The following is a 144,179-nucleotide window of genomic DNA, read 5'->3' on the forward strand; positions in this document are numbered from 1 at the left end:
CTCAAGCGCTGTCCATTACTCATCTGTAGAGCCCGGAAGTTCAGGCATTTATTTTCGTTAAAATAGGCAGGCAAAAAGGCATTTATAATGTGGAAAATAGGCACAAAAAATGAAAAAAGGCAAAATAAACCGAAAAAGGCACATTATAAAAGCGCTTACTTTTATCTATAATTGCTGGCAAAATGTTAAAATCTACATTGGGAAGAGCATTTCAATTTTCTCCGTCTTGATTGCACATAAATACAAGGTGTTTTTTTAAGTTCTCAACATTCATTGATGGTCGTCTTGTCAGAGAGAATGTTTTTCATAATAGAAAATGATTTTTCAACTTCGACAGAAGTTATTGGAGCATACATAAAACAAGCTAAAGTAGCTGGACTCATTTTGGGTAACAGCTTTTTCACCTTTTAGAATATCACAAATTGTTTTCAATCGTTTCAAGTCCTCATTTGCACTCACTACCCGTTTGCACTTTTCCGCAACAGCTGACCACTTCCATCATCTGCTGCATAGATTCCTCGTAGATTTTCATGGATGCTATAATTGTAATTGTCTCTGGAAATGCACCATAATGTGCAAAAATAAACTTGAATAGCACAGGAGTTTTTTTCACCACGAATTGAAGCCGCTTCATTTTCTGGAAGAGTATCTATCACCTCACTGATTTTTTTCAAGGTTGTTAGCATAATATAAAGCTGCTGATAAAACTAAGCTCAGATGCAACTTCCTTAAATTTTCGGGTTCGAGAGGGAGATTTCAGAAATATCTTCTTTATGTTCGAAATCAACCTGTCCACTTCAGCAGTCAATCATGCACAAGGATATGTTAACCGAAAGGCAATATCCTATATGAGCATGAAATACATTTTTCTCACACTTTTCTCCTTCAGCAATGTTGAAACATGCATGAGTTCAATATTACTTAAATAAGGCGAAAATTATTCACATAATAAACGGAAGAAAAATAAATGCCAACAACGTTTTTTGAGAGAAAAATAATTTACATACACAATTTTTTTTAAAAAAATGGCCAAATTTCACTGAAAGAGGCAAAAATAGGCATTATAATTAAAAATAGGCAGTGGGGTCCCAAATAGGCAAAATGAAAAGGCTTCTAAAACATTCGAAACAACATAAGAAACGTATATCCGCAAAAATTTTATAAATATATGCAGTAGATAAAAAGAGGCATTTTACCAAACTTCCGGGCTCTACTTATCTGTGTTCAGTGTGTTGATACAGCTAACAGCAAAGATAATAGTAGGCAAATGGTCCATAGTTATTTTAAATTTTAAAAAAATAAATTATTATTTTAAGGATTGGAATTCTGTTGATGCGAAGGCCATGTCGTACTCTGCTTATTGATTATTTTCCTTCAATTCATGATCACCACTTTGTGGAGAAAAGACTGAATGAAAATGATGGACAATTCGTCTACTATTACTTTGCCGTTGGGTGAACGTACAACGGGCCACTGCCAGCGCATCTAGGGTTGCCAGATTTCTAAAATGAAAAACCGGAACATACAGATTATATAGACATGGATACATGGTCGTCCGGAAGGGGGGCAAAGGGGGAGCCGTGGCCCCCTGGAAAATGAAAGTCCACTAAAAATTATGTATTTCACACACACACTTTCATTTTAGCCACAATAATATGTGTTAATTATTGCATGAACACCATAAATTCAAATTTAAGCCTTTTTTTTATAGAGAACAACGCACTTTTGAGGGAAAATGTGACTTGATTGCTCCCCTGGAAAAAATCCTGCGGATATAGTTAAATTTATTTTTTATAACATTTTTAAACATTACAAAATCAATTGCTGTTTAAAGCATTGTTAATCACTAATTTTTAACATTTTGACAAAATATATTAATATTTGAGAACTCTTGGCGTCCTTTAAAAGGACATTTTTCCCAATGCATTACTATAAAATTCAGTACATGACTTATTCTCATTCACTAGAACTTGCAATATACTTTCCACTGTCGTTAAGTCCAGCTTATTTTGTTCTTTCGTCCACTGAACAGTCGTCATAGAAAATATGATGTATAAAATAATTTTGAAATTTGAATTCGTTATTTCTTTAACTAAATACGGGGCGCCCCGAGAACATATTCCGGGATACCGGGACATTTGTTTAAAAAAGGGGACAATTCCATACAGGCACATATCCAGGAATTCCTTTCGGGGGGGGGGGCTGAACACCATTTTTTAAGGGGTATAGAAAGAACCTTATAATTATATGTTTAAGGTCGGTGGTGGCAATTTGGTTCTAAAACCGGGGGGGGGGGGGGGGAGGAAAGTTTACTTTCTCTTGTTAGACAAGGCTTAGGATTAAGAGGCCATATGGAGGCAAAAAAATGGAGAGCAACTATCCCCTAAATCGTCACCACTGTGATTTTAATCAGAACGTGAAATCTGAACATTTTTTGCCACTCGACTCCGTTTCCATTAACTTTGTGTGCCGGAACCATCTTAGTATGTGTGTTCGTCCATTTCTTCCCATCAGGCATCAAAACATCTGTGTACCAGGTAACCAAAATTGTTTTTACGGAGCTGTTACACATGCACGGGATGGACAATCCACTCGACAACACGAGATTCAAACTGTGTGCTGCGAACTGGACGCAGACAGTTCTCGAATATTTCTCTGATTCGAGCCAGAACACCACTAATGTGTCTTGTCCTCTCATGTTTGCAGCTCTTTTAAAAGCCGAAACCCACCAAATTGTTCATATTCAGGCCTGAGCACTTGCAAGTGTTCAAGATTGTCTGTCACAGCTTCCGCAGTCTTGTCATATATCTTCTAGGGTGACCAGACGTCCTCTTTTGTCCGGACATGTCCTCCTTTTTAGGTGTCTGTCCGGCGTCCGGGTGGATTTTTTAGAAATTGGTAAATGTCCTTTTAGAAAGAGTAGCTATAGCAAAGCCCATAGCCAATGTGCTGCCAAGAAAATGCTTCTACATATAATGATCATCGTTTAAGGCATATTACTTGGGGTGCGTTAAGTATTCGAGCAATGCTCACCTAGCATCTTGGAGCTCAACACGATCACTTTCCCGACTGAGTCATTAATAAGATGCGGATTTAATGGTACTAAAAACCTCTGAAATAGGCACTTAAAAAGGCACTATAAACTAAGAAAAGACATTAAAATAGGCAATGAATGTAAACTTATTTCAATTTTCTTCTTACAATGCACAGACTGTATTAACTAGGGGTGTGCGGGATCCCGAGCAGTCAGGAAATAAAATACCAAATGTTCACTTTAAAAAGTCGTTAATTTTTTACGTTTTCTGCATTGTAAGTGTCTGGAACTTATCGGAAATTGTTAGTTTTTATTCCAGAAATGCAAAAATAATCACAAAGTGAAAATTACGTGTAGAATTCGAGATTTCCAGAGCTTCGGGAAATTGTAAATTTTTCCCGTCCCGAATGTCGGGATTTAAAAAATTTCCCGTCCCGACCAAAAAAAATTCTGTCCCGCACAGTTTATCCATAAAAGTACGATAACAAACTATTAATATTAATTAACATTCTTTTGATCGAAATTCACATTTGTGGGGAAAAGTAATTCTCACAAAAACAGCTTGTGGTAACTACTGTGCGAATTTGAACAAATGATGGAAAAACAATTTCCACCATTGTAACAAAAAGAATATTTTGAAATAATGTTCCAATCAATTGAGACCCTCAAATCTGGTAAATACCAGATTTCAGTCAGTACAACATCAACAAAGCCTTACATTATTGAATCTAGGGAAAGCCAAAGGCACGTAAAAAAAGCTGAAGTATGCCAAAATTGCAGAATAGCGATTTTTGAGCACGATTAATCAAAATAGGCATTTATAGGCACTATAAAAATGCGTTTTAGTACTAGAAACACCATGAAACGAACTTTAAACATTGAAGCCTATGTTTTACTACAAATGGCAAATAGGCAAAATTCGGCACCCTAGTCATTAGTATTATTCTAAGTTCTAACTCGTTGTTTCGCCCTCTGAGACTGCTGGAACGCGTAGTCTGTTAAGTTCCTTTTTGATTGATTGATTTGGTTTATTTTACTTCGCTTTTCTGCCACTTTTGGCTAATTGCTAATATGGATATGAGCGATGGTATGATGATTTTGATGAAGGGACACTCACAAAGAACACCCTGCCCAGGACTCGAATCGGTGACCGCTCTCGTTGTGACGTGGTGTGCCAACCACTCCGCTACGGGGATCGGCCAGTTCCTTTTCGAGTTATACATACACGATACAGAAACGCGTAGTGAGAATTTTGATTATTAAGTAATATTTACTTTCATGAAATAACGAAGCTAAAGTGTAAATTCAACAATTATCTTGCAAGAAAATATCCAGCTTTGAAAGGATGGAGGAAGAAACGAAAATGAGGTAAAGTGTAAGGCGGCTGTCACTTTCACCTACTGTTGAAAGAGTGATAGAAATGTTCATGGCATTAAAATCATATTTCTCTACCCAATGTAAGCAACTTAAAAATTGTAATTCGGTGTTTGGAAATAAGTTAAAGCTAATCTTACTTGTTACATTTGTATTCACTTGTGAGGATATTTCATTCTAATATCCAAGAATTAGAAAAGGAGTAAAAATATGTGCTTCAAATTGTAGATATTCTTTGTCATTTGTTAAATGACAGATTCGGAGATTGCTTTCTTTGCTTAAAGATAAGAGGAAGTTATTGAAAGAGATCACCTGAAAATTCTCTGTAAGCAAAGTGTTATTAAGATTTTTATATATTGATTAAATTAGGAGTAGTGGCAAATGTGTTGGCATTCTTTGCGGCGTCCTCTTTTTTATGACTTTGTCCTCCTTTTTCACCTGCTCGGTCCTCTTTTTTGAATGTGTGTGTCTGGTCACCCTACATATATCGGCACGAAACAAAGGAAGTCTTCTATAGAATACAGCTGGATCGCGAAACAATTAATGCACAGTGAAAACCCTTCCGTTCCCAACACATCTAATGTTTCTTCTCCCAATATGATCAAATGCTTACTCATTTAGGTATCTCCAGTGACGTGCCCAAGGGAGGGTTGGTGGGGTCATAACCCTATTTGACACAGTATTCCTTAAAAAAAGAACGTCAAAGACAGGAAAAGATGGTAAAATGAGGACGCACCACCAAAAATAGTATGCGTAACCCCTCTCCCTGCCGAAAATCGTGGGCACGCCACTCTTTATCTCGGACACATTTTTAAAAATCAACTCACCAGAATTTTTTGATCATTTCGTATTAGGACCTTTAACACGATCAAATAAATCATGAACAAGTCCTTGAATTGAACGATTAAAAGGAAATGATGTCAGAGACAACGCCATTTTTCTCATTGGATCCAAGGTTCGGTCAAAGAATTTCTATTTAGGAATGGTTCTAATTAACGCGTATTCATATCCTCAGTATATTCTAAAACGTTGCGCAGATAAACGTTTTATAAATATTGCCAGTAGTTCGACTCCTCTTATTCAAGAACATTCCCTCTCGTGCCTTCCAGAGATTAAAAATTATAACGAATCGCTCTACGTGTGGCGATACCTTTGCTGTGCAGCTTCCAAATGCTGACAAGTCTCTACATAGTGCTCAAGTTTGCTGCGACAATACTGAAAGCTCAAGAAAAGTTTACGTGCAATATTATCAACAACAACAGGGTTATAGAATTCTCCGTCTTGCCTTGATAGTATTTCTCTCCTTAAATTATCGTCACTTTATTCAAGAAGCCAAAATCCTAATTTTATCTAATGAAAACAGAAATATTTCCTGAAGGTGTGTGGGGAGGGGTGGCTCGAGCCCCCTGATTCCCACCTTGGATACGCGCTATTAACAATAACAGGGTTACAGAACATTCTTCGTCTTGCCTCGATAATTATTTCTCCTTAAATTATCGTCACATTATTCAAAAAGACAAATACCTAATTTTATCTAATGTAAACTGAAAAATTTCCTGGGGGGGGGGTCCAGCCACCTGATCTCCACCTTGAATAGGCACTATTAACAATAACAGGGATACAGAACATTCTCCGTATTGCCTCGATAATTATTTCTCTCCTTAAATTATCGTCACATTATCTTATTTCACACCACAAGAAACCAAAAACCTCATTTTATCTAGTGAAACTGAAAACTTTCGGGGGAGGGGGCTCGAGACCCCTAAGCCCCGTTGGATACGTGCTTGATCCCGTATATACGGGACGTCTGCAACTCTAAGCGCATCGTAAGTGGGGAGGCATAGCGCAACAATACTTCCTGGAGGTTGGTAAACAATACATATTTTAGGAGGGGGGGGGGTTAGCGAGTGGACTGTTGACCGATATGCCAACATAACATTTTTATATTTTTACTAACGCAGGAAACTCTATTGGCGATATATCGTGAAAAGCAACTCACGATATTGCCAATTTCTAAACATTAGCTGTATGGAATGGATATTTATGGTAGTTACCATACACGTTTCAGAGCTGCAGATAAAAAAAAAAAAAAACAATCGCCATGTGAAAATCTTCTTGCCAGTATGGAAGCTTATTGATGGCAGCTTACTGATTATCTTGTTGATAAGATATTTCGCAATGACTAGCAATTGAACTGATTTGTTGCTCAAGGTTACCTGTAGCGTCAGGCTTGGGAGAGGATTTTAAAGACTGTGCTAGTTAAAGAGTGGTTGACAGCAGATGTTGTTGGTTGTCGTTAGTGAACTTTTTAATTCCTGGTTTCAGGTAAGTGAAGTTTAATATGCCTTAATGGAACGTATACTTCAGTGTGTGTGCACGGTACATTCATGCGAGTTAGTTTTCCTCTTTTTGGGTAAAGGAAAATATCATATACGAGGGGCGTTCAAATATGAACGAGATTTCAGTTGCCAGGAAAGTAGGAAACAATGGACGTAAACACGCATCTTGTGTCGCGGTTAAGACCTGCAGTTGTTTATCGAGAATTTTCCATCTGAAGGGTATAAGGGTAAATTTATAGCTAAAATGCCCATACATTGGATCTTTACGAAAAAAAAAAAAAAGGATGTTGAGGAAATTCTTTGGATGTATGTCCATAAATCTCTGAGGACCCATTTTAGCTTGCAGTTGGTAACATATGAATCTCGCCTCGTTTCACCAGTTAGTCGAAATCAGAATGTCAGGTCCGTAGTTGAATTCCGTGTGTGTGCGCATTTAAGCATATACGTAATTCGCACGCAAACTACGTAATGCATATGTATTGACGCATTGGCGTAACTTGAGACCGAATTTTGAGGGGACAGAATCAAACCTGTAGGGGGCAAATATGTAAGCAAAAAACTCGAATTTGCTAAGATCATATAAATTGATTATTGATAATAAAGAATATAAAAATAACTAAGGATATCGCATACAAAATAAATACTCTCATGGCCATAAGTTAAGTTTTGCGGGATCCCTTACCTTATCACTTTGATGGTGCACCATATCGAATCACTACCATGTCTATTCTCACTCACACGCAGCACTGTTCTTCCTTTTTGAAGTCTGTGATCCGTTGTTGGAGGGGAAAGATGATGTTCCGGTTCGGCCGTGCTGGAGTGGTATCAAGCTCTATCTCTTCCCACTCAACATCGCCACCTGCACACCAGTTGCACTTCACCTACTCGTCTTCCAAGCGACACCCCTGCATCCCTGTATGCAAAGTTTAAGCACACCTCGTAACACACACCCTCACTCCTGTCACCCCAAAGACTCCAAACCTTCCCTTCCCTTGTGTTTTTGCAGTGTTGCCGTTTTCTTTAGCCTTGTCCAGTGGTTCTAACACACACACACACACACACTAATACACAAAAAGAAGAAAAAATAACAAAAATAACCCCTATCCAGTGAGACTTGCCCGAGGGGCGCGATTCTCTCCCCTCGCCAAGCCAAGCAAGCGACTGGGTGGGACTTTGACAAAGAAAAATAAATCCCATGAACTTCTGAGTGATAAAAGAGAAAATCAGAATTAAAAAAGAAAATTAGGGTGGCACTACAAACCTGGGGCTTAACTTTGGGGGAAGAGACTCGAAAAGTTTTCCATCCCATAAAAACAGCATCCAGGATTGTTTGCTAAATAACTGTGACGTTTGCGAAATCACAAATATTACTCTTTATAACTTTGCTCCTCAGGTCCCCTAACTCGTAAATTTTAATGAATTTGAAAATTTTGCCAAGTTACGCCTATATATTGACGTAGAAATTACACTCTAAATTATTATTATTATTTTCAATACAACAGACAAATGCCCATTTAGGGTGTTCAAATTTTGATTACAAGCCCGCAGAATCGAGTAAGGCATTTCAACCTATAATTTACATCAACAATAGCAGAGAAAAATGAAATCTTAAGTAATTAATTACAAAAGTCAGAAAAAAAGCACTGCATCCATCCCCCAGTAACCTTTCAATCTCAATTTTTCAGTTAACAATCTATCTGTATATATAAAAATGGATGTATGTATGTTTGTTCCGGTATAACTCTCGAACGCCTGGAGCAATTTCAACCAAACTTGGTACACATATGACTTACAATCTGGAAAGAAATGCTGTGGGGGTAAGACATCCCTGGCACCCGTAGGTGCGGGGGCGGGGTGGGAAAGGTTGACATGTAGAAATAATCGAAAAGGACCGATATTAGAGTGGAATCCATAGTTTTCTAGATCGCTAAGATGAATAGTGACTCTCCCAATGCCGTTCAACTCCGAGACACCCCTGGCACCCCTAGGGGTGGGGGTGGGAAGGGGTTGACATGTAAAACGACCGATACTAGTATGGAATCCATAGTTTTCGGGGTCGCTAAGATGAATAGTGACACTCCCAATGCCGTTCAACTCCAAGTTCATTTTACACTATAGTTAGAATTCATTATTTTCCTGTCTAATAGAAGATTGGGATAAATAAATACCCGGGCAACGTCGGGTAATCAGCTAGTTATGAATAAAATTCGATTGTTCTGTAATGTATGCTAACTTTTTTGCCTATTTCAATTGGATTTAACTCCTTTTTTGTTATTCAATAAATATTCAATTATTTATCTATTTGAAATTAATTTCCTTGCCAGGGCAATTATTTTTATGCAGATTTTGGCGATCTTATTTACACGTAAGCTAGGTAATGAATGTGTGCTGTTTTTATCTATTTTTTCACCATCTTTTTACCTATTCATGTAATAATAATAATACAATATTATTTAATTTACATTTTAATTAATGTTATTTTAATTTTATTATTCTAATTATATTATTATTATTATTGAAACACTTGGTCGGACCCCCAGAAATGTATTTCTAGATACGTGCCTGTTCGGTGCATCTTCTGACACTACAATGAAGCAATGCTATCGGAGGAGATTTTGAAACATGGAAACAAATCCAGCTGATGGGGCTCCTTCTAGTCACGGCCTAGCTACGGTATTGACCAGTGACGACGCCAGAGGGGGCTGGCACCCCCCTCGTCCGTCCCCCCAACTGAAGTTAATTAAATATCGAATAATAAGAGAGTTCATTTCTAAGAGTATGACGATTTCCACCTTTTCTAAGTGATGTATTCTGCATATCACATAAGACCAACTTGACTAACAAAAATTAATTTTGTTTTAGTATATATGCGTGTCTGACTTTCGTTCAAGATTTTAGCGACGACCTGGGCATAGGTGATTTCTCATTCATTTATGTTCTGTAATCGTCGCGATTAACCTAAGTTTTAACCATATCTAAAAACTGGAAAGAAGCGTTAGGCCTAAATGTGGATGGTTTTAGAACATCACGAACATTCTGAGGACCACAAAACATCATCTGTAGTACGGGCAAATTATTCTAATCGTGGGTCGTTAGTGACAACGCTAATTAGGAAAAGACATTCAAACGTGATTCAAGATTTGGTTGGTTGGTTGATTTGATGTTTTAAGTCCACTTTATGCACAGTAAGGATAATCGGGACTGTACCTACAGTTTGAAGTGCCTCCACCGAGTATCGAACCCGGGCCCAAAGGTGATCCAAGAAAACCGACACTGTAGGTACGTATCAGTTGTTGTGGATGCATCGCAGTTTCTTACTATTCAGGGACTTGATTTTCGAGATGATGAGTCTGAGGCAAACCTTAACAAAGGGAATTTCTTCGATACTCTTGAAGTTAATTTCAAAATGAGGGAATATTCGGAAATGTATTGAACTTGAACCTTAAAATGCAAATTACTCAAAATTCGATTCAAAACAAATTAATCTGCGTAATATCCACACTTATTCTCAGCAAAATAAGCTAGGAAGTGGAAGAGGCGAAAGTATTCGCACTGATGTCAAATGAAACAAAATACATTGCGAGAAAGGAACAGGACAGATATTTGTATCGCGGGCGGGTAAAAGAACGCTTTTTAGGATTTGCCACTCTTCAATCATTAGATGCAGGTTCGCTCTTTCTCGTACATATCAACATCGAAGAACGTCTTCCCAAGAACTCCATAGGTGCCTGTAATTGTGTAGCACAAACATGCGTTGGAGTGGTAGAGTAAGAGGTAGCCTATACCAGGGTGAGAATATTTCTTGAATTATGAGTTAACCGTAAACCTTTTGCAGATTTTTAATTCTGTGATAACGTTTCCCTGAAAGGTGAAACACAGATTTTGCCCAAAATTCTTCAGCGTTACGAAGATGGAACGAAAGTACTAAACTTAATGAATTTCTTCGAAATCCTAGGGAAGTATAAATTGGCATTTAAGAAGGTTCACACTCTAGTTGTATTCTCTTTAACAATTCCAGTTTCCAATCCGGCGTGTGAAAGAACCTTTTCGTCTTTGAAACCTTTGAAAAGCCTTGCTCGAAACAGGATGCTGGATGCCAGCTGCCTCATTTGGCTGTCCTTGCTATTGAGAAGAAATGTCAAGTCCTGGACGTACCAAAGGTGGGCAATGTGTTCTCCAAAGCACATACAGCATAATTTTCATGCAGAATTGCACTTCACTAAGTGACTTTCGTTGTTTCCAATACTTAAGAAAATTAATTTCTTCCAACGTCATGTTTATTTTGCAAGGAAATTAAACTCTTCGAAACATTTTGTTTTCGTCATTTATATTATTATCTTATAACTTGATTTATATTAGTAGTTTCATCTCAAGAAAGACGATGTATTGTAAAATTATAAGTGTCTTCCAATACTGAAATAGGCCACTAGAAACAATGCAACTTGCGGAGTTTCCACGAATAAAAAAAAAGAATTAATGCCTTAATTAAAGCGAATCACATGGAGATAAACTCGTAATCAAGAAGTAAATTTAGGCAGTAAACGTCCACTCTAAATAAAGGACAAATACAAAACATTATACATGAATAGAATATATATCTATATGTAGTGTTTTCGGGCGTTTTAATGTGACTGTCCCCCAACAATATTTTGTCGCCCCTCTTACGCCCCCCCCCCATCACTTTTCCCTGGCGCCGTCACTGGAATTGACTATCCTCGTGTTGTTCTAAAGACCTGTTTTACCCTAGGAGTCTTCTGAAGGAAGAGAAGTTTACGTTTGACGGGACTATCTCGTTGTCTGACGTACTCTTTTACTGGTTATGTCTTTGAAATTAACGAAGGCATTCATTTAGAATCTACGGCCAGAGTCTGCCAATACTTAAGGCGGTGAGAACCAATTGATCTAACGAACGTTAGAATCTTGCCCTTCTCGAAATGTTTTCACCCAAATAAACATGCTTGCTTGAGAGAAACATTCATATCCACAAAGAGCGCTTTAAGACTCGACGCAGGCTAAGTGAAAGTCATTCCCTAAAGACTGGTTTACATTTGACCAGTAGACAGGGCAGTAGCTGGGGCGATTTGCTCCACTGTCTTTCGAACCACTTTTTTTTTTTTTTTTTGTCAAGTGTTTACTCGGTTCCAGTAAAGTCGGATAGTAGAATGAATCCCTTTGTGGTCTTTGACGGCGATATCGTGTAAAAATGTGCATTACGTAATTTCCAAATAAGCTGAATGGAATTCAGTATCTTTTATCTTCTACAATGTCCCTAAGACTACAACTTAAACAACAGTATTTTTCTTAAAGCTTTGCTTTATAACTCTGGCGCACCTTATTTTATTTATGTATTTCTCAAATTTGTTTTCCAGTCATAATCAAGTCCTTTACAGATCCACAAACGTTATGATGTAGATTCGGAGGTATAGCGAAAGTTCTCCGTGCTTATAGCACCGTGTCATGAAGGGGATGAAGGGCCACACACGTTCTCGATCTAGGCCATTTTGGAGGTGATGTGATCAGCACCTCGCTCTGACCGCCTTTATCCCCCAGGATTGTCCCCAGGTACCCATTGATTTAAGACTGGGTGCACCCCGGAGCAGCATTGTGCACTTCCGTGTGAGGAAAGCGGAAGAGGGTGGGAGGCAGTCGACCCAGTGTCCCTTTACAGTAGGAGAGTAGCTCGCTTTGCCTTACTTGCACGTTTACTCGGCCAATGTAAACCAGCCTTTAGTCAGTCATTCAGAGAAAATGCTCAGTTTCTATCATAGCGCACGCACAAGCGGCCATGAAAGACACAACTATCTCCCCTAAAGACTTCTCTGCCTACCGTTCTGGCATAAGTGGTTCTGAGTTCGAATCCCTGGTGATACCTCTTTTCCTCTTTGCAAACAAAAGTGTTAAAGTTAGCGTAAACTATCGAACTAAATCTAACTAGAGAAAGAAGTAATATTTTTAATGGGATAGTCAGCAGTGGCCTATTTAGATATTTCGATTTTGTGGACGGGGTGTAAAAAGGTATATTCTGTACGAAAGTAAGAGTAAATCAAACCTTGGTAGAAAGTTTTAGGTAGAGAATCAGTTTTAGAAGTCCTTTTTATGCACAGGTATAGGCTAATCGGGACAGGATCTACAGTGTAAAGTGGGAACCGAATCACTGAAATATGATGGTCGAAGTTGTACATTTCTTCCCCATTGTTTAATTTGTAACCAGAAGCTATCACCAACGTAAGTTCCTATGAGGAAACAAAACAAGAAATGAAAAAAAGCAGCTCTTGAGCTCATGTTCTTGGGTATTGCAACATGCGTGCATGCTTGAGGGATTAGGAGATCAGTCTTCGTCTTGCTCAGAAGGATGATGGGACGAGTTTTTACGCCTGTTGGTCCGAGATGAGGAACGTGCTGTGCTCTCGACAAGTTAGGTGAGGACGGGAGTTGCTTAATGGCTTTAGATTTACTTGTCAAGCTGATGTCTGTTGTCGTTTACTGTTTTTCAACCCGTTCGCCTGTGGTTAAGAGGGGTAACGATCAACCTGCGTCAACTGTCATGTGGTAGGCTATGTGAATCTAAATGTTTTGAAGAGGGTTAAGGATGAATAACGTGGCAATGGAGAAGTTGTTACCTTTTTAACGGAAATTATGAAGGCAAGGAAATATGAAATACATTGTACTCAATCAAAACATTTTAAAAGAACTGGTAATACTCATGTTATTATCAGTGATACAGTTGAGACTGCTTTATACAGTATGTAACTCAGTTCTGCGTAATTTTGTTATACACGTCAATTGCTGTAGGTCCCGGCAAAATATAATTTTAAAACGTGTTAATTAAACCTTATTTGTACGTTATGCATTTATACGTAATTGGTGTTATACGTACTAATTTTCATAAAATACAGTCGATTTGTACGTAACCAAGCTACAACAATATCATAGAAGCGACAGTTTTCAGTTGCTACTGGTCGGCCATGGAGAACAGCAAGAGGAAAAGTTATACGCTTGACTAGAAGGTAACATTTATACGGAAGTGGGTGCTAATCCACATAAGTCTAAAACTGAAATAGCTGCAGATTTAGGCATCGCCATACCACACTTTGCACAGTCATTAGTGAAAGAAATGCTATTTCAGACGTTTTTTTAATTGGTAGTAAAACTATAAAACTATAGTGTCTACTCTAGTATTTCAGTATCAAAATGTTCACTAATAAAGTGGAAAATGAAATGTATTCAAGAATCAAACTTTTAGGTTTGTTAATTTACCACTTTGTGACAGAAATAACCTGTATCTTGTTCCTGAAAAAGAGGTACAATTACAGTATTTTAATAATGATATGGCATGGCATCTAAATCTGATATGTAAGTAATTCTCAACATAGGTATTATTTTCTCTTCACCTTGACATACGTATAACTCAGGTTAAACTGTATATCGATATAAATATCGTAAACCTTGTCTAAATAGTATCCAAGTTCCTTGAAAATTTAACATGTTCATCAAAAAATAAAAAAAAATATAAGATTCACACAGAACAAAACCTCACAAACGCTGGAAGAAATGGAACACGTAATTGAAAGTATCGGAAGAATTTGCTAATGAAGTGAGCATTCATTTCAAGCAACTTAGAATCATCAGGTGCATGCATGCAACGCGCTCACACACACACACACACACACACACACACCATCACACACACACAACGTATGCAGCCAGGTTTCGTAAACAGTACAAGTAGCACTTGCATAGAACAGAACATAATACCAAATTCCGAAAGAAAAAATGTTAGGAATACAAGAATACAAACAATTCTGAACCTACAGAATGGATTTAAAAAAAATCGGATCAGTGTTTCAAAATATTTTGCTCATTATAATAGTACATTTCTGTGCACGATTTAAGCATTCAAAATATGATTACAGCGAAGATGTTCTGCCGAATAAGTTCTGACAAAAAGTCCGCGAGATTTTAAAATCTAACTTCCCTCCCATCTTGAAGCATCTGAGAATGAGAGTGAGGTTAGCTCTCAGTAGCTCCAGATATGATCTGACCGATAACTGTATCATCTGTCAGGAGGGAAGCTGTAAAGTTAAAAGAATGATTATCTCAATCAAACTTCGTTTAACTCATTGTGGCATTGTCAACAGGAATATGGGCACTTAACGTTAAGAAAAGGGATGGATTGAATACAACGAAAATGATTGACAAATTATTAGATAGCAGTTACAAAAAGTTGCTAAAGTGCACTTTATGCTCAGTTAATCTTGACTGGACATATATTTTAAAGTGTGAGCCTCTATCGGGGAACAAACCCGAGACCGCTGAATTGCAAGGTGACAGCATTACGCCATCGGTGAGGGCTCTGTGCGCTCTATCCAGTCGAATCTGACATTGTAATTCACATGAACAGGTGAATTGCTAATATATTTACAACTATTGGCCCACGATAACAATATTACTAATAATTATAACATTGGCAGTGAGAATAAATGTTTACCAGTTTATGTGTCTACTACTGATAACTCATTTTGCACGTTTCTTTATTCAAATTTGCAAGCAAATTAACGAGTTCCTTCACGTAACATTTCGGGAGAACACACGCTCCCTTCGTCAGACATTCATTCGTAAATTGATCATCTTTAATTTACAAATTAATGTCTGGCGAAGGTAGGGCAGGGAGTGTTTCCAAGAAATTTACGTGAATGAGCGTGTCAATGTGCTTGTAGGCTAACAAAGATAAATTAGAGAACCTAACCTAAACTACGGGCCAAAACAGGTATTGATTGCGTAAAGCATTCCAACTAAACCTAACGGAACCGCTCCTTCTCCCTCCCCCTTCTGTCCTCGGCATTGTGTGGGGGTGAGGGGGTGGGGAGGCAGTTCTTCTCATAAAAATAGCATGCAGGATTATTTGCTAAATAAATGTTACATTTGCGAAGTTGCAAATTATTACTTCGCTCCTCAGGTCGCAGGAGATTAAACCTGAGATTTTTTTTTGGGGGGGGGGCGCAAGTTCCCCATTTACCCCCGCTTAGTTACGCCTATGGTAAGTGGAACTGTGTATGTACATTGTTGAAAGTCAACATAGTCTTCTTGAATAAAAATGATCTACGATGCATTTAGTTAACAAATATTGCTGACGCATAGTTTAGTCAGCCTCACTTTCTCCTTCCTCGAAACAGTGTCACGGTATCTAGTGACATGTGAAACGCAGTTCGATATAAATTATTTTTTGTTTATTGATTCATTTTATGCACAAACATGAAAGTGTGAGGTTTGATTTATTTTGTGAATAAACTTGTATCCGAGCCAGACGTCGGGAGTTGGGGACGAGTTTTTCTTGAGTGACAGCCGCCGCTTAGAACATGACATATTTGCACCAACACGGAGATAAGGAAAGATTATTTTCGCCGCTACCGGGCTTGAGTCGCAGCAGGCGTTCGAACCCATGTTCACGGATGACCAGGAAAACCAGCTGGAGCCCAAGCCTGCAATGATCGAAGACGCGCACTTGACCGCGTTTCAAGACAATGGAGAGAGGTCATTTCCATCCCTCTGAAACAGAAGCCAAGCCACTAGAGCGCCCTTTTCAACGGAAGAATTCGAATCTCTTATATATAGGCAGTACTATGATTCCAGACACAGTTTTACCCGGATTTCATAGAGAGAGCATTTCCGCGCTACACTCTCGCGTGATCATTGTTTTGCGTCCGTGGACTTCGTTTCCTTACGTACTGTGAGCGACTTGCAGATAGAGAGTTACCAGTGTGCGCCTTATTTTGGTGAAGATTACGCGGTGATTTGTTTTTGCCAAGCGTGGACTACATAAGGATGGAGGGCTAAAGAAGATAGAGAAGGGAGGCCGTCGCTTCCCTGACACCTGCAACGACGCCGAAGCCAGTCAGACGACGCCGAAACCAAACACTGCCCAAAGCCCGAAGGACGCTTTCAGATCGACGTCCCAACCGAAGCTCGTTACCAGAGAGAGAGAGAGGGAAGGACGATTCCAGAACGACGCCCAAACGAGGCATGTCACCAGAGAGAGATGATTGCAGATCGACGTCCAATTGATGCCCGACACTGGAGAGATTCCTGACCGGCGCGTGACCACGTACATCCGACGCTAGTGGCAAGAGGAACGCCCGAAGTACTAAGGAGGTGCAAGTACACCAGATCGTCGCAATTATTCCTCGTCGCGATCGACCTCGGAGGACAATTTCGCCACAAAGGAACCGTGTACAAGTCCCGCGTCCAGGAGAGATGAATGACCACGCCATGTAGCAGAGTCTGGTACAGTATACTTCAGAGGGTCTCATGTCCATGTAAACGTGCGTCGTTAGTATCAACACCGTACAGTTAACGCCGAAGTCTCACTTATTCGCAAAGTTACTCAGGAAACCCCGAACCTAACCCCCGCGTCTGATAATTTTTGGTATTGTTATAAAAAAGAGTTATTTCATGTTCAGATGTTCTAATTTAATTGTCTGCATTCAGGGCTAGAAGCTCCATTTCATTTCTTTAATATTTAGTATAAATTGTCAAAGTGTGCTCCATTTCTTGTGTAACCGACCGCCCCGTCGCGCCATTTAACTTGTCAATAGTTGACTGATGAGTCCTTTTTAATTGTGGAAAGCGTAGTTGTTTTTATTGCAAGGTCGTGTGCGTGAAATAGTATTATTTGTTGCATAGTGGTTTTTAAGGTAATTTTTGCTCGCGCCGACGATTGATTTGTGTATTTCCGGCAGCTGGAGCCAATTAAGTTTTTGCATCCCTATGTAATTGTGTAGTTGTTCTCATTGGACGAGAGAGGCTTATGTGTAATACCCCCGTCCGAGAAACTTGTATAATGTCGTGCTTACGACTCGATGCATACGTTCATTCGAAGGAAAGATTTAACCACGCCGACCCAATTGTCTTAGTTAACCGCTTTCCGAGGGGCTGGCACTTAAGTTAATTTAAAAGAGCACAGGAGCTGGCAGACAAATGCCCTAAATTCACATAAAGGTTTAAAAATTAAAAGGAATGATATGTTAATGAGATCCATGATTTGTACCCATACTTCACATGTAAAAATACCTCATGTGTGTGAAAGAGAGATAGAGTGAATGTTGTGAGAGTGAGGAGGCTTTGTAAACAGTTGTTGATTGCAATATTTTTTTGTTGTTACAATATATATTCACTTTTTTACCGTTCGTCAGTGTTGTTATTTGACGTTTTTCAGGTACCAGATATTATGCTATTAGTGTTTTATGATTGTTCGAATCCACATATCAAAGGTAAACAAAACAGTGTAACTTTTCAAGGTATTAATCTCCGCCTCGCAATAGTATGACAATAAACGACCGTCTCAGTACCGAACTTGATAACTGGACCGTGAGTCACGACCGGTTTCCCGTACACATAACGACGTTTGGCCCCGTGCCGGGGTATGATTGACACGTCATTTCGGGGACCGTGAGTGCACTCGTTACAACAGTCTACGTTCACTGTATCTATGTGTTTTGGAGTGTATGTGGTAAATCATAATCCATCACCCTTGTTACTATTCACGTTAGTGAAGTTATTATGTTCTTACTGTATTTACATATTTCTCATGTGGAATATCATCACTATGTTCATCTTTGTTTATTTTTACATAATTAAAAAAAAAACTACTTGATGTGACTTCAATGTAACCATATTTGCAATATAACAATAGGCTATATTTGCCTTTACATAATTGCTTACATGTAAAACTATCGTCTGTGCAATGCGCCATGCCACGAAGGCGCATAGCATAGGGGATGTCGAAGTAGGCTCCATATATTCTCGATCTCGGCCATAGTGGAGGTAGTGTGATCAGCAACACACTTCGGCCGCTTTTACGCTCCCAGGATTACCCCCAGGTACACATTAAAGAGGCCGAGTGAATCCAAGGGCTACTTTATGCAGGGACATTGTCGGAGCAGAGATACATATTATATATTTTTTAAAATATTGGGAGTTACCATCAACTCCATGTTACTATTGAAGAGTGGCTAGTGCATGTTACCCACGACCACGAAACATTAAAAACAATTAATTTCATAACCAGCGAAGCGCATATGTCCTGAAAAAGTCACCGACCTTAGCCTAGGCTAAGGTAAAGAACCACATTGAAAAATGGAATCAGAAGTTCATTGTGCTGAGTTTATTGAACCTCAGTTTAACGTTTGCTTTAATCCCAGTAGCCACGTTACGCCACGTTGATGTCCTCCGAGTTGCACAAGGGCAGGAACCGGAAGGTAGAGAGAGACCCCATCTCCTAATTCGGCAGCTTACACATACGTGGTGGTTGGAGAGAAAGCGTCAACAAACACCTGATAAACCAACGAACTTGTCCCCCATGTCAATAAAGAGAGAGCAACGTTATTAAGTAGCTGTCCGTCCAGCCTTGGGAATGCTAATAAGATTTAGCAACAGTAATGCTTAGTAGATCGAATGCCATCTCCTACTGTGCCGTTGCCTTCGGGATAGGTTAACAGCCTGATTGTGACGTCATGGCTGATAGATCAACGTTCATACTAACGTGAACGATCATCAGTTGATGGGAACACTCTTTGCGGACTAGGCTGCAAAAGCAAGCTGTTTTCTGACGTGCCGTTACACCAAGTGAGCCTACAGTAGCTGGACTGGACGTGGGACGAGATATTGCGTTGTACATCCGCGAAAAAATTGCGACGGATGTTAGAATATGACGATCCATTCACGCAGCTATTGAATAGATTCGTTACAAAAAACGACAAACGGAAATAGCTCTCATTCATGTTCATTTTTCCTCGAATGAACCGAGCAAGAAGAGTTAGTTTTGACTTTCGTGTTTCGTTCTGGGCATCTGGTTTCGACTGTTCTATCATGGTCAGAGCCACACGGATTTTGATTTGAGTTCAGGTAAGTTTCTTCCAGATTTAATGGAGCCACTTACAGTTTTATAATACTTTATATCCTTAGACAGTTACTTGATGATAACTTCGTGAGCTGTTGATGTAACATAGACAAAGGATCTTCAACACCAAGTACTCGTTCAAAGTTTCGTATTGGAGTACGGATCTAAGCATGAGTATTAGGCAACTGGAATAGGGAGGCATGGAAGTATGGATCATTATCGACTACAACCATAGGTGGTGTTTTTAAGTATTGCATTTATCTGTTCTTGAGTTCTCCAACCATTAAGATTGGCTTACTTGAATAGTGAGATCAATAGGTGATTGCATTGCTCTACAGTTATCGTCTAGGTTACCATGGTATGGATCTTGCAATCCATAACACAATTTCCATTTCGGTTTATGAAGGCTTTCTCCGGAACTGGCATTGACTCGGGTTGGATTAGCAGGGGAGACTCTGTGTTTCGAAATGAGGATCGTTTTTCTACGCATAAAGTGTTTCTATTGTTAAATTCCACGTCTCTGCTAAGGGCTGGCTTTTATTCTTGATTTGTTTGTTTTTCGTTAGTACCTTTTGCTTGTGTGCACACTATGATATTTCAAAATTTTCAGTGGGAGGTAGTTTAAGTTAGTTCTTTTGAAGCATCAGGATATTTTGATCTCCCAATGGCTTATAACTTTACAACTACAGAGCGGGATGCAGTAACCGGAGGCAGAATTTCCCCTCATTCACCCTTCAAATACCACTCTACATGTGCATGCAGACAGAATACCAGAAACGACGCTAAGTCTCGAAGAAGGGGGCATAGACATTGTGAAACAGGAAATAAACGTTGACTTATTTTGAATGTCATTTGTACAGTACCGAGTTAGAGTGAATTGGAAGTCAGGCAAAAATTATACAGAAAAGGGAACTTAGAATGTGAATCAACCAAATGCAAGTGGACAACCGAATATTCACAAGAACGAATTGGTACATTCCATAATATTCAAAGAGTTTACGTTTTGTTGTTATACTATACTGTCGCTTTCATATTTCATTACCTATTTATTAGTATAGGCAAATAATGCCACCAGAGGTAAGGAAATAAAACATTGGGATTCAATTTTACAGAGAATTGTAGTATATCGATTCAGTTCTGGAAATGCTTCACGAATACAATCCTTCTGGAAAATAGGTTTTCAGTATATAACTAGAAGTGGGGATGGTACGAAACGAAAACGCGACGATTTTCGAAATTTAAGACGAAACCTAGACTTTAAATGAGACAGAGAACTTCGTCTGGTTCGAGACTATATAGTCGCAAATGGTTTTACTATGTGATTTCTTCAGATGTACTGAAAGGGGACGGGGTAACACTGTGATAGAAAGGTTATATGTGGTTTTTTAATATGCAGAAAACTTGTGTACTTTGTTAGCATGAAAACTTGTCTATTTTTTCGGAGCTCGGGAGGAAAACGGCCTTCCAATTGCGTAGTAGTAACGCTGTCGCCCGGGTTGGATCCCAAGTAGAGGCACGTTACACAGTAGTCGTATTTCACTTTAAACTACAGGTCAAGTCCTAATTAGCCTACCCGTACATAAAGCAGACTTAAAACGCACCAATTATGCATTTATTTCAATATAGCCCGAATGGGCACTGCTACTAAAAAAAAAACCTGGGTGTATCCAAGAGTATGAATTTCTCTCCATGTCTCGTCTCGTGGGCAACATTAACTGCCACGGGGTAAGAGTTTGGGAAGAACCCCACTTTTCGAGACGAGAACGATATTTACAACTGGAGACGAAACCGAGAACAAGACTGGCATTTGAGACGAGACAGAAATTGAGGACTCGAGACAAGGCCGAGAACGAGACTATAGCTCCCTCATTCATTGGAATAGATTTCCTAAAGTGATCGCCCCGTACCAGCTAATCGTGTCCTCCCGTTTCACCTTATCCCATTTCGCCTTATTGCGTTTTCACCTCCCCCAATAGAATTTCAAATGATTTATGTGACACGAACTTTCTAAGGCGAAACGGGACATCCCATTTCGCCTTACACACAAAAAATTTCCCACCTGGAAATATTATCGACTTGAAGGGTAATTCATAATGGGAGCGCAGAGCTTCTGATGTTGGCTACCTTGGCTCCCATTGTGCTGTCGGTTAGGTTAGGTTAGGTCAGGTTAGGTTAATAATACATTAATAATAATGACCATTCATGTCGATAATATTCCCTGGTGGGAAATTTTTTGTGTGTAAGGCGAAACGGGCCGTAATCCAGCTAATACTAGCTAATACGCATAATTATAAATTGTGATTGTAAACATAAATCGGTAACTACAAAATGCTCTTACTTCTCTGTTTCTTCTTCTTAGATCTTCATATGAATCACTCTGTCCCAGAATTTCAGGTAAATAAATTGTTGTTTTAAGTCCACTTTATGCACAGAGAGGCTAATCGGGACTGGACCTACAGTTTAAAGTGGGATCCGAATCACTGTGCCATGTGCCTCCACTGGGCATCGATTCCGAGACCCCTTGATTACAAGGCGACGACATTACCACTAAGCCATCGGGAAGGCTTAACTGGTAAATGAGATGGAAATGTTGACAATCTGCAACCTTGCCAAACACCTATATAAATCACGGACGTACATTGGCAAGTTCTTGGCAAGAATATCGGTGACATCAGTGCATCCTGGCGGCCTTGAATTTAACAGGAATAGAACTATGCGAATTTAAATTCCTGCATATTCTGGCCAAGGGGGCAGGAGGTAGAGAAAGGGCTGAGTCCTCTTGGACCAGACACCGGTTAAAGAGAACAGTAGTGTGTCCCAAAAGTTCATTAGGCGAGGGAGAATGCTTTCTTCAGATGTTTTCCAGAGCTATAAATGTTTCGACGTAAGTGATTTTTCTTCTTTTTATCCTTAGAGAATAGGAAGTAATAGGGCACCGACCTCTGGAAATCTCAACTACATATTTTAACACCGTACACAAATCTATTAACAATAGTCTAGCAAAACACTGAAAAAATAGAAACTGATCAGGTGCTGCATTTCGTCTTCCAATCAAGAGATTCTGGGTTCAAGGGGCGTAAGGCCATAAGGCGTTAAACTATAGGATAACTTCCGATATAGCCTATTTATCTGTGCAAAAGTGAACTTAAATTATAACAAAATTGATGCATGAGATTGTTTCACTTTCGTCTCCAACTGTTGCGCTGTGGTGGGAATGATCAGCCAATTTTGTAAATTTCATGTAAACAAACAAGGTGGCCTTAAGGAAGACGCAGCAGGGGAAATTTAAATTTTCGATCGCGATTACAAATTGTTCAGAGTTCAGTTGTTGAAATAGACGTTCCAGTTTGGGACCTATCTAAAATAAGCAAATTTGGAAGTCTGATACACGAGCATTCAAAAATTATTTGCGACAGGATAGCGCCGCCATATATAATGAGAGAAATTAATATTTGAGTTAATACTGTACAGTTACCGCCAATAAATATGGAACACCTGGATTCTGAAATGTGCACTTTCCTCTAAGGCGTTATGTGTGTTGCTCCTAACCCTAAGGATGTGTAAGAAATTGCCTATGAAAATTTGCTGTTAAAATCCACTTATCGCCGTCCACTTAGGCAACACACATAACGTCACACACAAGATTTCTCGAGAGGACAGATTACTCTTTTTCCCACCCAAACTTACACTCTCACTACACTCACTCTATTAACATTTTGATTAAATGGGGCATGAAACTGCCAGAGAAATTTATATCTAAGTCGATTATTTATCCTTGTTTTCGAGCCTCAAAATGGCGGTTCGTGAAAATGGAATTTTAGGACTATATTTTGTACATATTTTTAAGACTTGTTGTACCAATATTTTTTTCGTCAGGTAATAACATTGTTCTAGGTAGACTCACAACTTCTCAGTAATACACAGGAATAAAACTCATACCTGAATTTAAGTAAAATATAGCATTTTCATTTTTGACTTGAAAGTAAAAAAAGTTATCTTGAATTAACATAGCTTTCGCCGCTATTTCCCAAGCAAAGGATGCTGTAAAGTATTCTGAAAACGATACGGGAGAAAAGTTTTGCTACTTTTGACAAAATTAGCTTATTTGTGAACGTGTGCTCTGCTGTTAATGGGGTCAGCTGGCAACCCTGAATCAAAAGTGGTCACGTGTGCGCGCGCTGTGGAATGGGAAGTATGCGATTTCGCTATCAGCTGATGCTTAATACATATAGAAGTAGTGCAGTGTAAGAGTGATTTATTCAAACGCCCCCAATAACCCCAAATACCCCCCCAAACTTTCATTAACACCCTCCCTAATTTCTTTTACCAAAGGCTTACACTGTGTAAGGATTACCCAGAAGCAATATTACTTCGTAAATCTAAATTATAATTACATTAAAGCATTTGATTAATAATACCTTTATTCGTTGAACTAATTGTATTAATTTGGAACATCTTTATTGTATTTCACAATTAATAAAAATGAGAGAAAAGAACATGTTTAAATACCAAACTGAAATGCAGGAGTGGCGAAATTTACACATGCCATGTTTCTACGGCCCTGTGAGGGGAACTATAATAACAGTCTCACAGCTGATTCAAGGTCATGACATTCGGAAGTGTTCACTAGAAAGGTACTGAGAAGGGTCGCCCCAGGCACTCATTGGTAAAGATGATTTTTTTCCTTCAAAATAGCTTGGGTCATTTTTACCCATTCACGTGTCCTTGCGGGTTAATTGTGGTTGTGCGTCATAGAAATCTACAAAACATTCTTCATGAAAAATCTGATGAAGATAGGAATGATCAAATTAAGCATTTGTTTCAATTGTGTTAGATTCTATAAATATTGACAATATCGATGAAGATTGTGTTAAGAACATTGATGTTGATGTGTCGCGGTGATGCAGCAAAGTATTTTAAGGATATGAAAATTGTCGCCGAATAGAAGATAATTTTCTTGAAAATAATTTCGGTTGACTTTAAAAAAATCGGGTGTTTGTAGTTGCTTTTTCGTCTACTCTATGCACTCTCAAAAGCAGATTATCAGTTTTGAAGAAAGTAGCGACAGAAATAAAAAGCGAAAAACTGAAAAACTTCTCGGGGAAAATACGTCTAAGGAACTCGCATTCACTACCAAAGTACAATTAAAAGAGAAGGAAAGATATCGGAACTAGTGAATAAATATTATTTAGTAACTTAAAAGACATTAATTTATCTTGAAAGTGATTTGATAGGAAGTCTTGTTTTCCTGGCTTTAAACATTTATTGTGCATAAATTCATTATAACGATACATTTCACAATTATTATAATATTTTTTATTGTCCTTTATCATTATTTTTATTATCATTTAATCTATTTCTTGGAATGTATTTCTGTCTTCCAAGTGTATTGTGTGTAATGTTTAGTTTTTCTGTGGTCCGAAGTGTGTATTGAAATAGGACAAAATTATACTTTTTGTATAAAATTCAAAATAATCAATCTCATATGAATTCTGTGGACCCAAAGTGTCGATTATTCCTTAAAAATGGCAATCTTACACATTTGTATTGATTTAGGGATCAAAAGCGAGCTCCTAATTCTTGCCGATTTTTTTGGCATTCTGGATCACTCGTATACCTCTTGAGTTGATCGCGGCGATCAGAATCAAATGGATGATACATCAGTAGCGTACGCAGGATTTCATCAAGGGGGTGTTATTTCGAAAACTTTCTACAAATTCACATTACCATCGTTTTATTATACTTTAATTCATTAATAACTAGAGCCCGGAAGTTTGGCAAAATGCCTCTTTTTATCTACTGCATATATTGATAAAAAATTTTCCGGATATACGTTTCTTATGTTGTTTCGAATGTTTTGGAAGCCTTTTCATTTTGCCTATTTGGGACCCCACTGCCTATTTTTAATTATAATGCCTTTTTTTTCCTTTTTCAATGAAATTTGACATTTTTTTAAAAAGAAATGTGTATATAAATTATTTTTCTCCCAAAAACATTGTTGGCATTTATTTTTCTTCCGTTTATTATGTGAATAATTTTCGCCTTATTTAAGTAATATTGAACTCACGCATGTTTTAACATTGCTGAAGGAGAAAAGTGTGAGAAAAAAGTATTTCATGCTGAGTCAGGATATCGCCTTTCGGTTAACATTTCTTGTGCATGATTGACTGCTGAAGTGGACAGGTTGATTTCGAACACAAAGAAGATATTTCTGAAATCTCCCTCTCGAACCCGAAAATTTCAGGAAGTTGCGATTGAGCTTAGTTTACCTCAGCAACCAGTCTTGACGAGATAGGGAACCTGGATATCAGCAGCTATATATTATGCTAACAACCTTCAAAAAATCAGTGAGGTGATCGATGCTCTTCCAGAAAATGAAGCGGCTTCAATTCGTGGTGAAAAAACTCCTGTGCTATTCAAGTTTACTTTTGCACATTATGGTGCATTGCCAGAGACAATTACAATTATAGCATCCATGAAAATCTTCGAGGAATATATGCAGCAGATGATGGAAGTGCCAGGAGAAAAGGGGTGAGCTGTTGCGGAAAAGTGCTAACGGGTAGTGAGTGCAAATGAGGACTTGAAACAATTGAAAACAATTTGTGACATTCTAAAAGGTGAAAATGCTGTTACCAAAATGAGTCCAGCTACATTAGCTTGTTATATGTATGCTCCAATAACGTCTGTCGAAGTAGAAAGATCATTTTCTATTATGAAAAACATTCTCTCTGACAGACGACTATCAATGAATGTTTAGAACTTAAAATGCACCTTGTAGTTATGTGCAATCAAGACGGAGAAAATTGAAATGCTCTTCACAATTTAGATTTTAACATTTTGCCAGAAATTATAGATAAAAGTAAGCGACTTCTAAATGTGCCTTTTTTCGGTTTATTTTGCCTTTTTTTCATTTTTAGTGCCTATTTACCACATTATAAATGCCTTTTTGCCTGCCTATTTTAACGAAAATAAATGCCTGAACTTCCGGGCTATATTAATAACCATCATAATTAATTATTATTACTTATATTTAATTAATTAGTTTAATTACTACTAATAATACTTCTAATGCAGCTGCTGTTACTACTTATATCACTACTATTATTAAGTAGTAAAGATCTACATAAATATATTTATGAAAGCAATTGAACAAAATTACATTTTTTTGTTTCTTTGTTACGAAATAATTGTCTAGTCAACGGATATTTGTATATGATAGGTGAGACATTTTAAGTGTGAAGAAAATCCATAAAAACAAGCAAATATATTAAATTTATTGAAATAATCGAAATATGAAACTCATTCAAAGAGCCGCGCTGGTCTAGTCTGACAACTTAGTGGGATATCCGGGTTCGATTCCCGGAATTGGTTGGAATTTATCCAGCTTTGTCTCCACACCCAGCCTCATATCAATGAGTACCTGAGAGCAACCCTGGGGGATGAAGGCTGCCGGAGCATGGTGCTGATCACATCACCTGCAAAATGGTTCGAGATCGAGAATCTTTGGGGCCCACCACACCACTACGTGTGCCTTCATGGCACGGTGCTATATGCACGGGAGAATTTATATTACCTTTACCTATGGAACTCGTCAAGGATGATGATGAAGCGCGAGAATACATGTTGCTAAATTCAACTGAGTCTATGTTTTCGTTGAAAAGTAAGTTTATAGACATTCCAACACATTTATCACTTCTAGGTGATTCACAAAGCACTTCTTCAACATCATTTAATGATGTGGATGTAGAATCAGCATCACTTGATAGTTCACAAGGGGATGTGAAATCAGTACCGGGAAGAACGTTTGCAATATGGTCGGCACACTGGGACGAAGCAAGGAATTTTCACAATTCTCGCGAGAGTCACTGCGCGACTTTTTGCAAAAAAATTGGGCCGCTTAGATTGTGTTTGGAATGTTGTGTTTTTCTTCATGCTGCATGGGAATAATAATTCAAATTATTAGTAGTATTATTACTACCGACGCAGATCTTTGATTGTGATAAATTAGCCATTTTTAATTTTTTTCTACAGCATTTTCCATAATATTTCAAAAGCTCTAGGGGGGGAGTTAAACCCGGTAACCCCCCCTTGCGTACGCCACTGTGATACATCCATGCTTTACCCAGGGTTTGGAACCTTTGGCTCCTCATTGCGTTACGTCGATCACTCCGTCATGGACAAGTTTCTCTAAAACTTGTATTAATTTAGTAGATTTACTAGTTGAACTCTCAGAGTTATAATAAGTTGTTTGGAAGAGCATACCTACCATATAAGATAATTTCATCTCAATTAAGTTTATATGTTATAGGCTATTTACCATTATATTGTTAGCATTCTTTTCATTTCAGAGTAATAGTTCTACTTTCTTTTTGTTTGCTATTTATATCGTTTATGTTAATCTTGTTCCCCACAAATTTATTGAAGTCGGTCCAGCTGCACACAAACGTTTCCTTGTTAATAGTAATAGCACTAACTACTGTCTGGTATTCATAAACCAGAAGGTTTATTGCCGTAAACACATATAACACGACCCCCCCATGTAAACTGTCACCGTTCATTTCAAGTTACAAAAATAACAGCTTGTTACTTTTATGGTTAATAACAGAAATAAAGTTCCGTTAGTTATTATTCGAACAGAACAACGAAGTAAAAAATGCATTAAATCGAGGAAATTGAGTGTAATATACAGGAACCAGTTTGTTTCTTTCATCTTCTGCCATTTAAACCAAATAATTAATGCTTTCAGTTTTCTAAATAAAATATTAGAGTTTTACGTGAAAGGGCACACAACACAAATACTGTTATTCCTCCTAACTTCTAAAGCTCTTTTCTGGACGAGATGTGTACAAGTTAATTACAAAATAGAATAACTATGCATTTCAGTACATTAAATGTGTCAAATGTTCTTTTTCAATATTAAAAAAAAAACAAAAAAAAACAGTTGTGCTGCATATTCACGCATTTGGTGGATAGAGCAGGAAAATCTTCCCAAGGATCTAATAATAATAGGTAATAATAATAATAATAGGTAATAATAATAAATTGGAATAAAGATTGTTTTATTTGTTTATAATAGTTATTATTTTGCATTAATAATAAGCATAATAATAGTTATAATTATTGTTATTATTGCTACTATTCAAGTCATCAATTGTCTGACCCCCCCCCTTCCAAAAATTTCTGGAACGCCCATGGCTTACAACTATGGTTAATGGATTTACAGTCATGTGTTGGTGGTTAATTGCCACACACACTTTTCCGTTAGCTCCAAAGCATGTTGCTATTTCCGTTCCGTTGCAAAAACAAAGGGAACCTTTCTCAACGAAGTTCGTGCGCGACTCACTAATTAAAGCTCGTTCAGCTTCACATCTCGGACAAACATCCTTGCATCTCTCCTGCGCACGTTGCTTGTGTGGTCAAGACGTGAATGCGAAATTAACGAAGGAACGAGTTCGCTCGGACTCTGGTTAGAGCCGCGCCAGGTGCAGCCGTTTAGGTTTGGCGTTGAACCTTAGGACAGGACGGAGAGCAAAGACCCATGCGCTATTTTTCTGCGACGTCCGTCGTTCTCAATTTCATGCGACGCCAGTTGGAAAATCGGGTCAGTAGATACAGATCCCACCGAAGATTTCGATTATTAAGAGGCGGACGACAACTATAGATAAGCTTCGTGAACTTGAAGGAAGAAATAACGGCGCCTGTTGCGTCATAAGGCTCCAGCTCGATAATGTCGTTGGTTTATTTGTTTGGCCCTCCATCTGCAAAGAGCCTCCTCTAGGAAAAGTGCTTTGGAAAGTGCCCCTCCCTACCAAATAATAATAATAAATAAATTTAAATGCGGTAAAAATATAATTAACTATCCGACTTAACGTAACTTGGCCTAAAAGTCATAATTAAAATTTTATATAAGAGATCTCACGCTGTACTTAGTTTGGCCTCCACAAATATGTTTATGGAGCGTGAGTGGCTCTCTGGGAGATTTCACACCAAAAGCGACACGTGTCGCTTGAGAATTTCACCAATCAACACAGGCTTGTGTGGCCTGTCATGTAGTTACGCAGTGAAACGTTGCTGTTGATTGGGATTGGCTCGTTCCCAAACAACATGCGTCACGTATGAGTGAATGAATGAAGTTGACATTTTGGATGCGTCAGCACTTAGGCTAATTTGCACCCGTCACATTATTCGGGGTCCAACCCCAACTAAAATGTAACTAAATAACATAACTGTAATGTCGGACTAAAATATTCTTACTTGGGTTAAAGCCAAGGCTGTAAAGGAGTACTCAGCACACATAAGGACAAAACACACACAGCCCTACAAGAATTGTACTGGTCGTCGGTCCAGACGCCAGAGCCTCGTTAGTCTGCCAAATGCAGTCCAGGGTGTACTACGTGGAAGTGAGGTTGACAATTGCGTGTACTGCGTGGAAGGATCACCCCTTATATCCCGCGTCTCCCTAAGGGAGACCAAAAGCTACAAGCGACACGTGGGTTTCACACCGAATTGTCGAGTTTATAAGAAAACATTCACGGCACATGCTCGAGCGACAGAACAAGGCTCCACTATGCAAGCTATTGAGAAAACTGCTCAGTTCTAGCACCACAAAAGCGACAAACGGCGCGTGCATCTTGTCATACCACTTTGGTACAAAATGTTGCATTTATTTCTGCATTCATTTGCAAGTGACGATTGCGGCATGTCACCTTCATTTCAGTCTAAAAGCCCCCTAATAGAAGCAGTGGCGTGCCCAGGGGGGTTGGGGTTGGTGGGGTTTAAACCCCCCCATTAGTTTCGTCATTTAAAAAAATTCAAAGCAAAAGTGAAATAAATTTTATTTCATAAATGTGTTTGAGTACCAAATCGCCAATATTGTAAAATATTTACATTTGGCAATGAGACATGTATTTGCTTCTTCAATTACTTTTGATAATATTGGAGTTGAGTTACAGCAATGCACAGGCATTCATTCATTCCGTAGTCCCTGAAAAGGAAGGAGAATTTCCTTCTCAGTATGGTCAAGAAAAGAACCGTAACCCTTGGAATGCGAACTGAAGGAATCCCTCCTCCCCTTTCTTTCACCCACGATGACCCTCTTAGGAGAATGACCCTCCCTTTCCTGTTATAAGCTCGACCACAAGGAAAAAAACCTTCCGTCCAAAGCGTTCGCGCAACTTCCCTGCCGTTATCGGTGTTCGGGGCAGGGTTGCCAGGTCAGATTTGAAAAATTCGGGAGATTGTACCTTGGAAACCAGAAGTTCTGCTACAAAATCAGATGATCTAATAGTAGCGGATGAATGACGTTCTTGGGGAGGAGGGGCGGCATCGTTGTGCGCACTGGGGGGGGGGCATTGTTTACGGTGTAAACGTCACGGATACTTTTGTAACAATGGTGCTAAACTCAGCACCCTGTGTTTGGCAAAAATATACCGAAGATCTCCATTTCAGGAGTGGACGTTTCAAACAAAAGAAAGTAAACCGCCCGAAGGAACCGACCAACATCTTTCATTTCTTCCGCATTTTCCGGTTAGATGGTGCGTGGAAAACACCCTCAAATTTGCCCTTTCTCAGCATCGACCCAAGGGGTTGGGATGCCTCTATTATCGCGAGGAATTTTTATGACAGGAAATGGTAGAAAGTTGTGTTCACAGGTGAAGCTAACGTGCCGCCTTTCGTTGTCAGCGATTTTCCACAATCTTTCAAGTCGAATGCTAACAATAACAAATCAATTTGCCTTCTGCTGGTGTTCGGTGTACAGCTATCGATAGGGGTAGGCACGCGTCCTGCACCATAATGAAAAATGCATTACGTATGTGAAATATATTTGGTGAATTAGACAGCATGTCTTCCTCAATAATTCAAGATAGCAACGCTTATGCTAGGGTGCCACCCATCCTCCCCATCTGGTAGAAATACACACACACACCCACAAACACATACATGTAATAACATAATTTGCCCACGCTACGAAGTCAGTGTTTCTACCTAGTAAGGCAAGGACGTTTTTCACTGTGTCTGTGTCATTTTATCCATTTCATCAGTTTTTCATTCATCCATATTGTCGTACTTACCGGTAGAGGCACAAAAGCGACGTAAAATAACTAAAATAGAAATAGAGTTTAGGGTGGGATAAAATACAGCCATCTAAAATAGTAATGTAGTAAAAGCAATAAAATTATTTTCTAGCTCAATTTAGTAGCGTTTGACATAATTTCACAGTTCAAACAGCACTTTTCACGGCTGAGTGGAGTTCCATTCCACATCTCCCCTCCATGTTCAAGTAAAGATGAGCAGGAAACGTGTTTTTGAGCTGGTTGTTGGAGGTTCCATAGCAATAGTTTATTAAGGAATTTTCCCGAGAAATCAATAGGCCTGGCAACGCTGACGTGAGCCGGCTGAATGTTCCTTCCCCCCTGCCCTTTCCCGCACCCGCCGGCGCGATGTGCTTCTGCGCAGGTTTTTTTGCTTGTGGTTCCACTATACGACAGTGCTGCTAACTTCCCTTTTCTTTCTATTCCCTTCTTATACCATTTATGCCAGCAGAGCAAAGTTCTGTGAGATTTGAATCACTACAATTAGTAGGCAAAGTATGTCAAAATTTTATCTCGCACCTGGATGCATATTTATTTCAAAATATCAATAATAATAATAATAATAATAATATAATAATTGTTGCAGGCAGTAGCGAAGCATGGTTTTACGAAGGAGGCAAGCGATGTTTTGTACAATAGCATGCCGGGAGGAAGGGAGAGGGGTGATGGATGCGTTATATAGCCCAACTGACCCAGTCAGTTTCATAAACAAAATAAAAACAATTAATATTCCAAAATATTATACGATTTACTCTTTTACTCTTTATAAATTAGATATTTTTTTCTCAACCAATTTCCAGCCTTCAGTTTATTGAATTTTCTTGTAACATTTGTGAAAGATCTCACTTGAATTTCTGCGTAAATAATTTAGCAGTTGTCAACACTACTGACACTGACACTACTGGTTGCTGTCAACACTGGTGACGTAATTTGAGCTGGACCAAGCTGGATGCATGGTTCAGACCATGGTTCAGACATTCGACTTCCAGGCACAAACACTCGCCCGGTATCTTTGTCCCAAGTCCTGGTGTTCACTGGGGTTGTAGTGAGTTGCAGTCTGCAAGGTAGTAGGAAAAAAAAAGTATTGGAAGTTGAAGCTTCACCTTCTACAAATAGAACCTCAGAAAAGGTTCAGAGGAATTCCATCCGAATTGCGAGCGTGAAACGTGCGAATTTTCAGACTCTGATATTCAACAAGAAGGCATAACAGAAGATATTGCAAATCTTGTTGGAAAATTATGTGAAGGAACTGTCGAGGTAAGTGACGTTCATTATTTGATAGCAGATATATACATAGGCGGATTTAGAATTGTTTTTCTGGGAGGGCACAGCCAGGCCCGTAGCCAGGAATTCTTTGTAGGGGGGCAAAGTCAATCCTAGAGGGGGCAAATTTTTAATATATTGTGTCGCATTGGCAGATATAACGGGGTACACGGAGGCACTTGCCCCCTCCACGAAAAGAGGTAAGTAACAGAAAGGGATGATATCTTGAAAGTGCAACGAACAAACGAACTTCGAGAAACATCAAATAGCAATATTTCGATAATGACCTTTCTAGATTGCCAAAGAATATGAAGTTTAACATAAATACCTAGGTAGGCTAATTGGGACTGTATCTACTTGATATTTACAGGTCGATAATGTTAATAGATTATTAATATGCACCAACAACTTTGGGCCTCTCTGCAGAACTGATTAAGGGAGCCCTTTATAAATCATGCTTCATTATGATTCCCTCTAGTTTCTAGTATGCAAGATTTTTACACACAAAGGAATCTAACGAGAATCCAACAACACCATTGTGTTGTATTATACAAGGAAAATAGAATTAATTAAATAATGTTGGTTACATATTATCTACACTTTGATGAATTGTGTAAACATTTGTAGCTATTTTTTTTTGTACTTGCTAAAACATTAAAACATGGGTCCCTTAGTCCACCACGGACTTTATTTCTTTCAAAGGGGAGACTCTTGCATCACTACAGACAATGTTTGCCTACTGGTTACGTTAACCATTTTGCAAAATATTGTGTGAATTGTAGTATAGTTGAAATACATGTTTTAACACCTGACAAACAAATAGGAATCCCTTCATTGATCAATGACTTCTTGGATTACAGTGTCATCAGTAATATTTCATATTGAGTTTCATAGAAAGAAATTATTTTAATAGGGTGCAATAATTTTACGGGGCACCATGGCATTCTGTTTAACATTTTTTTTCTTCATAAAGATCGTTTGGCTTCCAGAGCCGACTTCTGCCGCCCCATAGATACTTATGGCTCTGATCTTGGACTATAGAACAGAATAGAACAGCAGACATTGCGAGCGAAGCGAGCAAGAAAATTTTACGAAATGTTTTTTTATTTGTATAAAATTTGAAATCGAGGGGGGCAATTGCCCCTCTGTGCCCCTTGCAAGTGCCCTTGTCCGTCTGGTAGAAAAATGCAAGGAACACGTAAAAATTTATTCCATCATGAGTATCCAATTGTTCTGCTATTCTTAGATTCTCCTAGTCTTGTTTTTTACTTAAATGTTTGCTTCCCCTAGAATGGACTTCTGTCAAGGTCAGGGGGAGAGGACAATGCCCCCTGCCCCCCTGTAGTTGCGGCACTGTTTATGAGTGTCTCTTCATCAATTTCACGTCATCCTTCATTGTTGCGATTAGCTAGAAGTGGCAGAAAAGCAACGCAAAGTAACAAAAATCAAATATCCACTCCCTCTCTCTACCACACTATTACCAAAAGATAGACTTGGGAAACAAAAATTTAACCAATTCAAAGTTCATAGCAACACATCCAAGAGAAATATCCAAACACATTAGATACCTTTAATACAATACTACTCAAAATGTCACAACTGTTCTAGATACTGCAAATTGTGAAATAATTTCCCGAAGTCTAATCTGGAAGGGAATCCCCCCCCCCCCAATCCTGATTCGACATTATCCGGAATCCCATACACCCTAATAAATCACGAAATCAAAAAGTGTCTTTGTAATGTTGCTAGAGTAACACATGATATAATTGTAAAGATTAGTGAGAATTCGAAGTAGGAATGTGTTCTGTATTTTTCACAGGGGGGCAGAGCAGGCTCTCAGGGGGGGCAGTTGCCCCCCCTGCCCCCCCTCTAGCTACGGGCCTGGGCACAGCATGTGCTGTAAGCATACAAACGTGTGTGTGTGCAGGGGAAGGGGGTGCCCGCGTGAGTAGGAAGACGTGTGTAGGATGTCACCCTATATCACCAATAAACTTTCACAGGGCGAGAGAACATGAAGATGAACAAGTTTCCTCAATGATTTCAGGGGCCTCACCGCAGGTGGTGTAATCAAGGAGTCCTGGGTTTGATCCCCTGTGAAGGTGCATTGCACAGTGGTACGTATCCCGATTTAAACTTTAAGTCCAGTCCCGATTAACGTATCGGAATATAAAATGGACTTTAAAACCATTTACTTTTTGTTTTGTTCACGAACCCTCGAAAAACGATATTACCTATCCTATAGATCCACCAAGGCATTTGAAACCCTGGCGTCGGAGCAGTGGCACTAGTGTCGCTAGTTAAAGCCACGGGGAAGCCTGTGGTTCACGTATTTTCTGAGGTCCCAGAAAGCTTGGTGCTAACATATATGTATGCAACCACATTATAAAATCACGGTTGCCATGGACAGTTTTATTATTTTGTAGGAAAGGGATACAATTTGTATTACGACACGGGATAGACTAGGTAGGCGTCCTATGAACTGTAAATATTCCTTACAAATCTTCTGAATATTTCTCTTGTACAAACGCAACAAATACAATAAGTAATATGTGTGTGCAGTAATATATTCATTTTCTGAAAGCACCTTTTCTGGCATCAGTGGTCGAAGTAGGGGATGCTGCCTCCAGTTAAGAAAGTTTCACAAAGCATACTCCCAATTAGACTAATTTGCATATTGAGCATCCTCCACCTACTGTATTGTCTCCATGTTGATCCATACAAGGATGTACTCCCTCGTATCTCCAAAATCGATCAAACATCCCCTCCTTTTTCGGCTAGGTATTTCCATTTCGAGAACTGTCTGGCAAGATTTTATCGGGCTCAGTGACAGATCCTGCGGTGCGGTACTGTGCTTCGGAGGGGAAGGGGGGAGTGGCCCCTTCAACAGTTGGTTTCGCAGTTCCATAACGTTAACAACATACAAAATTCCTCTCCATAGACCTAATATGAAAATGAATATGACACATTAATGACACTGTAGTAGAAATTGTCAATTACTGAAGGGGTTCGTATTTGTTTGTCGATTGTCAAATAAATGTTTTGACCAATAATATAATAATACAATGCCAAAAATGTACACAATATTTAGCAAAACCATCTCCACAACAAGTACAATGTTGATTGAATAGATGTTTTAAGTCCACTTTATGCACAGTAAGGCAAATCGGGACTGGACCTAAAGTTTAAAGTGAGATCCGAACCACTATGAGCCTCCACCGGGTATCGAACCCGGGACACCTTGATTACAAGGCGACGACGCTCCCACTGAACTGAGACTGTGGTATCGTCATCTTGCAGCAATGCAAACACGTCCAGTAAATGCTCTTGAAGCAATTGATATGTGCAGTGAAGTAATATTTCTCTGGGTAAACACACGTTTGCGCATATTATGTACAATCCCGGTAACAACAACATAAAATGAGAAATCGGGGTGTAAGGGGTGCTCCTTCCACGTAGTGCACCCAATAGTCAACCTCACTTCCACGTAGTACACCCTGGACTACAGACTAACGAGGCTCTGGCGACTGGCCCCATGGCCAGTATAATTTTGTTTGTGTTGTCCTTATTTATGCTGAGTGCTCCTTTACAGCCTCAACTTTTAACGACAGTCAGAAGATTTTAATATTTTATATTTTATGATTTTAGTGATGCAACGTTAGAGTTGTTATTTGTAACGATAAGGGGCTGGACCCCGAATAATGTGACGGGTGCAAAATAACCTTAGTGCTGACGCACCCAAAATTTTGAATTCCAATCAAATAAAATAAAATAAAATGAGAAATCATTCTCAACTTTGAGGCGGTTGAAGACCTATCTTCGAAATACCATTTGCGAAGAAAGATTAAATGGGTTAGCTGCTCTGAACATTCACCGGGATATAAAAGTTACTTGTGACGACATATTGTCAGAATTCACACAGAAACCTCGATGGCTAAATTTCAGAATTTAAATTGTTGAACTGTGGTACCTTATTTATTACTGTCTTTAAGACATCAAGTAGTCTTAATCTCTTTAATGTTGTTACAATGTTGAGTGTACATATTATTTGTTTAAAAATTATATTTGAGCAATTAAATATGAAATATTAATAATTGAAAATATTCAAGCAGGTGATATATATGATGCTTTTCTTCTTATCACAAGTGTGACTTAAAAAATAAAAACATGAAGCATCCATAGCAAATACATTGATTGCGTTCATTGGGGTACAACCCAAGTATATTAATTATCAAATTTATTACAAGAAAATCCTGGGCAGGCGCCTGAATAGAAGCTAGTCCATGAGAGCGAAACGTGCCACAAATTAATATACAAATGGCTGCGCCACACATTGGCATAAATGTTGTCACCTTTGAATTATTATCGGGAGACCAGGCACGTATCTAAAAATATATTTCGGGGGGTTCGAACAAAGTGTGTCAATAATAATAATAAAATTTAAGTAAGTTATAATTATATAAAAATATTAATTAAAATATATAATTTAATTAGTATTTTTTTATTATTATACGAATACGTGAAAAGATGGTCATATAACATCATATAGCTATTTATTATCTAGCTTGCGTGTACTTAAGATCGCCAAAATTTGTATAAAAACAAGGAAATTAATGTAAAATATATAAAGAATTGAATATTTATCAAATATTAAAAAAAAGGATTTTAGGTCCAGTTGACAGAAAGTAAAGTTTCTGATTAATATTTTATGCATATTATCATTAGTAGTAGTGTGCATAAATTTTCTTTTGTACTGTCCTTCAAAGCAGTATTATCCAAATATAATAATAATAATAAATATAGTAATAACCCTTGCCTTCTGAGTTCATAGGAAGTAAATGACCATTGATTATAGTACAATCGAGTACAGTTATGCTTAAAAGTATATTTTCATTATTTTATTTTAGCATTTGGTAAGTCTTTCGGGAAGGGGCCCAGACACCCTGGACACCCCCCTAATACGTCCTTGCAGGAGACATGCTCTATAATACATTAATATATTACATATGCATGTAAAATTTTCCAAGATTATTAGGGGATGTGCCCCTCTTATTAAGAACGCCAGTTCAATCAATATCCGCATTATCATATAAGTAAAATTATCATTATTATTAACATTGACTCTAAGTAGTTAATATTTGCCTTTTGGTGCAAAGGGTTGTGGATTTGAGGCTGGTTACGGACCCGGAGTTTAGAGTTGACCCATTGTTGATCTACCGAGACAAGACCAAGACCAGATCCTGCAGATTTATTGAGAAGAGACAGAATGATTCAAATCTCTGTAATACTGAGATGAGACTCAATAAAGATATCTTGGATGAGACAGAGACATAGTGCCCCAGGCTCTCGGTCTCATTCGGAGATTTTGGTATCATATTAAAAAATATTACCTAAAACGAACCTACTTTCCTATGTAACTATTTTGGACATACCAAGTGGATATATTTGTACGTAGATGTTATATATTCTGCTTATAGTAATTATGAAGTCAATCATTAGATAGCTTTCGTAACATGTCTGGCTAAATATGTTGAAAATCATCCGATGAAAAAATATATATGTTATTATTATTATTGTTATTTGAATAATGCCAAGTCAAATTACTTTATAATTGCAACAATAATTATATTATTTACTAATTTTGTCTTCAATTTCAGGATTTGAGAAGTCAAGCATATCCAGTTAATTTGATGGAGGCCAGGTAGCCACAACTAAATGCAAAATGAAAAGTAAAGAGGAGCAGCTAGAGAAGAGTGAGGTGAAATCAGGTATGGCACAGTGCATCGCAGTGTAATAAATCTCTTCATTAATACAATTTATTATTTTTTAACCACTTTACATACGATTTTATGATTTTGATACCAATGTTAACATAAATTATGAAAGTAAATGAGGCGATCTTCTTCAAGATATCCATTATAACCTACCTCACTAACTCCACAAGGAAGCAGAAAAATAATTAAATACTACATAATCTTTTTTCATTGCTTTACTAATACTATAATTGTTTTACTAATTATTTTTTCATATTTTTTATTGCACATTCAGCTATATACTGAGATGTTGTAAGAATAAAAAAGAAAGTGTAATAATCGAAATATCAATTTATATGCAATGATTAAAGCAAACTGGATCAATTATGGATCATGTTCCGTAATGAACACTTATTTAATGATACAATGTAGAGTGAGATGCATAAGTATTATCAAACAAACTGTCCATCATCACGTTTATTAGCTTTGTGCAATGAGACCTTCAAGGGTTAGGTGGGAGAACAGCGTATGCTGAACCTCACCCGCTCAATAAAGATATATTGTTATTATTATTATTAAGAATCAAAATGCCAAACAAGCTGCTGACAACGCACCAACATACGTAAAAATCTTTTCCTTAAAAACATGTATATTGTTCATGAAAGCAGTCATGAACAATTTGCTGAGCAATACTTCTGCTTCTCACTGTACTTAATATCATAAATACATTTTCGTTTTTTTATTAGTAGTGAGAATGTATAATTTTTTTCCTGATGCAATTTCTCCGAGATGTAATATTAGAATTACTATTTGTTAATATAGTCATATAATTTGCAATGCATTCACAATAATCCTTTTTTTATTTCCATTGCCAGTTCCTTTGTGGGGATCATGTCGTCTTACATATACAATTTGTGCATTCTTTACAACGTTAAATCTAATTTTGATGAGATTCAATTTGAGTTTTGCCCTCGTTTGCATGGTTAAACCTACACACCACAATACATCATCTTACAACTACACAAGAAATGAAGACTGTCCAGCATTAAATGCATCATATACTGAAGATAATGTGTATAATGAGGCAAGTATAGCAAATAATACTGAAATAACTTAAATGCCATAAGTTTAGACGTTAGAATGTAGAAAACTGAATATTTGGTGCCAAAAAATAAATGTTAAAGTATGATAGTTATATAATTGCCTAAATTGATTTACATTTCATCCTACGATTCAAATATTTAAGAAGAATTTTAATAAATCTGACAAAATTGAAAATATACATGAATTACTTGGAGAAAACTTCTGTTCATGTACTTTTGTTAATCAATTTGGCCCATACCAGAACATGAAAAAGAGCAAAAAGACTTATTTCCATTTTTGCTTGAAGTTTTCTATTTTTTTAAAAGAGGATAAATATAATGACAAACAAAAGTCCCTTCTGAATTCCTCTCTATGAAAACTTCCTATTTCAGTTGGAGAAACTATGCATGTCCTCCTTTACAAATTCAGTGGTGGATTAATGACTGTTTTTGGGCAAGAATGATTTTTTTATCTGCCTCCCACCCAACTTGGAGTTCCTAATTATAATTATGGTTAACCAAATATTGATGATTCACATATAAGTCACATGTTATGTTTGTGTTATTTATAAAAAAGTGTGGTAGATACCTTGTCTGGCAGTCATAAACAATGTTTTAAAAATATTTACAGTAGGAGTTAATTTTGTCAATATATTCATCAGCTTTATTTCTTCCAGCAATAAATGTTCTTCTTTTATTTTGAAGGGCCTTCCCGATGGCGCAGTGGTTGTGTCCTCTCCTTGTAATCAAGGGGTCCTGGGTTCGATACTCGGTGGAGGCACATAGTGGTTTGGATCCCACTTTAAACTGTAGGTCCAGTCCCGATTAGCCTTACTGTGCATAAAGTGGGCTTAAAACACCAAATCAATCCAATCTTTTATTTTAAACAGAATATGTAGATTTCCCCCTTTGTAGACTGTCTGCATTCAAAATTTATAGATATAAATTATTCCAATATATTTGTGATTAATTAAGGAATCACCTTAGAATGCTAAGAACATCAAAATATATATTTTTAAAGATCTTAGTATAGTAAAATATCAAAGTATAATGTCCCATGGGGAACTTTCCACTCTGTGGACACTGGTGGGAAGTTCCTATAGAAATCCACAGAGTGCAGCATTGTTCACTCTCCATAGGAAATTGGAGAGAATGAAAGCCATTGTAATTTCAAGGAAAAGTTGGAAGTGCTTGTCTTGCCTTTTGTGTGAGATTTGTAGAATTAAATTCTAATGTTCTAACTTGATTGAGATCACATTTCCCCCCTCCCCTCCTACATGGACTAAAAAGACTAAAATGCTCTTGGAGGAGACAGTGTTGCCCACAGAGGGGCAAATTTCAAATTTTATCATTTGTTGAATCCAAATCAATAAACCTACAGTATATGTAATTTTAGACCCAGTTATCCTTTTAAAGTGAATTCTTGTAGATTTAAATATACATATTTCTTTTCTTGTTCACCAAATGAATAATTTAACTCGTTGATGAGAAAACTTGTTCTTGTTATTTCCATTTTTTTTAAAAAAAATGTAGCCTGTGGTAGTTTAAAATGATTCAATAATGTGTCTGATATCGACTACTCTCTTGAAATTTCTTAATTTTAGTAAGAAACTGAAATAAGTTAACAAACAACCTAACATGAAAAGTCACTGGACAATTTATATTTCTAGTCTTGAAGTGTTCAAGTGTTCTTCTTTAAATATTAAGAGTTCCTAGTAAGCTCGTAATAAATATATATCAATTTTATGGCCTACATGCAAACAACTTCTGAAAATTATGCTTGATGTAATTTATTTCTGCTGCTCCTCCAATCCAAAATACCTTAGTTAGTCAATCAAGTGGTCAATGGACATTAAGGAAGAAATGGAGGGACCGTAAAAGACAGAAATTACAAGAAGCTAAAAAGAACTCAGGAACTCACAAAGAAGATGGAAGTTCCATCTATTCAAACGACTCCATTTAGTCAGTTTTTACCACAACAAGTAGTTTAGAAAGTTGTAAAGAAAGAGGTAAGAAAAACCGAATGGAACTCTTGAAACAGAAGACTAATTTGGAAAATGAAAAATTACAAAAGAAAGTTGAACTGTTCTAAAAGTAACTGAAAAGATTATAACGTACAGAAGCCAAACCTATTTTGGATCACACTACTTCAAGGAAGAGAATGAAGCCTGCACTAGAAACAAATAACACTAAAGAAACTCAAGAAAAAAATTGTTTGGTGAAGTCATCAAAGACCAGAAAAGTTTCCAAGAAGAAGAAAGCAGCTACGCAGCAAGTATTACCAAGAAAGATTGTTAAAAAATATAAATACCTTGAGAAAGTTGGTTCTTTAACTTCGAAGAAAATTTTAAAATAAAAAAGAAGTCTAGTTTAAACCAAGGAAAAGGTTATATGCAGAAAAAAAATGTTTCTAGAGACTGATCTAACAAGCTGCATATAATCTCGAAAAAAGAAACTAACAGTTTTTTTTTCAGGTCAAATAAACAGAGACTATTTTTGAATGATACTTATTTGTACAACTTGCACAAAGAATTCAAGAAAGTAAGCATTAAATATAAAAAGTTAAGCTATGCAACTTTCTGTCGATACAGGTCTTTCTGGGTTGTATTTCCACAAGCTGCAAATAGGGAGACTTGTCTATGTAATTTACATGAAAACATGAATATTGTAGTTGCAAAATTTCATTCTATTTGGTTAATTAATGAGAATATTCCAGATGAGATTGTGAAGATGTTATGTTGTAAGGTGTCAGACAGTCTACTTGGAAAGAAAGTGCCCAAAATGCAAGGACAGAATTGTTGAGCTAATTGAGTTTGAAAAGTTGTATTATGTAGAACAAAGATATATTTATGAAGTATTTTATTTGACCCATAAATTGCCAAAAAATTACCTATCATCCAAAAATGAAAAAAAAAAACAATAAAAAATTGTCATTACTTAACCTATTATTTCACGATACACATTTTCATAAGGAATCTATCAAGCTTCTTAAGAAAGATGCAAAACTATCAATTGCCTTGCCTTAGTTATTACATTTCCAAAATCAATTTTGTGGAAGGAAATATCTGTGTGTGTGTGTGTGTGTGTTTGTGTGTTAAGGAGAAAATGCCATTGTCTCTTTCAGTGGGAGTTTGAGTGGAGCAAGCAGCTGCAGGGGCGTCTCCTCAGTGGCTTCTTCTATGGCTACATGGTAAGCCAAGTGTTTGGTGGATGGTTCAGTGATCGCTTTGGAGGGAAACTCATGTTCATCCTTGGCAATGCAAACCAAAGTGCTCTCACCTTACTCATTCCATTGGTGACAAGGTGGAATGTTGAAGGTCTCTTTTGGATCAGGGTGTTGCAAGGAGTTGTTTCAGTAAGTGAATTATATTTGTCTCTTGGTATTAGACTGGTATATGCAATTTAAATCAAATTTGCTTTTCTATTATGAAGTAATGAAAGTTTATTTTATAAAATAAATTGTTTGCTTAAATGTTTGATCACATTATGCACACCTTCAGAAGATTTTAGTAGTAGTTCCTTCTGTGAAACCTTTTCATTTTTCTCACATATTACTCACTTATCTCCCTACTCTTCTGTGCATCAAGTATATTTTTTCCAAAATTTGGTTACAGTAACTTTGAATTCCTTCATTCTGAAATATGTCAATCTAATTTGCTCAAAGACAAATTTGAATCAGTAGCTATAGAAATTTCACCCCAATATTTCTCATAAACACAAAAGTTATAAGCCCATTTTGTTGCCCTCTTAGCAGCTCATGAAGAGGGGACTTTTTTTTTTTGGTGAATGAAGCTTAGTCGAGAGGGTGTATGGTTGCAACAGAGTCATGCATTTCAAATCAGCAATGCTAATGGCAATGCTGCTCTGATATGCAGGTTCTGCAGATCTAATGGAACCTTAATTACAGGATGAACAACTTAAATCTCAGTATAAAGGTTGTATTATTTTTTTTTTTTTGCTGTAGGGGATAGGGAGTGGTTCACAGATCATGAAGCCTATAAGTACACTGGAGAAAGTGCTGGGTAGCCTTTTCATATCTAATAACCACCAAGGAACAGCTATTGATATACAGGGTGGGCACAAAGTCACTTTCCCCAAAACAAGTATTTATTCGGGAAAGCAACTTTATGCCCACTCTGTATATATATATATATAAAACTTTGTTTCTCATGCTATGCAATGACAAGTTAGTAAATTTCCAATGAAAATATTTTCTTAAATAATTTGGTGGTTCTTCTAACCTGCAGTAAATATTGCAGAGCCACCTCTGCTGTGTGTGTGTGTGTGTGCCTATTCAATATCATCACTCTTCATATGGCTATTCTAAAGTCCAACACATTCATTCAATTTCTGATGACACAGCTGCAGCTGGTTCAAAATATCAACTATTTAATTTTGTCTAGCAAGCAAGGGATTGTCAAGGATTTTCCAATGGGAAGTGTAAGTCAATTTTAGGGATTTTTGATTGATTGATTGATTTGATGTTTTAAGTCTACTTTATGCACTGTAAGGCTAATCGGGACTGGACCTACAGACCACTATGTGCCTCCATCGGGTATCGAACCTGGGAACCCTTGATTATCGGGGAAGCCTCCCAATTTTAGGGAGAGTTAAGACTTAACTTAAGAGTAAATTTAGGACCCACAATAACTGTAAATTGAGGCTTTGTGAAAGAAAAAAAATAGATAATGTTGGGGGGGGGGGTGGATAAATCACTGCCAGGGGAGTGCCATGAATTTTCGTGATAGGGAAGCAATGGGCCACTTTTTCATTTCGGCTAATTACAACATTTTCAAATATAACTTTGGGGGGGGGGGGGGGTAAGGGTAAATTAGGAGTCAACATTACCAAAAATTGGCTATTGATAAAAAATTTTAGGTGTGTTTTGAGAAAAAATTTTGGGAGGGGTTGCAAGGTGTGTGTGGATAAATCACTGGTATGCACCCAGGAGGGGGCAGGAATTGTAAAGGGGGCTCTTGCTCTTCCTGTTAACCCAGCCCCTACAATGTGTATATTGTCATATCTTTCCAGCCTTTAGCCTTTTTTAAGAATATTGTGCCAAAAAAGGGGTTATGACCTCCAACAATGCCCCTTTTGTACGTCACTGCATGAGTGTGATTTTGGAAATGTTCATGTCTTTGCACTGCATTATGGAAATTACTGAACACATTCTGGCCTGTAATGTTCCATGTTATAACAAAATCTATATACCTAGGTATATAAAATGGATGTATGTGTGTATATGTGTGTGTTTGTTCCGGCATAACTCTTGAATGCCTGGAGCGATTTCAACCGAACTTGGTACACATATGATTACAATCTGGAAAGAAATACTGTTGGGGTAAGACACCCCTAGCACCAGTAGGGGGGTAGGAGGCAGTGACATGTAAAAATAATAGAAAATGACTGATATTAGTGTGGAATAAGTAGTTTTCGGGATCGCTAAGTGAGACTCCCAATGCCGCTCAACTCCAAGATCATCACCTATCGGGATAGGGGTGAGAGGAGTGAGAAGTAAAATGTCAAAAATGACCAATATTAGTGTCGAGTCTAAGCAAATTGGTGATATTCACGATGACCAAACTTGGTATGTATGATTTACAATCTGAAAAGAAATACTGTGCGGTAAGACACCCCTGGCACCCCTAGAGGTGGGGGTGGGAAGGGGTGACATGTAAAAATAATCAAAAATTACCGATATTAGTGTGGAATCCATAGTTTTCAGGGTCTCTAAGATGAATAGTGACACTCCAAATTCTGTTCAACTCCAAAACACTCCTGGCACCCCCTAGGGGTGGGGGTGGGTAGGGGGTGACATGTAAAACGACCAATATTAGAGTAGAAACCATAGTTTTCGGGTTCGCTAAGATGAATAGTGACACTCCCAATTCTGTTCAACTCCAAGACACCCTTGGTACCCCTAGGGGCAGGGTGGGAAGGGGTGACATGTAAAACAACCGATATTAGTGTGGAATCCATAGCTTTCAGGGCCGCTGAGATGAATAGTGACACTCCCAATGCTGTTCAACTCCAAGTTCATTTTACACTATTGTTAGAATTCATTATATTTATGTCTAATAGAAGATTGGGATAAATAAATACTCGGGCAACACCGGGCAATTAGCTAGTGATTTATAAATAACATTGCTACTACATAACCACACAATACGTCACTTCGTTGCCTTGTAATGAATGGGCCTTGGATGGGATAGTCGGTCGAGTGGTTTGGATCCCACTTTAAACTGTACATCGAGTCCTCCCAAATAGCCTTTCTGTATATAAAGTAAACTTAAACAAATTCAAATATAATATTGATTTTTACTGAGACAGTTTTAACTTCTTAATGAAAACTTTCCCGATTTTCTGACTTGTTTTGGTTATGCATAGTTCAGAACATGGTCTCTCATGATTCACCACCTCCAACTCTTCGGTACAAGTTCTTGAACTGAATGGTTTTCAAAGAAGATCCCTAATCGAGTCGCTTACCTTCACCACTCCAAATTGATGGCTCATCTCGTTTGTCAACCCTGGTGGTTATTTTAATGTAGACCATACTTTAACACAAGTCAGCAAAAACATCACACGAAAGAAGAGAATAACACAGGACGATGGCCACAGTAAAGAATACAAGTATCTGCAGCTCCCATGCTTCCAAATGTGCCCTCTTCCTCACCCTGTTTGCAGTGTTACATACCCTCTATATTTCGGAGATACTGACCACATGACGGATATGTCCAAGTATTGGCTGGTGATTTTATTTCTTATAAATACCATATGACCGTACTGAATGACTAACTTCATAAGCTAATTTGTTCATTGCTGTTAAGTTTCACATGTGAATAATTGTACTGAGTTAGGTGGTGCTATGGATGCATAGAAATTCTGGAAGTTAGCAACACTTGTGGCCAGTGTGGATGAGGTTTTTCCAACACCCTTGCCAAAGACGAGGCAGGCCGTGGGTAGCTGGCAGTCGATCTCTTTTTTCGTGAAGGAGGAAGGACAGTGATCATGCAAGAACTGCATAAGTCTCTCGAAAACTGAGTAGAGAGGCGAGCAATCCTCTTCCTTCTAACACAGACCAGCCGAGCCTTGTGAAGGGTGCAGCCACTTTATGTTTGCAGCCAATGTAACAGGAAATGAAAAATCTGCATGTGTAAATATGTTAAAGTAGATGCATTACATTCCAAGGTGTATAAAGGCATTGAAAAACATGAACTTAAGATATCAAAATTGTTTTTAAAAAACAACGCAAGCGGCGCTTGCTCTGCCTTCCTTTACCACATGCTTCTGATCCCTGCTGGTGGTTAGTGTTTACTGAAATGCATAAAAGAATTTAAAGGAATGGGTATGGAATATCACTATATATTTGACTTTGTTTCTCTAAAATTTTATACAACACTAATCTAATACTATTTCTCTCCTTCCCTCTTATAATCTGTGTAGTGTTTAAGAAATTTCCAGTGTTGATGGGGGGGGGGGATTCTACTGACTGTCAAGAAACAGCATAAGATAATGATTTTATTCCCCCTAACATATCAGTTTCTCACCCCTCTCTCTCTCACCACTTCCCCCACATACATATATGTGTGCACCTTTGCGCCTCCTAGAGGGGTTGCATGGGGATATCTCAACAATTTTAAATGGGAAATGAGGTCAGACCACACTTTTTACCAAAACATACTTTTAATAATTGCTGAAAAATTGCCGATTTAAATTTGGATCTTGACAGAAAAAAGATCAAGTCCACTCTATGATCATCACAGCTAATCGGGACTGGACCTACTGTCTTGGGGTTTGATATCCCCCACCAGAAATGTAGTCTGGCATGGGTGCAGTGGCGTGCCCAGGATTTTCGAAAGGGAGGGTTTATGTATACTTTTTCTTGGTAGTCAGCCCTCATTTTGTCATATTTTCCTACCTTGACGTTATTTTTTTAGGAAGACTGGGCCAAAGGGGGGTTATAACCCCCACCTACCCCCCTTAGACATGCCACTGCATGGGTGTAACTTTGGACCTAACTTTTGGGGATCAGAATTGAACTTGGGCATAACTTTGGGTGAACACAATTAAAAAGTTTTCTACCCCATAAAAATAGCATCCAAGACAACTGTGCTAAATGACTGTTATATTTACGAAACCATAAAAATTATACATTATCTTACTCCTCAAGTCCCAGGAGCTTAACACAAGTACCATTAGTTTGTTAATTCTTCTAAATCTGATATTCTGAGGGCAGGGGCACAGGGTGCAAATGTAGTTTAGGACCTCTTGAATACAAGACAGTAGCGAGTGCCACCACAATGTATCCAAGACCCCACATTGTGTATGTAATCTCATAATCAATTTTTATGGATCTTATCAAGAGAATGAATTCAATATTGATTCTTCAGTACATTTTGTCATGATATTTTACAAATGTGTTTAGTTTGCTGCAAAATTACAATACTACTGACTTGACAACGCATGATGAAACCGAGAAATATTTCCAACAAGAAATACCAGGTTCCAACTCGCCCCATGTTTTAATTTATTGATGTTGAAATATTATGTATGTTTAACTTTATCACTAGATACATCAAGCCATGGCCATGTAATTTTCCATTTGTTAAATTTTTCACAACTTAGGAAACTAATAATCATAAGGAAACTTATCGCTTTACTACTACTGCCTTCTTCTTGCAAATTTTCAAAACCAGTCCTTTGGTCAACTCAGTCTTCTGCCACTGGAATTATCAGATTTTGGAGGCAGATTCCCAATATTGCAGTGTCTGGAACTCATAATGTTAACTTTTTTCACTAACATTCTAGCTTCACAAAGGCATGTAGTAGTAGTTGTTGTTGTTTTTTTTTTAAAAAAAAAACTGTTCTTAAAAATATGATTTTGGAAAGGGTTATTGTGTTTGCATAATTGTGCATACTATAATTCCACTCATGTAAATACAGACATTCTGTGGTGACAAGTTCGAGTCACGTGACAACTAATTTGTAACTTTTATATGGGATGGCATTTTCCGGGCAAATTCCCTGAATAAAGAAAAGGGAAGAGGAGCCACTTGTTTGACAGTTCAAGGAATATAGCAGCTCGCCAAATTATGCTTCCAGTTGTCTGACAGAAAAGTGGTGCAATTGGATGGCAAAGTGGGGAAAAGTAACTAAAATGCTAATACTTTGTTGTTTCCCTCCCAAATAGTATTCCCCCAGGGATAAAATTTATCAATCAGAGAGGGGGACACAAGTATCCAGAGGGGGAAATTCCCCCTCAGCCCCCCCTACAAATACCACCCTGCTTATAATATAAAGAAGGACAAACGATAAGACTCCTAAGTTAAGTCATGGGTGTATGATGTATGTGATGTTTAAATGACCATTCTATATCTATTTAGACCAGTGGCGGCTCGTGGTTCAGAATGTTGGTGGTTGCAGCTAATACAGTATATTGTATATTTTTTCATCAATATATAATAAATTTATATAACTTTAATTTGTATATATTTATAATGTAATTATATGTACTTATAATTTTATATGTGAGTGATACATGACACTTTCAAGGAGTACAATTAATAATCATCATACAAAATTTGAAGTTTCCATTCATTCAGCATCAATATTATGCAGAATTGTGTTTCTTGTGATTACGTAAGAAGTACTTTAATGTTCTGATTCAATGGTTAAATATCTTGACGGAAAACTCTGATGAATCGATGCTTGTAATTGGACTGGAATACTCATCCAATAATATTAATCACTGTAGGGCTAGGATTTTGATGACCTTAAAATTGCTAAAAAATGACCTTTAAAAATGCATTTATGCCCTAATACATGCAAGAAAATGCCCTATAAATTTAGAAAAATGACCTAAAAATTCTGAAAGATATGTAAAACAAATTTATAAACTACCAAGAGAAATTCAAATTACAAATTAACGTTACAGTATCTATCACATGTTCATTGCGTATGGTAGTACAAGTAAGAAAGTTCACTTTTTGTCATCTTTTATACTTTAAGTACTGAGTTGCAGTACACAACGAAAACCATATGCAAATTTTCAAAAGTGAATGATTGTCGGTTTTCGGACAATCGAAAAACTTCTCTTGAGTTCCACAGACACAAGAGGAGCGTACTTGAAGTGAACAATATCACTTGCTGTTAAGTCACTTTTAATTCCATAGAGTGCAAATTGCTTCCCTAACAAAATGTCCCATACAGAGCACAAAACTTTGTACCCTTTGTTTTTTTAACAATATAATCAGTCTGGCGACAATGTATTTACTGATAGAGGGGAAAATCACATTGTTTGAGCTGAATTGTTACACAACAGATTGTGTCAACAATACTGCACTGAATTTCTTTGTTTCTTCAAACACAGTCGTTCTGAACTGCATGGGAACCTCTCTCCTTCAAAGGGTTACATTTTCATGTAAAATGCCCCTTCTTTCACCAAAATGTAGAAAAATGCATAAGATGACTTTTGAAAGGCCGAAATGACTTAAAGGGTTTAAAAAGTTTAAAAAATGACATTTACTCCAAAAAGAGTCAAAAAATGCAAAAAATGCCCTAACAAAGGCATTCCAATTAATTCACTTACATGTAAATCACGTTTCTATTTACTTATGCAATGTTTCTGCCTTACCAAAAAAAAAAAAAGATGCATTTGCATCAAAATCCTAGCCCTATTAATCAGTATATTAAACAGTTTTTAATTGTTACAAATGGAGGCACATGTTTCGGATCCCACTTTAAACTGTATGTCCAGTCCCTATTAGTCTTTCTGTGCATAAAGTGGATTTAAAAAACAACAAATCAAATTAAATTGTTACACGTTTCAAGCATTGGTATCAATATCACATAATTTAAATTAGGTTAAGATTCTCCTCAAAAGAAAATATTTATCTTTGCCTAAAATGGACATTTTGTCTGTTACTCTACGACACAGGACAGTGAGAATTGAATCCCAGCGTTTGTTGCTGGTCCATCTTTTTTCCCCTCATCCCTGAGGGATCCAAAATGGTTCGCCTGACCTTGGTGTGTTGTAAATCCATTGCAATGACCAAGCCGACTGAAGCAGGGGATAGGAAGAACAGGGTTGAACTTCGCTCCAATACTCTTCGCTCTAGAGATCAGGCTGTTGCTCCGGGTTTGTAACACGTACCTGTGCGTCTACCCATACACTGTGAAATCCCGTGGTTTGCCTCATTTTTTTTAACAAATCGTAATGGAATTTGCTTTATGAAGCAATGAACGGGAAAATCGTTTGTTTATGTTCAATATATTTAATAGGATAACAAATGAAAAATATACTAACAAAAAGTATGAAATTTCATTGTAAAATATCCGGTCGTTGTGCAATCAGTAACCGCCCCTGATTTAGACCATAATTTTATGTGTTACATGAACAGTGTGTGTGTTTAGATTCACTTTACCTAGGTATATCGAGTATAATCCCAATGTAATTTTATTTTCTTTGTCACAGGGCTTCAGTCTTCCATCCATGTATCAATTATATAGCAAGTGGTCAACCCCGACAGAGAGAACCACATTAATGGGTGCAGCCTATGCAGGGTTTCCACTCGGCAACTGCATCATCTTTCCTCTTTCGAGTTTTCTGTGTCAGTATGGTTTTGCTGGAGGCTGGCCTTCAGTATTTTATGTTACAGGTAATGTATATTTGTACACTGATAGACACTTAAACTATCTCAGATTTAATCAAAAAATGTTAGGTATGTGAAATCATTGAAAACCCACTCACTGGTCAAATTCACATTCACACTATTATGTCTGGGTGACAATGTGTTTACTGTAATATAACAATAATAATAAATTATGATATATCATGGACCAAGTAAGGAGATTTTTCATCATGAATTGAAGCTGTGACAAACTATTGGTAGATGAAAGATTTGCACTAATTAGACAGCACCACCTACCTGATGCCACCATATATCAACACTTCAACACATATGCATACATAAATATAAGCATGAGTGGAGTTTGGGTTAATGTAGGGACAGAAGGAGGTGAAACTCTGAAGTGTGGGATTGGGTCTGAGGACCAAGTGCGGAGAATTATGATGGGGCTGTGGAGAGATTTCCTGATTTCGCTACATCACACTCTGGATATAATCTTTATCTTGCATCAGGAGATGCAGTAATCTCATGAATACAATATATTTTGTATTACCTGGATGTACAGTTATCAAACTTTACTGAGCAATTTGAGCTTGAATGTAGTCAAACGGTTAGTACTCTTGCCTTTAGTGTGGGTAGTCCAAAATGTAAGTGTTCAATCAGCATCATGAGGACAATTGGGGAGCCACTGAAAAGCAAGAGTTGCAGACTCCCATCTTGAAAGCCAGATAACAGTGCCCAGGGGCAATGGAACTCAATGTGCTGACCATACATCACTCTTGTCAGAAGCTGTTGGGCAGAACCAGACCCTGGTTTTGAGTAATTAATAGTGGGAAGAAGGGATATTACTGAACAAAAAGCAGTCTTTATCACCCAATGGCTATATTTATCCTCCATTAATGAAATTTCTGGAAACATATCAAAGTATGACTGATTTCATCACAATAATGGCATAGTAGAAACATTACATGGTTCCTGAATAAGAATTAAGCATTTCTTTTGTGGCTAAATTTGAGATGTATGGAAGATCAAAATACCCTACTTCTAATTTCTCACGAGGAAGAAGAAAATTACAGAAGATGATAACAACAGCCTAGAAACATGTAAAATCAATAATACAATTGAAACCATTATGGCAGAATCATGAAGAAATTAGAACAATTTTGCAACTTTTCCAGGGAATATTTCATTCTAGCTAAATATTTTTTGGTAGCCTTTTTTCCCCCAGAGGTTCCTGTAGGAGATCAACCAGACAATTTCTGTAATGGTTAACATCTCTTTTTGACTACCATGGCATGAATTAAATACAAAACAAATAAATTAAAATTTCTGTCACCCAATGAAAGAGCAGCCTAACAGGCCAAGGCTTTCCAAGGCATGCTGCACTGTGGAACTGAGTTTAATTTCAATTAAAATGCAGCAAAATTGTATTATAAAAGGTACTCTCCTTGGCATAAGGTTCTTATCCTATATTTCACCAGTTTTGTATGTACTAGTACTAAAAAACATGTTAATCATCCTATGGACACCAACTTTTATACTATTAATACTGCAGCCACCAACAGTCCATTCCACATTTTGTTGCAGTGTTTTTTTTGTTGTTGTTTTTTAGCCATATTTGTGATCTCATGTAAGACATATATTTCTATTTCTACCAGGATCTTTTGGAATGATATGTTGCCTGTCATTTTGTTTCCTTGTCTATGATGATGCAAACTCCCATCCAAGAATATCAAAAGAAGAAAGGGAATTTCTAAATGTCAAAACAGGGAGTGGCAATATGAAGAAGGGAGTAAGTACAAGATTTTCTTTGAAAACTAATTGAATAAAACATTTCATTTCAGAAATATGAAAATGAGTGAATAGAATGAGCATGTTACTTACATGTGCAGCCACTTCACTTCATTTCTAGTATTTCATTAGATCCATGCCTGAAAAAGAAATATTATGACATTAAAACATTAAATTGAAGACCCTGAAAATAAATTTTAAAAGAAACATGTAGATTAATTTGGGTAGACACTGAAATCATGAATAATATGCAATGACCCAGCTGGAATTTTCTATTGGTTCCAATTGAAATTTCAATTGATTTCAATTGGAATGAATCGGATTCTATCGGTTTCAATTGGAATGAATCGGATTCTATCGGAATGTATTGGTTTCAATCGGAATCTCAACTGAAACCAATTGGAAAATCAAGACAATTTCCAATTGGTGAATTGTATCCAATTGTAAGTTTGTATATATTGTAGAATCAATATGTTATCAATCATTTATTGGCTTAAAGCACAGGTACTTTGATCCTTGACATCACATTTCCTATGATTTAGAAGTTCTTTGGAAAAACAGCACACTTGAACTGAATTTGTTCTGAATTCTAATGCATACTACTGAATTCAGATTTATCTTAATAAATACCTAACAAGAACGCTTTCTTAAGAACCAACTCGGCCTAGTAGTTGGAATAAATGTTCATATTAGTTCTTGTTTTCGCAATACAAAATATCCTGATTATTCTTATGTGTATGTAATGCAATTGGAAAAATGAGCAATCTTTTGATCAACTAAGTCAACCTCGACGGTGTTTTGTTTGTTTATCACTTTTTCAAGTGTTGTTCGGGAATGAAAGCATTCTGCTGCGGGCCGTCTGCGGCGCATGTGCGCGAGCGAATCGACTGACTTGCTCATGTGAGCTAGGCCATGCAACATAGTACGCGCGCATCTCCTACTATCTACGATGTATTAGACAGTTGTAATTACGGTTCTACATACCATTTATGTATTATTTAGTATTATAAATATTCTAAAATCGAAATCGATGTACCGTGTTATTCATCTTGTAGAACTACGCCTAAGGTAAAACAGTTCTCTTAAATTACCAGAGTCTCAACGAATTATAAGTTGGTCATTACCGCAACAAGTGTTGTGGGTCAGATTCTTTGTTTAACCTAATTTGTTGCTGTTTTTGCATGTATAAAGGAAGAACAACATAAACAAGAAATTTATGACTGAAGCAGCATAAATTTCGATTTTCTATAAGTGTGTTAATCACAATGAAGCTACAGAGTTAAAAACGTGTTCATATATTTGAAAAAGTTTTGTATGTGAAAGTTTTTCTAAGTTACAAATTCCACATGCTTTACCAGAGATTTATTTTAGTTGTTTTATATGATTTTTCCATTGCATTTACTGTTGTATAGATAAGAATTTTTAATGAGCAATATATTGAAAACAATAAAATACTTTCCAATAGAAACCAATTCATTACAATTGACCAATCGGTTCTGATAGACCAATTGGTTCCGATAGACCAATCGGGTCCAATAGTGTGTCTAAAAACTCATATTGGCTATTGGAACCAATTGGAAAAATTTCCAACCGGGGAAGTCTGCATAATGAGTGATTGAGTTTTTGTTTTAAGTCCACTTTATGATCAGATTGGGACTTGACCTACAGTTTAAAGTGGGATCCAAACCTATGTGCCTCAGTGGCATATTCTGAAAATTTGACCTGGTTTATCAAAACAATTCTTATTTATTGTATATATACAGTATATATTATATATTAATTAGATATTGTTATGTTCTTGCACATTTTCATAAAATTAAATAACATAAAAATGAACAAGTCGTAAGTTTAAAAAGGTTAATATTGAGGAGATTTCATAAAGGTTGTTTATAAACTCATTTGTCAGATGTACATAACTTTATGACATAAACGTGGACTTGCCAATCATAAAATTATTGGTTTTGATGTACTAATTCTTTAGGTGATGAGCTAAAGGCAATTTAAAATTGTAATTTTTCAATGTGGAAAGATTTGTTAACCTAAAAGAATATGTCAATTGTTTTTGTATATTTCACAAAACTCAACTATGTACATTCAGATTATTTACACATAATAACACTAGGTCATACATAAAATTACTAAAGACAAGGGTTCGAGGCTGAGAGCATGAGCATAAATATCCTGGTAATTTGAGGAGTTTTCAGTCTAATTTTATTCGCATTGCCTGTGGTCTAGGCAAAGTCGGGCTTCTTGACTCCCCCCCTAAAAACTCACTGTATGGGTTCTAGACAGAGGTGTTGGGGTTTTCAATACTGGGAGCTTTTCTGGGTTAGGTCAATATGTTGGGGTTCTCGACACTATAATAATAATAATAATAATAATTCCTTTATTTAGTGGGCAAGGTTCAGCCGTAGGCTGCTCTACCACCTAACCCTTGTCATGAGCTACATAAGAAAATATAAGTATATATAATATAATATGATAATATATGAGTACAGATGGAAAGCTTGATTCCACTAACGAGAAATAAAAAAATCACATTACCTACAATTACGAATATTCTCATTTCAGTAATATTAGTCATAGGATTATATAAATGTGAAAGAACAAGAAAATATTAAAAAAGAAAAGAAATACAAATGTGAAAAGAAAAAATATAAATGTAAATGTTAACATAAGGTTGCATTTAAGTAAATAATAATAATAATAATAATAATTTGAAGATATTTATAAAATTCCAATAGTTACAGTTATAGAATATGAATGTTTTGTCGTTTGTTGAGTGCCAGTTCATTTCTAGTATGTGCTACTGTTCTGCTGCTGTTCCTGTAGAAGCATTTCTTTCAATTTAATTTTGAAACTCTTATTGAGTTTTATGGATTTAACATTTGTTGGTAGTGCATTCCATGCTTTCGGGGCAGATATAGAAAAGGATGAGGTATATAGCATAGTCGAATGATGTTCGTTGTGACGACGTGTCCCGTGTCTGTGAATTGTGTTGCGATTACATAATTTTTCAAATAAGTACGCGGGTTTACGTTCAGTTTGCAGATCATGAATGAAAGATAAATGGTGTAGTAGCCTCCTGTTGGCCATTGTTAAAATATTATTTCTGTTTAAGATGGGAAGTATGTGATCGCGTTTATCCAGGCCAAAAGTATATCCGATGCATGCATTTTGTGCGATTTGAATTTTTCTGGTGAGTTTTTTCGCAAGTTTGGACCCATACACAGAGTCACAATAATCAAATAGTGGAAAAATTAAAGATTGAACTAGTCTAAGTTTACATTCTGCAGGTAGTTGATCTTGGAAACGGTAGAGGTTTCTCAGAATAAAATATGCGTTTTTACATTGTGCATTGATGTGGTCCGTCCAGTCCAACGTATCGTTAACAATCAAGCCAAGATTTTTTGCTGAATTTTTACATGGAATGGTTTCATTATTAATTTTAAGTTCAATTGGCTCAACAATAGAATTTTTTTGCGATTGTTTTGTTCCAATTAGCATATAAAGTGATTTTTCAGGGTTTATCTTAAGTCCGTTTGATGTACACCATGTGTAAATATTATTTAAATCGGTGTTGAGTGAGGAAATACTACTTTCTAGCGCTGTATGTCTAGTCGAAAAATACAGTTGTGTATCATCTGCATAGAAATGTGGTGTGAAAAATTTTATAACTTTATTTAAGTCTGCGGTGTAGAGGGTGAAAAGGAGAGGCCCTAAAATTGATCCCTGTGGAACCCCTGCTTTTAAAACTCTTGAGACCTTTAAAGCAGGGTGCAAAATCCTGGGGGGACATGGGGGATTTCCCCCACCAACAATCTTGGCTTCAAAAATCCCAGAACAGAAATTAACAAATGCATATATTATGGACTAATTTACCCCTATGTTGAATATGGCATAATAGCTTGGGGTGGATCATTTTATAATAATACTGTCAGAATACTGAGACTTCAAAAGAGAGCACATAGAATAATGTACAGACTAGGCTGTAGGGAATCTTGCAAAGAGTTATTCAGGGAGAAACAAATAATGACAATATACTCCCTATACACCTGTAAGGTTATAACGTTTGTTCTAAATACTGGAAGCATGACTAAAAATAATCAATTACACAACCACAATACAAGGGGGAAAGATAATTATTACCAGAACCAACACAGACTCAATATCTCAAAACAATCACCAATGAATGCCGGGAAAATATTCTACAACCAGCTGCATCATGACATAGAACTGATATCTCCAAAAAATAAACAAATATAAACAATTAAAAAAAAATTGACAGAGAGAGCTCTCTACAGTATCAGAGAATTCATGGAACAAGACAATACAAGGCCACTGTACTAAACAATATGTATTTTAATTGTAATCTTATTTCAATCATGCAGCAATGATAATGTGTTTCTATTTTTATTGTAGTGTAATGAAGTGTATTTTTCAATTTTTACTTTGGTGTGGTGATGTAATGTACTACACAATGTTTCTTCTTTTTTGTTATGATGTACTAAACTAATTATTATTTCATTATGTATCTTGACGTTTTCCATGCCCTTTTAATCAAGGATCAACGGAAGAAAATAAAATTCAAATTCAAATTCAAGTTTCCCGGCGGGGAGAGTGTTTTTTATAAAAGCAAAAGGTGACCAGTTATTTTTTACTTCAAATATACTTTACTAAGGATAGTATCGAGAACACACACAACGTAATGTGTTTGTGAGTGTTGCATACTTTCTCTCTCTCTCTCATTCAAGAGACCATTTACAGATCTTACACCAATAACAAATGTTATATTGATATAATATATTCATAATAAAGATAAAATATCAATGTAAGACAAAAATGACTATGAAATCTAATCGATTTATACTAATAGAAAGCAAAAACTAAACAAAAACTTAAAACATAATAAAAATATTTCAACTATATTCTCATTTATTGACATCCTTAACCAGTCAGTAAAGGAATTAGTTTGCTACTTCTTAAATATCTGATATACATAAAAGTATATACTTAATAATAGTAGTCATAATAATGTATTATAAATATGAATTTACTTGTATATTTATTATTATAAATATGTATTTATGTCTATAAATATTTATATATTCGTGTATATATGTGTGTGTGTGTAGATTAAGATCTTCCTTCCTCCCCACCAATCTTCAATGATTTCGCACCTTGCTTTAAAGTATTATTCTACAGGGTGGCTCAAAAAGTCACTTAACACCCCCGGTACAAGGCCACTGCAGCGCACAACATGGAAATGGTGATGACCAATCGTTGCCAGGCACATTGGCACCACCCGCACGGTCGGTGGCCATCTTGATGTTCGCCATCTTGAATTCAACTTCAGAATTTTAATGGGAAGGGGGTGATATGATATATCAAATCACGCTAGAATTTCACGAGAAATGGAATGGTGAAGGTTTTTTCGACATATCTTTAACCAGTAAAAAGTTATGACTGAATTCTTGTACCAATTTACTCCTTTTCGGGGTGTTAGAAAAATGCCTTAAAATTTGTTTAGCTCATCGGTAATGCATCGAGATCAAAGTCACGCCTAGGGAGAAAAGTTTGCATGCCATTGCACACGACTTTAATCTGATACATCCACAAAGAGCTGTGTATTATGAATGGTTGTCGCGAACAATTTACAGTGTGATGCTTCAATTGAATTAAAAGTCATTCACAGTGACAAGTCTAATGTTTATGTTCATAAGGAAGTTCATAAACAGAATATTCGACCCTTGTCATCTGATAACTAACTTTGGACAGAAACTGCTTCACAACGTTCCCATACTGCTCTGGTGTTCCTCCATATTGAAAAAAACTCTGTAAAAAGTACCTTCTTCCATAAGCAAGGATGAAAAAACCTGTTTATTTAACAAATCCAAGTAGCCCTAGCATTTAAGGTTCCATTGATAGAAAATTGACTAACCAGTCGTGTTCCACACAGCACGTCACACCATTAACTTACCAGCACTAACCATTCAGCTTTGATCAGTCGAAAATGGGTTATCAGATAAAAAGCAGTGGCCTTGTACTGGGGGTGTTAAGTGACTTTTTGAGCCACCCTGTACATCCAAGTATTATGTTACATTCAAAGTATTGATTTACATCCAAACAGTGGTGGTGATTGGGTTCTAAAACTAGAGGCAAGGTGCAAATAGTGGGGGGGGGGGGGGCAAGGACAGTTTACTTTCTCTTGGTACATGAGGTTTGGCATAGTGCAGGTGCAAAAATGGAAAATAGTAGGGGCAACTGCCCCCCTCGCCCCCTTAATCACCGCCAACAACCCTTTCGTAAGAATACACGTTTGCAGAAAAAAATATGGAGTGGTTAGACTTTCCTTTCACACCTACCCTGAAGGGAGGTTTCATTGTAGACCATTGGAGTCTTCATCTTCCCAGCTATAGGAGTAGAGGGAGTAAAAGCTATTTATAATATAAATAAAACACCAATGTAGCTATGCAAGTAAAATACAAACAGAAGTCTGAAAACTTCAAATTTTCCAGCAATTTCTACATATAAATGAAAAAGTTGGTACCGGCACTAAAACAGATAACATGGGGAATATGCCACTGATGTACCTCAACCAGGTATCAAACTCAGGACTTCTAGATTATAAGGTGATGATGTTACCACCCCTATTGAGCATAATGTCTGCACAATGTATAAATCTACATTGGAGATGCAGTTCTTATGTACTGTTTTGAATGTTATTTGTGAGTTTACCTCTGCACCGTGGACTTGCAGCCCTGCTGATTCTTCACCATGACCATGACTACCTCTTACCTTGTTGTGTATCTCTTACCTCTGATTGCACACAATGCATTAACAACAAAATCCCTACTTCCACTAAAACTCATAAAAAGTATCTTAATTACAGTGGAAAAATAATGGCAGATGGCTACAAACAGGTATTTTGATTTTTTCCTCAAATCAAAATACAACACTTGAATACTTTTAGATTGGGGCTTATTCAGTTTACATATTGCAACTGTGTTGAGCCCTTTTCCACCAGCCCTTTTACAGCCTGCTGAATAATGGCCCAACCTGTCAAGGAAAATTCTGCAGGTCAGCTCATTTCTGTGTACACCAATGGTAAAGGTAAGGTTCCCCGTGCATATAGCACCGTGCCATGAAGGCACATTTTAGGGGTTGTGGGAGTAGAACCCCACACATTCTCGATCTCAGCCATTTTGAAGGTGATGTGATCAGGTCCACGCTCTGGCTGCCATAATCCACCAGGGTTAACCCCCATACATATGTAAATGCATGTGTGTGTATGTTTAATGGTACAAGCAGAGAAATATTTAACATGAAATAATATCAAGTTCAGTGAGTCACATTTATTCATTGTGGGATGTAATTTTATTCATGTGTGCTCCTTAGGCAAGTTTCTTATATTATTACATTATCAATGTTTTCCAGGTACTCCCAGGTTAATAAGAAGTCTATCAATGATGCAAGAGCATATAATGTTAATTGGACATTGTCCACTGTCCAGTGCTATTACTTCTTATATGAGCCTCCCTGACGGCGTACTGGTAACGTTGTTGCCTTGTAATCAAGGGGTCCTGGTTTCGATACCCAGTGGAGGCACAAGTGATTCGGATTCCACTTTAAACTGTTGGTCCAGTCCCAATTAGCCTATATGTGCATAAAGTGGATTAAAAACCAAAACTTAAATACTTCTTATACCTCTTGTAACACTACATTTTAAGAAAGCATCTCTCCTCTCATCTTCACATGAATAATTTCTATTTGCTGGTGGTGGGGATCATATCTACAACTGACTTGTGATTTTACTATGAATACAGTGTGCTAATCAACTACTTCACAATGGAATTCTATTACTACTATTTGTTCAATTAAGTTAGTATTTTTATTTTCTGAGTAGAGAGGACCATGTTTGCTTGAATTCTATACTGGGTTGGCCCAAAACTAATGCCACTCCACTGTAGAATTCAAGAAAATATGGTTTTATGAAAGAATTAGATAAGGTAAAAACCAAATTACAATGCTGAAAAGTAATTTTTCATTTACATTAATTTCAGACACTCGTAGTTCCATGGAAATCCATAGCACTGTCAATCCCAGTACATGCATACAATGTAGCCCACTTCTGCCAGACTTGGGGCTTCATAACATTGGCAGTAAATTTGCCACTCTTCATGAAAGAAGTGCTCTACTTCAATATTCATGAGGTATGTAGATTAAAATAATAGTAATAATAATAAACAATTAAACGTTCTTTCAATGGTTATCTGAATTATTGCAAACAAGTAATTATTACATTTAGAGATAATATTTTGTCATATATATTAGGGCAGAACCAATAAGTTTCATTTGGATTTTATTCATACTGGCCAATACTTTTCTGGTCTATTGTGAAGTCTAATTATGTTGGAAGTTATGCAAAGTTTGAAGTTTCCATTTAGTTTGCAGCAATATTGTGTGAAAAACTGTATTTTGAGATTCATATCAGGTATTTTGCTATTCCGATGTAATTCTTGAATATTTTGAAACAAAATTCTGGCAAAAATGCTTACAATTGGAGCACAATACTCACCCAGTAATGTGACTAAATATTTTGAACAACTTTTAATTGTTACAAATTTTAAGCATCCTTATCAGTGGGAATCAGTAATAGTATTGGCTATTGGTGTGGGTATCAATTTAATATAAAATGGCAAAGGGCTGCATTTGGAAGTTTGTTAAATAAATATACAACCATGGTCATTCCATTCATTGCTGTATTATTTCAAAATTTTTAAACAATGAAGATTTTAAATGAAGAGAATATATTTAAAGAACAACGATCATAACCTAAATTATAAAAAAGTTTTATTTTTCTTGTAGTCTACGGTTACTACAAGCCTAAAAACAGTTTTTCGTTGTGACATTTCAGGAGAACACACGCTCCCTTCATCAGACATTTATTTTTAGTTTGATTAAAGATATAGTTATAACAATGGTTAATTTTTTTTTAAGAAAAAGGAATCAGTTATACAATGGATGTTGTCAATGTTACATTGTTGTAATATAGCAACTTAACTGTGAAACAAGCAGTCTGTTTCATTTTTATTTCAGATAAAAATGAAATTTGATCACATTTTTTTAAAAACTTATGAATCCCAAATATCATCAGGCAATTCAAAATCATCATTGCTTTAACAATTTCTTGATATTTTACGTTACATGAAAATTTAAAGATGGTAACTTACTCCACTTGTGAAAAAGAAAATTCTATAGTGGGTCTATGTTACCATTTTCATTATTTAATTTATTCCAGTGTTCTTCTGCAATGAGAAGCTTCCCAGATATTCAAATCTATGTTGCCCGTCACTCTATTTAAAACCCTTATTTTTTTAATCATATGCTTCTCCTCGATGATGTGAGCTGACAAACCTGTTCTTGGGTTTAAATTTGTAATGTACAAATCGTGTTCATGCCATCTTATTGCCATTTTCCTTGCTGTTTGTTCTACATAATCCTTAAAACATGAACACTTATATTATGTATTCCTGTGGTTTCCACATCTGGTACAGATTTTCTCATTTTGTATTCATTAAATGTACATTCCAAACTTCTCGGTGATCTAAAAACAATTTTAAAATTAAATCTTCTAAAAATTTTTGCAATTTTATGTGAGAAACTCTTGTGGAATGGAATACAAACAAATTATTTTCAACAGATTTCTCATTTGTCTACTTTCCTTCTTTCCTTTAGTTTTCTTGTGACATATTTTTTGATTTGGTTTACTCTGTTAGTGAATGCCATTTTCTTTTTCTATATTAAAAAAAGCTGTGTATTTATGCTTGCAATAACCGTACACTACAAGAGAAATAATTCTACATACAAGAAGAATTATAAAAAAGTAGCTGAAGCTTTGTTAGAAAGAAAATTATAACTGTGACAAAAGGTTTGAGAAAAGACCTATGCTTTAATCATTAAAGTGAGTGTTTTTTTAAGGGGTGGGGGTGGGGGGTGGGAGGAGATTTTAGAAATGTTAGGACTGGATTTTGGGGGCAAAAACTTGAAATATAGCCTGTAGTGGTTTAAAATTCCATCAGTCAGCTGTATATATAGTTAAGCTACTATCAATATTTTCAATAATAAAATGTAAATCAAAGGTTGTAAGTGAAAATTGTTTTCTTTATAATCCATTTTTTCCAAGTATTTTAGTGCAACAACAATCCTGGTTGAAGCTACATAATTCTTGCACATTAAGGCATATGTTTGTTTCAGAATGGTCTCCTGTCAGCCATGCCTTATGCAGGGGTGATTGTGATTCGAATTTTCATTGGATACAGTTTTGACTACTTCAGAAAAAGAGGAACTATTTCCGTGACAAATCTTCGGAAAGTTTACCATGGAATTGGTGAGTATTCCAAGGGATTTTTCTTGTTTATATGTGAAAAATATTGATGATATTAATGATTATTTGTTTCTAATATTAAAATAAAAATGCCCTTTTTTGATAAGTTTGCCTTTGCTGGCTCTTGATTTATAGGTAGATAGATAGATATCATGTTTATTTAGCAGGTATATTTTGGTATCTAAGGCTGCTTTTACAACTGACCCTTGTCATGGATTTGATAGTAACGTAAATCTGATGTCCACTGTTTGCTCTATTTTCAGTGGTCAGAAGTAGCACGCTACTTGTAGCATCGCTACAGTAGCTAGCTACAAAATTTGTAGCTGTAGCGACGCTACATTTTGAAAATTGTAGTTGTAGCGGTAGCGAAGCTACAAAATTCCTGTAGTTGTAGCGAAAATTTTGCTACAGCTACATTTTCTCTCAGCATTTTGAGGTGAATTTTGAATGTGGCAACAGCGTCAGAAAAGTCGACAATAACCTTTAATTTTGCAGGAGGTTCATAAAGACAAAGTCTATTACATGGAAATACAGATTATCTAGATTGTAGATTATAGATATCTGCATCTTATTTAATTAGTATCTGAATAATTCAGATATCCAGATAACTAACTGACATATATGAATATATTCCAACTAACAGCTACGTTTTTTTGAGCTGCATTGCTATTTTGGGGAGAAACATGCCTCGTTTTCTGCACCGCTGGAAAAAAGTGCCTCGTTTACATCACCCCCGGAACAAATCCTGTGGATATTCATGGTGTAAGAGACACCAAAATGTCATTAATTGCTGTGTAAGACACAACTTGCAGCGTAAAAATGAGCGATGGATTTCCAATTGCACTGACAAAGGAATAGTGCCAGCAATAAATGGTTCAGTACGTTTACAGCATTGATCATTGTCAGTATATAGATATCAGCAAGATATCATTGTTACAAGAATGATAGAGTTTCTTTAATTACAATTATTTTCACGATAATATTTGTTCACAAATTTTAAAATTACAATATGTTTAGAACGCTCGGGTTTACAGGACAGCTTCCTCAATATATTTTATCATATTGTAAAAAGTACGTACGAGCTATTGACTTTCCTGCAGAAACAACAATTTTCTTTAGTTAATATACATAGTTTTCAAATTTATGTATTTTTCCTACTTTCGTGTCACTTTTCTGTAACCATTGCTAATCATGACATCATCATCATCATCCTTCACAGTTTCCTGCCTCTTACTGGGTTGGCATAGAAGTCAAGCCTCTCCATTTTCTCCTGGTCTTCCACCACTCCTCTCTTTTCATGGTGTTACAATCTTGTCCTCTTCTCCTAACACTCTCCACTATCTGCTCTTTCCACCGACATCTTGGTCTCCCCTTTGGCCTTATTCCCACTCCTTGTGAATTGCAATCTCTTACTGGTAGTCTTTCTGCATCCATCCTCTTCATGTGTCAGAACCATCTCATCTGTGCCTGATCTATCCTGTCCTGAAGCTTCACCACCCCCACTGTCTGTCGGATCTCCTCATTCCTTATTGTATCCCTTCTAGTCTTCTCCCATAGACTCCTTAAAAATTTCATCTCCACTGCTTGCATTTTTTTCTTGTCTCTCTATGTCACGTAATTATTGGCACATACTATGTGTTATATATTACCTTCTTGCATTTCATAGGTACATCCCTGTTCCTTATTAATCTTCGAACGCTTTGATATAGTCTACCACCCATTTGTCCTCTTCTGTTTATCTCCTCATCTATTCTTCAAGTCTTCTCAATCATGACAATGAGGATGAATGGTTTATTTAATTATTCTCTTATCTATAGTCACTTTCTGCCATTTTCGGCTAATTGTGAGAACGAGGAAGATGAGCAGTGTGGGGAATGGAGGAGCAGGAGGATCTCATCCTTCCAACTTGGCATCTTTCCTAGTTTTTGTTTTGAGTATATTTTATGCATATATAAGCTGATGAAGACTGGATCCTAACCACTATGTGCCTCCGCTGGGTATCGAACCTGGAGCCCTTTGTAAACAAAGAGGCCCAGGTACTTTTCATTCAAAATGCTGCCTTCATATGAGTCTATTAAAGAATGAAATATTTATTCTCAAGAAAAATATGTTGATATGAACATAAATACGTAATCCTACCAAATTTAATTTGTGTATAGTTGTAATCATTAATTTGGGTAACACCCTAATTGCAATATTCATATATCAAGTTTGAATTGAAATGCCACTTGCATAGGTATGTTAATCTCAAAAACTATAGTAAAAATAAGTAACTGAAGTAACGTTGCTTTCAAAATTATCTAATGACGGGAACCATGATAATAAATAACAGAATCTATTTACCAGTAGTAGGGAATTTTGTTAATATCCACATGGTTATTTTTTTTTTTATCCAGAAGTAGCGCAAAAAGTAGCGAAGTAGCGAGTAGCAAACAGGAGTAGCATAGCGAGCTACTTTTTGGTAAATGTAGCTGTAGCTGTAGCAAAGCTACATTTTGGAAGAGTAGCTGTAGCTGTAGCGAAGCTACTTTTAAAATGTAGCATTCTGATCACTGTCTATTTTGCACATCCTATTTAAAAAAATATATATATTTTTCTATTTCATTATAAAAGAACTAAGTGCAACTGAAAATAATCTAGAAAGATAACAGATGTCCATTATAGTAATTTTTGTATAGTTTATCAGAAGTAAATATTTTATTTTGAAAATTCTCTTAATAATGTTATAAACTTGTTTCCAGGCACCATAATTCCAGGAATAAGCATGCTGTCAATGGGACTCCTCTCGTGTCACAATCAATACATAGCTGTGGCTATCATTTCTTTGGGACAAGCAATTGCAGATTTTGGCTTTGTTGGTGGTTATTTGTTGAGCTACTTGGACTTGGCACCACAATTCTCAGGTCTTCTTACAGGAATTTCAAACACTATTGGTGTCATTCCAGGATTTGTAACACCAACTTTAGTTGGGTACATTACTACGAAGGTAAATTGCTTCTGTATTGAGATTTATATATTGCAATATATTGAAGTATTAATTTTTAAATGTTTCTTATAAATATTCGGTGGTTTTACATTATATGTGACCTGGACTTTTAGCTGTGCATTTATTGAAGATTCTAATATTTTGGACCCCCCCTAATTACCCCACTATAGTATTTATTGAGCTACAACGATAGTATAAAAATATGCATTCAATACAAAACAGTACTTATAATGTTTTAAAATCTCTGTTTAGGTTAAGAAACCACACTGCTGATTGTACTGATGATGTTTATTGAAAAAAGAATGCATTTTACATGAGTGTTGATATGATGAAATTGGTGAAGGGACACTGACAGAACATACATTCTAGATTCGGGATTTGAACCCAGAGCATTTTAGCATTCTGTGCTAACCACTCTGCCATGGAGCTCAGCTATTGGTACCATAGACATGACAGAAGGAAGGAAATGGTGAAACAACATTTTTTTGTATAAATACAGTGTAATTTCTTATCTGAAGAGTTCTGTTAATTGGGAAACTCTGGCTCTCTCTTGGAAACACAATTAGGCAGTGATATAGACTGAGCTCATGTAGAAATACAGCTGCGCTCCCTACTGTATACAATACATCCTTTTTGTCAAGCTACAGCTTTTGTTGTTCAGTCACAGATATTTCTGGGTTGTAACGATTTCATTGTCCGTGACTGTACTGTACCAAGAGAAATCTTATGAGTACTAATTTGGTTTACGCATTCTGAACCTGATAAATTTCCAATCATCATGAAACTCAGAGAATTAATTTAAATAGAAGAAGAAAATAACATTAAACTAATCTTAGGATTAGGTACCAAGGCAAGTGGAGAAAGGTGGTCACCTTGCCTGAAGCTAGATTTGAGAAATCTGATCTTCCAGGCGATCTTATAGCCTAATACATCTTTGGTGGCTGCAGATGTCCATGTTAGAATACTTCTATCCTTATTTAAATAGCTTCATTAATTATGTATTGTCTTACTGCAGGGTACAAGGGACGAGTGGATGCTGGTGTTGTATATAGCAGCAGGATTTTATTTCCTTGGTGGTCTGGTGTATACAGCAATTGGCAGCAGTGAACTTCAACCCTGGGCCATGCCGAAATCTGAGGAGGAGGAGGTGGAAGAAGATGGTGATGGCGAGAAGAAGCAGAATCTCCTTAATAAAAAAATGGAGCACTGTCAAACTGAAGCCGTTGTGTCTCAAGACAAATTAACTGCTGATGAGACCACACAAGAAGCTACATCATTAGTCATTAGTGATGTGGATTAGTGAATAGTTTTAGTTTCAATCCCACGCTTGGATGGAGAAAGCAAATGACATTTCATTAAACTTACTTTCTCAGTATTCAATAGAACAAAGTGTGAGAAATTGACCTACAAATTTAGAAATATAAAAACAAACATGACCTGCAACACAGAACTTGAGGGTTTAAACTTTAAAGTTCGGCCATAAGAACCCAATTTTTTTTTCTGAGACAATGAGAAAACATTCCTCAAAAACCAAAAGAAGAAAGAAAAGCAGACAGTTCCATGTGGGACAAATGTTTGTGATTTCTGGTGGCATATCTCTTACCCAAACTGATGGCATTGTCCTATTCAAACTGACAATTTCCTGTGAGGAATATTCGGTGCATGTCAGTGAGTTAATGCCTTATTTTCAATCTGAATATTGTCCTCCTATCAACCTTCCTTTTTAACTACATACACGTCCCAAAACTGTTTCATGGAAGTGTGAAATTGATATTATTGTTACAAAAAGACAAATATGAAGAATGAAGTGTCTTCATAGATGGGAATTTGAAATCATGCATTCTGTTGATAAAAATTAGGTCATTTGTGGCTTCTTTCAATTTCCATGCAAATATTTGGATTATATATTTTTTTGTGAAACCTAAATTAAAAGGTTCTGAATGCCACTACATTTTTTAAATGCATTTACCATTTCATGTGTTCAAACCTTTAATGCATTCTACATATTTCACATGATTTCATTTTTTTTAAAAAATATGTGAAGCTGTAGAAGTTTGAATCAATTATGTTGTACAAATGTATGTATTGAAAGTGTCATAGAGTATTAGAGGTTGATTGTGAAAGCACAAGGAAATGATAAATAAACAAATTCATATCATCCTAATGTGTGTTACTATGTCTTATAATGTTATGTGTTTGATAAATCAAAGTGCACCTGATACTCAACATCCAGTGCAGTGAATAAGAGTCACACACTCCATTTAAAGCCAGTAACATCAAGAGTCTTCACTAGGGTTGAGTCTCTACAATCTTTAATACCTAATTTGGTATGAAACTCATATTGTTCTTGATAATATGAAAGTTTCTTTGTATTCAGAGCGGGTATAAACAATAAAAAAAATATATATATTTTGTCTTCTTTTTTTAATTTTGTATGCAATATGAACTTAAAATAATAGTCACTAGCAATTACAATTAGTGTTATCAAAGTTATTTGTATTTGTCTTTCTGCAGAGGATTAACAATGGCATTTTTTTCTCGATAACAGTGCCCAATTTGAAATTCCGACATTTTTACATTTAGTCTATATCAATTTTTTTTAGGCCAGTATAATTATGAGTCCTCTATAATAAATAATAATTAATACAAAGTATTGTTATTGAAGTCAACATTACATTAAATGCAAGCCAATTCCCAGGATTTTTTTATGGGACGGGCTAGATTCGTGTTTATATACATTATATATATTGTACATATACACACAAACACACACACACACACAGTGGTGGCTATTTGGGGGTACCTGGGGGCGGTTGCCCTCAACATTTTTGGCCACTTATGCCACCGTACTATGGCCTCTTAATGCTTGTCTACCAAGAGAAAATAACTGTCCTTGCCCCCCTCCCCTTCCCCAGTTATGGCACCTAATTGCCGATACTGGTCAGAAGTATTCGGATAGTTCCGAGTTTCGGAAATTAAAAATGTTTTCAAATTTTCCTTATTTTCTTATACCAGTACCATTGGACAGCTACGATAATTCTATGTTTAGAAAATAATATATTTATAAATTAAATTATACGCATTAACAATTATTATTACAATAAAGAATTCTCAATGTGAACCCATAGCCCACTACGTAGGATTGTATTGAACTATGATTAATCAAAAATAAAAAGAGAGACATTTTCACCTGGTACCCAGTAGCGGCGATTGGGTGCCAAACTGGGAGGCAAGGAGAATTTTAGACTGGACCTACAGTTTAAAGTTAATCCGAACCACTATGTGCCATCACCAGGTCTGGGTAGACAAGGCTTAGCATTGAGAGGCCATAGTGCAGGGGCAAGAGTAGAGCCACCCATGCCACTCCAATCGCCACCACTGCTGGTAGCCTTGCATCAATGATTATAAAACTAAAAGTACACAATATCGCAGACTGCAGACTTCTGGAGTGCCTCTCTACACAACAAACACATTCATTTATGCAAGGACAAAATTGAAATTTTTAGAATTTGAAAAATCGTCGATGTTATTTTCGTAGCATTTTATAGGTTCACATTTTAAAATTTCCTGGCTCGAGGGGGGCATGGCCCCTCCCCTGGTTACGGGCCTGATTACATGTATAAAATATGAAAATTCAGTTCACTTCTAATTTCCCTCATGGCATGTGTGAACATGCACAGGGGTACCTTCCAATTTTTTACCTTTCAGTTTCTAGGTTTGGTTTTGGTTTTATTAGGTGTTTTAAGTCCACTTTGTGCACAGTAAGGCTAATCGGGACTGAACCTACAGTCTATAGTGGGATCCGAACCACTATGTGCCTGCACCAGGTATCGATTACAAGGCAATGACTCTACCACTGCGCCATCGGGGAGGCCCTCCAATTTCCAGGAAATTAGGTCTTACCCTACCCTCCTTCCTCCTTAAAGATGCCAAAGTGGCAGTATTTTGGTTGAGAATCTAAGCAAATGTTCATAGTAAGAAGTAAAACAAGACATAATTTAACTGGGTGGTCTTATATTTTGTCATCCTTGTCATTTGATGTTCTCTTTTAGGAATGCTGGACTGAATTATGACCCCCACCAACTCCACCCTGCCCTTGGACACACCATTTCTTCTGAGCAACTATCATAATGTCAGATCCATGAAAATATACTAATTATAAGCTGCTAAAACTAAAACAAAGTCTTTACCACCCAGAGCTGTAATTATGGGGCAAGCAAGGCAAGGGGAGAAAGGAGCAATAGAGACGAAGAGACACGACATGTTTGTTTTGACTCTTGCTCATATTCCGGAAAACAGGGTGAGTGAATATGGCCATGAATAATTTGCTTACAATTTATTGTATTTGTCGCATGCTGTGCAAAGTAGTCAGGTTTGTGAACATGTTGATTTGATTTACAGTATCACACAACACCCTAAGGCATCCTCACCAGGTGGGCGATACATGAAATAATCTCAGCCTACCCAAATAATATATGAGAAATTTTCATAGTTTATAGTGGAGTTGGAATGACACTCACACAAGGTTATAAAGGTTGGAGAGAGAGAAAATAAGAGACAGAAATAAACAGAGAAACAGAGGAGGAAATGCAGATAAATAAATATAGAAAGAAATAAAGTGATAGGGGAACAGGGGAAGAAATACAGAGAGATAAGGAACAGATGAACAAAGGAAGAGAAATGATGATAGAAATAAATAGACAGAGAAACAGGAAAAAGGAAGATAATAACAACAACAGAAAATAATAGATAGAGAAATAGAAGATACACAAGCAGAGAAAAAGAGGACAAATAAAGAGAGAAAGAGAAGCAGAAGAAGAAAGAAGAAGATGGAGAAACAGAGGAAGAGAGACGGAGTTAGAGAAACAGAGGAAGAAAAAAGGAAACGCATGAAGAAATAGGGAAACAGAGGAAGAATAGAGTGAAAGAGAGAGGGAGATAAATAGGTAGGAACGGAGAGAAAGAAGGAAGAAAACAATCTTAGCAAGCATGACCACAGATGTGTGTTCTCGTTTCGCAGAATGGCACAGAGATGCATTATATCAGATTTCCCACCTAAGTACAATTTTCGATGAAAAGGGGAATTCTCGTTTGGCCGAATATTTTGAAAGGAAGGAGTTATTCTTCCACTGGGAAATTTCAGGTGTTCCTGTTTCATACTTGTAAAAAAATCGAAAATTTATTAAAAAAGTTCTATGGCGAGGGATAGGTAGAGAAATGAATTTCGATTTATAGTTTTTTTTTTGTAGATTTGGAGAAAGCATTTGAATTTGATGGAGTGAATTGGATGAAACTTTCAGAGATACTGAAAAAAGATTAGTGTGGAAAGAGCGGAGATAAATAATCTATAGCATGAAGTCGGTGGACCCCCCTGGAGATTGACATCTTTCATTTAAAGATACAAGAAAGCCGAAAATTTGTTACTCTTATTGTTAAGAACAGAAATAAAGTTGATTTAGTTAGTATTCGAACAGAATAATCAAAGTAAAAATGCATTGGATCGAAAACATTGAGTGGAAAATACAGGAACAAGATTATATTCTACCATTTCATCCAAAGAACATATGGTTCAAAATTCTAATAATTACAGTTGTAGGTGAGAGGTCACACAACAAACTTCATGAAAAAAAGTAACATTTAAAGCCTTTCTTGAACGATTGATTGAGTGATTTATTTGGTGTCTTAAGTCCACTTTATTCACAGTAAGGCTAATCGGGACTGGACGTACAATTTAAAGGAATCTATCACAATTGCGATGAAGCCAAAATCACGGACAATTGCGATGATTTTGACGGTGAAGGTAATTTTAAAATTAATGGTTGGACAATTGCGACAATCAAGATGACTAACCCACAGGTGCACCATAATTGACAGCCCTTCATTCCTACCCCCTAAGTTTTCTTTGCAGGTGTGACAAATATCTGGAATACCCCTACCCCCCGTCTAGTAGCGAAAGTTTGCTAAGGGGTAAATTTTTAAAAAATTATCATTTCTGATCCATACTTGCTCTGCCGCACTTCACTTAGTAGTAATTCGGATAGCATACTTAATTATGGAAGTTATTCAAACGGAGAAAGGAAAACCTGCAGCGCTGTACGATGGTCATTCTTGTCGTCTTTGCTGTAAATAAGAAGAATGGCAATGTTGTGTCTGCAGGAGAAAGCTAAACATTGCAAGGGAAGGTTAGTGAGTAACAACAACCAAGTCATCAGAGTGTCCGATCACGTGTGTGTTCCTGACGCTGCGAAGTTAGATGTCATGAGATCGGTCTTCAATGCGAAGAAAAGGGTTAGAGAAGAAACTACGCCCGTAGCTAAAGTGTATTCCGAAGAACTGGGAACTCTTCACGACAGAGGTTATGACTTTGTAACTGAAATGCCAGATAGCTCGTCGATTACGAGCTCTGCGCCGCCAAAGGAGTGAGGCCCAAGGAATACAAACAGAACCCACCACGCGGCAAGACATAATCTTGGATGAGGAAAATCTGAAGACGAGTGATGGTACCAGCTTCCTTTTGGCGGATGATGGAAAAGAAGAATCATAGTATTTGCAGGCAGCAAGGGAAGGGAGAGTTGAAGCACCAGAATAATTTCTTCATGGACGGAACGTTTAAAATCTGCAGTAAACAATTCGCACAAGTGTACGTACACTATTCATGCCGATATCGGAAGTAGTACGGAAGAAACAAACGTTGTTCCGGTTTTCGCTTTTCTTCCGAACCAAAAGAAACAAACTTATGTTCGTCTCTTCAGAATGGTTATCGAGAGCATTCCAGAGTGGAAACCCATGAAAATCAACGTCGATTTTGAAGCAGCAGCTATTTCAGCATTGAGGGAAAATTTTCCATTTGCAGAAATAAATGGTTGTTACTTTCATATGAAGAAGTGCTTATGGAGAAAAGTTCAAAATGTAGGTCTCGCGTCTGAGTACAAAGACAATGAACAAAAGGAGATAGCACTAACTATTCAGATGTGTGCCGCTCTCGCTTTCCTGAAACGCGATGACATTGAAGAAGGCTGGCTCTTCATTCATGGTGATAGACGGAGTTCTGGAGGGGCCAGGGGGAGGGGCTGGCCCCCCAACTTAAACAAAGATTTAAAAAATTACACATGATTAAGTTCAATTACTACATTTTTGTTATAAAGCCATACCGCAAATCTTGACGTTTGGCATGATGTCATTTGTGGTAATTGCGCCGCAATAGCGGGTCTCAGACGATTCAATTGATGTGATGTGTACAGTTTGAAGATAGAAAAACGTAAAATGACTATGTGTTGAGTCAACAGTTACTGCTGAGGCATCAAAAGAACTTTTCAATTTAATTTTTCTAAAATTTCTGAAGCTTACTATTGTACCGTAACTTTTTTAAAGTAATACGAGTATTGTATCAATAAAAAAATAATGAAATGCAAAATGCAATAATCGTACTGTTTTGCTTCTTTTAAAACTGAAAACCAATATACTAATTAATATTTGTTTACTTGAGCGAGGAAATTTAACATTTTCAATTCTAAAAGGCCTAGAACTCAGTGTTTTTAAGTTGTTGTTTTTTTTTAAAAAAAAATGTCCGGGGGAAGGCCCCGGACCCCTTATAAACTAAGGGATATCCAATAACCCTCAGGTACATCATATGCTTCTCGCAGAGTCTGGTTCCCCCAAAGCAAAAGCTCAAACTCCGCCCATGCTCCCCCTAACCATTTGCAGGATTTTTTGGATTACTTTGTTTCGCAGTAGCTGGAAAACGAAGACATCCCGGTAGATAATATGTGGACTTGCTACCAAACGCGCCACAGAACTAATAATGCTGTAGAAGGTTGGAACAACAAAAATAGGTGGCTTGGAATACCGCATCCAAAACTTCATGAAGTTCTGGCCTGCCTCAAGAGCCAAGCAGAAGACAACATCAAGTACATGCGGATGGAATGTTTCTCTAAGGGTGTGTTTCCGAAAAACTTCAAACGGGCCAACATTGTGCCCATTCACAAAACTGGAGATAAAAAATGTGTAAAATCCTATAGACCAATCTCACTTCTATCGCCACTATCAATTATTTGTGAAAAAATCATCAAAAACATGTTACTTCAGCTTACGTCACCGTATATCAACACAGCACCACATGGTTTTCTTCCAGGCAGCTCTTGCCTAACAAATATTTCCGTCTTACTTTCGCATGCTGCCAGAGCTATTGATAATAACTCCCAACTTGACACTAGGCTATATATTTGAACATTTCGAAAGCCTTTGACAAAATTAATCATAAATTTCTTGTTCATAAATTATCATCCAGATTTAATATCCATGGCAAATTTCTCTCTTTACTCCAGGAGTACCTCCATGAGCGTGAACAACGTGTTGTTCTTGCAGGAACCTCTTCTAACTTTCTTCCCGTTTGGTCTGGAGTTCCTCAGGGGAGTGTCTTAGGGCCACTCATATTCCTTCTGTACATGGATGACCTCCCTGAAAAAATGTCCTCCCTTCCTATCAATATACTTTTGTTTGCGGATGACTGTAAACTCTTTAAGGAGATCTCATCACATCATGACATGATGATTCTTGAAAATGCTCTCACAGAACTTGTTAAGTGGTGTGGTCAGTGGAATTTAGAACTAAACCCTCAGAAATGCTCTTTCCTTACTTATTCCCTAAAAAAGAACAAAGTGGTGTCTACTTATTCTATTGAAAACAATCCAATCCAAAACGTTTCCACCCAAAATAACCTAGGTATTATCATGGATGAAAAACTCACTTTTAATTATCATATTATAGCCACCACTAAAAAATCCATGCACCTTCTTGGTCTTCTATACAGATTTAGCGAAATTCAAAACCCATCATCTCTTGCTTTATTCTTTAAATCTTTCATCTCGCCCATCCTTGAATACTGTTCCCCAATTTGGGCAATGGCCTCAAGAACCAATCTAACCAGAATAGATTCTGTTCTCAGTTTCTTTCTTGCAATTGTTCGCCATAGAATACCTTCCTTTCGACATGTATCCAAATCAGACACCATGGCTGCTCTGAAAATTCACACCCCATCCTTTCGTCGTGATCTAGCTGACATGAAATTTTTATACAAGATAATAAATGGCAAAATCAGAACAGATCTCCTAATCAGTAAATTCACACTTTAAATTCTTTTTTCTTTAAATTCTTTATTTACGTGGGCGAGGTTCAGCCTGAGGCTGTTCTGCCACCTAACCCGTGTCATCGATTACATTTAAATTTACATTTCTTTTGTTATTACAGTATTAATACAGTGTACAATAAACTGTATGATTTAGTTACAAAATCTATTGATAAAATAATAGTAATAATTGTATGAATAAAATGATACAAAAATTGTGAAAGATAACTACATAAAAATAAAATAAAATGAATGAAAAATAAGTAAAAATAATAACATGTAGACAAAATACATAACATAAACATACAAGTTACATCATAGTATTTGAACACAATCTCTGCTCTGCCAAAAGAAAATTCTTTACTTCGTTTCGGAAAGATTCTATTTTAGATATGCTCGACATGGTCTTAGGTAGGGCACTCCATATTTTTGCAGCAGAATATGAAAACGACGACTGATATGCCTGTGTGTCGCAGAGTGGAAGGTTAAATTTGAAATTATTTCTTGTATGGTGGCTGTGAATACTGGTGCGAGGGATCAACATGTCTGCCAGATACGACGGCTTGCCAGATGTAATAATTTTATGTATAAGGCAATATGTATGCAGTAGCCGCCTACGGTACATATTGAGGATATTCTTATTATTTATGGAAGGTAAAATATGTTCACGTCTCGGGATGCAAAATATGAACCGCATGCACGCATTTTGGCATTTTTGAATCTTTGCTTGTAAAGTTTTATTTATTCTACCAGAGTACACTACGTCACAATAGTCGAGAAATGGATATATAAGTGTTTCAACTAATCGCTGCTTGACTTCTGAAGATAATAGTTTGTTAAATTTAAACAAGAATCTAAGTGTTCCAAATGATTTATTGATTTGGCGGCTAATATGCACATTCCATGATAGACGAGTGTCAAATATCAGTCCAAGACTTTTAACTACTTGAGCTCTAGGTATGACATCATAATTTATTTTAATTGTTGTATTAGTGTGCTCGACCGAACCAATAGCATTTCGAGTTCCAATAAATGTATAACATGACTTATTAGCATTAATTTTAAGGCCATTTGCATCACACCATGTTTTTATCGCACCCAAATCATTACTTATGTATTCAATACTTATGGCAATTTCTGTTGGATTGAATGATTTGGTTAGTTGAGTGTCATCAGCATATGAATGTACGTTACAGTATTTGACAACTGAGGGTAGGTCTGCAATATAAATCGTAAACAATAAGGGACCTAGTATAGATCCTTGTGGAACACCAGATGAAATATATAAATTATTAGATAATAATGTAGGCGACAGTTTTACACGTTGATTTCGGTTACTTAGATATGAAAAATACCATTTAAGGGTAGATTGTGAAAAACTGTAATATTTCAGTTTACTGAGCAGTAATTTATGTTGTACCGTATCAAATGCTTTGGACAGGTCCAATAATATTAATGCAGTGAGGAATTTCTTATCCATAGCCTGGAGGATGTCATTTGTGACTTTCAGCAAAGCCGTAGCAGTGCTGTGTGCCGGCCGAAATCCTGACTGTGAGGGTGGAAGAATATTGTTTTGGGCAACGAAGCTAAATGTCTGTTTATAGATTATTTTTTCTAGTAGTTTTGAACACACGGGCAGAACACTAATAGGTCGAAGGTCGTTTACATTAGTTGGTCGGGTCGTCTTAGGGAGTGGTGTTATCAAAGCTTCTTTCCATTTCCTGGGAAATACGGATTTCTCGAGCGAAAAGTTAATAATATGTGTGATAATAGGCAAAATAAAAGGTAGCGATAACTTCAGCATTGTAGTTGATATTCCATCTGCACCAATAGCAGTAGACTTGATTTCGTACAAACATTTTCTTACAGTATAGCCATCCACTTTTTTAAGAGCAAATTCGGGAAGCATATTATTAAACTTTTGGTTACTAAATTTTAAACATTCTTGAGATATCAGGCGTTGGTCGATATTTAGACTATCAATTGAATTAATAAAGTGTTCATTTATCTCGTTCGCATTGTCAAACGTGGAGGGGAGATCATTTTTATTTGAGCCAATGCCTACAGATTTCAGCTGCTTCCATAAATGCTTTGGTTGTCTTGGTGTTTTATTGATGTTATGCTCAAAATAACACTTTTTTTCTTGCCGAATAACAGATGTCGTGAAATTTCTCAATTCTTTGTATTCTTTCCATGCAGATTCAGTTCCGATTCGCTTGAATTTACGAAACGCATTGTCCCTTAGTTTCATCAACAGCTTCACATTCGATGTAATCCACGGCATACGTTTGTTACGAACTCGTGTTTTACGAACTGGCGCGTGCTTGTCAAAGAGATCAAGTAAGTTGACATTGAAATACTCTACTTTCATATCCAAGTTATCGGTGTTATATATTTTTCCCCAGTTAATTTTTTCTGCGTCCTTCACGAATTTATCATAATCAATATCACCGTATTTTCTGTGGTATATAATTCTGTTCACGCTTTCTGGTTTGGTATACGCAAGTACAACGTGGGTCATTCTATGATCGCTGTTGCTGACTGGCTCACCGACACCATGTTGGATTATATTTTGCATGTTGCTGACAAACGTCAGATCAATTAATGACTTAGTCGTGGAGGTTATTCTGGTTGGTTTATTGATTATTTGCGTTAATTGAAATTGATTAAACAAATTTTGAATGTAAATGACGTCAGCACAGTCTGGATGTAAGAAATTAATGTTGAAATCTCCAGCTATAATAAGGTCATTAACTAAGGGATACATTTCGGTCAATATATCTTCTAAAATTGACAACTGTGTATATGGAATACGCTTAGGCCTGTATACGGCACAAATACCGAGACGTTCCTTTTTTATTTCAACCGTAGCTGCAAGGTACTCAACGTCAAACTCTCCTTCGATTTCGAAAGACAACGGATGCAGTTTTAGTCCCTCCCGTGCGTATATGCAGACACCCCCACCCATGCTGTAATGGCGATCAGAGCGTATTAAGTCATAACCTGGAATTTTCAATGCATTATCCGTTATATTGCAAGTTAACCACGTTTCTGTTATAACAAGAATGTCAATCTGTTTCTCTGTAATTTCGATGCATATTTCCTGAAGTTTGGGGAATAATGACCTGACGTTTACATTTGCTATTTTGAGACCCAGGGAGCAGCCGGTTCTTTTGTCATCGGCGAGAGGGTGACGGAGGACATGCCCTAGAGCAGTGGAGTTCATTTCAAGGGGGGTGGTAGGTTCTGTTGGAGGCATAACGGTAGAAGTAACTTCTGGAGGGTTGCAGAGCAGAGAGAGGTTGCAAACTCACTACATTTATCCGCAGATGCATAAAGTACACAAATACAAATACAAATAAAAGTTTTCTGCTTTTTACGGTACTTTTGATCATTAGAAACTTATGAATATGTTTTTTTGATTTACTAACAATTAAACTTTGCTTATGTACAAGAACGTATCTCACATTTACGAAACTAAACTGTAAAATTATGCAGTTGCGATTAAAATATTGAAAGTAGTAAACAATAATAAAAGAAGCAAAACACGTATATATCAAAGAAAAGAGGAACTCAAACATTTAGAAGCTACAACTTAAGACTAAATGTGTTCCCGATAAATAAAAATTATAAGAGTAATGTGAAATTTAAATTTTATGTTATGAAAGGTAAAAGAGATTTTAAAAAATGATAAAGTTTACAGATCACTCACATCTTCCCGGTAAGCGTTCAAAGTTCATCTAATTGCTTTCTGCAAGTGATGAAGTGCTTCACGTTTCCAATGTTTATTACGATATTCCCATCTTGGGTCCAACAGTTCTTGTAATTGTATTTGCTCGTCGCCAGTTTCAGAAGCTCGAGACGTGCGCGGCAGAGATCTTCTGTGATGGTGATATTAGAACCCTTCAGTTTCCGTTTATTTCGAAACACACTTGCTCTCGCACGGTAACTAGTAAATTTAACAAGAATGGCTCTTGGCTTACCTCCGTTCTTCTGCCCTCCTACCCTGTGGCTTCTGCAAATATCTCCATGCTGGATTTTGATGCCCAGTTGCTCTTCAAACAAGGCGGTTGCTTTGTTATCGGTATTCTCGTTGGAAGTTTCGGGAATACCGAATATCCGGATGGAGTTCCTCCTCTGGTATTGCTCTAAGTCGTCCAATTTGTCCCTGAGCCCTCGGAGTTCCTCATCCTTCTTCTTCAGTTCATCCTTCATGCTGTGCATTTCTTCAACGTTAAAGTTTAGTGTTTCCTCCAGACTTTGAAGCACTGATTTTGTCACTGCCTCGACTATCGAGTCCACCATAATTTTCATCATTTCAGGTGCCTGCACAGCAATCTTCACTTCTTCACAAACACGTTTCACAAATTCTACGTTGTTGAACTTAGGGTACCCCAAAAGCAAACGCGCAACCTGCAACTCTTCCACAACCCAACCACTAGGCTATCCCTTCTACAACGCTCCTTGTTTTACAGGCTCCCAGAAATCTACAACAAACTTCCCCTGAATGTAGACATTTTCCTTCCAGAACGTAATTTTTGTATATTACTGACCAGGAACATGTAAATCTATCCCATCTTGTTATTGTTTTTATCTATTGTTATTTTTTGTTTCTACTTTATGTTGTTTCAGTGTAAAATGGCCAAATAAGACTGTATCTGAAACTCTGAGTAAGTAAATAAATAAATAAATAAATAAATAATCTAGAAGACCAGAAAAGGAAGAAGCATGACATTAAAATCGACGAAAGAGTTGAAACGTGTATTAGCACGTATGAGGAAACGAGTGACTTCAAAAGGTGTCTGCTGGCTCTAGCCCACGTTCAAAAACTTGATTGAACTAAGTTCCCGGCTAAGTTTGACGAAGCACTTCCGTACTGACAAGAAATAAAAAAAATAGAAAAGCAATAACAAAAATACGAAAATGAGGAAATAGTTATGACTGACGATGTGTGGAATAACATTGACTTTAAACACGCCAAAGTGGGTGAAATCCAAGTACGTTTACAAGGTACCTTGCCAGTCTCAAGTCTGGAGAAAGTGTGACAGGAATCAGTGTTCTATTCGAAAATATCAATATTTCACATAATTCTCTTGTAAGAGGTATTGTATGGGGTGTTAAGTCATCGCAATTGTCCATCCGCCCTTTCACTTCTAACTGTGTTCATCGCAATTGTCCGTCATCGCAATTGTCCGGCTACACTGTTAAAAATGATTTAGTCAATAGTGACTAAATCGATATATTCGCGGGGGTTTTAGTCACAATTGAAGAAGCCGTTTCCTAAAGTGAGTAAGTTTGGGTATTCAGTCTTCATCATGTCCATTTAGTCATTTGTGTAGAATATTTTATTTTAAGTTTTGCAATCTGATTGAATTCTAAATCACCCAGAGAAAATGTTTTCATCCATTCTTCAGTTGAAGCAGATATTTTTTGTGCGTACTGTCAATAGAAAGAAAGAACTATTTTTTCTCTCGGTGCAGCTTTGTTTCCGTGCGCCCATCATTGCGCGGATGGATACTACCACCATGAACCTGTTGGTGCACGCTAAAGTTGACGGGAATGTTTGTCGCGTCATGCCTTTCTTACAATTTTACAAAAGGAGCTTCGAATGAAATTCCATTGAAGAAGATGAGATTGCCTTCTGTGGAAATATTTTCAGGATCGTCTCTGAATTTAGGACGTAAGTACTTTTCGATTTTGAAATCTTGGTTTGTTGTGTACTCGAATATGGCGAGCAGCCGAGCACATTTCTCGGCCAGGGTCTAGCGTATTTTAATCACTGCCTTGTAAAACTCGAGAAAAATCAAACTCCTTTTTTTTTAAGGAAGTACATTTGTACAATTTTTGCTGGTTTGCTGCACAGAAAAAATCAACTTATTCAAACGTAGCAACAAGGAGCATTACCGACATGTTCGAAAATATTCTCCGACTCACCTCTAGTTTTCTTTAAATATTTTTTCACGAAGATTGCCGTGTTTAAGCAGATTGCATGTATATTTCGTTTTCAATAAGTTCAGCTGTAAAATAAATATATCCTAAAACAAAGGATTTTACGAATGTTTGTGTCCACAATTTGTGTATTAATAATTTTTCACACTACCTTTAAGCACTACATAATTTTCCCACATAGGTACTACTGATATACGTTATATAATTTTTTGTGTGTGTAGTGGTAAAAGTGTTAAGAATGTTTTGTGTGTGAACTGTTTGTGTATTCATAACTTTTCACTGCATTTAAGCACCACATAAGTTTCCCACACAGATACTATATAACATTATCCATAATTTGTGTTTTAGTGGGAAAAAGTGTCACCAAAAGCATTTGATTCCTTGTAATCGTGTAGCAAACCAGCACAAACTTATAAAAAAATATTTAACACAGAGACTTTAACCTGTTCACTTTGATGGTGAACATAACATTTTTCTATGTATTTTGAACACTTTTCTCTGTAAAAGACTGATTTCATTACCACTTGGAACATTACTAGAGCTCTCCATTTTAACAGGGTTATTGGTTGAGAAGTTTGAGGGTGTATGGAGAAAATGCATGTTTAGCATAACATTCTATGAAGCTAGAATCCCAGGTTCGAACACTGTGTAAGATACGTATAAACCAACTTTCTATGCTATATTTATTACAAAGAGTTTCCATCAGTATAGTTTTTCCACTGAATGTTTTGCTATGCAAAAGGAGGGAGATATATATAACCTGGAATATGCATGTTTATAGTATGAGGGGCTACATGTATGTATGTTATGTCATCCACACTACACAAATTGAAATAACACTGGCTGACATAAATGTTTTTGGATATCTACATCATAAAAATGTGTTTCCATCTAAGTTTTTATTTTTATTCTTAAAATTTGAGGTCATTAATGAGAAGCAGACACATTCACAACTTAAATTTTACTTAGCAAGCAGCAAATATTTTTCATACATTGATTGTTTTATTTTACTGCATGTGGTTATTGCTAATCAAGGTGTTGATCTGCCTGCAAAATACAACTTTCATAACCATTTGGAGTAGTATTGGAGCTCTTCCTTTTATGAGTGTATAGGCTTAATGTGTTGCTTAATATGAGAATTGTTGCCTAACCTGGAATATACATGTTCAGTAAATGAGAGGCTACAAGTCTGTATGTTATATGCATCCGCACTGTACAAATTTAAACAACACTGGTTGACACAACTGTATTTGAATCTACATACTGAAGGATGTGTTTACTTCAGTTTTATTGATTAAGTTTTGAAATTCGATACCATTGCAATAAAAAGAGGGCACTTTGTTCACGGTACAAGAAATATTGCATTATGTTTCACAATTTTAAATTTTTCTGAACAAGGAGCAAATTTTTTACATTTACTGTACAATTCATACATTCTTTATTTCACAACATATTGTTAGTTCTAATCAGGGTGTTGATCTGTATGGATAGTTTGCTTATTTGTGAAGAAAATTATCTACATTTTCCCCTTCATTTTATTTTATGCTTTGCTGCATGAAGGTGCTTTTAAATTTAATTTAAAAGGAATGTTGCTCATGTTTAGAATATAATATCTCCCGTCTTTCACTTGCATAGCAAGACACTCAGGGGAAAACTGCACTGATGGAAACTTCGTAACAGATCTACTTAGAAGCAGAATCATGTTCTTTAAAAATTGTGAATGTTTAAAATGGTATGGGAAGTTGTTATATACATGCCTCAACCAGTGTTCAAATCTGCAATTCATGGCTTCCTACCACATTATGCTAACCACTCCCACAAACAGGCTAATTTCATAGATATAATCAGGTATAATTTTCTTCTTTCCTGTACTACAGTGTATAACAAGCTCAGAATTAAATCATTATCACAAACACTCATGTAATGGTAGTTATGTATGATGTAAATAATATATATTTACACGTTTAACTCAAAATAGAACTCAACTGGGAACAAAGTAGGTTTATGATAGGTATAAAAAAGTATTCATCAATTTTGCATAATCTCGATGCATCTTAACTAGGGCTGAGCCGATACCACTTTGAATCGATGCCGATACTCTCACCGATTCCCACCGATACTTGAAAATTGTAATAATTAAAAGTTACTTAGAAATTTCATTAACAATAATGTATAAGTATTCCACTCTAATTATATACATCAATTGATCAATATATTTGCCTTAAAATACACAAAAATTACATTAGAATATTGATTTTACATGTTATATTCACACAAAACTGCTGAAAACTAAAGAGAAACTTCTAATTTTGCATAATTTCCAGGTAGGCTCCTCAACATAGTTATGTTGGACATATTTGCTGGCACTATGTCTAAAAAAGTGAGCTAACTCCTGTCATAAGTACATAGTAAACTCAACACTAATGATGTGACTAACAGTTGTAACATTTGTATGCCTTTACATGATATCTTTAAAAATATCCCACCTCTTAGTGCCATTCTTCATGTCGGATGTGTAAGGGCATGAAGGTATCCTCGTATTAAAACAGAGGGGGCCAAATACCTACCAATCAGTGGAATCATATTACTTGCCACAGAACAATTTTAAGTTTATATTGCTAGTAGTAAATGTCCTGTTGCCAGGAATATGATGCATGTTTTAAATCCCAGTAACTGGTATGTTGTGTCATATGATTATAAGAGCTATCCAGGGGAGCTAGTGGGTGACCTTTGATATAGTCCAGAATAAAATACAAGTCTCCATTATGAGTAGAGCTGGCTTATACTTTCAGTGGCCTCTGCCAAAGGACCAGATTTTTTTTAAGGGGGGGGATTATCTTGTGTCATGGTCAATAGCAGAGGACATCTTACATTGAATGAAGATATTTAAACAGTTGATGTGTGGTGTAAGTTTGCTTATTCAGATTTGTAATATATAGAATATGTGTTTCTAAATCTTTTACTCCATGTTACAAAAGTCACATCAGTGTGTGTAAATTAACTACAATAATTTGCTGAATTTGTAGAATCTGATATTTTGTCATTTCACTCTTCAGTTGTTCAGTGCACTGCAAAAGAATATTATTTGATTTATAGAATAGGTACCATTGTTTTCTCACATTGAAGTTTTTTTCCACTATGTGTGGCAAATATGTTACATTTACAAAATGAGTGAGCATTTACTTAAACATCTCACACCAAGCACTATGTCCAATACTTACTATGCGCTATCTAGGTGTCTGTACTTTTCATATTCATGCTGTGCATATGCCCTAATATACAGGTTGGGTACCTTATTTCGCTACCTTAGTCACTTTGGAATGACCCTGAATGGATTGATGAAGAAAGAGGTGCAATAAATATTCTTTAAAAAATTGTTTAATTGTATGATGAAGAAACATTCTTGTAGAAACATTCAATTTATACCTTCAGTTTGGTTCCTACATTTTAACACAATCTCTTTGGAATATTTTGATTTGGTGTTTTAAGTCCACTTTATGCACAGTAAGGCTAATCGAGACTGGACCTACAATTGAAAGTGAGTATAGAACTCGGGACCCCTTCCTTGATTACAAGGCGGCGAAACTACAACTGCACCATTGGCAAGGCACCTCTCTTTGGAATATAACTAGTGGGATGGAATATTGACAATTTCTTAATTCTATATCAATTTTGAATAAGAAATACATGTAATTAGGATTTTTTTTTGTTAACATCCAAGTAATGGTTAATTTTGGGTTCCTGCATAGCCAAATGGTTATGGCTCATAAATGATTTTAGTACAAACAGTTTTAAGTTCAATTTCCATTAAAGCCGCCTCCCCCCCCCCCCCCAAGATAGTTTGTTAGTGCCAGCATTGTGAGGACAATAAAGATGTACTTGAAAAGATATTGCTGAATCCAATTGGGAAAGCTACATAACAATGTCACAGGAAATCTAGTTGCACACCACATGTCGCGCAATGGAAGTCAACTGACATACCATGTCGTGCACGTTTGTGAATCTCTAAGATTATTTAGTTTTGTATTTCTTCATTTTCTGTTAATATAAGTTTCTTTTTCTTCTTTATCAGATGGAAATGTTTCATGGTTTAGAAGTGAGAAACATTGAATTGAAAAATTAATGGCTTACATTTATGCACTTTCAAATACCTCCAGTAGAATTACATCTTAAAATCAGTGTGTGCATGTGTTTTTGAGGCAAGAGAACTAAGCAGTCAAGATTAGATGTGTAAGTTCACTTTCAGTCTCAATTATTATGCTTCACACATTCTACAGAAAATGCCTGCTAATGAACAAAATTGGAATATGTTAGTGAAACTGACAATTGAGAAAAGGTGTGACTTGGAAGGAATTGTAATCTATTATTGACAGTACTCTAAAACATGAAGATGTGTGCAATAACATTTTTACTTTCAATATCAAACTACAAATGCCATTATTTTTGTCTTTTTCTATGTTGACAAAAGTTCAATGAACAATGATTTTAAGCACACCTTATGCAGAGATAGGCTAATTGGGACTGGTCAAGCCGTTTAAATTACAATTCAATTTACAGCACTGTGTCCTGCTGGGAATCAAATCCAGAGATAACATGGAATCAGAACAATTATGTGGCTCCATGGGGGAATTGAATAATACTGAATATGATTGATTTGTGAATCACTTGGACGTGAATTATGCTTTGAAACTGAGTATGTTTCTCAAAATGAGACAGCAATGCAAGTTATGCTGATTAGTGTGTTGCAAATTGAATTGCATCGGAAGCATTTTGAAACGTTTCACTTTACTAGTGAAGAATAGTTCAAACGAATGTGTTTCATGGTTTTCAAAAGTCTGCTAAACAGTCTTGCATGTTTTAAAACTGACAGTGTCAAAAATTATTATATTTATATATTGTGAGTAAAAAGGGTTTGAAAAACTTGTTTTGCTGAATTGAAGTACTATATACAGCATATCTACTGCAGTGTATAACCGGGGATTGTAAAAAAATTTTGTACACTGTCTTATATTCAGGAATTGTGGATTTCTTATTTAGGATACTGTATTCTTCAAAAGTAAGAGAGAAACACATTTTTGTTTTGTGGCAATTATTATACATATTAGATGTTAATGAAAGTATTATTTTTATAAGCAATAGAAGTCAGCTTCATGTGATACACTCTATTTCAGATATTGCTCTTTCTGTGGTAAATAGCAACAAAGTTGAGAAAATGTCTCATTTGCAGGTGATCTTGACCATGTTCTTATTGGATATTATATCTTATCATTATAATTTGCAATATATTTGTATAAACATGTTTTCAATTTTAATATTCACTAAATGTTTCTTCATGTGGTATGTTTTTGTTTTTCAGGATAGAGATGTCTGGGAAATCGTAGGTTTAAATAAAATGGTCTTATCCAGTCACCTGAAGAGGACATGTGTTGGGATGAAACTTGAATGAATAATAAGAATGGACTTAAGGTGATTGCCAGATGCTTTTTTGTGTGAAATATTGACATGACGTAAGTGGCTATGCTTTCCTGCATCTTTTGTGGAGGTGAATCTTTGAACAAGCGATTACAGGTGTGGCTTAGATTTTCTTTTGCTGTGGAACATTTATCAGGGTGAAGTAGTGTATGTGGATTGCCATCTTACATGTATTTTCTTCAGTTTTTAACATCTGAAAAATGTAGCAAGGTACTATACTTTACTTTGGATAGGCATTCATTTTGTTATAGAAACCAGTGTGTAGCATCAATAAATGGTTATTCATAGTCATAAAATTCCTACCACACAGCTTGCATCTAACTTACCTGAGGGTGGGGGTAAGTCTGCCAGGCCCACCCAGTGGCGGAGAAGTTACATTTCGAGGGGCAAGTTTCAGTCGGGTACCTCATCTGAACGAGAATAAGTTCTAACAAAACTTGCACTGTTTTACATAAATAATATAGACTACTGTGGACAGGAACCAAGCAGACATCCATGGTCTAGTGTTAGCATATTGTTTTGCAAAAATAAGAGTCCAGGGCGGGGAAAATTTATTATTGAAATTGCTGTTTGCTTGAAGTCCACTTTATGCACAAATATGCTTTAGGGACTGGAGTTGAAGTTGAAACTACTGTAGAATCCAAATCAAAATATTCCTCGACCAGGTATCGAACCTAGGACCATTTTATAATTCTTCCCATTGCCATTGTGAACTCAATGATCAGACATGAGAAGTAATGTGAATAACTAATGAAAACAAAAATCTATTTTCTCAAGGGGTCACCTTTTAAGGCACATTCCACAGTGGTTTGGATCCAAATTTAAACTGTGAATCCAGTTTCGATTAGTCTGTCATGAGCACATAGTAGGTTTAAACTTTGTGATGAAACAGAATATTTTGGTCTTCAAAAATATTAGGAATAATAATATACAAAAACCTGGCAATTGGGAGGGGTGAATGCCCCAATCGCTCTCCCTGTACGTGTGTGCCTAGACCCACCACTTCTTGTTTTTCTATTTTTATAATGCAAGCATTTTTAGTGAAAGTTGAAAATAAATCACACTGTTCCCTAGGGTGTTCCCAATGTTTATGTATTATTTTTGTTCATAATGTCATAAAGTAACTCGCATAGGAGGAAAAATTCAATTAGTGGACCTGTGAACGTCCCCACCCTCTTGCACATGGCAGTGACAGTGTACAAGTGGTTGGTAATTTTTGTAATTATTATAATTACTATATAAACTATATAGACATTAATATGATTTTTTGAAGTTTAGTGAATGATAAAAAATAGTATAGCAGCATCTATGTAAACAACAAAGAACTCAGTACTCAATACGTCAAGAAAATCTGATGAAAATTTTAAAACATCTAAATACAGTAAACGCCTGATGGCCTGCTAAAGGCTACAAATGAAATTTGAGTATAGGGATGTATCATAATAATGTTCACAGCAGGGCGTAGGCTTATAAGTTCAGGTCAGCACTACAGCAGGACCAGTGAAAGTCACTAAAAAAATTTTAACATTTTGATTTTCTTTGCCTACTTTTACAATGCTATTTTAGTCTGTCACGACCGGATCAAGAAAGTGAGGGGCGTTACCCCCACACCCCCTATACGCCTTCATGGCGTGCTGCTAAGCACAGGGGAGCACTTTACTTTTTTTTACCTTTTTATTTTAGTCTGGTTTTTCATTTTAATGATTTGGTTTTATTTTTCCTTATTTTTATTTATCTTTATACTTTAGCCTACATAGACATTTAAACACAAGCAACTTCTTGAGTTATTTAAATGTAGCCTACCTATTAGTAAGAAAACATACTTTTTGTCCATAAGGTCATTTTCAACTTCATGTCACAGCGTTTGTTTTTAATGTTTGAACCATTTTGCAACTATAAAATGAAACATATTGTAGCTGGGTATAGAGCATATTAAAAATAACATATATTTTTGGTTCAGTCTCATGTTTGAATTGAAAATTTGTGGGTTACTATTGTTACGTTTTGAGCAGTTTGTTATGTGAGAGTTCCAATAAATAAATTTCAAAATGAATTGTCCATTTGTTTTAATTCACAGTTTTCTTCCAATCCTTCCATTATTTACGTAATGATTTTAATGTTATTTTTAAGTCATAAACAATGGTGGTGTCTGTATGAACAGTGATTCTCTTTTTTGTGTGTGTGGTGGATAATTTATTTGCCCTTATTAGGAATGATTTTGTTCATTTTTCTAAGGTATATGCTTCAAGAACATGTATTTTTTCTACCTAACAAATGAAGCACAATAATTTGATGTCATTTTTCTGCCTCTTGGGTTAAGCTGGATGAGAATGAATGTCGGATTGATGAAATGTATGTGGCATGTACCATGCATTCATGTCTTATACAGGATTCAAACAAACTTGAGATCTCATAGCTCTTTTGGCACATACCACTGACCAGTTAGCCAATTTGAAGCCAACCTATCTTCTTTTACATTTTCAGAATATTTATGCAGAATTTTTACTGTCACAGAATGTAGTTCGTATAAAGAATTTGAGACACTTGACTTTTTTTTTCACAAATGCATATATTTCCAATTGATGGTGTAATGCTTGTTAATTCTGTGTTAAATTAAAGAAACTACTATATATTCTCTGCACATGCTTCTTCTACATGTATTTATATGAGAGGTAAGATAATTTTTTGAATTACTGCAAAGTTGTGCAGGAACCCTTTTTTTTCAGCTTGAACAAATATTATTACTACAGACGTACTAAAGAAGAAAGTTCCTTAGTGGCATACTCAGGGATCCATACTTTTTTCATGTTCCATTGTTTAGTCTCAATCTTGAAATAAACTTGTCATTTTTTAAGCAACTGGTCTCAAATATAGTTAACATGAAAAGTGACAAATTTATTTTAATCTTGGAAAGTAGTGTCTCTTTAATTTTGACTAAATCTACCTGAAGCTTGAGAAGCAATACTTATTTAATTTTGTCTAAATTTAAATAAAAAATGAATAAACTGACCTCAAGCTTGAGAAGCAATACTTATTCAATTTTGACCTAATTTAAATAAAAAATGAATAAACTGATCTCAGCCTTGAGAAGCAGTAGTTATTCAATTTTGACTAAATTTTAGCCAAAAAATGAATAAATCCACTTCAGCCTTGAGAAGCAGTAATTATTCAGTTTTGACTAAATTTTAGTCAAGAAATGAATAAATCCACTTCAGCCTTGAGAAGCAGTAATTATTCAATTTTGACTAAATTTTAGTCAAAAAATGAATAAATTGATTTCTCACTTTTGACTATATAACACACTGAAATGAAATGACTAAATGCATGTAGTCACTTTTGACGCAAATTGAGTCGGTGCTAGTTTCAGTACTTGATTTAGTCAAAAGTGACTAAATTTTGCTCGATTTTGACTAAGTTGTTTTTACAGTGTACCGTTTAAAGTGGGATCCGATCTTGATTGCAAGGCGACGACGCTACCACTGTGCCATCGGGGAGGCCTTTTCTTGAACGAGACGTGCAAAAGTTAACATCAAAATGCATTTCAGATACTAACTGCATAAAATGGTTGTCCTGCTATTCACTCGTTTGGTGGATCGAGTCTCCCCATTTACATAATGATTATTATTATTATTATTTCGAATAAAGTTTATTTTTGTTAGTTTATAATATTTATTATTGAATAATGGCATTTATAACCGTGATAATAATACTTATTTTTTTCTACTATTCAACTTTTATCATTTGCCCGACCCCCCTCCCCCTTTGCAAAAAATTCTGGCGACGCCCATGATCTATAGCTACATTAAACAACGAGTTAAAGTGTGAATGGGAGAAGAAATGACAGAGGGAAGTGAAATTGGGAGAGGAGTACGACTAGGATGCTACCTATCACATACATTATTCATCTTACTTAGAAGTATTAGTAAAGAATGTTTCCAGAATAAGGTGGGCTTAATAATAGGAGGAAGAAGAACAAAATGCATAAAATTTACGGAGAGGACGCTGAATATTTAAATACCACTGTGAACATTCGGGATGAAAATAAATGTGAACAAGGCAAAAGCTATGGTTATTGAGAAGTAGACAAGGAAAATTAACGTTAGACTTCGAGGCCAAAGTATGGAACATCTTGATTTAATTGATTGATTGAGTTGGTGTTCTAAGTCCACTTTTGCACAGTAAGGCTAATCTGGACTGGACCTACAGCTTAAAGTGGGATCCGAACAACTATGTTTTCCCACCGGGTATCGAAACCGGGACCCCTTGGGAACATCTTGAATGTCGACTTGGCTGTTACGTTGGGATGGGGCTGTAATATAACCATCATCCACTCCTCACTGCCTTCGAATAGAGATGTGTCGCATGTGAAGGGATTGCTATAGTTATTTTTGCCATAGTTATTGCATGTTGAGTTTTTTAAACAATTTTTCAGGAATTTTCTCCTGCCTTTCGTCTGTAGAATTCGACACTATACGTATTGCATTAACATTTACAATGCAAAGCTTTCCTGTAACAATTTTCATTGTCTTGCCAAGTCAGAAAATTTCCTGTGTGTTGTGAAAAAAAAAATACTATTATATGTAGCAACACTGCAGGGTGCTGCTTTCCAAACCGCCACACTCTACCCTTCCGAAGCTGTACTTAAACTCAAATATGCACGAAAGAATGTGAAAAAGAAGGCAAAATAAATAGCTTATGGAAACAGCTGGAAAAGAATGGATACGAGAAGGAGGATAGACTGGACATAAACAGAAGAAGTAGGAAAAGGGGCCAGGGGAGAAGAGGAAGAGAAAGAAAAAGAGAGGTGGTTTGGAATAAGGAGTATGGGGAAGACCAGAGAAAAGATATGCAAGGTGCTTAGGAAAGCGGACATTGAAACTTACAGGAAGGGAGGGCGAAGCATTTTAAAAGTAGCGAAGAATGCAAACAAGAAAAAGGAAAACAGAGAAGAGGAAGGGATTATCTGCGAAGTGAAGTGTAAAGAATATCAGAGTGTGTACATAGGAGAAACGAAAATAGTCTGAAAGACGGGTTGAAACAACATAGGGATGATGTACGACTTAAGAGAGAGAGAAATGCGATATTTAAACACATGAGAGAAACAGGACATGACATAGAGTGGGATGAGGCTAAGCAGATAGGAAGGGAGAAGAGAGTACTAGTGAGAAAATGGAAGGAGGCCAAGGAAACAGAGAAGAAAGGAGAAGAAGACACAATGAACTGGAATGGGGGACTCAAGATAAACAAAGAATGGAAGGGACAAGAGCGAAAGAGGAAAAAAGAAGGAAGAGGAATGAAGAAAGACAGGGAAAAGAGAGTGAGATAAAGAGTCCAAACACTTTTCAGATGATAGGAGATGTTTAGCTAAATCGCTTGTCAGGTGAAAGTAAAGTTGACAAGGGAAGGCCACCTGCTGCAATGTTCCAGAAACAACTTTCTAATAATCTTGTGTCTGGAGGGGAGTGATTTTTGTGTATATATCTCTTCCTGTTTTGTACCTTGTTTCATTTGTACTTGGTACAGAGTCTGAAGAAGACCTTGTTAGAAGGTTGAAACGTTACGTTTAGTTTATGTTTTAAAATAAAATAAATTTCTGCCTTGGTCAGCATATTGAGTTTTTCGTATCATGGGAACAAGGCTTAATGGTGTTATAATCAAACGAGTGTGCCATGTATGTGCACAGAAGCATACATTGAGTTTCTGATCGTTGAAATCATGTATCATTTTTCCCAGCGGAGGGAAAATATTCGCCAAAAGTGGATTAGGCGAAACGGGAATTTTGCTTAGGTGAGATATTTGTCTCGGCGAAACGGGAGTAAATCGACCACAGAAGCAGAGCCCACCTGAAAATATTTCGTCCCACCCTTGAACCCATTTTCTGGTGACGCCACCGTTCAAGGGCATTTACTCCCCTGCGTTCCTGCAAGAGACATTAAACTTATGGGAACTTTTTTTACGCAGTTAGTGTTAATCTCATGTGCTTGCGGCTGGCAGTTCTTTGTGACTCGCCTACGACTTTTCCCTCAGACTATTGACATTCAGGAATGACGACTTGGCAAAATGTAACGTTACAACATCAAGACACGTCGTTATCACTCATATCGGCTACATTACTACTGGCAGTAACGCTTGTGACGTGATTTAACGAATAACCTCAAACCAAAACAACGTTTAACAGCCTGTTGTAACAAAGAAGAAGGGTTGTTAACTTGAGTTTGAGGCAGAAACGCTTTCTTTCCAGTCGTCTCACTTCTCACAGCAATGAAACTGGTTTCATATTTATGCAGCACATCTTTTGAGTTTATGTTATTTATCGTATCAAAAGCAGAGAGGTCAAGAAGGATCACGATCTCCCAAGCACATTGGGAAAATGCGAAAACATACATTATGGACGAAATAGGATAAATATTAACCCAGTGTTGACTCAAATGCAAATGGTAAGTCCCAAAATACTGTTACGCATGGGATTTATCCAGAATTTTGCACTTGGAAAGGTGTAATAAGTACCTATTTATGGAGGTGTAAGGCAGGGAGAAGTTTATGGGGCTACAGCCTCTCCAGAAATTTTGAGAAACACAAAAGTTTCAAAAGAAAGCAGTAAAGAACTCAGAATGAACAATGCAAACCGTTATTAAAATGACCCCAAATTACCATTAAACAACTTATAGGTATAACACTGTAAAATATTTCGCAATTACCATTTCTTAAAGTGTTTCCCACCCATCCATTAGATCGCGGCTATGTAATATTCACCTTACAATTTCACCCCCCCCCCTCCTCCGTTCCCCGAAAAACATCTCGAGTACGCTAGTGGCGTAAGGGTAATTTAGAGCCAAGATGACCAAATGGGCCTTTGTGAAAAAAAATTAGGGGCTGCTGAGGAAATTTGACGAAGTGTGTTAGAGGTGTGTTGGGTAAATCACTGTTGTAATGACATCATGATTTCATTTCTTCAGATGTTTTAAAAATATATAAAAACCGAGTACGATAAAGACATTGGAAGGCATCCTGTTTGACAATGGGCGCCTCCAGGATCGCTCAACATGGTAGCAAATGTTGACCTGCTACGTCACATAGTTTTATGGCCTTTCCTGGATGCAGAGTTGAGAAGTAGCGACATTCCAGCCGAAAACAATTGAAAAACGCATTGCCTTGTGGCGTCTGCAGCGAAAATGGCAGGGCGTGTTGGGCTGTTGAATACGGTGTCACTATTAATGGATTATGAATCGATGTGATGATATATATATGGATGCTATTTCAAATTAAAGTATGTGGTTAATCTCGAAGTAAAACATGAGTAGATCTAGATCTGTGTCTACTGTCTATAGAGATACAATTGGGGGAAATGTTATATTCCTAATTTGAGAGCTGTGGTTACAATTTTATTTCTCCAAAATAATACGTAATAACCATGGAGGAGTGACATTGAGTGTAGAAAGGTTGTGGCCAGTTTAATTTAAGGATATATGTGTTTAAATTAAAGATTATTTTCGTATAGGAGTGCAAGTTTGACACATCACTCTACTTCTTGTGTGTTTGTTTGATTTGGTGTTTTAAGTCCACTTTATGCACAGTAAGGCTAATTGGGACTGGACCTACAGTTTAAAGTGGAATCCGAACCACCATGCGCCTACACCGGGTATCGAACCCGAAACGCTTTTTGTGTGTGTGTGACCTTATTGGTTGTAAACCTTTGTTAAAACACTTATAACATACGCATACCCTACACTATAAGTGAAAGAAAGATAAATTTCGAGAATGTGCTTTGAAATGGGATCATTATTCCTCAATAGTTTCATGTCATTATTAATAGGTCGGCACCCGTGGTGGTGTGGTTCCCGGCCTGGAAATGAATGCTTGTGAGTGTCCTTTCATCAATTTCATCACATCATTACTCATTCCCATTTTCGCAAATTTGTCAAAAGTGGCACGAAAATGAAGTAAAATAAAACAAATCAATCAATCAAACTTGGTTGATAGGACAATAATAAATACGATTTATGAACAATAGTTTCATTTGAATTTTGTTTTTTATCGTCGCTTTTCTGCCACTTTTGGCTAATCGCGAAGATGAGGATGATTGATGATATGATGAAAGGACACTAACAAAGAACGCCCAGGCTGGGATTCAAACCTGTGACCCTGGCGTCGTAGCCACGGAGGTTAGCTTACGAACAGAAATGTTAAACAGTGAGTAATAAGTTGCAAAATGTGTGCAAGATTGTATAACGGTGTTCTCACGTTGTTTTCACGTAATAATGTTTGATATAGTTTAAATTATCAATTGCTGATTGTGCTTTCGTAGCTGCGAAAAAATGTAACTTAAAGCAACATAAATAAACACGTACGAATTGGCGTTTATACATGAATATACCACATTTTTTAGTTGTCTTTATGATTAACTCTGCATGATCATCGTTTAAGTTATTGTAATCCTCCTTCCAATGGATTTTCAAATATCACACGGTGCATTTCTTGATATCACGCTCCCTTGAAAAATATGTATTTCACCCAAGAAATGGCCTCGATACTTTGCCAATTTTTCTTGCAAAAAGAAGCTGGACACGTACTTGAAGAAGGGACATTCACAAATAATATCCCGGAGTGGTTAACACATTGCGCTACGACGTCGGGTCCCGAGTTCGAATCCCGGCCTGGGCATGCTGTTCCTTGTGAGTTTTCCTTCACCATATCATCACTCATCCTCATCTTCGCGATTAGCCAAAAGTGGCAAAAATGAAAAGTAAAATAAATTAAATCAATCAAATAACATCCATGCCTATACCGGAACTCGAACCCGAAACTTACGTAGCGAGATAAAAAGTGGTCTCCACCTCAAGCTGAACACATGTTTGCAAGAGCATGCTCATCCGTATTAGCCAAAAAAAAAATGTTGTGAACAGTATTTGGGTTCATTACTATTTTTAACTGCGTTATTTTGTTGGTATTTCACCAGGCTAACATTAGTTCAAGAAGGACCCCAACAGATGGCAATTAAAATATTCAACCATTTACCAAATGATATAAAAGCCGAAAGTAATACAAGTTTCAAAAATAAATTAAAGAAACTATTAGTTAATAAGGAATATTATAGTGTTAGTGAATATCTAGATTGTAAATTATAGAAAATTTGTAATTATATATTTTTCTTTTATATGAACTGTACTGAACCCTCCAAATACCAATGTATATGGTTTATATGGAGTAATAAAATTGAAATTGAAATTGAAAATTGAAGCCAGTGCATAATTATCCGTTGACAGATCACTCATTCTCCGAGAATATAGTGGCGAAAAAGTTATTACTATTTAAGGCTATTGGATGCGCGACCTAAACGTGCGCTTGGGCTACATAATCAAACTTGCCAATACTTTTTACTCCACGCATCTTTTAGTTCCGCCGCGCCATGTTGCAACTAACAGAAGATAACAGGCTTGCAGACGACAGCACGACAGTTGACCGCAGGTAGCGAGAGAATTTTATGTTGAGTGAAGCCGCGGTCGCTCCTTCTCAACAACCAGGTAGCAAGCGCCTCCAGGGTTCTTGCTACTCAACAATGTTGGGTTGCTGAGTGGTCCTGGAGGCGCCCATTGGCGCATCGAGGCATCCTCCGACAATGATTTCCTTTTGTCCTCCTCAGGTGCATTAGTTAGGGGAAGTAGCAGAAGGTGGGTGCTAAAAGCCTTGATACCAAACTTTTTTTTGGCCCGGCTTTCCTAAATAATTTTAAGAAGTCGAATGCCGGAAAATATGGTAGAATATAGGACTGACTGCTAAAAGAGAAAGCATTATCTTCCTGACAAGCAAACGAATGATGGAAACCACAGCCGGTGTAATCATCCTGCGATGGCTTATTCTTTCGGCATTGACCTCAATGGGGAAGTAATCACTAAATGTCATTAGCATGGGAATATCACTGAATGAAAAACCAACTGTGTGGGAAGCGATTGAACGAACGGTGATTACTGAGACTCGGATGTTGGCTACCTAAAATTTACCAAAAATGACATATAAAAATTACTTTTTAAATTATAAAAAAATGACCTAAAATGTATTGAAAAAACCTATACATTTATTTACTTTAGATGTTAAAATATAAGAGTGCTTCAATTTTTCACATATGCCAGACGTCACGGTCTAAGCATTTAGGATAATTGACACATGTTTTGTAGTTCAAACTGCTGAAGCTAATGCAAGAAACAATTAAGTAGTATTGCATTTGTTCTTTTGAGCTGAAGCTTACGTACAGTGGGATCCACTAGTATTACCGTGCAAATTGTCCATCACCATGTTCGTGCACTTTATTTGACCCAATATGAGCTTCAAGATTTAAAACAAAACTCAAAACAAGCTGTTGACAACTTTTGTACCAGCATACATAAAAATCCATCGCTTAAAGACGCATACGGTGTAAGAGAATAATTAATGAAAATAGTCATGGACAATTTGCAGGATAATACTAGTGGATCCCACTGTACATACCAACAATACATTTCAAGACTATGCGTACCTTTCTACGCCAGGTCCCTGCCCCCCTCTCTCTCTGTCTATACATAAGCCGAAGTATAGATAGATTTTACGTTTTTGAATGTTAGAAGAAGCAACTACGCGTATGATTAAAATGGACATGAATTAGCAAGAATGCAGGCAAGAAACTTTAAAAATTATAATAAAAACTACAAAAGTCGTGAAAAATGACAAACCAAAAGAGGCAAAATGGCATCAAATCATGTTTCCTGGTCAAAATTGATTACTATTGTGTTTAGCATCAAGGTCCTGAAGAAAGATGACTATTCATGAACTCCCGTAGCTAGATATTTTGGCGCCCTAGGCAGGATTGTGTTTGCCCCCCCCCCCCTAACTACCAAGCATCGACATTTTATGTGCATCCTTCGATATTTTCTTATTACATGATTTGTAATATTTATATCCCACACATTTTGGAATGAGAAATCAAAGAAAAATTCATAAAAAAATAATATAGGTTATATTTCAAGATTCGTAAAAGTCGCCGAATGGCAACACTTTCATGAAACTAACAACAATAACAGCGACGTGGCGCAGCCAGGATTTTATTTTTTGGAAAGGGATCACAGAGGAAAGCATTTCGGGACAAGTTAAGAATGTCAGTAAGGATAAGCATAGTGTAAAACAACACAGGGTAAGTCTGAAATTTGGAATCAACCTTATAATTAGAAAAGGATTTATTATAGAGATATTTTCGTGACGTGGTCGAACAGGGAACGTTATGTACCGAGTTGAATGGTGACATCTATTTTGCACACGTGGTGCCCCCCCCCCCCCCAGGAAGTATGTAGGGATCACTCCATTACTAACTCTTCAATGGCAAGGAGGGTCGAGTAACACCTTGTACGTTTTCCGTCTGCCAAATGTAAATTCCTCTGTCGCATATTCTGAGTTCGATATCAGAAAATAATAAAGCTTTGAATGACGCCTTAGGCTTCAGCCCCTCTAGCCTACCCTCGATACGGGTCTGGTCATTACTGATGTGACGAAAATTTGGCAAAAACCAAAATGAGAACTTATATAGTAGTGGTATCCGACAAGTAGTATATCGCCAGTGAACATGTAGGACACTTCAATGTGTAATATACGGTATGTATGAAATGCCTAATAAGTGTACAGACTGTCGATTGCTCCTCTCTGTACCAAAAGGTACGAACTTAAAAAATAAAATCTGTCCTTGTATGAATTATGCCTTCCTCACACTCATATTTGGTATTTTATTTATTTTAAGTGTATTAATTTGTGTAATTAATCCGAGAATAAGCATAATAAAACATGCATGCCTTACCAGTGATTCGAACCCAGGATTCTTGGCTTCTCAAGTCGTCACGCTAACCACTCCTCCACAGATGCAAATTTCAATGCCAAGTAAACAACACCTCAAGCGCTGTATGGACTTAGTTAAGCTCCGAGCGCTTTCAGGAGCGTTGATATTCTTAAAATGAAAAGGAACATCGTAGCCCTGATATAAAACGGACGGTACATATTTATTGAAGGTAGGGAGGTTACGTTTTCTGCGTAGTAACAAGGTTCTTTAATATAGAAATGAAATTTGAGGTAGGAATAGTAAGAAAGAACAGCTGGATAATACGTATCCAAGGGCTGCAATTAAACACACCTCTATCATTGCGGTGAACAGTAAACAGATAAGGCAAATCACCTACAATTCTCTGAAAACTATTTTCTCCTCGAATGGCAGCATGCCAAATACGTATATCCGCGAGGACACGAAATACATATTACAAACCGGCTTACATACAATAGGAAATATCGAATAAAATTCAAATTCATGAAAATTACGGAGAACGGTTCCATCCAAAAACTACTGGTAGGGAAGTGGATAGGATTTGTGAATCGCCAGCAAAGAGTGAGAATAGAGGCGGAATGAGGCATGTATATTTTGGGATTGGGGGGAGGCTGACCACGAAAATTTGTTCTAAAAGTTCGTCTAGTTAACAAGCAACGACTTCCGTGGCGGTGTATAGTTATCAGAGCACGCTACGTACGACGCCAGGGGTCCCGGGTTCCAATCCCGGCCTGTTGTTGCGTGTTCTTTGTGATTAGCCAAAAGTGGCAGTCAGTGGCAAAAGCAAATCGGTTAACAAGGATTTCTGGTCTCTAAGAGACAAAGTCGTCCTCCCCTACACTTTAAGGCGTCTTTGCTGGCCATGGACGAACGGATAGAGGGTCAAGGAGGGATCACATGACACCTCCTCCCGAATAAGCAAAACTTTTCCTTTTATTGTTCCATTCTCTCACATATTTCTAATTTTTCTTTTTTTGTCAAGTCAGTCGACCTCAATTGCAGCACGCCTGGAGTCCAGAGTTCGAATCCTGGGTAAGACATGGATGTTTTTTTTTTGTCTATCTTGAATGGAAAAGTAGAGGATCATGTCAAACTATTCTGAAAAGGTGGGAATGACATGGAAAACATGTCGGTATGGCGCCTGATTGCCTCGTGTAAGACTCTGAGGTGGTATAAGACCATCAGTATCTTGTCTGGAGCGGCCCTGGGATTCACCCAGAGTCTAATAAATGGGTACCTGCGGGCTAAGGCGGTTGTAGCGTGATGCTGACCATTTCACCTACAGACGGCCGAGATTGTGAATGTGTGAAGCCCTACCTCATCTCCTCTCCAAATGCCTTAACCGCAGTTCCAGGCAGCGTTCACTCTTCCTTTCCCAGCTTAGTATCTTCTTTCATCTTGCACTCGATCATTTTTTCCTGTATTTTCTTTTTCGTTTTGTCTCATTTTTCCCTCTCTCTTTCTCTGTCTCGATCTTATATATATATATATATATATATATATATATATATATATATAATCTTCCATTCTATCCTTTTCTGTCTTGTATCGCTTCTTCTTTCATTCTTCCTCTTCTCTATTGTTTTATATTTTCTTATTTTTTTCTCTCTCTCTTTCACTCTTGTTTTTTATCTTCATTTCTCTCCTGCATTTTTGCATTTTATCTTTCCTTCCCCCTTTTCTCCCTCCCCTTTTCATAATATTTCTCTCTCTCCCTCTTCTTTCATCTATGCCTTTCTCTCATTCTATTTTCTCTTCGCATTTTCTTTGGCATCTTTCATACATCTTCTTTTCTCTTTTTGCCCCTGAAATCACTTCTTTGATATAATGAAACTATATCACACTTTAGGCCAGAACTTTTCGAAATGTAATCCTCCCTCAATTTAGAAAAGTTTTTGCTGTCGCACGTCCCGCTGGTCACACTACTTCATTTTTCAGCGTAAATTATAAGGCAACAGTTTTCTGAGCATTTGGTGTTACTAACTAGATACGTACGACGAAGACATCTTCCTGTGCAGGAAACTAGTGTTTGTTTTCTCTGCTCCCCGATGACGTCGCTCGTGAATCTAGCAGGAATTCGCCTTCCAAGCTGGCTGCAAACATTTCCTGCTATTCCGCGGAGGGAAAAAAAAGTTCTGGCTTCATTCAGGAGAGGCCTGTGGAATCCTTGGAGTTGAACTGGAAACCCTAAGCAAACTTTGGGTTCCAAGAAACGCATTTTTCGCTCTCGTATTGGACGAGGACCAGGGCTGGAAGTCTTCACGCCCACGTAAGGCTGTAACCAGGAAGAGAACACGACGGTACGAGCCTTATCAAACTTGGAAACAATTGCAAAATCCTAAATCATCACATCTTTGTGTAAATAAATACGAAACGGTCTGCTAGAGCTGGCGCAGAAAGTTCTGCGGGGTAGATGGTAATTTTAGGCTAGAAATAATGGAAGGTTAAGGCAACTAACGTAGTTCAAAATTAGCATAGCGAGAAAAGTGATGTAATTGAGCTTTAAAATTAAAACTAGATTCTGAAGCAAACTCTAACTAAAGTTCAAATCACCAACCCTGAGACCTTCTGTAAACAAAACCACCTGCATGCAGAAAGCATTGCAAACTCATAGAAGTAAAATAATCTACACGAAAATACAGTGTTGAATCCAGGATTCATTACGTAAGGTAAAACAATGGCCAATTTGTAGTATGGGATACACTGCCGCAAAGGACGTCTCACTTTAAACCCAATGCTCTCTCTTTTATACTTATTGCTTCACCTTTACGGTTAACTCTTTGCACAGTAATCATTTCCCATAAATTTGGCTTCTTTCTTGCATGCGAATTGAATATAATTTACTTTCATTTTTTTTAGACAAAATGATATAACATGGTAATGTATATTTCTAAGGTTTGATATAGAGAGGAGTGTATTTGAAATTTGTTTGTAGATTTTATGTAAATTGTATCTTATGTAAATAAAATATATAGTAATGGGCATAAACAGCCATATGCAAATCTGTAAGTTCAATAAATATATTGATGATGATGATCAAAACAAGACAAAGAAAGTTCGTAAATTTATTGCGGCTGGAAACTTTGACAAGCATCCTAATAACGATTTTTGTTCCGCCAAATATAGTGCACTTCGTAAAATAACTTGGTGACATGGCAAGAAAGATAAGTGTGGACAATTTGTAGGAATATGCACTGTAACTTTCAATGAGCTTAGAGATTTGTGTACATAATGATATTTTATAACATTGGTTATATTCTAAAAATAATCATGTGAACAGCAAGGAAGTAGTGCCACTTTCAACATGGCGAGTTCTATGCGTGCGGGAAGGTCTCCGTGTTCAGTGATACATCGAATCGGTGAGACGGTTTGTTTACATAAGTTCTCAGGGTTGGTGATTTATACTTTATGTAAGTTTTACACAATGCTATAACAGTTGTAATAATAAAAACTTACAACAATGTTCATGTCTTCAACTAAATATTTCTAATGGAAACATTTTACAGTACTTCGGTAAGACAGTACATTTCAGTACATTTTGCTTGTACACCTTGATTCTCATAATTAGCAACATTATTAAATTCAATGACGTGCTGTGAACTTGGTACTCCCCCCCCCCCTTCCGCCACACATACAGATGCATAGATTGCAGTGTTGTTTCAATACAGACGAAAGATTTAGCTATTTTAATGAAAAAGATAGTTTGGTACAAAACGTGAATTTAATTTATCTGTATCCACGTCTGCAAATGCCTGAATACTCTGTGAAGATTCATACAAAAATTAAACGTGATTTGTACCTAATGTTACACGCGATAATCTGAAAAGGTCAGTTCGCATAGTCGCAATTAAAAAGAGAGAAAAGAGATGTCATATTACTTCGGGTGACTGAAAATCTTGTCGGATTGCACTCTGCCTCTTTCGACGACAAGGATGAATGATGATTAGACGAAATTCATAAACGTATTCTCAGAAAGGAACATCTATGTCCAGCGCCTAGGTCGGGACTCGAACCCAAGAACTTTTATTGAGAGATCTGGAGACTTACTATTCGGGTTGAATTACCATTGAGGCGGCCCACTGAAAATGTTACTGTTTGTTGTGGTTTTCTGCACACATTTGCTACACTTGCGCACAGGACGGACACACACACACACACACACACACACACACACACACACACACACACACACACACACACACACACACACACACACACACACACACACACACACACACACACACACACACACACACACACACACACACACACACACACACACACACACACACACACACACACATATATATATATATATATATATATATATATATACCCACACACACACACAGGCATAGTGAAGGGGGATTATGGAGCTTCTTGGGACTTCGTTTTCTTGAAAAAGGAATAATGAATCATTGTAATTATTAGGGTTACGATAAAATAAAATATGCTCTTATGACCTAAAATTTTACAAAATATGCACTATAATTTGAAAAATATGCCCTTATAACTGGACTGTTTCAAACATTAATATCTAACTTATGCTGAAATATTTTCATATTCATATACATTTTCATATACACATTTTATGGGCCCTGATGAGTTGAAATGCACAATGAATACTTTCTGTAAATTTTCAATTAAAAATGAAAAGATTTTAATGAAGTCCAAAATAAAGAAAAAAAACTGGAGTGAACATGGGAGTAAGTAAGAATCCACTTTGAAAATGACTGTATATTTCTTGAAAAAGCGAAAATATGCTGAATATGACCGAAAATCCATCAAAATATGCTTTATCACGTAGAAATGGCCAAATATGCCAAATATGTCCTTAAAAAGCACCTTAATTCAATTAGTCCCTTCACAATATGAATTTCTATATATTTAGGGAACACATCACCCTTACCAAAAAAAAAAAAAATATGCTAAATCATGAAAATCCTAGCCCTAGTAATTATTTTGCGCCATTTTCCTATCAATAATAACATTTAAAATTCCTAGCAGGCAAGCACACACGCACACACACGCAAAAGATTTTAAGAAAGCGCTCTTAGAAAACAACAAACACAAACAAGAAAGGCATTGAGTTCAAATTCCAAGTACAGCACAAATTGTCGTGTGAGAAGCAGAGGGACGTAACTTCAATTTAACAAATTTACGGGAGAGAGGAAATGATGTATTCTTAGGAATGTATCTGACTCTTAAAAAGAGGCAGTTAATTGGAGATAGGTGACTCTACCTTACTGCTAAGGATTAGAAGTAGAGATATGTCGATCTGACTCCAAATAGGGCTCTTCAGAGGAGTTTATTTAAACAAAACCGAAAACAGCATTTTTGGAGATGAGTTCCTCTGGTACTTATACGACGAAATGTTGGTTTCTGTGTGTCCCTCATCCACTTCCATGAGTTCGATAGCCATTTTTCTTATGGTGCGATTCAAGTTCCAAAACCAGAAAAGTGCTGTGAAATGGCAAAAATGCAAACTAGCATAGCGAGAAAACTGATAAGAGGTTGCGTGTAATTTGTCCCTTGTACAGGTTTTCACTAGATCATTATTCCATTATTTCACCACAGTCAAAGTACAATACATCATATACATATTTCAGATTGTTACGCTTATCGAAATGCATTGTTTAATACTTCCGGGCAAGATATTAATATATTTAAAGACAATACTACTAAAACGAAAAAGCGAGAGGGTTTTGTTTGTTTTTATGTGCTTATTATATTCCTTACTGGAAAAAATAAAATATTTCCAATAATTTATCCGCACATGAAACACGAACCTTCCTATTTCATAAGTAATAAATAAGGCTTGAAGCCCTATGAGTGTATCGCATTCTATTACACAAACATAATGTGTAAAATTTGTGGTGCAAATATATTTAAATCTCCCCTTCCTCCCGAATTCCTTGGACAAAATGAAAGGGAATCGGGGGAAAGCAATCCTATATCGGTAGCAGGGCCACTCAACCTTCCCAGTGGACTTTGGGTTGGAGGTGAAGGGTTGCGGAAGCAGAAATGGAAATATTCTTTTATTCTTTCGGAGTTAATTTCTACCTCAAATCGGTTAGGCTGTCCAAAATGCTGCTAAAGTATCTCCTTCCAGTCTGTCTGCTGAGTACCTAAACCGGGGGGTGAGAAATTAATGAAAAGAAGTTGGTGCATTGTCTAACTAGGAAGGGGGACTAAAGCTCCTCCGAATCCTACAAATGTTTCGTTATTCTAAAACTGCCAATTTTTCGCCTTTAGATGCCAGCTGCTGATAAGGGATGAGCCTACAGGGTACGGGCCTGCCCGCTGGCGACGTCATTTGAAAGGGGTCTTGAATCCTATTCCCGAATGGGGCACAGTCATGAATGTCCGAAAGGCGGGCAAGGGGGTCACGCTCCCCCCCCCCCCGACCCGGAAAATGAAAGTCAACCTAAAACTACATATTTCACACATATAATTTCATTTCAGTCACAGTAATATATGTTAATTATTGCAATGGCTTTGCAGGAACATGATAACTTCAAACTGAAGCAATGTTTTTTGAGGGGACAATACTATTATTGGGGAAATGTGACTCGTTTGTCCACCCCTCCTCCCCTTGAAAAAATACTTGCTTGCCCCTGCCTGGAAAATATCCTGCGGTCGTTCATGGGCACAGTGCAGTAGGTTCAAAGCCTTCCCGATGGAGGATAATATATTGCATGCAAATTATTACTGTAACTCAAAGAAGTGTTTTCACCTTAAATTTATTTTATCTTTGCGATAACACTGCAGCGAGGCCAACCAACAATCTAATTCTGAGAATTCTCAAATCTCCTTTAGAAATTTCAAATAACGCCTGTTTCTATACCTACGGAAAGATCACGATATAACCTTTCTTTTTTTATATATTTGACAATAACAACATAGTTTTACTTGTTTTTAACAAATTAGGAACATCACAGTCTATAATCATGTTTTCAGACCTTAGATTAACCAACCCTTGAAACTAATCCGGGTCTCCCGCGTACAGTCAGACGCCATACTGACTGTACCACCGAGGCTCTGGATTGGAGGTAGGCAGGGCTTTATCCATAATTTTCCATCGAGGATGGGGAGTGTATGGCCTTTATGTGAAGAAGTCGAAAGGTAAACAATACATTAGGTAAGTTGGTATCAAGAAAATATATCCGGGAAACGGGACTTGTTGTGTAATACTGGGCAGCCAGACAAACCGACAATCAGAATTCTGAAAAACAGTAAATGATACTATAATAATAATAATAATAATAATAACACAAAAATATAATAATAATACTAATAATATAATATAATAATAATAATATCGAGCGATAGAAGAAACAATAAATAGAAATATTCATTGGGGTCCTGAAAGACCCCCCAAGTGCCCGTCCGAAGTGGTATTATATTTAGGACCAATTAACGAAAAAAATAAAATTAGTTTTTCGGTTATAATATGACGATGTTATAGAAAATAAATAAAAATAAGATATTTCAACTGTTGGTGACACCGGTATATATAATTTAGTCGTTACCCTTGAAAAAACACATGCGGGGTCTCTAAAGACCCCACGTGCCCAGCGGAGGGTAAACTGTAAGCCCAGCCCCCGGAGCAGATAAAGGACATAAACCAAAGCCTCGTCTCAATGAACTGCTCTGAGGATAAAATGGGATCTTGCAAACTATACCAAACAAAAGAATATCTCAGCCCTGCGTGCAAACGAAATCGTAAGTAAGCTACTGATGGAAGGGGAATGAATGTAAGAACTTCATTAGTGTTCTGGCAGCAAGCGAATCGTTACAGTCCGCGAAGGAAGGGGAGGGGAAGATTAGGTACTGCGTCACAAACACACCGTGCACTATCGTCAACGCATGCGTACAGTACAGGATCCCACGGCACAAAAAGTGTTTATTTGTCCTTGCAAACGTTTATTGTGCTTGTGGGAGTGCAGCTCGCTACTTACGACAGAAGTGCAAGCTTAAAAATAGCCAGCCAGAGGGGGAGAAGAGACGTAACGTTGCGTCAAGAAGTAGGAAACAAAAGACTTTCGCAACGTTCGGGCGGTTTGCAAAAGCGGTCCTGCTGTAGGCGAAGTCGTCGTATATGAAGTTGACCATGGAGGGCGGCGAGGAACCAGACTGTCAGCTGAGGCTGTGCGTTCTGAATGCTGAGGACAAAGACTGCTACGGTTTTCATTTGAGCAGGACCCAGTGGGACCCGTACCCGTGGGTGACGGGCGTTGAACCGGGTTCGGCGGCCGAAGAGGCGGGTCTCCAACCTGGGGACTGCCTCCTGGAGGTCAACGGCGAGGATGTTTTGGGCGAGAAGATCGGCCAGGTGGCTTCCAGAATGCACTCGTCGAAGGAAGGGGTTCGACTCTTGTTGTGGAATCCCGGACCAGAATCACAGACTGCCAACCCGGTGAGTTGCCAGAAACGTGTTGTTTTTTTTTCATCTAGGTAAACTCAAAACATTCATACTTGTTCTAACCAGTGTAACTCGAGGACACGTGCGCTAATCCCGATTCAGCTCAATGGTTTCGATTTATGGCTCTAAGATCTTTTGCGTATAAAGTCCGCCGGTTTCTATAATACGTTACACATCAAAGAAGTATTGCCCTTTCATAGCCAGTGGAGGGCGGGAGAAGGGGAAACGAGCTTAAGGTATGCCTCAGGGTTTTATAATATTAGATGCTGATGGATGTACGGTTCGGAACTTGATAAGAGTAAGAAAAGGAGGCATTGCGAGCGACGCAAGCAAGAAAAATTTACAATGCCCCCCTGTGGTTGCGCCACTGCATGGATTGTTTATCCACATTACGTTTCCCTTTATGCTGTTCTCCGTTCTTACCCCTTCCCCTTCCCCATTTCTCTATCTTTATTACTAGTGTTAATCTTTTTGTTCTCTTCTCGTATTCTCATGCTCTCTTGATTCTTTCTAAGATTTCTCTACTACGATCTTTGTAAATTTACTACACATTAGCCTATTACAGTTTTGTACTTTGCTTAAGATAGTTTTTAATTTCCATTTTCGTTCCTAATGCTATTTATTTATGTATAATAATTCCTCCAATACAACTGGAGCAATTTAAATTAGAAAGAAACAATAATAAAAAAGGCAACTAGTAACCAGCAAAATTATATCGATGGAAAACAGAAATATGACGCACAGCACAGTTTTGCAAGAAAATAATTTACACCCAATTCTCTGTGATTATTATGGATGTTACTTACAGGACACTTGATCTAGATTTAGCGACTGACATTTCTTACATATGTCAAACACTCAACAAAGAGTTCGAGTTTTCTGCCACCAGAATACTTAAATTGTCCTGTACTTGTTTATATATCAACAGTCAATGTCAAATGCTGAGTTTCCTTTATTTGTTTCCTGTGAAAGATGAGGAAAATATGAGAGTAGGGCCTGACCTAGCTGGCATACAATATACGCGTGGCCTATAACCAATATTTTCAGGCTTTAAAAATCATATTTCTGTCAGTCTGAAATACAGGTGTCCCATATCATCGAAATATAATAATTATTGCAATTAATTTTTAATCATATCCAATAACATTCTCTATCATAATTCTTTTTGGTTTATTTTTCATTGAATTTTGACGTTCTAGCGAATTTACATTATTTAATATAAAATAATATTTCACATTATTTTATTCTATAATTAAACGAATAGTGCATATTAGTTATTTATTTCAAATTGAAATATTTCTACACTTTTTATGTAGACAGTATTTTGTTTGGAATATAATTTTTTAAAAAATTGGATATTTTTGAGTATGTTAAGACAATCTATGAAGTCAGGGAAATTAGATTAGTTACTTAATTGGAATCACCAGCATCCTATAAACTCGCAATAAACCGTACACAAAAAGTTATTTTTATCTGACGCTTGGCATCACGTTCCGGCTGTCTTTATCCCCAGGTTCATGAGAGGCTGGGCAAGGCCCAGAGCCTCATGGAGGGACAATAGAGGGAAAATTCCCACCAGGATTCTCCACCACGGGAATCGAATCTGGATCTGGATCTGGCTTGTGACATCCACACGTGGGAATTCATGAATGTGAGAGGAAAATATTTTTTTCCAGAGCCTACCGCGTGCTGGAAGTACTTGTGCAACACAGGTGTAGACAGACTGCAAAAATATTTTGCATTCAACTGTTTCAAAGCAAAACAAAGCACTTCAGAATGAAAACAGGTTAAGTAACAAATCTTAGCAAATTAACGTCTTTATTTCAAAGTTGAAACCAGTAATTTTAAATTTTTGAATGGAATTTCGGCTGATCAGACTAGTCCACATGAATACAGTATATACATTGGAAGAACGATCGTGAATTGATACCTAACGATTTCGTCAACTAGGTGAAGTACTGGCGTACGCAGGATTTTTCTTCGGGGGGGGGGGGGGGGGGCTGAACTTGTGAACTTGGATCGTGCATAAACATTTTCCATCCGGATTGATTTTTTTTACATACATACATTTTATTTCGTTGTTTTTTAGAAGTTATGACTATTTTAGAAACAGATAGCCTAATTCCGAAACATATAAAGCCCTTAGACATCGTTTTGGGTTTATTTGGATTGTGATGGAACGGAAAATCAGAATTTTGTCATTTGAAAGTAGCGAACAAATATGCATCTATTCATTTTAATGCAGGGTTCGATTTGAAAGGGCGATAGGTGGGATTCACCCCCCTCCCCTTCCTGCTTTGAAACAATCAAATTTCTGATTTTGAATGACACAACTCAACCGGGGATCATTATTTACAACCCACTTGTAAACTATATTGTACGTGTGGTGTTCCAGTTGAATTCAATCAAGTTTACGCAAGATACCTACAAAAAAACAAAAAAAAAAATCTTTACGGAATTCATGTCGACTTTGTGCAGTGGCGCCAAATTATATGGGACCGTGGTGTCTGAACCCATGAAATAATTTATGTGATTTTTTGTAAACTTATAAAACAAGTGTTTGAGTCCACCCAGTGTTTTTGAAAAATTGGTGCCCCTGGCTCTCGTTTGGCTACTTTTCTATCGAATACTAAATCTGGGCGGTGTTTCTGGCGTATGTTGGGTCGCTTCGTCATTTGATCCTGTTTGAGAGCTTGTCGAGATCTGTAGTGTTTTGTTGTGTTTTATAAACATAAGTCGAGATGGTCACCGATCGACTCGTGGGAGTTTCAGGTTTCAATGATTGGTAAGACATTTGTCAAAGTAGTTATTTATGATGGAATTTGCGATATTTTAAAACTCTATACAAGTACTGAAAGTACTATCATCGTATGTGCAAAACCAAAATTCCTCAGTTCTTAGAGCAAAGTAAGAAATGTGCATGGCTTGGCAATTCTTGAATCATTGAAAACGATTGATTCATCGCGTAGGAGGACGTTAGTTCAGGAATTAGAGTAAAACCATACGTTCGAAAGTAATTTTGTCAATCTTTGGTGAACCATGTGAATAGCCGGTTTGAAAACTTAGATCTCTTTTCGCATGTAGTCCTATTAATTACACACACACATGGCTTGTAGATGAACGTGTGTTTCATGGAGACATGTAAGGTGAACTTTAATGTAAGTGAAAGCATACCGTATGTGCGTCACTAGTTAACTATTTTCACATCTACAAAGAAAATCCAAAACAAATTTCCACCTTAAGGATAATGCGAATTCAATTCAAATTATACCACTATCTACAGCTGAATGCGAACTTCGGTTTCAGTGTCATGAATCTAATCTTTACTGAACAGAGTGAGATTAAATATTTGATTGGATCATAGAATACATCCGTGTAAATCAATTTTAGTGATACCCCGTTGTTGGCGTTTAATTTTCATGAAATATAAGCTCCAATTACCATTTTAAACACCTTCGTTTTGAAAGTTATTCAAACACAAAAATGGTTATCGGGGGAAATTTTAAGTTCTTTTACCCGACTTCATTACTTACCTTCATTAGAATTTTATATTTTCTAAAATTTTCGGGGGGGGGGCTGTAGCCCCTTCAGCCCCCTCCCCTGGGTACGCCATTGAGATGAAGTAATGCAATCAGGAGCGTGTCCAGTCAGAGGTTCTTGATGGGAAGGGATCGATTTTTGGATCAGTAATGAATGTGTTTAGGGCAGCTTAGCTATACCGGTAGTAGGACTACACGAACATGTTGCAGAGACAAGCACCATTATTATTCATAAAACCACTATTATTATTATAATTGTCAGTGATGACACGAAAAGGGGCATCGGTGCTGAACAGTAAGATAGAAATATTTTATTTTACAATTAAACCAACGTTTATTCTCTCCCTTGTGATATTTAAGGGTACAACGAGTGTGACTGCCCCGAAATACGTTCCCACCCCCTTTCCCTTCAGACCCCCTCCCCTACACACACAAACACACAAATTTACAAAAGGATACTCAGAAAAGAACATCTATGTCCTGCGCCCAGATCAGGCCTCGAACCCAAGAAAGTGCCTCCTCGATGGCGTAGTGGTAGCGTCGTCGTCTTATACTCAAGGGGTCCCAGATTCGATACCCGATCGAGGCACATATTGGTTCGGATCCCACTTTAAACTGTAGGTCCAGTCCCGATTAGCCTTACTGTGCATAAAGTGGTCTTTAAACACCAACTCAATCAATCGATCGATCGAACCCAAGAACTTCGATGGGGAGATCTGGTGTCTTACTATTCGCGTTGAATTACTACCGAGGTGGCTCACGGACAATGTTACTAGTTGTTGTGATATTTTATGCCTTACATGTGCCTATTTAATTTTATAAAAACTACATTAGAATATGCAAGCACATTTTAAAATTATGCTCGGTCTTAGAAACTACCGCAATGCACAGTGTGGGTTTTCTAAGCAAGTATTGTGAGAAGTCTATGGACTTGAAATGGTACTACTCAGACTTGGCGTTTCCATACATGGCTACGCCATCAAAATCAGATATGAAGTTTTTCATTGCACAACTAAGCATAGAAATGAAATGGTAAGTATTTTTGAACATTTGAGTAAAAATGAACTGGCGTTGTGTCAAAACTGCATTTCACATTTATTTATCTTGATTTCAACTATAGAAAGCAACGTGTAAGTGACTTGCCCCCCCCCCCCCCCCCCTGTGACAGCAAATATCAGCGAAACATTTTTGAAAATCTAATAAGTATATTCCAACATAAACCTGAGCTGAATTGGCCATGCAGCTGAGTATTTTCTTGTCCGAAAATCTTTCTCCCCCCTTTTTTTTTAGCAACAATTGAATAGCACTAAATTGTTCCTTTTCAGTTTTCAAATGCAAAACAATTCGTAAGACACTAAATTTTTTATCTCCTAATATTATCTTATCAACGCAAACAAAACAGTCATTTAGAACACTGTCAATACGTAGCCCTATTTGCAGACCATTTATAAACAGAACCAATGAACTTTATCTTTACTGTTGGCCAATAAGATGAGCAGATTATTGTAGATAAGCAACCTGTCTTTGAACATTTTCAATGGGTCGTACAGAATTTCCGGTTAACACTCTAACTAAGGCCTCCCCGATGGAGCAGTGGTAGCGTCGTCGCCTTGTAATCAAGGGGTCCCGGGTTCGATACCCGGTGGAGGCACAGTGGTTCGGATCCCACTTTAAACTGTACGTCCAGTCCCGATTAGCCTTACTGTGCATGAAGTGGACTAAGAAACAAACTCAAATGCGATGAGCCAATTTGTAATGTCTCTTTTTGTAATTGTTAAGTAAGGTTAATGAAGATTGTTGAATGTTTCTCATATATTTCTATTTCGGGAATTTGCGTCGCTTTCCTAGATCTTGGGTCAATCGTGACGAATAGAATGAATAACAAACTGATGACATTGGTGATGGAAGAAACAAATTGGCTAAGAAAGTTTTAAACCTGGTGCTAGCTTCGTACCATGTTACGCTGACCTCTTCGCCACGAAGGCTTGTGTTTTTTTTTTTTTTGGCCATATTCCACTGTCTGTGTATACACATACATGTTTTAAATTCCTTTCTCCTTGCTAGTAGAGGTCCCTTTGTTAATGAGGACCAGATCTGCAGGTAGCCCCAAGATCCAATACACCTGCCCAAAATCGAAGAATATTTTCGTGGGATGATATTCAGGATATACGCACTTTACGTATGCTGGGCTCACGAATATTGCCATAATCAGTGCGAAGAATACAACGTAGTTGAGTGTAGAAGGAACGCCTACCCTGAGAAAAGTTCCCTGCGGGGGAGTGTGGAGAGGAGGAGGAACAGGATACAGCCTTGAACCTCTATGCTTTCGTTTTCCACGAGGAGCTGGGAATTTGCCCAGTCATTCTTGTTTTCTTCTCCGAAAGATATAAAAAGTGCCATTTTTTGCTTTTGTTTTTACCGGCAAATATTCAAATCTTTTCTCTTGAGTCTTGGGCTCTAAACTCGGGTAAGGTAAGGGTGTTTTGGGACTGCATCTAATTTATTTCCGAGTGAATTTCAATCCACTGCAGAGGTAGCTAAAATAAAACGATCCAAGTTTTTTTTCTTTCGCGTGTCGCTTATCTCGGTCTCAAGGCACCCAAATGCCAATCTCACCTTCAACTGCATTTTGCAGGCTAGGGAGGCTCTGGTATTTGGACCCACAGTCAGTATAATCCTCGGTTGGGTTTGGGTTGTGTCGTTCATATATGTTTGTGAGTGTCCCTTCATCCATCTCACCTTATCACCATTCAGCCTCATCTTCGCGATTAGCCAAAGTAGAAGAAAAGCGAAGTAAATAAAGTAAATCAGTCGATCAATCACTTTGGTTTGAAAACTCCTTTAGGAAGATTTCACGCCGAAGTGACACGCGACACATGTCACCTGGAAAGGAACCAATCAACAGCAAAGTTTCGAAACTCTATTTACATTAGCGCCCCTAAATCAGTTCTGCAAGGGTGGCTCAAATACAGTTTAACCGCTACTGCCAACTCTAATCATAACACCACGATTTAAAGAACGCTAACATGAAACTCTTAAATTAGAGTGACGACACCATAAGGATCCGGCTGACGAGTGATCCCTTGCAGACCACCAGTAAACAGGAACAAGCCTAAATAAACACTTTTTCAGCCCAAGTACGAACATATTTGTGGATTATTTATCTGATTGCCCGCTCGGTAAAATATTCCCGTCTCCCTTTTACCGCGTTATTTTTTCTAGCGTCGTTACTGCTAACTGCCAGTTACAATCTGGTTCATCTCGATACCAAACTTCGTTTTCTTCTTCCCTGTTTGAACCAAGTATCACCCAACGGAACATTTGTTTTGCTTTTCGCTACCCAGCATGTAAATTGATATTCAAACAATCCATAGAAAATTAGTTTTGATAATGATCATTATTGTCTCTTTCCACCCCTCTGCAGGATATTCACTATGATTTGACCCCTTATCGAAGTAAAGATTCATGGCAACATAGAGTGACTCATGTTGCAGATAAAGCGAAGATAGTGAGGTCAAAGACCTTTACAGTAACTAATAACAATGCTAACGGCTCAGAACTGCACTTACAACCTGCGTTCAGTGGTGTATCTCCGGTTCCATTTCAGACGGTATGCTCTTCTCTTTTTAACAGTGCAAATTTGCATGTCTTTAGTAGTTCACACACAACACGATTACTTTATAAAGTTACTACTTTAAAGTAATCAAGTTACAGTTACTGCTATTTTAAATTTAAAATTTTAAAATATAAGAAAATTCAAAATAAATTTCTATAGTAGAAACATTACAGAACTTAGACGTGTAACAAATATATTCACATTTTTAAAACTCTTTAAGCAAATCATAATTCTGCTCATTGTTATTAAAACTTGTAAGTTCCTGATTACATTTGACTCGTTACTTCCAAACACCTAACCCACACAGGTGTGAGAGTGTGTGTATGTGTGTGTGAAGGTGGTGGGTAGGTGTGGGTGCATTTATTAGCGAACAAGTGATGTTAACCATAATGCTGTTTTTGTTAGACATTTCTGGGAAGGGTATGACCCGCGAAGATCAATATCTGCCGATATCATTACTCTCAAATCTACGTCAGCTATCAAGTTTCCCTAACATTAAAATTGGGAAAGATATTCCTCAAGCCAGTGCTAACTGCTTGGTTGTGGCAACAATGATCGTTGGCGTTTATTATGGCCAGGAGGAAGACTAACAGATTCGGGCAAGGAATCATAGATTCAAGAATCGAGTATCTAGAGTAATTAGGAGACTCTTTTTTTTCCGGCCATTTTAAAGCATCATGTGATTCGTATTACGAAAACACGTCTTTTAATTGGATTAATTGATTGAATTGTTGTTTTAAGTACGCTTTATGCACAGAAAGGCTAATCGGGACTGGACCTACAGTTTAAAGTGGGATCCGAACCACTATGTGCCCCCAGTCTTTTAATTGGAAAAATAGAAAATAATATAGTAAATTACTTATCTCATGAAAAAATCCGGACCGTAGCAAGGTCTTTTTTACTATTTTGAGTTCCATGATTGCATTTTGACCAAATCTGAAGAGGTTTTCTTTATAAGTTGGGTAAATTTTGTAATATTATAGAATATAATAATTTGCACAATTTAATTAAAATCCTATATTTTTGGGTAATATGTTTATGCTGAAGTGATAATCCTGTAAGACTGCGATTAGACTTCCCCATGACTAGATACGTAGAACCCGTTGAATCAGTACAGCTGGCCTGTTTGTTGCTTCTTGGGAGGACGATTTCTACTTACCATGTCCATTTGCTGGGACAGAGATCTCCAACGACTGAAAGCTGTTGCATAATCTCGCTTTCTTTGTCTTCCGATAGGAGCCATGTGAACATTGCAATCTGACCTTGCATTAATTCCGTTTCGCTTTCTCTCTCTTCCCATGCCTGGTCATAAAAGCTCTGCGAACGGTACGAAGAAAGGAAAAGAACAATCGCGTCTGCTTGTTGAAGCCTCGGACACACCATGGCTCTTCTGGACATAGGCGAGACTTGAGAAAGAAAACTGCACAAAGTGCTGAATCCGGAATAATAATATTATTACGTGCTGGTGGAGGAGTAGCCAGCGACAGCCACACACGCCCCCAAACCATCCCATAACAATCCCACATTTTCATCAATATTTCTTAAGAACATCCGAATTCAGCATATTTTGATGGACTGCCCATTAAAATTTCCTTACACACTCAGTTCGGACATTCTGAATTCATAAATTCCGGTAGCCATTTGGCAATCTAATCCGTTCCTAAAAGTAAGAATAGCAACCAGAGGGAATGGATGTTCCGAATTATAAACCAATTCTGATGTGTTCTAAAAATCTAAAGGACCTCCTCGATGGCGTAGTGGTAACATCGTGGCCTTGCGGTACTGGGTTCGATATCCGGTGGAGGCACATAGTGCCACTTTAAACTGTAAACCCAGCCCCGATTCGCCTACCTGTGCGTAAAATGGACTTCAAACTCAACTCAACTGAAATTCTAAAAATCTGTAATGGATTAGCCTAATGTTGTCGCTCACTGACCTTGATCTATTTTATTTATTAGCAGTGATCACCTGATGTTTTTAAAGAAAACCTTTGAAACGTACCATGTAACAAAAAGCTCTCCACGGCAAAAGTTTGAGATCTGGCAACATTACCATGCAGGCAGTGAATAAATGTCTGGTACCTCGCCCTACTCGTAGTTCACATGGTGATCACTTAAAATTAACCTTCTCGTAATTAATGTATCTAACTTATATATTATATGTAACATTTAACTTCCCACCAGCAGTGTGCGAATTAACGGGGGGGATGCCAGGGATTTAGCCCCCACAAAGATTTTTTTCCCCCTGGCAAAAGACAATTATTTTTATCCTTGTCAGGGATAAAATATCCCCCTTCCTCAAAGAAAATGGATATGAAAGCATATAGAATACATTTTTAACTAGGTAACAACCACGATGGAAAAACATGTGTGTCCAGTTATGAAAGATTTCCTTGCTGAAGAGTATGTAGCCTTCTGAATTTGAAAAGAAAGAAAGAAAAGACCACCATAATGCAACTAAACAACTCACCAAGCCAACAGAAGGCTGTTTTCCACTAAAGTTTTCATGGCACAGTGCTGATATTTTGCATGTATTAAAGTTCACACGAAACTTGTAGGTAGGTTGGCAATAGAAATTTAGTCATGTTTTCAGTATTACTAGTTTGATAGTTGTTTTTGTGCATGAGATTTGGTTTTCCTAGAATGTAAATACGGTATATGTACTAAGTGTTACATGTAAATGTTATCATAAAAATTGAATTGCCTAGTTTAGAACCAATGTTCTAGGCCAGGCATTAACTGACCGGTAACCAGTGGCGGCGATCTGAGGGAGGTGCAAGGACAGTTTACTTTCCCTTGGTACATAAGGTACAGCATAGTGCAGAGGCAAAAGTTGAAAAAAATGGGGAGCAAGTACCCCCACGCCCCCATAATCGCCGACACTGTTGTCAACATAATATACAAATTTTCATATCCCCCCAAATAACCTACCTCCCGAAATGAAATCACAACTACGTCACTGAGTGGGCACCCCCCCCCCCCCGCCCCAAAGCAAAAAGTTTAATTCGCACAGTGCCCACCAGGCAGAGAAAGCACCAGAGAAAATTTTGACCGACATTAATTTTTGGAAAGGCAGATACTGTAAAAAATAAGGAAATGGTTGAAATGTAATTTTATGAATAATAATGGCAAGGGTGCTATTGTTGACGCAATGGTTTCATTGTACGAACACACACACACATATATACCAAGGGAGAGTAGCTGAATGGTTAACGTTGAATGGTTCGCCTTCGGTACGAGTCATTCCGAGTTCAAATCCGGTAAGGGCTCTAAAATGTGGGTTTTGACTCAGCATAGTAGCGGAGCGGACTGTGGTCTACAATGCCAGAAAACGAGAGCTTTATAGCCCAGTCAATGAAGGACAAAAAAGGGCCAATGTCAGGAATAATTCCGTAAAAGCTAAATTTTGGTCAGTTGTTAGAACAGTACAAGTAGTGAAAAATCCCAAAAGTTCCCACCCCTCCTCGCGGTGCTTCAACACCAGCGTCCCCCCAAACATCAATTTCGCAGACACTCAGTTATTGACCTATATCTCCGCAACCAATGGTTGTAGGCAGGTAATCTTTTTTAGTCTTAATTCTCATTACATGGGCTACAAAAAAGATTCAGTTTAATTTTTCGATAATGTTGGTTGTTTTGCCGTAATTTAAAAAATAATCTTCAAAAAGTGATTTTTTTCTAGTACTTTCTGAAGTTTTTTCCTTTTACCTTTTGAACAAATTAAATTACAAAAATTGTTTCGGATAAAAGTTGTAGCCTACTTTATAAGCTTTAAAACTATATCAGTTTTAATATATTTTAATGAAAGATGCGCCATAAAATGTGTCTGCAAATAGAGGAGAGCACCACAAAAGTGACTCTTTATCACAGTCCGGCGGTTAAGTCCGGAATCATTGACTTTTCGATAAAAGCATGAGATTTGGTAGAATCAATTTTTATACCACTTATGACATGTTCATTCGAGTGGCCAATCACGATCTGCGTGCTGATGGCCGCCATCTTGAAAACGTCAGCCATATTGGATATTTTTGATTTGATATATCTCGGGAACGGTGGCACCTGTCAACTTCAGGACTTTTCAGTAATGCTCATAATAGTGTAAACTTTCATAACATATCAATAAATCTATTTTTGAAAAATGAAAATAGTGGTTTTGTAGAAAAACTCACTATAATTCTTTATGTGAATAACTCCGAGTTAAATAAAAGTCTTAATAATTCTCGAACCATACAATAGTACGAGGGTTACTATTTATATTTTCAGCCTAACAATGGAAAAACAGGAATTTGGCATTGAAAACTGCTTTATTGTTTTTCGAAGTATTCTCCTTTATGGTCAATACACTTTTGCATTCGTTCGAACAATTTGTCAAAGCAGTTTTTCCAATCTTCTTGAGACACCTCCATAATATGGTTTTTGAACGCATCAACGGCGTCTATCGCTGACGGAAATCTTTGTCCACGCAATTTATTCTTGACATTCGGGAACAAGAAGAAGTCATTGGGTGCCAAATCAGGACTGTACGGCGGATGACCCATCAATTCGATTTTTTGACTGTTCATAAAGTCGGTTGTTAGACGAGATGTGTGACAGCTGGCATTGTCTTGATGAAGAATGATCCGACGGCGTTTGTTTGTTTTCCGCATTTGGCCGAAGACCTCTGGCAAACAAATTGTTGTGTACCATTCAGAGTTGACCGTTCTACGTTCCTCTAAAGGCACAGTTGCCACATGACCAGTTTTCCCGAAAAAAACAGGCGACCATTTGTTTCGATGTGCTTCGAGCGCGAACAACTTTTGTTGGATTGGGTTCATCTTGAAACACCCATACAGTCGACTGCTGTTTACGTTCCGGCTCATATGCATATATCCATGATTCGTCACCTGTTACAATCTTATATACATCTTTTGAAGCACCACGATTGTATTTATTGAGCATTTGTTTGCACCAATTGACGCGAGCGTCTTTTTGAGTTTTTGTCAAATTGTGTGGGATCCAACCAGAACATACCTTTCTCACAGCGAAATGTTCATGTAATATTTTATATATGCTGGTGGAACTAATGCCTATGGTTGCCTCAATCTCACAGTATGTCACATGACGATCTTGCAGTATTAGGTTTTGCACAACATCAATGTTTTCTTGAACAACAACTGATTTTGGACGACCTTCGCGATTCTCGTCGGTGAGCGAATGGCGGCCACGATTAAATTCGTTATACCAGCGTTTCACAGTGGCAAAGGATGGGGCTTCATCGCCAAATGTGGAAGTAAGTTGATCGATGCACTCTTGTCTTGATAATCCACGTCGAAAATCGTAAAAAATCATCGCACGAAAATGTTCACGAGTTAATTCCATTTTATTGTTGTCGCGCAATCTCCAAGGCAACACAAACAACACAAATGAAGCTATTGACAAAACATTTGAAGTACGTTATGGTCAATAATGCCAGACGATTCCGTGGAAACGTCAAATCGCGCCTAACTGCAATCAGTGTTGCCAAGGCTCAAAATATAAATAGTGGCCCTCGTATTGTATATTTGGTAGCGTTACGAAATGTGTGTTAGATGACTTTAGACGAACTTTCTTGTATTTATAAATTTACCTCAAACAACATTTTTAAGAGAAATACACGATACCTGTATATATAACCCAAATTTATTTCTGTGAGTATGAATGAAAGAAAAACACATTTTCATTGTAACTGATGATATGAAAATAGTTAAAATTATTTAGAAAATATTTTGCTATGAATTTTTTCATAAGTTCGTATCCCTTCTTTGATAAGATCTCAAAATCGTATCCTTCACATTCGCATAATTTAGCGGAGGCAAGATTTTCCATTCAACACTTGCAACGTCCAGTTCACTGTTAACTTGGCGCGTATTTTATGATTTCTCTCTAGTTACCACCAGCAAATACATACATTGTCAGCCAAGGACCTCTGTCGCTCTGTACTCCTCCATCAGAAATCAGCAGAGCTGGGTTGACAACAAAGCACTTACAAAGATACCAACCCTATGGCTATAAGTGCTGGATGTTCTTTCGTGTTACAGAAATTTTATTATTCTAACATTCTCATGTTGACAAAAGTGGATTACAATATCCCATTCTAACCATATCAAAACGAATAAAAACGATTGGCATATTTTCCAATAACTACAAAACACGTTTCTCTTCATAAACTTTTATCCTCTTCTATGAAACAAAGTTAAAATTAAAAATAAACATTAATTTTGCCTGTAGTATTGTATGGATGTGACACTTGGTCCAGTGCATTAAAAGAGGAACATAAATGAAGAGTATTTGAACATAAAATCCTTAGAAAAATATTTGGACCTAAAAGGGATGAAGAGACAGGTGAGTGGAGATGGTTACATAATTTAGAATTGTATAATTTGTATTCATGTCCAGATAAGTATTATTAGAATAATTAAATCAAGAAGTCTTAGGTGGGAAGTTTACGTGACATGAATTGGAGAGGAAAGAAGAGTTTACAGGATTCTTGTTGGGAAACCTAATGGTAAGAGACCTGTAGGAAGACAAGACCAAAACGAAGATGGAGAGATAACGTTGAGATGGACCTAAAGGAAATCGGTAGGGATGGAAAAGATTGGATTGATTTTGCCCAGGATAGGGACAGATGGAAGGCTTGTGTTTCTGCAGCCATAAACCTTCGGGTTTAGAAATGCTAGAAAGTGGGTGAGTTACTTAAGCTGAGTGCCTTTCAGCTTTCAACATCTGATAAATTAAGAACTTGCAAGTAAAGAATCCGCCTGTTGCTTACATGTTATGAACTAGATGAGTTGATAGCAATGAGTGGATACCCAAACTTCAACCCATTCACGTGATGTAACAGTACTGTTGTTTTTTATTTCTTAATGACTAAATAAGTCGTAATGATGTGATATGGGTTTGACGCCACTCAAAAAACCGTAAATCTTCTGAAAACACTACAGTTTCAACTTGTGCATATTAATATTGAATGTACATATACATGTATTCAAAATATCGAACTGGGTTCAGTGGTTCCCGGCTAGCCACAACCATATGAAGACGATAACAGAGTCGTCATGGGGAGACTCTACCTTGAAATGACTACCTTAAAATGCATGGCGGTGTTCTTACTGGAGGAGCCTAGATATACACTCTGGAGCAAACGAAGAGACTTCTTATCTGGCACAAGGGATTCATTTAGTAAAGCTTGACATGTGAGGAAAACAGTTCATGCACATCAGACTACAACGTATGTACTCTACAAACTGCATAAGGATGTATACCTTGTCAATTGTAACACAGAACCTGACTCAGGATATCTCAATTTAGAAGACTAGTGCATGCAAGGAACTAAAAAAATCCCAAAACTCTCAGAGTAACAACTTAAATTGAGAGAGAACTTCACATTGTTCACCTGGGAAAGAGCCTTCGTGAAATAAACTTCTTTTTATACATCAAAACTTTGTGCAATCTGCAGTGGGGTTTTCACGCTCAAGACCATTACAACCAAGCACAGAGTACTATACTCTGTCCCGGGAATCTATGGAGCAAACGAACGAAAGTAAGTCTCTGCCCAAGAGGGGCTCAAACAACGAAATTTTGCGAAGAAACGGGATTGCGTGGACGGGCAAAAGGGACTGCAGTTACAAGCTGTTTGCATCAGCGTGTACAGGTTTGCTCACTTTCTCCCCCTTCTCTTCCGTTATGCGTGGCATTGTTCCAGAGATTCTCAGGATAGAGTATAGGTGTTTGGTGTTGAATGGGAAATCTTGCCTGAATTATATTATCCAAATGTGAAGGATTTGAATTTAAAACCTGATAAAAAGGGAACTTATGTAATGAGAAATTCATTACAAATATTTTGTAAAACAAATGTCAGTATTTTCGTATCATCAATTACAATAAATGCTTTTCTTTTCAAATAATAAAACAATTTAATAGAATATCAATTATTTCTACTTTCAGAAATCAAATTGGGTTGTACGTAAATTGAATTTCTCTTAAAAATGTTATTTATGGTAAATTTATAAATACAAAAAATTGTATTTTAAGGGTTCAGTTCATCTAAAGTCTTCTAACACACATTTCGTAACGTTACAAAATATACAATACTATTGTAGTTCGAGAATTATTAAGACTTTTATTTAACTCGAAGTTATTCACATAAAGTATTATAGTGAGTTTTTCTACAAAACCACTATTTTCATTTTCCAAAAATAGATTTATTGATATGTTATGAAAGTTTACACTATTTGGAGCATTTCTGAAAAATCCTGAAGTTGACAGGTGCCACCGTTCCCGAGATATATCAAATCAAAAATATCCAATATGGCGGTCATCAGCACGCAGATCGTGATTGGCCACTCGACTAAACATGTCTTAAGTGGTATAACAATTGATTCTACCAAGTCTCATGGTCTTATCGAAAAGTCAATGATTCTGGACTTAACCGCCGGACTGTGATAAAGGTGCACTTTTCTGGTGCTCTCCTCCATTTGTAGACACATTTTATGGCGCATCTTTAATTAAAATATATTAAAACTGATATAGTTTTAAAGCTTATAAAGTAGGCTACAACTTTTATTCGAAACAATTTTTTGTCATTTAATTTGTTCAAAAGTTACAAGACAAAAACTTCAGAAAGTACTAGAAAAAACCACCAACATTATCGAAAAATTAAACAGAATCTTTTTTGTAGCCCATCTAATGAGAATTAAGACTAAAAAAAGAATACGTGCCTACGACCATTGGTTACGGAGATATAGGTCAATAACTGAGAGTCTGCGAAATTGATGTTTTGGGGGACGCTGGGTGCGGGGGGGAAGCACCGCGAGGAGGGGCGGGGACTTTTGGGATTTTGCACTACTTGTAGTGTTCTAACAACTGATCAAAATTCAGCTTTTACGGAATTATACCCGACATGAAACCTTTATTGACTGGACTATTCAGGAGTCGACAGCACGTTACTCAACGAAGAGTCGCTTCCCACCCTGGACCCTTAAAGGGTTGTTGTAGAACGTCTTTTCCTTGAAATTTGGGGTTTGCATTTTTGTATACGAAAGGATGTTAGGGATTTTATAATACACATAACATATTCTATTCATTATGCTTGTCAGGCCTGCATGGCCAGATCTCCGACTTTTGCCGTGGAGAGGATTTTTGTTACATAGTACGATTCAAATATTTTATTTAAAAACATCATGTGATCACGAGCAAAGTCAGCTATACAAGGTGCGCCATCTCCTCTAAATCAAGTTGGCACTTATGGGTCACTTATCCGCCTACAAGCTGGAGAGATAAGTGTTCGTTCTATAATTTTTAATTTCAAGCTTAAAAACTTTCATTTAATAATGCTAAGGAGAGTCATAAGGACGACTTGCCCGAGTTATATTTTTTCCTTCCGCCAGCCCTGTTTCATGGTATCGCTTTGTGCATATTATTTTATTCACGTGGACCTGTACCACGTGAAACGACCACACGAACAACGTTGTAGCCAATAAACAATAAATCAATATCCACCAAAGATACAACTAATATCACTACGATATTTTTTAAGCTAAGAACAATCTCTACATCTCTGAATCCAAAAACGTTTATGACAATCATAGCTGTCTGCAGGGATTTTTCTAGTGTCAAGCAAGCATTTCCCTCCCCCTAAAAAAATCTTCAGTTTGAAGTTATCGTGTACCAGTAGGGCTTATTGCTTATAATTATCAGTCCCGCATAATAATTAATTCAAATTATTGTGACTGAAATGAAATTTTAGGTTCAAAATTTATAACTTTAGGCTGACAATCATTTCCAACGGGGTCAACCGTTCCTATTCTTCGGACGCCCATGCCGACATATACTTATAGCCTGATTTGGAATGGATATTTAGCATTCATAGATGAAGGATTTCTGAAACAATCGATGCTTGATGCTTACTCTGGACATCGAGATTGTGTGGAGGCGTCCTTATGCCAAGGTGCTGAGGATAGGGGAAATTAGTTTCTTCTTCTTCCTTTTGTTTGTGTGTTTTGCCATTGTAATTAGTCACTTTTCTTGTTCGGTCAAGTCCTTCCTCAGTGCGATAGTGCACCCACATTTCCTGTTTCCCCGTTCCTTAAAATAACTGTTGCCATGCAGGTTCACCACTCCAGCGTAGCTATCTGAACTTGAATGTCCCCTTATGGAAGTGGACAGTTCCCTGTGTCCGTTTAGTTTACGATACCGCCCATATCATTGTTTAAAATGCACGGCGAAAAGTACCAGTGTCGCAATCTTTAGAGTACATGGGTTTTTTGGAATGTTAATATTCCTTTATTATAATCTACTTGGTAAATTTCACCTATTCCCATCTGAGTCAGGTGTACCTTCATCATGACAGCATTACAGTCAAATGGGAAAGGTAACGAAACAGTCAAATCATGTTGAAGTAAGTGTTCCTATACACGATTTGATGTAGGTATAGTAAACAGCAAGGTGGACTGATTTAAATCAGGTGATTTTTTTGAGAAAATCACTGATATAAATAATTTTAAAGAAATAATTTATAGAATAATGCACATAAGGATTTTGTAGATATTTTGGTTACGTTTGGTGAAAGTACATTCATCTTGTAATCATTTAATGGTGTTTATTAGGCCCTAAGAAAGGAAACAAAATATATGTACTGAAGGGGTTAAGCTCATACGAAAGGAAAATTAATATCTAAACTGCTAACACTTAAATTTGTCATGATTTAAAATTCAATAATTCTTATAGCCAAAACTAGCAAACATTTTGTGTAGAATAATACAGAAAATACCAATCATGTTAAACCGTAAATGGTGTCATTATCATTAAGCTGTAAATAAACTTGGCAGCTGATATTTTGTGAACTATCATTTTAAAAAAATGCAAAAAATCAGCTACAACGACTATAAAACATATTTTAAGTTACAATTATATAATGCATCCAGAATGTTTTATTTTCACTGGAAAAAAGTTTGTGAAATTATTATAGTTTCATTAACACATCCAACAAACATTTCCATAGTAGTGCTACGCCCCTTGTGGGTACGTACTTACATGTTATTTACCACGGCTACAGATACCTTAATCTCAGGGGGATAGGTTCTTTGTTTGAGAATTCCAAATAAGAAAGCGTTTTATAGCCAAGAGGATATAGTTAAATGCGGATCTATATTCTGAGAACTAGACAAAATACAGAGATAAAATATATATATGTATAATCGAAAAGGCTTCTTCTTCTTTTATTATCAAAAAGGCTTCTTCTTCTTTTAAAGGGCTTCTTCTTCTTTTAAAAAGCTTCTTCTTCTTCTTTTAAATGGCTTCTTCTTCTTTTAATATGGAAAGGCTTCTTCTTCTTTGATTATCGTAAGGCTTCTTCTCCTTTTATTATCAAAAGGCTTCTTCTTCTTTTAATATGGAAAAGGCTTCTTCTTTTATTATCAATTTCTTCTATGAACAAAATATATGCATGGCTTCTTCTTTTTATTATCGAAAAATAGCCATTCCCTTTTATTCATCGCTGTTCTTATTTCCTCTATTCATATCAATTCTCATTTCTTCTTTCAGCAGCAATTCTTATTATCTTCTATATTCCGCCGAGATATTCTTATATTCTCGATAAATTCTTCTATTTATTCTTTCCACTGCAAATTCTTATTTCTTCTTTGCCACTGGAAAAAGTCTTATTTCTTTCATTTATCGCAAATATTTCTCTTTACCATATCTCTTCTCAATAATATAGACAAATCATTATGCTGCATTCCTTGTAGAGAATTGAACCAAATCTATAGAGGATTTTTAGGAGCGTCTAATCTGACAATAGCGCCTCCTCCTAAAACAACAACCAAGGGAAATAACCAAGATCGCTAATAACAAGCGCTACCGATGGCCCAGTGCGATTAAGAAAAAGCGCAACCGAAAAGTGCTTCGGGGCGTCTAATTTGACACAACGCCACCGGGGACAAACAACCAAAACACTGACGATGTTCTCGTCAGGAAAATAAGAGAGCTAGATTTCTGAATTCGTTCGTTTACTTAATAACTTTCCTAAACGTTTCATATGCGGCCATATTCTTAATCCTTTTAATTTACTATATACATCATTCTATTTACTTCTTTTATAGTATTTGAACTCTTCTTTTACATATTTCTCAATTTACTATAATATATATAATCCATCTTCTCCGCTCTAAGTTTTTTATAATCTCCTTCGCTCCTATTTATATAACGTGCTGTTATCTCTTGTCGATTCCGAGAAACAATTCCTCCTTGCAACATTCATTGTGTCGTGTGAAACTGGCACGTGACAGTAGGTTCATATATACAGCTGTACAGGGGGCTGTTTACCAGAAAAAGCCTTTCTATAAACAAAACACGTATCTGTACGTATGGCGGCAAAAACAATTCAAGCAATTTTAAGCGTGTTTTTTTTTTAAATCTATTTAAATAAAGAAAATCATAAAAAATTATTTCGTAAATAAAAATCATGATTTTTATCCACCCTGGTAAACAGTAATTCAAAGGAGTGCCGATCTGAACGTGGATGCTCCATTGTGGGTGTCCCTTCATTAATTTTCGCCTGTCGGCACTCTCCTGCATCGTCGCGATCAGGGACTGGCCCATTGGGTAAAGGGGACATTTGCCTTCTGGCACTACCCCGTGATAATTATTTTGAGTCTCCTCGAATTCAATGCTTTTCAAAACATACGCAAGAGGATATACAATGGGCAAATTTAACCATTTTGGTGAAATTTAGTGAAGATACACGTATAACAGCTCTTGAACAGGAATACGTAACGAGACATTAATCTACCGTATAATCTGGGTTAGTCGAAAAAGCTTCGTAGTTTCTTCTGATAAGGAGGAAAATTATGACATTTGTAAAGTAGATTAAAATGGTGACTGAGAGCCTAAAATGATCGACTTTCGATCTCGGCATTGAAATTCCCTGATTCGAATCCAGACTTGGGCATGGATGGTGTTTGTGAGTGTCCCTTCATCAATTTCAACATATCATCACTCATCTCGTTTAGCCGAAAGTGGCACAAATGCGAAATAAATGACCGAAATACAAATACAAATGTGTAACAACATTCAATAACAATTTATCAAAAATAATATATTTTGTACAGTTAAGGTAGGATACATGACAAAGTGCTTCCCCGATGGAGTAGTGGTAACGCCGTTCTTTTGTAATCAAGGAATCCCGGGTTTGATACCCGGTGGAGGCACATAGTGGTTCGGATTCCACTTTAAATTGTAGGTCCAGTCCCGACGATCCTTTCTGTGCGTAAAGTAGACTTCAAAACAAACAAGAACACATGATAAGGAGGACAATAAAGTACTGTTAAGCTGAAAAAATAGAGTTATTCCACAGTGACAATGAAACTGCGTATCGACAAGATACATTGCGGTTGTCAATTGTGTATTTAGATTGGTACCCACACCATTCTACCCTGGGCAAACATGGTTAGCCAGTACGCCCCTGGCCGCGATTTAACCAGAAGTGGCAGAAAAGCGACGCAGATCATGAAAAAACTCTGAAAAGTTCAAATCGACAGACACAAAGGGTAAAATACGTAGACGCGGAACATGCACACTGATGTTACTGCCATTCAAGGCTCTTCACAGTCTCTACTGCATCGCCACACAATGCGGGTATTCGCCATGGCACACGATGGTGGAAGTTCCCTTGAAGGTCAATGATAGCCTCCTTTGTAAGAAGGAGCGCTGATGTACGTGCTTTCTTTAGAAATATCCTTTTATTGCCCGACTTGTCACGCCTGCCGCAAGGGCAATGGAGTCACTTTCCATGCAAATGGCCTGGCCAGAAGAGTGCTTTGTATTAATTAGGAAGCGCAGAACAAAAAAAAAAATGTAATTTTTCATAACACACCGCGAATCGAATTGCACCGGTTTCAGCAATCCTTGATGAAGTGGGCAATTATTTTTATTGTAATTTACTCGCAACAATATGCTCTAGATGCCGCAGTGCGTAACGAGGTATGAATATTCATAGACAAATTCAAACAATGAGGTAAATACGCAAAAGTAAAAGTTTAATTTTGTATTTGTATTTTGCCATTGTACAGTCGCAGGCAATAAAAATTGAACACTTAGATCCTGAAATACTGGCTTCCCTGCAAATCGTTATGTGTATTGCGTAACTCTACGGCGGTGGTAGAAGTTGCAATTGAAAATTTGCTATGAAAATCCACTTATCGCCGTAGAGTTATACCCTGTCCGAGCTATCTCTGGAGCAAGGCCGCGCATAGCGTCAGAGAAGAGGAGGAAATCGAGTGGGCAGAGCGAAGTAGTACACGCTGCTGCGAAGGCTGGTAACTGTAGTCGCTTCCCCATCCACGCAATCCCGTTCCCTCTCACGTGCTCATTGGTGGAACCGTCTTTCGTCACTACTTGCGCAGAGACTTGTTTTCGTTCGCCTGCTCCGGAGATAATTGGGACAGAGTATAGACAACATAGAAGCGAGCATTTCAGGATCTACGTGTCCCATTTTGGACTTTACATCGCTTTTCTGTCTCTTTTGGCTGATCGTGAAATTGAACGTGGATGATGATTAGATAAAAATGAACAGCAACACTCGCAAGGAACACCGATCAGTGCCCAGGCCAGGACTCGAACCCGGAACCTTCTGTGACAAGAATGTGAGAAGACTAGTCTACCCGCCCGGTCACCCAGGCAGCTATGTTCTTGTTTATCATTTACAATAGAAATGCACTCTTTAATCTTCATAACAAGCTTTCGTAATGGGTATTGAACCCTCTCTCCAAAATTTGACTGGATTGTACACTGTTAAAAGTTACCGTGCAATTGAGAATATTCTACTCGTACCGTTGAAATTTACGATTCTACCTGTTAATCAGCGTCGCCACATAAGGACAAGGAGGGGGGGCATTTGCCCCTCCCTGGCTTTTTCCTGAATGTTCATTTTTGATTTTGCAAAGCAGTGAAGATATCGACAACAAATTTGCAGAGATGTACGTTAGAGTTCAACAAATATGTGAGCACATTGATGTGGTGCCAACACGACCTCGCTGCACTTCACGGCAACAGTATCGTCAAAATTACCCATCAGAAAGTATAGAAGTGTACTTTCGTCTACTTCATATTTTTATAATGTGTTCATATAGTTAGTTAGCTTTGTGTTTAGTGTTTCATAAATGAAACGTATACCTGCTTCAGTGTTAGAAGTAACCGTGAAATTTACAATATTCTACAGTTAAAAATTAACATCCTACCTCTTAGTTTAGAAAACGATGCACAACCGTTTTTTTTTATTTCAATTTGAATACTTTATCGTGCATAGAGATAAAAAATGATCATAAATTACACTTACTTATGCCATGAATATATTGTTTAAAATTGATCATTCAAATTACATTAATTAGGGCAACTATATCATGGCCGTTGCTAGTTTAAAAACGGTCACGATCCTTTTTTTTTTTAACGGAAGTTGAGTTCCATCTTATCCAAGGTGCACCTAAATTTTCAACATACAAAAAAAATAATAATAAATAAATTGCAGAACACACTCCCTACCCAAAAGTAAAAGAGCATTTCTTCAGTAAACATTCTACAGGATGTCTTACAGTCTAGTTTTAGCCCTTATGCAAATATTCCTGGCGGCGCTCATGCTGTTAATTTACAAAAAAACGGGGCTCAACTGTTTTTTGCAGGCACAATTATGCAATCTTTATATGCTATAAAAAGATGAGGCGGAGAGAGGCCTATAGTGGAGCATTGAGATATAAGAAAAAGTTTCAAATGTAAATTTGAATTAATGCTTTAAAAACGGTCATTGTCATTTTTTTGGACGGCACAGGAAATTTCCTCACCAATGTACCGTACAACAACATCGCAGATATACACCATGTCTATTGAGAACAGTTGGCATGCATAATATAATGGAAAGTACATCCTCTATCGGCTTTTCATATTACCTTCGGCTTCTATTATCATCGGTACTGGGAAACTTATTCTAGCTCTTGTTCTCTATTACTTTCATCTCCATATTACTGTATGCTACGCCCTCCCTTGCCCTGGAAAACAAATGCTACCACTACCTAGATAGAGGCGGCAAAATCTCCCTCGGACAAGCGAAATAGCGTTACGGTCCAGGTTAAGTTCGTGTGTAGGAACCGGTGACCAACAGTGCATAGCAATAAGCCATATCGAATAAAAACAAAGACATATGTACTTCCAAATTACCACCTCTTTACCTGTAGCCGGGAAGCGGCTAGCTGCATACCTGAAAATCACGGGTAGCGACATGCATACGAAAATGATATAGCCCAAAATTAACACGAAAATAAAAAGTATATTCTATTCATAACCAACAAAAATGGAATTATTACAGGTCCCCACAGTTGCACTCTCACATTCTCTCTCAGATTCAATCCTCATGGGGTCATCGACACAAGAAATTATACATGACATGTACAGGTTTTATGACGACAAGCCCTAATTATTGCATTCTCAATTAATTTTATCTTACTTTTTGTCTAATCAGGTCATTTGTGATTTTGCTCCAGTGCTACTTAAATCCTAGCCAGCCCTTACTTAAGTTCACCTTTTGTTTTTAAAAAAGAAACTAGTCGGCGCGGTGACCATACATTACTTGACCAGTATAAACAAAGGCGTCTCAACGGCAATTACATTCACGTGGGCGGACGTTTTCCTTTTACAAGACCTCACGTGGTTCCAAACATAACAAATAACCTCCGTTGAGTGGCGCAAACATATACTCTCTAGCAGGCGGGACTTAAACACTTCGCCGCGACGAGCAATTCACATTACCAGGCAAATACTTTAACAAATAATCACATATGCGACCGGACATAGCTAGCAGCGACACAGCGCTGACACATAAAAATGAACAAACCTCAAGTAGAATATACAATTAAGCGGGCGGCGCTTTACTCTAATAGTACGCACTTTAAACAAATACAAAGGAGCACAAACAACAATGAATTTAAGATCATAAAAAAATATCACAAGGAATACGAAAAATTGACCTGAGACGAATAGATTACAAATGACAAGCGCGACGGGAGTTTGATATGAAGTTCGAGTTGAGTGGGCGTTTTCAAAATGTCGACGAATTTCAAGGGCGTTCTCTAAATCAATCGGGCCGTCACGTGTTAAGGTTCACACAGATGAATACTTTACCATCTCTCAGCTTCCGGGGTGCATCCTGGCGTCTTTACGGGCGATTGAAAACACATAGTATCCACGCGAAAGGTTTCCTGGGTCGTGACGATGAAGATGCAAAAAGAGTTCAAACACCTAGTTCCCCGGCTTCTCTTCCTCTCGGGATCGGTGGATCTCCGTGGTATGGCGCGGTTCGGACGTCGCATCTGAGCGGGCGTCGTCGGCGTCGTCGGGGCGTCAACATCTCTCTCTACGTCTCTCTGTCGCGGTTGGTAGGCGTCGTCGGGGCGTCAACGTGGCGGATGGTAGGCATCGTCGGCGTCGTCGGGGCGTCAACATCTCTCTCTACGTCTCTCTGTCGCGGCTGGTAGGCGTCGTCGGGGCGTCAACGTGGCGGACGGTAGGCATCGTCGGCGTATCAATAGGGCGGCGTTCGACGTTCTCTCTCTCTCCATGGCGGCGGATAGGCATCATCGGCGTAGCTTCTTCTGACCTCGGGCGAATCGACGTAACGCCCCCATCTCTCTTCTTCCTCTAGCCCGCCATAGTTTCCGGTGTTCCTCGTTTCTCAAAAATTATAAATGGCGTAAGGTAATCACGGAAACACGGTTTCGCTTCAACTTCCCCCAGCGGTTGAGGTAGGCGCACTCGTGTAGACTTACTGCCTAACACACACACTGGTGTTCGCACAACACAACAAAGTCCACTGTACACGAAAGGTAGCACGAAGGTGATCTCGTTCCAAGAATCGCGGCAAAACTGTATATGGAGAGGTAGCACGGAGCTGTTCTCGCTACAAGGATCGCGGTAAGACTGTGTATGGAGAGGTAGCACGGAGCTTCTCTCGCTACAAGGATCGCGGTAAGACTGTGTGTCGAAAAACCATGTCCTTCGTTTTATTTAGATTTTGAAAAACGACGCTAGGCGATCGTTGAAGCGACGCTTCCGAAGAGGTCAGTCCACTTTGCTCTATTGTCTCCAAACTAGGACGTACCGTGTCCGAAGTTGACTTGCGCGGATTAAGCTTCCGCCTGGCTGTCGCCCATAGCTCAATTGCAATCGCTGTCCACAAACTGATCAATTAGAACCGATTTGATCTGGCGTCCGTAATTGTCGCTTGATCGTGACGAAACTCCACACATCTGTCCTTGCACATATGCCGCTGCGCTGGTATAAGTTTCACATGAATCGGACCGTTGGAAACCGAGATATTTAAATGTTTGTCATTACGGTCGAATTTCCTAAGCTTTAGACGCATAGCGTGACCCTTCAGGTGCTCACCCTTAACACAAGCGAATGTCTCGTTCCTCCCGTCGGCTTGGCAAAAATCAAATATGTAATCTTACAAATTAAAACACTTAACACTTTGAATCAACACGTCTTTTTACCGCTACATACATGAATAATAATGATAATAATAATGACGGTAAATCTGACTGTCACAACCTCGCCCCTCTCCTTCTTACAAGGATTTCGTAAGCGTGAAAAATTCGCTCTACACAGGGACAGAATTTTTTTGTTTACAAATCCTCGAACACTCTGTATATAATATTGACCAACAAATACATTAACACCCTGTATATAAAAATTGACAAGCAAATACATGAACACCCTGTATATAAAAATTTACTCTCCGCACTGCACTGACACTGTGAACTTTCGGTTACTTAACACATATAATAACATCCTGAATATAAACATAATATGGAGAGTATATATACAAAACAAGAACAAGATGTGAGCATTTACGTGTCAGCTTGCATTCTTACGTCGCTCTCTTTCGTACCTGGGCGAACCGTGTCTCGAATTTGGCCTGTTCGGGTCTCTCGCTGGGCTCCATGGCATTCTTGCTCCACGGCGACCTGCATCTCCCCGATCTGACTCCGGGCTGACCGATCTGCTATGTGCGTTGCGCTGATAGAATCCATCCCGGACGTGGCCGTTCTTAAAAAAGCCATCGTTTCTCCTCGGCGAAGCACGAGTCGGACCTCCACGCCGTCTCCTGCCTCTAAACGGGCGTCTTCGTCGCGGTGAAGGTGGATCTTGCAGCTGGCGGTTCCTTTCAGCCCCTGGAGCGTGGTGCTGTCCTCTCCATCCCTGCTGGACTAGATGAACGCGCGGGTGTTTATTCCGGTGCGACGAATCATCTTCCGGTCGGCGCCGCTTGCTAAACTTCTCACCCCTGGTTTTCTGCCTCTCCTCCTCGCACTGAAACAGGTTTTCCAGTGTGAGGGACATCGCGTCGGCGTCAAACACGCATGCTCCATTGAGATGACGACGAATCTCGTGTGGGAAATGGTACACCAGAGCGGCTATTATCTCCGCCGTGGTCATTTGGGGTTGCAGAGACTTGAACTCATTGTAACGTTTCCAAAAGTACTGGGCATACGTGAGTCCTCCGCCCCTGTCGTATCGTTCGTTTCGCACCTGCATCAGCATCCTCTCGACCTGCAGGGGACGTTGAAAATAAGTGAGAAACGCTTCTTTGAACTCCTCATATGAATTGAAGTTCCCCTCGTTCCTGTCCATCCAGTTCTTGGCCCGGTCCTGCATTAAACCTTTCAGAATCAGAAGCCTATCCTCGTCCGTCAGACCTAACTCACGGGCGGTAGAATTAAATTCCTCGAGGTACGTGGAAGGAAGAATTCTGTCAGCACCCGAAAATTTTTTGAAGTGCTTCCGGTATTCGGGCGGAAACAGAGCTCTCCTGGCGGACGGTTGTAGTAACTGTAAATCCTCGTCCCTCTGCTCGCGGCGCGGACTCAACCGTGGTGACGCAGTGTTTTCTCTTCGAAGGGGGCGGGGCGTTCCTGGAGCTCGCTGGTCGCTTTCCCCGTTCGAACAAGTGGCGACGTCGGCTGCCGGTGGTGACGTCAATCTGGGCTCCCGCGACGATTGTGAAGTGCCGCTGCTAGTCACGCTCAGTTGACGCACTTTCATCTCGAGGTCCTCAATTCGTTCGGAATTCCCTTCGGCTTTAACTGAAATTTCTGTCAATTGTCGCCCCAGGGTGTCTATGCCACGGTCACATGTCGCTTCCAGCTGCACGCATTGTCGGGCCATCTGCTGCATACCTTCCTCCTGGTCGCGCACGCTCTGAGACAGTGTTGCCATCTGGTTCTCTTGCCGGTCGATCCGCACGTTGGTGTCTGCGATTTTGGCTTCGACACGGGATTCGCATTCCTGTACCCGAGTGACGAGTTCTTGCGTTATCACCTCACCGGAAGTACGGATGGTCTCCTGGAGGCGGTCTTCCGTCACTCGCATCTGTGTGCTGATGGCCTCTATCTTGCTTTGGGTAGCTTCCATCTTTGATTCTAGCGAGGCTTCGATTCCGCTTCGCGTAGCTTCCATCTTTGATTCTAGCGAGGCTTCGATTCCGCTTCGCGTAGCCTCCATCTTGGCTTCGAGCGAGGCTCCCATCCGCAGTAGCATCTCGATGATCTGTTGGGAGTTGGTACCACTGAGGCTAGCTGCTTCGTCGACCCGTTCTGCACCTCCCGGAGAAACCTGTTGCGCGCTGGTCTCCTTGGCTTGCCCCCCGCTGTTCGGTAGACTGGTTTCTTCACGTGGACTTAACGGGAGATCGCACCGGGAACAAACCTGTCTAGCTGTGCCGACGTTTTCACTTTCTGGGAACTCCTCGCTGCAGACATCGCAAATCACCCTTACGTCACTCATGTTTAAGTTCTCGATGCGGCGGTTGCGCAATTTCATGAAATCAAATATTCAACCCTCGGTCGATTCTCAATGCTCGCTGACAAGCGTAAACGTGAGCGCTCACAATATATACCAATATATTTTTAAACAATTCACAAACGAAAAAAGATAAGGGCGGTCGATTCCCCTTTTGCCAGAACTCAACTTAACGCCTAATGCCATATGCCAAAAAAAATTTTAAAATGCCTAACGCCTTAAGTAGCTGCCCTACTACCTTGACAAAAATAAACGCCTAATGTCTCAATTACCGTCTCACGTCAAAATAAAACAATAAAATCTCACAATGAAACACAGTTACATGACACCAAAATACGCCTGACGTAGCCCTTACAAAAAACGACATATGCACCTGCACTGAGGGTGCTTTCGATTTAAAATATACCGGTCCCTGTGTTCGCGGCGCCAAAAATGTATATGCACCTGCACTGATGATGCTCCCGATTTTAAAAAAACCGGTCCCTGTTCGGGCGCCAAAAATGTATGCTACGCCCTCCCTTGCCCGGGAAAACAAATGCTACCACTACCTAGATAGAGGCGGCAAAATCTCCCTCGGACAAGCGAAATAGCGTTACGGTCCAGGTTAAGTTCGTGTGTAGGAACCGGTGACCAACAGTGCATAGCAATAAGCCATATCGAATAAAAACAAAGACATATGTACTTCCAAATTACCACCTCTTTACCTGTAGCCGGGAAGCGGCTAGCTGCATACCTGAAAATCACGGGTAGCGACATGCATACGAAAATGATATAGCCCAAAATTAACACGAAAATAAAAAGTATATTCTATTCATAACCAACAAAAATGGAATTATTACAGGTCCCCACACTTGCACTCTCACATTCTCTCTCAGATTCAATCCTCATGGGGTCATCGACACAAGAAATTATACATGACATGTACAGGTTTTATGACGACAAGCCCTAATTATTGCATTCTCAATTAATTTTATCTTACTTTTTGTCTAATCAGGTCATTTGTGATTTTGCTCCAGTGCTACTTAAATCCTAGCCAGCCCTTACTTAAGTTCACCTTTTGTTTTTAAAAAAGAAACTAGTCGGCGCGGTGACCATACATTACTTGACCAGTATAAACAAAGGCGTCTCAACGGCAATTACATTCACGTGGGCGGACGTTTTCCTTTTACAAGACCTCACGTGGTTCCAAACATAACAAATAACCTCCGTTGAGTGGCGCAAACATATACTCTCTAGCAGGCGGGACTTAAACACTTCGCCGCGACGAGCAATTCACATTACCAGGCAAATACTTTAACAAATAATCACATATGCGACCGGACATAGCTAGCAGCGACACAGCGCTGACACATAAAAATGAACAAACCTCAAGTAGAATATGCAATTAAGCGGGCGGCGCTTTACTCTAATAGTACGCACTTTCCTCCCGTCGGCTTGGCAAAAATCAAATATGTAATCTTACAAATTAAAACACTTAACACTTTGAATCAACACGTCTTTTTACCGCTACATACATGAATAATAATGATAATAATAATGACGGTAAATCTGACTGTCACATTACATTAAAATGACTTAGGGATGACACCGAGACGAGCTTGTAAAAATGGAGACGATAACGAGACAGATCTCTGAAAAGTCGAGACGATACTGAGACGTAATGATCGAGACATGGGTATGACATTGAAAAAAAATACTTTATTTTGCGGTTTCTTCAGATATACCGAGCACTTACAGAAAAGTCACACATTTTGCTAATTGCGAAGTCATTCCATTAGCAGCTATTGAGCGCCTTCCCGATGGCGCAGTAGTAGCGTCATCGCCTTGTAATCGAGGGTCCCGGGTTCGATTTCCGGTGGAGCCACATAGTGGTTCGGATTCCACTTTAAAATGTCGGTCGTGTCCTGATTAGCCTTACTGTGCATAAAGTGGACTTAAAACACCAACTCAATCAATCAATCAAATCATTAGCGGCTCTTGAGAACCTGCGCTGCGTGGTTGCATATATATGCATATAAACTCCCGTTTAGTCCCGTAGCCTCGAAACGAAGCGTCAAACAGGAAAATGCTATCAGCAAAAGTAGTTGGCCTTCATGGCCTCTATAAGCTGTGAGACTCTGTGCGGCGACACACAATATTTTATCTTTATACTATACGTTTCGACACTCGAGAAGATACCAAAACTTGCCCTTGGATTGATTTAGTGTTTTAATTCCATTTTATGCACAGTAAGGCAAATTGGGACTGGGCCTACAGTTTAAAGTGGGATCCGAACCACTATGTGCATCCACCCGGTATCGAACCCGGGACTCTGCGATTACAAGGCGACGACGTTACCACTGCGTCATCGGGGAGGCCTTGCCCTTGGCGATTAAGAAAGAGACATGTTCATAAACCAAGACGAGGCCGAGAGTGAGATAGACTGCCTAGTCCCATCTCGTCTGGATACCATCCCTAATGTGACTGAATAAATAGTGTAAATATTTTCATTGTCAAGTCAAATGTATAATTGATGCATTTACGGCCAGATAAATAAAACTGCAACATGGTCTGTTTAAAATGGGTAAGAATTAAACAATTGAACAATTAGAATGTGCACCCTTCAGGAATCGAATCCCTTGAAAACAAGGATTGTCTTATTTTGTAAACGCATTTAAATGTTAAAACTGGAAATAGTAAGAGGAAACTGTACTGCAAGTGTGGTGGTTTGGATACAACCTTGCGAGGCATGAAGAGCCGTTTTGTCAGACATAGTCCCTGAATTCTCTCCGTTAATTTGCATCCTTTTTGGTTCTTAAATAATTAGGATTACTAGTTGTGGCAAGGTTATATTGTTATTGATGACGTAAAGTGTAGAACCAACCAAGACTTTGCAGCATCCAATGAAATGGTTACGCAGGATATGGCTCAACCGTGTAGCGATTACCCATATTACATCAGAATTGCATTTTACTGCCAGAAATTCACGTACCATAACGTTGCTGAAGGTACTTGGAATACGTATTATGATGCTGGTAAATGTTTACTCGCAGTTTAGCATTCGATACAAGAGCCCGTGCTTTGCCATGCGTTACGTGCTTGGAGCCAGGTCAAAGACTCGGTCCCTGGAGTGTGTTTACTTCTCGCTTCTCTTGGCTAAATGATTGCGTCGCATGCGGAGTCATGGGAGCTCTAATAGGTTGCCAACGTATGGAAATTTCATCTTTTGGCAAACAATCTCGGGGATGGCGTTGAGTCATGTGACACACATAACTACGCGTGGGACTAAATGTAATAGTTTGCAGCTTTTATTAAAGTTTGTACTTTATTAATTGGTTGAAATTGAAGCTAGCTCCCAGGATAAGCGCACCTGTCCTATAATACAGGGACAAAGTCCCTTCATCAATAATGATAACAAAGTTTGAGTTTTTTGTTGTGAGTTCACTTTATGTACAGGCAGGCTAATCGGAACTAGACTCTCAGCTTCAAGTGGAATCCGAACCACTATGTGCCTCCACCGGGTTTGAACCTGTGATTACAAGGCGACGACATCATCACTACGCCATCGTAGAGACTCTCAATAACAATAACGAGGACGCGGCTGGTGAATTAGAAACTGTATTGATTAGAATTCATCGTGGAAAGATGAGCTCCTCACCAAAGCTAAAACTAGTAATGGTATCAAGGCGAGTCACCTAATGAAATGCTGCTCGGAAAGCCATAACTCTCAAAGGAACTTTGCTCTACGGACAGTTTAGTTCTTGAATTTTTCTGAATACACCTTATATAGTAGCTCTCGTGCTCACCGAGTTGCATAGAAGGGAAATGTGGAAGAGCGTAAACATATTATAATATCTTTGGGATATTGTCCTGGAGAAAGGATATCGGAAATATCCGGATATTGGAGGATATCCTAGTTGGTTCCTACTTTAAACTGTAGGTTCAGTCCCGATTACCTATTTGATTATAAGGTGGACTTTCAACAAACTGACAAACAAACCTTTGTCCAGATCTCAATAAAGATGCATGCATGGTATACAATACCCCAATTTCTTGTGCGCTGCACTGTCTATGTACTTAACCTGCAAATCACATAAATAAATTTTACCGTTATCTATCAGACATAACATATTGGCATTCTAGTTAACCCTCTGTTGAGCACGTTGTAAATAATACGTGGATGGGTACTTGGGGTCTTTTAAGACCCCAGCTTTATGTTTTAAGGAAATTGAAATTGGTGGATAATATATTGCATGCACATCATTACTGTAACTCAAATAAGTGTTTTCACCTTCAATTTATTTTATCTTTGCGATAACACTGCAGCGAGGCCAACCAACAATCCAATTCTGAGAATTCTCAAATCTCCCTTAGAAATTTCAAATAACTCCTGTTTCTACACCTACGGAAAGATCACGATATAACCTTTCTTTTTTATATATTTGACAATAACAACATAGTTTTACTTGTTTTTAACAAATTAGGAACATCACAGTCTATAATCATGTTTTCAGACCTTAGATTAACCACCCCTGGAATCTAATCCGGGTCTCCCGCGTACAGTCAGACGCCATACTGACTGTACCACCGAGGCTCTGGATTGGAGGTAGGCAGGGCTTTATCCATAATTTTCCATCGAGGATGGGGAGTGTATAGCCTTTTGTGAAGAAGTTTAAATGTAAACAATACATTAGCTAAGTTGGTATCAAGAAAATATATCCCGGAAACGGGACTTGTTGCGTAATACTGGTCAGCCAGACCAACTGACAATCAGAATTCTGAAAAACAGCAAATGATACTATAATAATAATAATAATACAAACATATAATAATAATACTAATAATATAATATAATAATAATATCGAGCGGTAGAAGAAACAATAAATCGAAATATTCATTGGGGTCCTCAAAGACTCCAAGTGCCCGTCCGAAGTGGCATTATATTTAGGACCAATTAACGAAAAAAATATAATTAGTTTTTCCGTTATAATATGACGATGCTATAGAAAATAAATCAAAATAAAATATTTCAACCGTTGGCGACACCGGTATATATAATTTAGTCGTAACGTGTATAACCCCAATTGAAAGTCAATTTGACCATTACAGCCCACAAATATCCCATGATATTGTATCATCAAATCCCGTACATGGTAATGTTTTTGTTCTCATTCCTTAAGGAATTCATCCATTTTACTTCACTGTACCCTGAAGAGATGAAAAACATTCAAAATTCAAATACAAATAAAGATTGAATATATGGTAATCGCGGAATAGCTGCTTAAAACTCATCATGAATGATCTTGAACCGTGTTTATCACATCAATAAACCGTACATGTAAATGGGAGCCTAATTCCCTTATCGCTGTTTTCACAGTGAGCAATGAATCTTGCGGCGCGCAGATTTATACCTCAAGGGCAGGACCCAAGCAAATATTTTGCGCTCCTTCCCTTCCTCATAATTCCTGCAGTCAACAGTTTAATCTGTTTTGGAGGTGTGACTTCTGTTTGCAGGTCAAAGTATAAGAACGGAAAATACATTCTTTCACCATGGGCTTATCTCTGCCTAGTAAACCCTTCACAGCCAACGAAATTTTCAAAATCAAATCCAGCAGAAACCGTTAAAAGTATGGCAGAGGGCATCCCCGATGCCAAACTGGTAACGCCATCGACTTGTAATCAAGGAGTCCCAGTTTCGATCCCCGGTGGAGGCACATCACACAATGGTTCAGATTCAAGTCCCAATTAGCTTATCTGAGCATAAAATAAACTTGAAAACTACTTCGGAACTTTTTGAAATTGTGGTAGAAGATAACTGAGAATTCCTGACATGCAAAACATAGGCTAATTGTTCTTGGTAGACAATCCAGTATTGAAACCAGAATGTTTTGTTTCGGTTTTTCGGATTCTAATGTTACAACTTCTGGAAACATTATTGATCACATTTTTAACCCAATGACGGCAGCAGGGGACGGATATTTCCGGTCGACCTCCCCCAAAACAAAGAAGGAAAAATAGACAAGTAACTGTTCTTTCAGCTCAAATATGCATTTTTATGGTATATACTACAACCTTAGTGACAATCAAGTTCGACCAGTCACAAATATAGGAGTGCGTTGTGAAAGAAGGAGAACACATGCATATGCTGAACATATTTTATTCAGCAGGCTACATGGAACAAAGGAAAACATAAATTTCCGCTGCAACGCAGCAATGTATGGTGTCCACATAAAATAAAACATTTTCGTCCATCTACACGTGACATTGAAGTTCGACCACTGTTAGAGGGGATCCTGTTTACCATGGTGTGACGCCGCCCCGTCGGCGAATAACTGTGGCAATGCGTCGGGGCATGCTGCGGACGAGTCGTTCAAGGTATTCCACATCGATGCGGTGCCATTCCTCCTGCAGGCAGGCGATAAGAGCAGCCACTGTCGTGGGTCCCCTCTGTTGCACACGTCGCTTAAGAACACGCCACACATTCTCAATGGGCGAGAGGTCGGGACTCGATGGTGGCCATGACAGAGTTCGCACGTGATGGCGAGTCAACCATTCTCTTGTCAGCCGCGCTGTATGAGGCCTGGCATTGTCGTGTTGAAAGATGAGACGCCGCCTGTGGAACAGGTGCCTTCGCACTGTGGGAAGATGCCGCTCCAGTATGCGTGTATAGGCGTGTGCATTCACAATGCCCTCACAGACGTGTAGTGGGCCAACCCCAGATGCCGTCATGCATCCCCATACCATCACAGACGCAGGTTTCTGTACCCGACGTGCATAACATTTTGCTTCATTCTGTTCCTCGTTCCGACATATGACTGTTTTCCGTATTTTCCCGTACACAACATTGAAAATGGATTCGTCCGTCCACAAAACCCTGTTCCACTGCCGAAATGTCCATCCCCGGTACATTCGTGGCCACCGTAGTCGATTCCCTTTGTTCAACATGGAAAGGAAGGGTTTACGTTTCGCCTTGTACACTCGGTAACCGCATCGCTGTAGGTAACGGCGAATGGTTCTGGTCGACACTTCAATGTGAAAGCGTTCTCGAGTCCACGGTCGTAATTCGGCCACAGAAACATGATTGTTGGTCTGGATATAGCGCCTAATTATCCGTAGGTCACGCACGCTCAGCAGGCGTTTTCGACCGGGAGCCTTACCTGGCTCTGTAGTACCCGTATTTTGGTGGTGTTTGATGATGCAGTGGACGGTTGACTTGGGTAAGTTCAGTTGGCGCCCTATTTCCCGTTCACTGAGTCCATCCCGTTGTAACTCCACCACTCTTCTCCTCACGGTGTTGTCAATAGGTTTGCCTCTGGCCATGGTGATGATGCACTGCGGTTCCTCGGTGCACAGCACGCGCGTATATACGGCGGACTCCATTATCTTGTCCGTGACGTCATGCGTCCGTCGAATGCGCCACTATCTGGAATTTTTCCGTATGGGTCTGGTGCCTGGTCGAAGTTCAATGTCACGCGTATAGTTCCCCGTTTTCGTTCTTTACGTGACCTTGGGTGCAACATGCTGGGATCACGATTCTTGCCTGCTCACACGCCTCCTCTTACACACATGCGTCACTTCTGCGGGTCACCCATTCCACCGCCTATGCCTCTGTGCATTTAATCACGTATTCCTTTCTGGTCGAGTGGGCCTCCCCCATGGCGCAGTGGTAGCGTCATTGCCTTGTAATCAAGGGGTCCCGGGTTCGATACCCGGTGGAGGCACAAGTGGTTCGGATCCCACTTTAAACTGTAGGTCCAGTCCCGATTAGCCTTACTGTGCATAAAGTGGACTTAAAACACCCACTCAACTCAACTCCTTTCTGGTCGAACTTCATTGTCACTAAGGTTGTATGTATACTTACACGAAGCCCATTCTTTTCGTTTCCTCCCTTTGAATATAAAATTAAAGCATTCAAACCGGAAAACTCTCTCGTATCCACACCAATACAATTATATTCCTCAGATACCAACGTATTCAACAGAATTATTTTTGTACACAAGCCCTTCTGATCGACTATAGATCTCTACCTCTACCATATAATCTCTGCAATGTAAGGATCGTGTAGGATAATGCTTGATGTAAATTCTTTACACGTGACGTGAACTATGTGTACCAATCAAATTTTGAAAACACTTTTCTTTTTAACTAGTTACGTAGAGGTGTTCGTAATACAGTTTCCATTAAAAAACAATAAAGTATCGTATCGAGCGAATTCAACGTCGCTTGTGTTTTTTCGTCCGGTTTCCAATCCACTCCAATCATGTGTTTTTTTCCCTTAATGCTAATGGCGTGTAGACACCTACGTCACGCACAGCGCTTGCAATCAACACACTGAACTGAAAGGGTTAAAATAAGCAGCGACCATCACGTGTAGCTGTGGCGTCATATCCTGTACTGGTCATTGACTTTAACCATGGGGCATCAGGTCAGTGTCATTCACAATTTAGAACATATCGAATAACGAGATAACAGCTATGTTATTGATAAGTTTACACTCACCTATGCGATTTGATCAACTTCCATTCTAATTAAGCAGAATATATGTATGTTTGTTTGTATGTATGTGTATGTATGCTTTGATGTTATGATGATATTAGAGACTTATCTCTGTTGAAGGTGGATAAATAAATAATTAAGTAAATATTCATGTTTCTTGAAAATCAGAAATATTAAGACCAAATGCAGATGTTTTTCGTAGTTTGTCCTCATTTGTGTCTGCTACTTCTTCCGGGACTTTAGTGAATACTGAATTCAAAATATTCG

At 37.7% G+C, this 144,179-nt stretch overlaps 3 protein-coding genes across 5 annotated transcripts in view; 2 read left to right on the top strand and 1 right to left on the bottom strand.

Annotated features, from left to right (window-relative positions):
* Positions 1-6,676: 6,676 nt before the first annotated feature.
* Positions 6,677-69,005, top strand: LOC146004216 (putative transporter slc-17.2). 3 transcript variants are annotated; one of them, XM_083142896.1, is made up of 10 exons: positions 6,677-6,733; positions 38,652-38,762; positions 39,623-39,831; positions 42,954-43,184; positions 51,303-51,486; positions 53,115-53,248; positions 61,311-61,460; positions 63,505-63,637; positions 66,376-66,620; positions 67,636-69,005. In XM_083142896.1, the coding sequence occupies exons 2-10, from the start codon at positions 38,717-38,719 to the stop codon at positions 67,918-67,920; spliced, it is 1,617 nt and encodes a 538-aa protein (XP_082999022.1). In that variant the 5' UTR covers positions 6,677-6,733; positions 38,652-38,716; the 3' UTR covers positions 67,921-69,005. The 3 variants fall into 3 exon arrangements, with proteins under 3 accessions (XP_082999022.1, XP_082999015.1, XP_082999030.1); XM_083142889.1 differs by lacking the exon at positions 6,677-6,733 and adding an exon at positions 22,392-22,526; XM_083142904.1 differs by lacking the exon at positions 6,677-6,733 and adding an exon at positions 32,969-32,991.
* A 10,468-nt stretch (positions 69,006-79,473) lies between these two features.
* Positions 79,474-80,058, bottom strand: LOC145987208 (uncharacterized). Its single transcript, XM_083121729.1, has one exon. It carries the CDS (start codon positions 80,056-80,058, stop codon positions 79,474-79,476), a length of 585 nt encoding a protein of 194 aa, XP_082977855.1.
* A 26,850-nt stretch (positions 80,059-106,908) lies between these two features.
* LOC146004198 (uncharacterized) overlaps positions 106,909-144,179 on the top strand; it is a 43,354-nt gene continuing 6,083 nt past the window's right edge. Inside the window, exon 1 of the mRNA XM_083142867.1 lies at positions 106,909-107,417. Coding sequence (XP_082998993.1) covers positions 107,100-107,417 — 318 coding nt within the window. The 5' untranslated portion in view covers positions 106,909-107,099. The remainder of the gene's footprint in view (positions 107,418-144,179) is intronic.

This window comes from Lepisma saccharinum, chromosome 1, assembly GCF_977018435.1.
Source record: "Lepisma saccharinum chromosome 1, izLepSacc3.1, whole genome shotgun sequence".
NCBI classification, from domain to species: domain Eukaryota; kingdom Metazoa; phylum Arthropoda; class Insecta; order Zygentoma; family Lepismatidae; genus Lepisma; species Lepisma saccharinum.

Bases quoted from the DNA above. Each gene is read 5' to 3' on its own strand.
- LOC146004216 (XM_083142896.1), top strand. From the start codon at position 38,717: ATGAAAAGTAAAGAGGAGCAGCTAGAGAAGAGTGAGGTGAAATCAG. The intron at 38,763-39,622 runs GTATGGCACAGT...TTCCATTGCCAG, and splicing joins GAAGAGTGAGGTGAAATCAG to TTCCTTTGTGGGGATCATGT. The intron at 61,461-63,504 runs GTATGTAGATTA...TGTTTGTTTCAG, and splicing joins TCTACTTCAATATTCATGAG to AATGGTCTCCTGTCAGCCAT.
- LOC145987208 (XM_083121729.1), bottom strand. From the start codon at position 80,058: ATGAAAATTATGGTGGACTCGATAGTCGAGGCAGTGACAAAATCAGTG.